The 121,896-nt window shown below is 32.8% G+C and overlaps 13 protein-coding genes, 1 long non-coding RNA gene and 1 other non-coding gene across 28 annotated transcripts; 7 read left to right on the top strand and 8 right to left on the bottom strand.

The window, feature by feature from the left end:
* The first annotated feature begins 864 nt into the window (after window positions 1-864).
* On the top strand, window positions 865-6,650 carry LOC110615571 (LEC14B protein). Of its 4 annotated transcripts, none has more exons than XM_021757506.2 (10): window positions 865-1,099; window positions 1,519-2,043; window positions 2,191-2,310; window positions 2,406-2,483; window positions 3,945-4,121; window positions 4,583-4,660; window positions 5,198-5,373; window positions 5,636-5,794; window positions 6,045-6,105; window positions 6,247-6,650. In XM_021757506.2, exons 2-10 carry the CDS (start codon window positions 1,615-1,617, stop codon window positions 6,436-6,438), a joined length of 1,470 nt encoding a protein of 489 aa, XP_021613198.1. In that variant the 5' UTR covers window positions 865-1,099; window positions 1,519-1,614; the 3' UTR covers window positions 6,439-6,650. The 4 variants fall into 4 exon arrangements, with proteins under 4 accessions (XP_021613198.1, XP_021613196.1, XP_043812923.1 ...); XM_021757504.2 differs by having other exon boundaries at window positions 865-1,084; XM_021757507.2 differs by lacking the exon at window positions 865-1,099 and adding an exon at window positions 1,173-1,329.
* A 6,763-nt stretch (window positions 6,651-13,413) lies between these two features.
* On the bottom strand, window positions 13,414-15,165 carry LOC110614942 (LRR receptor-like serine/threonine-protein kinase ER1). Its single transcript, XM_021756636.2, has one exon. The coding sequence runs from the start codon at window positions 14,849-14,851 to the stop codon at window positions 13,640-13,642; it is 1,212 nt and encodes a 403-aa protein (XP_021612328.1). The 5' UTR covers window positions 14,852-15,165; the 3' UTR covers window positions 13,414-13,639.
* Window positions 15,166-18,435: 3,270 nt separating this feature from the next.
* On the bottom strand, window positions 18,436-21,892 carry LOC110614291 (histidine-containing phosphotransfer protein 5). 2 transcript variants are annotated; one of them, XM_021755793.2, is made up of 7 exons: window positions 21,674-21,892; window positions 21,172-21,302; window positions 20,937-21,005; window positions 20,531-20,602; window positions 19,649-19,721; window positions 18,750-18,774; window positions 18,436-18,688 (listed from the first exon to the last, which is right to left on the bottom strand). In XM_021755793.2, exons 1-7 carry the CDS (start codon window positions 21,734-21,736, stop codon window positions 18,684-18,686), a joined length of 438 nt encoding a protein of 145 aa, XP_021611485.1. In that variant the 5' UTR covers window positions 21,737-21,892; the 3' UTR covers window positions 18,436-18,683. The 2 variants fall into 2 exon arrangements, with proteins under 2 accessions (XP_021611485.1, XP_021611484.1); XM_021755792.2 differs by having other exon boundaries at window positions 18,436-18,774.
* A 2,380-nt stretch (window positions 21,893-24,272) lies between these two features.
* Window positions 24,273-27,417, bottom strand: LOC110614947 (receptor-like cytosolic serine/threonine-protein kinase RBK2). Its single transcript, XM_021756640.2, has 9 exons — window positions 26,943-27,417; window positions 26,665-26,751; window positions 26,211-26,588; window positions 25,874-26,125; window positions 25,634-25,788; window positions 25,481-25,560; window positions 25,249-25,384; window positions 24,988-25,137; window positions 24,273-24,900 (listed from the first exon to the last, which is right to left on the bottom strand). Exons 2-9 carry the CDS (start codon window positions 26,690-26,692, stop codon window positions 24,754-24,756), a joined length of 1,326 nt encoding a protein of 441 aa, XP_021612332.1. The 5' UTR covers window positions 26,693-26,751; window positions 26,943-27,417; the 3' UTR covers window positions 24,273-24,753.
* Window positions 27,418-37,289: 9,872 nt separating this feature from the next.
* On the top strand, window positions 37,290-39,587 carry LOC110616026 (probable LRR receptor-like serine/threonine-protein kinase RKF3). Its single transcript, XM_021758323.2, has one exon. The coding sequence runs from the start codon at window positions 37,467-37,469 to the stop codon at window positions 39,411-39,413; it is 1,947 nt and encodes a 648-aa protein (XP_021614015.1). The 5' UTR covers window positions 37,290-37,466; the 3' UTR covers window positions 39,414-39,587.
* A 149-nt stretch (window positions 39,588-39,736) lies between these two features.
* LOC110616027 lies at window positions 39,737-40,954 on the top strand. The gene has a single exon (XM_021758324.2). It carries the CDS (start codon window positions 39,813-39,815, stop codon window positions 40,329-40,331), a length of 519 nt encoding a protein of 172 aa, XP_021614016.1. The 5' UTR covers window positions 39,737-39,812; the 3' UTR covers window positions 40,332-40,954.
* A 653-nt stretch (window positions 40,955-41,607) lies between these two features.
* On the bottom strand, window positions 41,608-46,433 carry LOC110616024. Its single transcript, XR_002488132.2, has 3 exons — window positions 46,355-46,433; window positions 44,591-45,269; window positions 41,608-42,040 (listed from the first exon to the last, which is right to left on the bottom strand). It is a non-coding gene; the product is annotated as an uncharacterized LOC110616024 (long non-coding RNA).
* Window positions 42,424-46,685, top strand: LOC110616023 (sugar transporter ERD6-like 7). Its single transcript, XM_021758322.2, has 18 exons — window positions 42,424-42,878; window positions 43,011-43,073; window positions 43,627-43,716; window positions 43,847-43,906; window positions 44,008-44,073; window positions 44,186-44,251; window positions 44,431-44,506; window positions 44,612-44,676; window positions 44,773-44,865; window positions 44,958-45,038; window positions 45,157-45,241; window positions 45,411-45,454; window positions 45,536-45,598; window positions 45,697-45,756; window positions 45,843-45,896; window positions 45,993-46,052; window positions 46,142-46,256; window positions 46,351-46,685. Exons 1-18 carry the CDS (start codon window positions 42,687-42,689, stop codon window positions 46,464-46,466), a joined length of 1,449 nt encoding a protein of 482 aa, XP_021614014.1. The 5' UTR covers window positions 42,424-42,686; the 3' UTR covers window positions 46,467-46,685.
* Window positions 46,686-49,612: 2,927 nt separating this feature from the next.
* On the bottom strand, window positions 49,613-52,856 carry LOC110614623. The gene is made up of 4 exons (XM_021756207.2): window positions 51,710-52,856; window positions 50,612-50,819; window positions 50,374-50,503; window positions 49,613-50,290 (listed from the first exon to the last, which is right to left on the bottom strand). The coding sequence occupies exons 1-4, from the start codon at window positions 52,558-52,560 to the stop codon at window positions 50,025-50,027; spliced, it is 1,455 nt and encodes a 484-aa protein (XP_021611899.1). The 5' UTR covers window positions 52,561-52,856; the 3' UTR covers window positions 49,613-50,024.
* A 2,265-nt stretch (window positions 52,857-55,121) lies between these two features.
* TRNAS-UGA lies at window positions 55,122-55,203 on the bottom strand. Its single transcript has one exon. It is a non-coding gene; the product is annotated as a tRNA-Ser (tRNA).
* Window positions 55,204-64,223: 9,020 nt separating this feature from the next.
* Window positions 64,224-67,269, top strand: LOC110615206 (methyl-CpG-binding domain-containing protein 4). Of its 2 annotated transcripts, none has more exons than XM_021756965.2 (2): window positions 64,224-64,380; window positions 66,530-67,269. In XM_021756965.2, the coding sequence occupies exons 1-2, from the start codon at window positions 64,333-64,335 to the stop codon at window positions 67,022-67,024; spliced, it is 543 nt and encodes a 180-aa protein (XP_021612657.1). In that variant the 5' UTR covers window positions 64,224-64,332; the 3' UTR covers window positions 67,025-67,269. The 2 variants fall into 2 exon arrangements, with proteins under 2 accessions (XP_021612657.1, XP_021612658.1); XM_021756966.2 differs by lacking the exon at window positions 64,224-64,380 and adding an exon at window positions 64,407-64,922.
* A 265-nt stretch (window positions 67,270-67,534) lies between these two features.
* On the bottom strand, window positions 67,535-107,560 carry LOC110615204 (piezo-type mechanosensitive ion channel homolog). 7 transcript variants are annotated; one of them, XM_021756960.2, is made up of 21 exons: window positions 107,231-107,555; window positions 99,276-99,356; window positions 98,653-98,812; window positions 98,408-98,565; window positions 96,103-96,259; window positions 95,809-95,995; window positions 94,115-94,230; window positions 85,213-85,297; window positions 84,542-84,757; window positions 84,285-84,462; window positions 82,726-82,851; window positions 82,379-82,552; window positions 81,715-81,948; window positions 78,358-79,902; window positions 75,464-77,961; window positions 74,593-74,988; window positions 73,275-73,433; window positions 69,938-70,447; window positions 69,270-69,414; window positions 69,032-69,176; window positions 67,535-68,068 (listed from the first exon to the last, which is right to left on the bottom strand). In XM_021756960.2, exons 1-21 carry the CDS (start codon window positions 107,277-107,279, stop codon window positions 67,933-67,935), a joined length of 7,455 nt encoding a protein of 2,484 aa, XP_021612652.1. In that variant the 5' UTR covers window positions 107,280-107,555; the 3' UTR covers window positions 67,535-67,932. The 7 variants fall into 7 exon arrangements, 6 of the variants coding, with proteins under 6 accessions (XP_021612652.1, XP_021612651.1, XP_021612653.1 ...); XM_021756959.2 differs by having other exon boundaries at window positions 82,726-82,854; XR_006350635.1 differs by having other exon boundaries at window positions 67,936-68,068; window positions 68,955-69,176; window positions 82,726-82,854; window positions 107,231-107,557.
* A 1,857-nt stretch (window positions 107,561-109,417) lies between these two features.
* LOC110615294 (protein RESISTANCE TO PHYTOPHTHORA 1, chloroplastic) lies at window positions 109,418-111,011 on the top strand. The gene is made up of 4 exons (XM_021757099.2): window positions 109,418-109,768; window positions 109,853-110,063; window positions 110,307-110,476; window positions 110,580-111,011. Exons 1-4 carry the CDS (start codon window positions 109,448-109,450, stop codon window positions 110,604-110,606), a joined length of 729 nt encoding a protein of 242 aa, XP_021612791.1. The 5' UTR covers window positions 109,418-109,447; the 3' UTR covers window positions 110,607-111,011.
* A 137-nt stretch (window positions 111,012-111,148) lies between these two features.
* On the bottom strand, window positions 111,149-115,269 carry LOC110615293 (transcription termination factor MTERF4, chloroplastic). Of its 3 annotated transcripts, none has more exons than XR_002487943.2 (3): window positions 114,916-115,269; window positions 112,156-113,856; window positions 111,149-111,384 (listed from the first exon to the last, which is right to left on the bottom strand). XR_002487943.2 is itself a non-coding variant. In XM_021757098.2 (2 exons), the coding sequence occupies exon 2, from the start codon at window positions 113,810-113,812 to the stop codon at window positions 112,244-112,246; it is 1,569 nt and encodes a 522-aa protein (XP_021612790.1). In that variant the 5' UTR covers window positions 113,813-113,856; window positions 114,916-115,269; the 3' UTR covers window positions 111,990-112,243. The 3 variants fall into 3 exon arrangements, 1 of the variants encoding a protein (XP_021612790.1); XR_006350791.1 differs by lacking the exon at window positions 111,149-111,384 and adding an exon at window positions 111,395-111,769; XM_021757098.2 differs by lacking the exon at window positions 111,149-111,384 and having other exon boundaries at window positions 111,990-113,856.
* A 3,250-nt stretch (window positions 115,270-118,519) lies between these two features.
* Window positions 118,520-121,416, top strand: LOC110614771 (auxin-binding protein T85). Its single transcript, XM_021756427.2, has 5 exons — window positions 118,520-118,727; window positions 118,821-118,927; window positions 119,151-119,354; window positions 120,012-120,079; window positions 121,094-121,416. The coding sequence occupies exons 1-5, from the start codon at window positions 118,637-118,639 to the stop codon at window positions 121,203-121,205; spliced, it is 582 nt and encodes a 193-aa protein (XP_021612119.1). The 5' UTR covers window positions 118,520-118,636; the 3' UTR covers window positions 121,206-121,416.
* The last annotated feature ends 480 nt before the right edge of the window (window positions 121,417-121,896 follow it).

Raw genomic sequence — 121,896 nt, forward strand, 5'->3', positions numbered from 1 at the left:
ATAGTACAATATAATAAAAATAAAATAATATAATAAAAAATAATAAATTCTTTAAAAATAGTTTAATTTATCACGACACTCACCATCTTTTTATTTTTTTTAAAATGAAAATTAAAAATTAAAAAAAAAAATTTAAAAGCACTTATTTTAGAATAAAAATTAATTAATAATTTTTTTTATTTTCCATATTCATTGTACACGTGTAAGTTAATAAAAGTATTTTTCGGCGTCCATTTGTACACATATGAGTTCAAAAAAGTATTTTTCGGCTAAGCCACGTATCCACTAGATGAGGAGGTGGTGTTGAGCGTATCTACTAATTACCAATCTAATAATTAGACTTTTTATTAGTTGTAATGCTAAATATCTCAATAATTTAGAAAAAATGAATTAATTGTTTCCATGACTTTATAAAAATTTTATAATTAATATTTTGTATTGATATTTATATTTATTTTTTAATATTTAGTAGTTAAAATTAAAAAAAATTAATAAATAAATATTTTAAAACCTATAAATATTTTTTCTTCATTGTTAATTTTATTTTAAATTCAATTTAATTAAAACAAGGATAAATAATATTTATTAGATAGATATTATTAAATAATATATATGATAAGGTTGAAAAAAATAGTATGATGAGAAAAAAACAAATATTTCGAAAATAGGTAAATACACCGACTGGCTCTCCATCACCTCTTAAAATGTATTTTTTAAAATAAGAATTTAATTAATAAATTTATTATAGAGTTTAAATAATATATATTTTTTTATTTTTCATATCTATTGTACACGTGTAAGTCAACCAAAGCATTTTTCGCAGCTTAGCAAAGCTACGTAACCACTAAATGAAGAGATAGTGTTGAGCGCATCGATCCACTCTATTAACGCATTTCCAACAATTTCTCGTCGACCGCCCACTCGTCCCAATCCAGAATATCCATTCTCTGCGGCCTTGCTCACCGCAAACAAACAACCCTGGAAAGCCATCAAAGCTCCTCATATATCTAATTATCCACCCAACCAAACACCACAGAGCCTTTGGTGGCAGCCTCAAGCCAAGGAGGTGTAGGTGTAGGTGAAGGTCAGTGTCTGTTATGTATGGAAAAAAAAACCCTTACCCACTTTCTTTATTTTCCTTATTTATATTTTTCTTTCAGTTTTCTTTGATATTTTTGTTTCCACCTATCTTAACTTTGATACCAATGTTCTTGAAGTGATTAGGTTTTGATGCTCTGAAAAATTTGAGTTGAAATTGTAAATACTTGATTCTAAAGTTTAATACTACTATAACAGAGCTCATGTTGTTATGAGGATTTAAATTTAGCAGTAAGTGGATGGGTTTTGATAAAAAGCTGGAAAGTTTTTCATTTTCTGCTTTCAATTCCAGTTGATGATTTAAGTCATCCCTTCTTACAATTGATGATTTTATTATTCTTTTTAATAGATAATTTGTAATTCGATTTCATTTCCTTGAACTTTGCAACTAAAGAGAGTTGTAAATTTGTATTCTTGCAGGAATCCATTACAGAAACCCAAATTAATGTGATATGAAGGCGTGGCAGTGTTGTGAGTGCTTCTGCAGTGCAAACTATTGAGGTTTTTTGAAGTAAAATGTATTTTGTTCCTGTCCGAGCATCGATAGACGAAATGGGTTATGCAATGAGTAGACTGGAGATTGATTCTGAACATTGTGATGGAGCTAAGACCAGAGATGATATCACTAATGGGCAGAGGTCCCACGAATCATTGGATAATTGGGATCGTGAAATTTCCATGATCACGAACTCTAAATCCAGGCCTCATGAACGCCTGGCCCGAGTGACACCTGGGAAGCGGGAGTTGCCTGTTTCCACTGTTAAGATGTTGGCTGGTCGCGAAAGTAATTATTCAGGTAGAGGGAGGTTTTCGGCAGCTGATCGTTGTCATATGCTTGGCAGATATTTACCAGTCAATGGTCCTTGGCTGATTGATCAAATGACTAGCCGGGCCTATGTCTCACAATTCTCAGCTGATGGTTCTCTGTTTGTGGCTGGGTTTCAGGTTCTCTATTTCTAGCTTTGAATTGGGACAGGGTGGGAAATTGACAATTTAGAAAGGAAGGGAGTCAATCTGTTTATAGTATTTCCTGTGAATTTTACTAAATCTTTTTTTTTTTTTTTTCCTTCTGGGAACAAACAATCATTGCAGGGAAGCCATATTAGAGTATATAATGTGGAGAAGGGGTGGAAAGTTCAGAAGAACATTCTTGCCAAAAGTTTGCGTTGGACAGTTACTGATACATCTCTGTCACCAGATCAGCGCTTCCTTGTGAGTTTGTGCGTCTGGTTATCTCCTTAGTGGCCTTCGCCTTGCATATCAATATTCTTCGCAAGTCTTAATGAACGTTTGATTTGCTGTTGCAGGTCTATGGTAGCATGTCACCTATTGTCCATATTGTTGATGTTGGGTCTGCAACTACAGATTCACTTGCAAACATCACAGTAAGTGTTATTTTCATATCTAATACGTACAGATTTAATTAAAGAAAGGCAGTATTGAGTAATACACAGAACACCGATGACTGATGCCTGCTTAGCATAACCCAGATGGTTTTAAATAAAGGCCGTTACATAACATAACACAGCCCTTATGTAATGGGTAATGGCCCCCTGATTTGCAGGATAACAGCCAGTAGCTGCCATTACCAATAATTAAAATTCTTTTATATTCTTTCTTTTCTGCTCTCAATTCTCATTTTCATTAGTTTTTACACTTTTCAACAGCTTGAAAGACTATATTTTTTAAGTTTTCTCTTCCCTTTCTCTTTCAAATTTTAACCTTCCCTGCATATTTCTCATATAAGCTTAGATCCATCATAAACTACTCTATTTCCAAGGTTATTTCTTCTAAAAAGTTAGTTAAATTTTATCTATTTTAATTTTTAATTATTTTTTTCCTTTTTTTTAAGTTTGTGTGGATAAAGTGTTAATTTTGAGTTAAAATTGTATTTTGCTGTTAGTTTATTCGATCTATAAAGATTATATTGATTTTTCTTATTTTAAACTATATGATGTATAACTTAAGTTAAATAATCTATATTTTATGTATTTATATTTATTATGCATCTGTATACATCGTTCTGAATTAAATCTAATCAATATCATTTCATTTACCGTTACGTTACAGCCGCTACAGGCCTGTTTTTGTTTACCGTGACCGCCACCGCGAACGTGGCCGTGACCACGATTTAAAACCGTGATAACCCTCTTGTCTTCTGTGGGGACCTCAGTGCAAATTTCACCATAGATCATTATAATCTTGTAGTATAAAAATTGAAACTCTTTCCTGATCTACAACGAAAAATCACAACATAATCTGCCTGACTGAGCCAGTGGAGGACTTTTTATGTGAGGAGTTTCAGTAATGTCAATGAAAATAACGGAACAGATTTGATCCATTTGCATGACATTGCACAAATAATTAGGATTGGGACAACTTGGCATTGTTACATTTTCATGGCATAGAAAACTATGGGAATGAGAATTCTATGTTATGAAACTAATTAATGAATGACATTATATTTTTTTTTCAAACTATCTCTTTTGTAAATCTTGGTCATTCTCCTGTTAACAGTAGATACTTGAGATTTTGTCCAATTCCAAGCGAGGTGCATAGTCACTGTTGAATTTTTCATGCTTTAGAGTACAAGTCATAACCAAATGATAGCTAAGCCTCACCATTTTGACACATAATGCAAGGATTTGTCATTCCCCATTGATCTTATTAATTCAATTTTTTTTAAAAAAAATTGCAAAATTGATTCATTCTTGGAGCCCATATGTTTTTCAGGAGATTCATGATGGAAGGATTTGTCATTCCCCATTGATCTTATTAATTCAATTTTTTTTGAAAAAAAAAATTTTGCAAAATTGATTCATTCTTGGAGCCCATATGTTTTTCAGGGGGTTCATGATGGATTGGACTTTTCTGCAAATGGTGATGAGGGCTATTCTTTTGGGATCTTCTCTGTGAAATTTTCTACTGATGGACGTGAACTTGTTGCGGGAAGTAGTGATGATTCAATTTATGTCTATGACATTGAACAAAATAAGCTCTCACTTCAAATTTCTGCACATGCGGTATGTTCCCAGTTTGAATATCATCCCCATGTGATCTGCATAATATTGGCATGATAGTTTGCACTTTGGACCTTACCAGAGTACATTAATTCCTGCAATTTTTGTGCTTGTTTGACCTTTTCTGTAACTAACAGAGAACATCATTCTTTAACCTATCAGATGTACAATTAGCCTTTGTTAACTGAACTGTTAAAGGAGCAGGTGTATTATTATAGGCCTTAAGTTGCTCTTGCCAAGATGACAAAATAATTGACAAGCAAAGACCCAACAGCATATGATCGCTTATGTAATTATTTCAAGTTTATCATGAAGTCGAGATTTCTCAGTCAAATTTGAGATTATTTTCTTCCCAATTTTTCCCCATTTCTGCTTCTCTGTGATGAAGTTTCTTTTGACCACTTCTATTCAAGTTGGAATATGGATTTGCAGCGTTTTAAATTTTTTTGTTTCACATGCTGCAGTCTGATGTTAACACTGTATGTTTTGCTGATGAAAGTGGCCATCTTATTTATTCTGGAAGTGATGATAATCTCTGTAAGGTAAGTTTTAATTTCTTCTCAAGTTCCAAGAAAGTTGTCTGTTTTGCAGAGGTTCATTCTTGTAACTTCTTATTTGGATGTAATTTCATTTTCAGGGATTTGACTCTCATTAAAACCTAGTTTCTCAAATTTATTTCTTGGTGGCACATAGTTTGGATATTGCTCGACTGAAATTGCAACTTTTTGTTGTTTGTGCAATTTAGAGACAAACCAGTGAAGTGAATTGTTTTTCTATGGTGTGTTTTTAGAAGAAAAAATGCTTCAAGTGATTGATCATAGAGTGGGCCACATCAGATATAATCAGTAAATTAGCTTCAATTCTTATGAGTAGCAAGAAAAATTATATAGTCATATGACCCTTTCATCCCATTTTTTTGTATCAAAGAGCTAGTGGCACAGCACATTAATGAGAATAATCTTTAATGTCTCACTGGAAGGGAAGTGGATGTAGATATATTTTATTTGCAATTTTTGTTACTGGACAGTAAATCCTTTATCCTTAAGTTGGATATTGGATAACATTTAATATCTGTATAGGTGTGGGATAGGCGTTGCTTTATTGCTAGAGGAAAGCCAGCAGGAGTCCTAGTGGGACACCTAGAAGGCATTACATTTATTGACAGTCGTGGTGATGGTCGTTATTTCATTTCTAATGGTAAAGATCAGACCATCAAACTTTGGGATATCCGGAAAATGGCTTCTAATGCTTCTTGGTATGCTTACTTCTTCTCCTATGGTGACCTCAAAATCTTTCTTTTGTTTGTGAAAGTGTGACTTGATAAATAAATGGATGTATTTGGCTTCCTGGATATTTGCATCACTTTCTACCTGTTATCAACACCGATTCCTCCCATAATCATAGAATGTTAAGTTAAAGTGAATGAACTGGAAGAGCCTAAGATAACGTTCAGATTGAAAACTATTCAGAGCCCTTACATAAGAGGTAAATAATTGTATTTTTTCTCTTGATTGCAGCCATTTAGGGCTAAGAAACTATGAATGGGACTACAGATGGATGGACTATCCACCACAGGCAAGAGGTTTGAAACATCCAGGTGATCAATCAGTTGTTACATATAGAGGTCATTCTGTCTTGCGTACCCTTATTCGCTGCTACTTTTCCCCCTTATATAGGTGAGTATTATTTACCTCTGTTTTCTTCTTCTTTAGCAGTTTGAAAAGGATAATTTGGAAGTTCAGAAGTTGTTTGGCAATGCTAGTCCAAGGCAGATAAACCTAATTCTTATATTTTTGTAATATCAGGATTGAGATGTGTTGCCCTTGTTTCACATGATTAACTCTCTTAATTTTTTGCGCACTAGACACACTAGTTCTTAAAACTCAGATTCTAGTTCGATTTTCATTTTCTTGAACATCTTTGCAGCACTGGCCAGAAGTATATATACACGGGCTCTCATGATTCTTGCGTTTATATATATGACTTGGTAAGTAATCGAATCCGCAGTTGCTTTTTCTTGTAGCTGCTTGCTTTTAATCTCATTTTATGAAATCAAACTGAATATGTTGATTTATGATGAGTCTGGGTGAAAATGTGAACTTGTGTGAGTATTTTGAATTGTATGTAGGTTACTGGAGACCAAGTTGCAGTGCTCAAACACCATAAATCACCTGTAAGAGACTGTAGTTGGCACCCGGATTATCCAATGCTTGTAAGCTCTTCATGGGATGGGGACGTTGTGAAATGGGAATTTCCAATGCATGGGGAAGCTACAATACCTGCAACCAAGAAGAGGATTTGGAGAAGACAATTTTATTGAAAGAAGTAGTGATATATATAATACCCATCTTCCTGATATTATATTATATATGTTGTTTTAAGAAGTGTTTGTTTTAGCCACATTCAGTAGTATAGTATGTATTAGGTAAGTGGCGATGTTATATGAAATCATCGATTTATGCTTTACATCTGAGTTGTACATAAATAACCTACAATAAAAGATATTTATATAATATTGAGGCATTTTATGAAGTTCCTGTATCAAATGATCCTGATGAGGAAGGACAAAATAATTGCAGAGTGTTGGATACAAGGGTCATTATATAAAAAATCATATTCCATGCAAAGCCAGACGAAAACCAAATCACTAAGGTAGAACCTAGAACAAAGCTCTTACTACAAAACCTTCTATTTTTAAAAGAAATATATACATAACCTTCTATTTTTAAAATTTAATATTTTAGAAATAATAAAATTAAAATACCTAAACTTAACTATTATTTTTGAAATATGAGAACTAAGTGTCTATTTTGACATAACATAATGATTAAAAGAAAATACTACATATTTAAAAATATTTTAATTATTTCAAAAATCATTAATAAAAAATTAGATGGAAGAACTTATAATTTAATTGAGTCAAAATATAAAAATTCAAATTTTAAATTTTAAAAATAAAAATACATGCTTTAATTTTGTATAGCTCAATAATGTAAAAGTAAGTTATCCTAAAATTAATTAAAAACATTGATGTTTATGTATTTGCAATATTAATCTACGATCTTTTTCTACTTAAAAAAAAAAAAAAAATTCTAACGCTGAGCCATAGTGCTATCAATAAGAGAGTGTTTGGTCTTACTATTTACTTTTTATTTTTGAATAAATATGATATAATTTTAAGTTTTTGTTAAAATTATACTTAAAGCAATTTAATTTCTTATTGTTATTTTTTTATATATTGTTAAGATGTAAATAATATTGATTATATTTTAAAATTTAGGATAATATAGTTATTTTTACTTCCGTAGAGTTTTAAAATAAATAAATAAATAAATTTATTTTAAGTTGTTTTTTAACCTATAAGTTAAATTAAAACTAAATTACTTATGAAATAATATCTAATTAAATAGAATTGGGTGGAATGAGTAGAAGTTCTCATGAATCATTATTTGGAAGCAGATGAGGGCCCACCATCACCAATAATATCTTAATCAATCAATGGCTTTTTACTTCGGATACAACCTTTATAGCCCATCAATATTTTATTTTATTTTTTTACAAAATTTTTATCCATAATTTTTTTTTTAATTACTCTAAAATTATTATTCATTTCTTTTTTTAATTTTTATATTATAATAATATATAAATTGATTATTATAATTGATAATGATGAGATCCGGCGAGACATCCAAATGAGGACATCTAAGGCTGGATTGATCATCGTTCTGTGATCGGTTCGTTAAATCCCTTTATACTTGACTTTGAGGAATGGACCTGTAAGATGAAGAAGACTGTTAGGGGACTACCTGGGAAGTTTTCGGTGGAGGTCCTCCGACGCTCAAATAAGATCTAAGAATTTCATGGAGTTAAGGTAAGTAAAACAGAGAAGAGAAGAGAAGATAATGGTGGTTCTGGACTCTCCCTACATGACCGTGAGAGAGAGATCGGTCCCTTTTTAGAGAATGAGAAATCCTCTTTTTTGGAGTTAGTTCGGTGCATAAATAAATACCTTTTAATAAAATTGATGTCCCTGGTGCCATGTCTCTTTCTGATGGGGCAAGGATGCTTTTGTGCAAGTATGTCAAGCAGCAAAAGCAAGTGCCTCAGGTAGTACATTAATGATGGGCTATAGGATAATAAATGCGGAACTGACCGGTTTGTACCCTCTACATGCGACATGCGCACTTATGATCCTTGTGCTGAACTAAAGAGACGACCAGCTCATAGGAGGTCGGCATCTTTATCATGCCTTCATCAGGTAGTGTCGAACTCATCCAACCTACATAGAAATGAGTTCCTTCCGGTTATTGAGGTTGGCTACGTCGGCGTTCAAAGCCGAGTTATAGTACAAGCTTTTGAGGATGTCAGTCTGTCTATCCTCACTAGTCTTTGAGAAGGTCAGTCTGTTCGTTTTGAGCTTGGATAGACTCAGGAGTGTTGGTGGTCTAATTCTTTGTACTCAATAGGTCGGACTTCTTACTGCCCGGTTCGACCAGATGGAAAGGCTTTCAATTCATGTGTACACATATCACGATCTTGAAGGGTCTTATTTTTTATACTTATCAGTTGCCCTTTCGCTTTTCTAATGGTTATTTATGACCGCCGGAGAAGGGAACCCATCCTGCTATTTTGATGCCACCTGTTCGTTTAGTTGACGATTATGAATTACGAAGGGAAGTGTGATTAATGGAATTGATTAACTTAACATAGATCGAACCGAGAGAACATATTTTATATCTTGATAATCATCCCCTTGGGAGATTTGATCTTGGTGGTTTTTTTCATGGAAAGTCTGATCTTGGTAGATTGTTCTTTTGGAAGGTCTGACTTGGGTGCTCTGCGTCTCTAGCTTTGTCTTTCCGACCTGACCTTAATGGTCTGACCTTAATAGTCTGCCTTTTTAAGTCTTCATCTGAGCATTTTACTCTGAGGTGCATTTCAGACTCTAAATCTTAGGTCTTTTAATAACCATAAACTGATTGGTTTCACTAACGGTTTGGCTCTTTGTTGGGCTCTCTAGCAATGAACGTTCGTCCGAGCTCTTTAGCTTTTTGTCTTCTAAGCTATTTAGCCCTAACTCGTTATCTGAGCACTTTTACTTTTTCATCTTTTAGGCTCTCTGTCTTTAAGCATTTTCCGGGCCATTGGCCCTTAAGCATCTCTCAAATGTTTTTGCTATTTGTTGGGCTCTTTAGTCATGACAATTCATCTGAGCTCTTTGACTCTTTGCATTCTCTGGGCTATCTGTCATTAAGCACTTTTTGAGCTATTTGCCCTCAAGCATTTTTCGAGCATTTTTGCTCCTCCAAACTATCTTCTCTTATCTATCCTTAAGCGCTTTTTGAGCTATTTGCCCTCAAGCATTTTTCGAGTATTTTTGCTCCTCCAAACTATCTTCTCTTAAGCATTTTAGGGCTCAAAGCCCTGATTTTTCATTCTGAGTTACTTACTCTTTGCATTCTTTATCTGAACCCTTTTGCACTTTCAGGCTCTTAATCCTGACTCCTTTCTTTGAGCCTTTCACTCTTTTGGTTCTTCTGGGTACTCACTCCTAAGTACGCTTCCAGACTTTTTTGCCCTTAGTCCACTTGTGAGTATTTCTGTTTTTTTTTTGCATATTTCATGCTCCTATCCTTGATTTTTTTCTGTTCAAGCTCTTCTTACTTTTGTCGTGTTTTGAGATCTTCTAGCCCCGAACCATAGTTCGAGCATTTTTGCTCTATATTTTTTTTTGTAAACTTTTAGCCTGAGTCTTCGTCCGAACTGTTTAGTTTTTTGTCCCTCTAGGCTCTTTCTCCTTAACTCAGATTTTTGATGCCGGATTCAATTTCGGAGACCGGTCATCTGCCTCATTGGACTTCTTTGTTTCCTCAACTCGACTTTTCGGTATCGATGGCCTTATCTTGAGGTCGACATTGTGCCTCTATTTCATTTCTTTTGGCCCATAGCCTTGCTAGGGTGGGCCTTCAACATTATCTCTATCTCCTCAACCAGTTTTGTGGTGTCGACAATCTTATTTTCGAGACCGTTCACCTACCTTATTGAGGGCTGCATCTTTTCAATCGGTTTTGTGGTACTGGCGGCCTTATTTCCGAAACCAATCACCCACCTCATTGGGTTTTTTATCTCCTCAACCGGTTTTATGATGTCGGTCTTATTTTCGAGACTGGTCACCTACCTCATTGAGAGCTTCATCTTTCCAATCGGTTTTATGGTATCAGCGGTCTTATTCCGAGACCGATTACCTACCTCATTAAGGTCTTTACCTCCTCAATTGATTTTGTGGTGTCGACGGTCTTATTTTGGAGACCGGTTACCTACCTCATTGAGGAATTTGTCTTCCCAACCGGTTTTATGGTGCCAACGGCCTTATTCCAAGACCGGTCACCTACTTCATTGAGGACTTCATTTTTCCAATCAGTTTTGTGGTGTTGGCGGTTTTATTTCGAGATTGCTCACCCACCTCATTGGGGTCTTCATCTCCTCAACCGAATTTGTAGTGCCGGCGGTCTCATTTCTAAGACCGGTCACTTACCTCATTGAGATCTTCACTTTTTAATCGTTTTTGTGGTGCCGACAGTCTTATTTCTGAGACTGGTCACCTACCTCATTAATGGCTTCATCTTTTCAACTAGTTTTTTGGTACTGGCGATCTTATTTCCGAAACCGGTCACCCACCTCATTGGGGTCTTCATCTCCTCAACCGATTTTGTGGTATCGACAGTCTTATTTTGGAGTCCGGTCACCCAACTTATTGGAATTTTCATCTTCTCAATCGGTTTTATGGTGCCAGTGGTCTTATTTTCGAGATCGGTCACCCAACTTATTAGAGTCTTCATCTTTTAAATCAGTTTTATGGTGCCGGTAGTCTTATTTTCGAGATCGGTCACCTACCTCATTGAGGACTTTATCTTTCCAACCGGTTTTGTGACCGAGACTTTCAGATTTATTAGCCTTGTTCTTGTTTTTAAAATTTATCTACAAAATAAAAATTTGCATAGAATATATGTAACAAGAATGCTCGTTGTTAATTTAAACAGCAAGATATTTAGCTTCATATTACAGTTGAATGTAAATATTAATTTTGTCCAACTATATCATCTCATATAATATAATTCTAAAAAATATAATAAATAATATTTCTCATGCATAAATTATTTTGCAATTTTTACTTCTCATAGCAACATGCTTAAGCAAATAAACCCTTTCTTAATAATTTCATACTATTATTATTCACCGATGAGAGCTTTTTAAATTGTTTCTAAAATACTATCATGCTCAAGCATATATTCAGAAGGATTAATATTTGAAACTAATCATGATGACAAAAATACTTTGAACTAGTTCACTCGCGCATGTCACCTCTCTTTCATGCCTGACAGATTGCCCTTGTGTCGCATTCCCTTCTCATATTAGCGTCTACTTTTTTCTGACTGTCATTGTAGGGTTTTTAGATGTTGTTAGTGATTCTCGAGTCTTTTTCTCTCTCTCTCTCTTTCGATTTTCCTTTTTGTTTGACTATTAGCTTTTCTCTCTTTCGATTTTCCTTTTTGTTTGACTATTAGCTCTTCTCGGTTTGCCATGTGAATGTTAATTGGTATTGTTTGAAAATTTTAGCGACGATATAGTCTCCTTCGTTTCCCATAGATGGTGCCATTTGATAATGGTGAGATCCAGCGAGGCTCCAGATGAGGACACCTAGGCAGAGGTCTGATTCGCTGGGCTGATCATCGTTATGTGATCGGTCCTTTAAATCCCTTTATACTTGACTTTAAGGAATGGGACCCATAAGATGAAGAAGACGGTCAGGGGACCACCAGGGAAGTTCCCGGTGGAGACCCTTAGACGCTCAAGTCAGATCTGGGAACTTCATGTAGTTAAGGAAAGTAAAATAGAAAAGAGAAGAGAAGAGAATGGTGGTTCTAGGTTCTCCCTGCGTAACCCCGAGAGAGAGAGATCGGTCTCTTTTTAGAGAAAAAGAGATTCTTTTTTAGGCTTAGTCCAGCGTATAAATACTTTTGAGTAAAGTTAATGCACCTAGTACCATGTTCTTTTTGATGGGCAATGATGCTTTTATACAGGTGTGTCAGACAGCAAAAGCAAGTATATCAAGCAATACATTAATGATGGACTATAGGATAATAAATGCGGAGCTGATGGGTTTGTACCTTCTACATGCGCACTTATGATCATGTGCTGAATCAAGGAGGCAACCAGCTCATAGGAGGTCAACATTTTTACTTTGACTTCATCAAGTCGTGCCGAGCTCATTCGATCTACATAGAAATGAGCTACTTCCGGTTACTGAGGTCAGCCATGTCAGCATTCAAAATCTTGTTGTAGTATGAGGTTTTAAGGAGGTCGATCTGTCCATTCTCTCCGATCTTTGAGAATGTCGATTTATACATTCCGAACTTGAGTAAATTCAGAAGTACTGCTGATCTGATTTTTTATACTCAATAGATCGAATTTCTTACTGTCTGGTCCGATTAGATAAAAAAGTTTTCGATTTATATATATACGTATAATGATTTTAAGAGTTTTATTTTTTATATGTTATCAATAATCATATTCAATTTTATTTATTTTTAATAAATTTATCAAAATATTTTTTAATATTTAATAAATTTTAATATCATTAAAATAAATATAATTAAAAATTATCTTTTAAAAAGCAAAATAAATAAAAATTTCAAAACGAAATGAGTACTTTGCAAACCGTAAACTGGTCTAAATTAATTATTAATTTAAAAGTTTTTTATTTATTCAATCCGTCTATTTTATTAAGAAAGGGATAAATTTTAAATAAATTATTAATAAGTCTTAAATTGAAGTTAAGAAACATATAATTGAAAGTATTTGTAAAATGATTCCAAGGTAAACAAAAAACTGAAAATAATGTCCCATATCGAATTAAACTAATTTAATTTAATTTTGTATTTATTTATTTATTGAATTATTCAAACGAAAACTCACAAAAGATGTGGGATTTGATGGCCCTACTCAACGATTCAGAATATAATATAATAATAATATATGATACCCAAAGTACAACCAAAGCTGACGTACTGCCCATTACTTTATCCTCTTCAATTGGGTTGGTAATGGCCAGGGAATTACATATTTTAGAAAATCAAATCGAAATGCATTAGTTTGATTTATTAAAAAAAAATTTCATAATTGATTTTCAATGAAATAAATAAATTTTAAATTTAGTTTATATATATCTTTGAGGCAAATTTAAAAAAAATTATAGGTTATTTTTTAACGGATACATATATATACAATCGAAGAAGAGGAAAAGCTACAGCATTGAATCCATTTGCCATAAGTATCTCTCATCAAATTATCCACAAAATCTTCCTTATTTATCTTTTACCCTACTTAATATTGCATTTTAAAAAAATATATAATAAATCAATGAAATAAGAAAAACACCCAAAACTCCAAAAAATGGAAATGAATATATTTGCATCAGTCTTCCGATTTTGCCCTCGTTTAGACTCCCTCAAATTCCAACTTCACCCTTTCCACTCGCCGCACTGTTCTGTTGGTCTAGTCTTCTGCTTCCCGGCCTTCAATGGGCACGGCGTCTGTACGGGCGGGACCATACAATTATACTGCAAGCACAACGAGCTGCTCAATGGAATCTCAGCCGATGGATTAATCTCAATCCCGGTAAGATAATTGTGCTGCAAGTACAGTATCTGTATACTCGCGGCTAGTAAACGGTCTACGAAACTTCCAGGTACTTGACCCGTAAACCGGTTATTGTTCAGGTACAGATTTTGGACGCTAGAGAACATGGGCGATATTTGACCCGACAATCTGTTGTAGCTCAGATCAACGGTCCCTATTGTTACCTCATTGGGCGGTTCGATTGGACCGGTGAATAGATTTCTCTGTAATTGAAGGTTGGTTATTGGGAATGTGAAGACCCGGCTCGGAATGCAACCACTAAACAGGTTCATGCTTAGGTCCAGATAGTTTAGCTGGTCCAGCCGGTTCAGTAACCGGTCCACAGGCCCGCTGAGCCGATTCCATGAAAGAGATAGGTACTGTAGCGATGGAGGCAGAGAGGATGGTGCAAGCGAACCGGATAGAGCGTTGTGTTTCAAATCGAGCCGAGTCAATGACTGCGAGAGAAATGGTGGGACCGATCCGGAGAGGCGGTTGTGGCAGAGAATGACGTTAGACAGTCCCGGTATGGTACCAATAGAGCGAGGAATCTCTCCGGTGAGCTGATTGTAGCTGAGATCAAGGGTTCTGAGATTGCGCAGCTGGCCTAGAGTGGCTGGAATCCCACCTGAGAGGAAGTTCCGGCTAATGGCGAGAAAGCGCATGTCTTTCAACTGGGAGAGAGATTCTGGCAGTGAACCAATTATCCGGCCGGGTACAATAGAGAACTCAGCCAAAGCAGAGAGCTTACCAATAGCAGGGTCCAGGCGACCGGTGAGACCAGGAGAACCAGCTCTTGGATCACCAAGATTAAGAGAGATCACTTTGTCATCCTCACAGTAAACACCAGCAAAGTTACAAGGATCAGAAGTGAAGTCCCAGGAAGCGAAGAAGTTGGAGCCCGGCAAGTCATCTAATGCCTTTCTAATGGATTGCAGAGCCAGGAAATCAACAGGGTCCAAAATTGCATGCACAAAGAACTTGCATTGGAGAAAAAAGAAAGCCAAGAAAATGTAAGAAACTACAACTCTAAGATTGTGCTCTGCCATTTGCATGTAGTGAGAAGCTGAGTGAAGCAGAGGGTTATATAAAGGAGGAGAAAGTGAGGTTTTGAGAAGAGAAGAGTGCTTTTCCGTGAGAGAAGTCTACCGATTTCTCGTGGGAGATGGCGTGAAAGCTTTAATGGCGAAACTATCAGCATCAAAAGATTGCAGAAAGAGAGTGGCTTTGAAGAGAAGCTTTAGAATCTTGTTCTTGAATCTTCCCCTCTCAAGGAGTTCGCTTTTTCATTATTTTGGCTTCTGAGATAAGAGAAGACGAACCCACACTCTGCTGCAACTACGATGAGTGTAGTTTATTAATTGTTTTTTTATTTCTATTAATGTTGTTTTTTTGTTTGTTTATTGGACTTTGGTTCGGAGGCAAACGGTTGTCCGAGCCTACGTGGAGGGGCTTGTCAACTAGGTTTGGAAACGGTGGTTCGGGCGGGTGTCACGTGACAGCATGGTTAAAAAGGAAGCAAAGCGACCACCAGCAGTGCAGCACACAGGCGAAAGCGCTTTTAGGATAGAGTGAACGAAGGTAGCATGCCATAAATATCACGGGCAGCGAGGTGTTGACACGTACTTAATAAACTATGCACAACATAGCAGCATCCACCGCCAGCAAGGCTGTCGTGAGGGTGAGGGCTGCCAGCTGGCGGTTGTGCATCAAAATACTTTTTGTCTTATGTGGTGGCATGGAATCCATCCCACCTTCCCTATTTATTTATCTATTTATTTTCTCTTCTGGTGAAATTATTAATTGATTAATAAAATCATAACTGCACAGCTACAATGTTTTTTTTTTCTCCAATTTTTATCATTGAAAATAAATTTAAGAGTTTTCAACTATTATTATTAAATTATTTAATAATAGTTAGAACAAAATATTTTGAGTAAACATATTATTTAGCAAAAGAAATATATATTCTGAGGGCGTCTTTAACATTTTAAAATAAGAAAGCCTTAATTTGTATTATTTTGGGTTCAGTCACAGTTGAGTTACGTGTTAGAAATTGAAGAATGCAAAGGAATATATGATTGGAAAACAGCACATTTTCCAGAAAAAGAAGGAAGCAAGCAGGACACAGTATTACAGATAGCTTGGAAATCAAATGGGTCCACAATGATAAATTTGCATGGAAATGCCCAACAACCCACTCATCATATACATGTGTGGGCAGACCATTTCCTCCCCTTTTCAACTGCACGCTGCGATCGCTAAAATTAGGCCAACTTTGCTCATTGCTTTGTATATATATATATGAAAGAAGACAACAAATTGAATATAATTAATGGATTATACAATCTCCTTAACTAGGGAGCTTATTTCATTAAATATATAATTTTTAATAAATTACATATAAATTTTAAATAAAATATTTAATATATTTATTATTAAACTCGTTTTTATAATGAGATGAAGTTTATATTAAACTCACCCTTTGCATGCCCTGTTTGGCTTTATATCCAGGACCAGCAAGCGCTTTTGGTGTCCCATCTTTGTCATCCAGTTCAGCTTGGGTAAATTCGAAAAATTCCATTTGCAAATGAGACCTTTTTTTTCAGCTCATTCTACTGCATGTATTGCATGGTATAAGCATCTAAATTGGAAAATTAATAATAAGATTTTATTTTATTTTATTTAAAGCATATTGATATGGAGGTGGCAAGAGGATACATGTAATAAATTCATGTTAACCACAAGCCTAAAGAGGAGTTATTGTGGTATCCAATTGTCACATGCTACTGCCAACTTTATGCAACCATGAATTGTTTACCCCATTCAATGATACTCTGTACTGCAAGAAATAATTGTATATCATTTTGTGATTGTAATATGAGATAGTTAAATGAGTTGGTATGTAGATGCAAATGGGTTGTATGATTTTGCCTCTTTAGTTAAAAGACTGTTTTAGAAATTAGCACAAGGCTTCCTAGTTTATTTCATCATCAATAAAAATTAAGTTTTTTTTTTTTATTTCTATGCTTAGGGTTGTCTTATGGGAACAATTACAGGTCTTGTCATCTGCTAATTTAGAAAATATTATTAAGTATTTTTTTATTTATTTAGAGAATCTCATAATAGACTTTCCTGTTTTCTTCATTTTAAAGGTTAATACCAATCAGAATCGCTCTGATTCATTTTTTTTCCCCCGAGAAAAATAATAATTAGGAGATAGCATCAGTGCCAGATGAATCTCAAGAAGAGTAAGGTAGCAAGACTCGTGGGAATCTCCTGTAAGCACAAATCATCAGTAGGTCCTTGAACTGCCTTATTGGCAAGCGACTCTGCAACGCGATTTCCCTCGCAACAACTGCACCTCAATCGGGCACCATTTTTTAACTATTTCATCGGAGAGGATCTTCAAAACACTCCCACGAGCGACAATGAGCAACATTCGATTTAAATAAAAAAATGAAACGAATTCAATTAATTTAAAAATATAATTTAATTTTTTATTTATTTCACAATTTTTTTAATTATTTTAATTTAATTTAATTTTAATAAAAAAAATTAAAAAAACTAAATCAATAATTAATAATAATAATATATTATTTTTAATAATATAAAAATTAGATCATGTTAAAATTAAAATATTTCAATTAAATTTTAAAATATTAAAAATAAATTATGAAAAATAAATAAATTTATTAAAAATTAAAACCGATCAAATCAAATTGAATCGAACAGAATCAGACCGATTCAATTCGATTTAATTTCTAATCAAAATCGATTCGATTTGATTTTTAAAAATACTCAAATTTTAATTTTCAATTTATTCGATTCGGTTCGATTTTGAACCGAACCGCCTACCAATGAGCCACTCAATCCGCACAAACATTACCTGGCCTGGCAAGTCCTTTAAAACTATGAACTGAATCAGAGGCTGAATTAACTGTGAGATCATCTTTAGAAACCAGCTCCACCACATGCCTATTATCAACAATTGTACCCCCAAGGATAACTCGGCACAGCTCTGCTATCACAGTAGAGTTGTCGAGTATTTACTTTACTAGTGAGCTTTTAATTCAACTAGATTCTAAAGTCTCAAATTCAAACAACATTCAATTTTAGACGGGATAAAAAAAAATTACTTCACAGTGCAAAACAATCTAAAGGAAAATAGCTGCACGCCACCTGCAAGAATGTACCATTGCACAAGCAGCATCAGCTATAAATGGAACTTGGGACCATCCTTCTTCAATGGCAAAGCTTCTAAATGCCAAGCAGCATGAAATTGGTAAGATCATGACTTCACCACCATACAAAATGGGCAACACAATATCAACCTTTCAGAATTCAAATCCATTTGAGTTGCTCAAATTGAAAGCATCTGCTCCATACAACAATGAATATACAAACAAAAATTGGCAATTCCTCTGCATTTATAGGTGCAGGTATGTGTACATATATATCATTCATTTAGATGAGAACAAAGATGTTCCATTTTTTCCAAATGATCTATTGGTTTGCACTGAGCACTTGATGCAAGAATTACAGGGAATATGCAGGTGATTGGCAATATTATGAGATAAATGGATCAACTGTGAATGGAAAATAACATCTCTATACCAAATCTGTCATGCACATCCACTGGGTTCCACATTATAGATTGTATAAATGGTGATGTCCCTAGCAATAATACCAGGACAGAAAAAAAAGATCAGATATATGCAATTCTTACTACCAAGAGGCAAACCAAAGTTCTCGTTTAAGAAGCAGTTTATAGAAACGTTTATTCACATTGTCCCTCCCCGATACACAAGGTTTCAGGTCGTCAAAGTAGCTCAACCTCTAACCTTAAACAGCTCCTACAAAAAGAGTATCTCTAACATCAATCCTTCAACCTTTCTGTGTAAATAATGGATAAAATCAATATTACTCATTGAATCACAGGAATTGATCCACCAGCTGCGACAATCTGTTGCTCCAGCTGCAATTGTCAAACAGAGAGAATGGGAGGAATAAAAACTGAGAAACAAATTTTAGGTGGGAAAATGGCAAACCACTATTAGAAGTGCTCAACAATGCACAAATAGGTACAAGCACACGCCTGACAAATGTCAGGCATGAACAATTAAAATTTCATAAAAATTAACATGTAATGTTCACAACATTAACAAATTTAAATTAATAAATTTAATGACATTAAAAAAAATTAACAATCTTCGAAACATCAACCAATAGTTAGCAATCTAAATACCAAGAACAAAACAACAAAGAGAAACATATAATTGCTATTAAAAAGAGTATAATGAGAATTGAATGTCTTTCAGTATTATTCTTCAAGGAAAAGAGAGAGAGGGACAGAACCTCAAAAAAAGGGAGAGAAAGACAGCACGAAAAGACAGTACGAAAAGACCAGCCAAGGGAAGGGGAGAGAGGAATGCAGAAGACCAGAGGGAAGAGATTTGAGGCACATAGAAGAACTGGAATATGGAAACTCTGGAACTAGAGTCCAACGAGATTCCATAAAGTTTCAAAGTGTTCAATGCTGGATTTTGATAGATTCGGATATGCCAAGTCTAGACTTGTTTTTGTTTTTAATTTAATCACACAAAGGACTCGAGAACTGTAAGTAGAATTCTCCAAAATTCTTTTTCATGGAAATGAATCAGCCATTAGGTTTAAAATTGATGCGGTAAGCAGGCAGGCAGGCAAAGTTTCAAACTTCTATGTATTTAACAGTAGGAGATATTTTTCCATGTCATAAATAAACCAGGGTAAAATATATGGGGATTCTTTCCCGGTGATCATATCCTAAGTTAACACTGCCAGCCACATTTGACATAGTTTTTTCAACTTACCCTGAATAAAGTTTGAAGCTTGATCTTCAGTTGAGCATACTCATGATTCACTTGTTGAAGACATCTCATACACCTGCATCGACATTCACAGGCAAGTCATCATTCATTCCCCCTAAAAGCAAAATGCTAGTATGATCACATACAACAATATCCACATGACTGTTTGTATCCTTATATATAATGGAATATTGACAGAAGTTTATTGCGACTTCTTTCTACTTTTATGGCAACTTACACGATCAAACAGTTCAATACCACAAAGACAAGACTTGCACATAAAATCCTTCAACTAGTTCTTCCAAATGTTGTTTGGCCAAATATATACTTATAGCCTAAACTATTTCATATTAGTCCATTAAATAGTTGAACTAAAATCGCAACCAATTGAACACCTAAACTTACAAAAATTATAACAATTAAATATAAATTGACCATATTATTAATGATTTATAAAAGAAGTCAAAAATAGTTCAACTTATTACTAGGTGTACTCAAAATTTTGATGATTGGACTTTAAATTTTTATAAATTGATAAAATTATATTCGCCTAACTTTGTCAATTTATAAAAGTTGATAACACAACAAAATTTAGAATACAATCAATAATATCTGTTATCAACTTTTATTTTTCTCAATAAATTATCTATAATATGACTAATTTACGTTTAATTGTTATGATTTTTATAAGTTAAGACGTTCAATAGGTTATTAGTATAGAAGTGTGAGTATATATTCAAGCAATGTTTTTTCCATAAATGAAAACATAAGAAGGTTTTGTGATGGCAACAGAATTTTCAATTACAAATTGTATAAAATTATATTAATATTACATTGCATTGAGGGGGTAAAATATATGAAACATGAATACTAAATCAAGCTCACCCTTCACGGTCTTGGGACTCGCAATAAGTTCTGAAGGCAATGCATGCATTTTTAATTCTCGCTGCACCCATGCTGTTAACCACAAAATAATTTTTTTTGAATCAAACACTATAGAAAACTATCATCCAAAGAAAAATAAATGAAATGAAATGGTTCCTCTCATATGAGATTATTTGTCACAAACAGCAATAAAATAACGTTTACAATTGGACCAGGCATCATCAAAGTTTTGCACAGTGTTCACTATATTTTCCGCAATGGATTTACAACCCCTCACCCAATACCATCATGCAGCAAATATTCATCCCCTCAACATTTGGAAGTGATTGGAGTATGATTGACTAAAGCACAAATGAAAGAAGCAAACTGCACCATTGAATCAACAAATGATGATATACACAAATACCTGGAACTACTACCCTTCAATTGGTGAACATCATTATCCACCTGTTTAAAATCCACAGCCTGTGGTTCCCTGAACATTAAAAAAAACACACACGCACACACAACACATACCCCTCTGTTAAGCAATAACGTTCGAGCAGAGACTAAAAACTAGAACCAAAATCAACTAGACGAAATAAAATAAGAAATCCAAAAAGGTAAAGGCAAGAACCCGAGGTAAGATAAGAAACACTCACAGAGCTCTGGCCATATTGTTAACAAGCTTCTCACAATCTACAAAGAAGAGAGACACGACCTCCATCACAAAATCAGGACTACTCTCGTCTTGCAGCTTCTGCAGCTGAGTAAATTGATCGTCCACATATCCCTTCTCAAATCCAACAGAAATCCATCAGCAGAAACTCAAAAAAATTTTATGTAAGAAATTATTCCCTAGGAAATTCATTCAGTTTTAGGAATATCCAAATAAATCACAAACCCAAAAGACCTAAGATGAAATTTTTATTCCATACCAACAAAGAAAAGATTTTTACCTTTCTTTAGAATAAAAAATTTGATAAGAATTCAATTCAAATAATTTCTTTCCTTGATAATTTAAAAATAATCTTAAGATTTTATTTGAAATTTTTTCTTGCAAAAAAGAATCATGATAAACAAGGATTACGAACAGACTTCCCATTGGAACAAGGAGAAAATTCGATCATATATAGAAATCTCCATACGTGAACACAAACTGACCTCTCGGTATAGAGAAGCTGTGAAGTCAACAATCTGTCTCTGCAACTGAACGATAACGTCCATGGTTGTGCGAAATCAAGAGGAAGATAAGATGGAAGATCTTATTGATTCTCTGTAACAGATTAATTGAAAAAGTTATGGCGAGGAATAAAGCGATTTGATTTTGGAAAGATTGATGATGTCGAGGAAACCCACTAATGACTTCCCTAAAGTGGACTTTCCACTTCATACGTTCACTGATTCTGAATAAGAGGAAATCTCATTTTCACCCTTTAACTCAGTGTGTAATTTAATTTTATAAACTAGTTTTATATTAAAAAATAATTATTTTACTTGATTAGTTTCTAATTTATTTATATAATTGAAATTATTTGATAAACTATCTAAATTTAGAAAAATAAATTTTAAATTTTTATTTATAAATAAAAGTGTTTTATGAATAATATTTTATTAATCGATGATTTTTATGGAGTATCTAAATTTAATGGATAATAAATTAAATAATTTAAATTTAAAAATATTTAAAAATAAATAAAGTATTATTTATATAAATAATAGATTATATTATTTAAATTTAGAAAAATGAAATGAAAATATTATTTTTATAACTAATGGATTAGATAATTTAATTTAAAAAAATAAATTTTATAGTAAATATTATATTAAATAGTTATATTATTTTAATAGTATTATTTTTTTATAAATTTATATGTTATAATAAAAAGACTTTTTTATGATAAATATTATTAAAAGTTAATTTTATAATAAAATAAAAAAATATTGATCGATTTATTATTAATTTATATTAAAAAATATATTTATAAATATAAAAAATAAGATGTTATTAATATATTTTAATTAATAAAAAATAAATAAATTATAATATTCTATTAACTTTTTATAAAATTTTAAAAAATAGAAGAAAGGCATTGACTTTCTAAAAAATTAAGAAAATGTTAACAATCAAATAAATAAAATTTTAATATTTTTTCAAAATTTAAAATTTTTTAATTAAATTATTCCAATCAAAGAAGGCTTCAATCTTAAATTTGAGCCGCTAGATGCATGTAGATATAATAAAGGAGGGTTCGACAAACTTGATATGGTGGTTGCATGATAGTTAATTGATGATGGGAAGTGAGTTGAGAAGATAGAATAACATGAAACCACTCACATGGTAAGGTGGGCAATTGCACACTTAGTTTTTTTTTTTTTTTTTTTTTTTTTTATAATTCAAAATTAATATTTACCCACTTTTTTTAAAAAATTAAAAAAATTTTAATTTTTACTTAAAAAATAAGACTTATATTAATATGAATTGAATTAAAGTTTTTAAATATAATCAGAATCAATGATATTATCAAAAGTTGATAAACAATAAATAAGTATGATTTATAATTTTAATTTATAAATTTATAATTTTAATTTATAAATTTATAATTTTAATATTTGATATTATTTATTACAACCATATCTATTAAAAAATATTTTCTAGTATAAAAATAATGAAATAATTGATTATATAATAAAATTAAATATTTAATAGTTGATTAAATATTATTTAGTTACATATATTAAATAATATATTTTTTATAAGATTAACCGTTAAAATATTATGTTAAGTTCTCTCTAGAAATTCATAGGGATATATTTTTTTTAATTTCATTAATTTTTATACTATAAATTTTTTATTCTTATAAGAAGTACTTTTTTTCAAAAAATAAATTAATTCTACTTTGCATTTAATAAAAAATGTGATTAATATACTTAAAAAATAAATATTGTTTGATACTTTTCACAAATATTTTAAGCTTATATCAATTTACTAGAATTAAACAATTTTACATATGAAATTAGTTTAAAATTAATTAATTTTATTTTTTAATACATTTTAAATATGAGTATATTAATAAATTAATAAATAAACTATATTCTTAAAAAATACTTATAATAAATTAAAAAAATTAAATTAATTTTATAATTATAAAATAGAGAAGAAATATCACTCTTTAAATTGAAATTTTACCTTTGCCACTGAATAACATAGGTATTTTAGATGCATTGTGTATCTAAATGGGTATATGATAATGTAAAAGATGAATGGAAGTAAGAAGATGCGAGTCTTGTTGCTAATAAAATAAATGTGTTTTTAGTTTTAGAATTGAATTAAATTCATTTTTTAAACTCTTTGTATAAAAAAGTAATTAAATTAAATTAAATAAATATATTTTTAAAAAAATTAAATTAGTATCTATAAAATATAAAAAGTAAAAAAAAACAAAAAAACTTTGAAACAGTTTTTTTTTAGACAATCATATTTATGCATGTGATAAATTGTTAATGGATCATTTAATATGGGGGAGGTTGCTGGTGGTTCCCACTTTCGGCTATAAGATGAAAAGCGGCAAGTCCACATTTATTCTTTAGGTCATTACCTTTTTATTAATGATTAAAATTTATTATTTAAAAATTCAATAAATTAAAAAAATTACTTAAAAATAAATATCTTTTTTTATGTTTCCTTATATCAAAGTTTAACCCAAAAAAGCATACAATTAATTAATACAAAATAATTAACAGTATCTCCTATCGTCAAAACTGGAGTTTTAGGCCTTTTTTTTTGTCAGATTCTAAGAGAGTACTTCCGCAAGCTCGCTGAAATCTACAATTTAAAATGCAGTTTCAAGCTTTCGCTGTTGCCTCTTGACGAGGAACATAAGCATTCTGCAAATTTTAAAGCAAAACTACCTCTCTTTTTTGCTTCTGGAGTCTACACGATTCTTTGCATATTTTTTTTTTCCAAGTACAATCACAGTTATTATAATGTTCGCACTGTATTGCCCCATAGGATTTATTCCATACTCTACCTCATTAAAATATATACTTTGATTTTATAAAAATATCCAATATTCTCCAGCCTAGTTCAGTAGGATTTTACTGTACAATTTACATAAAGTGGGAATACTTGCATTTTTCTTCTCTTTTCTTTTTTAAGTTCCTTCTTAATTTTTATTTACACAAGTTGAAAATCATCGTCTTTCCTTACGGTCTTTCTTAATTAAAACCTGAAAATCGACCTGTCATCCCAGTTGAGAAGATATATTGTTGGGTGATTTATACTCCTCTGCTTTGAAGAGCTCCTCGGAGAAAGCTTTTCTGAAGAATGCCACTCGGGATTTTTTCATGCATTTCAAGCAGCTGAGATTACCTTTCAGAATCTGCACAACCTGCCATTCATTTCATCTCTCAGAAACATGAACTACGTAAGAAATTGTCAAACAGCTTTGCCTTAGCCTTGTCGGAAAGTTGCGTACCTGAGTCAGTTGAGGCCTCCGTAATGAAGAGTGTTGTATGCATAAAGAAGCAGCCAAGACCATGAGATTCATCTGTCGAGCATTATAATCATTGGCAAGTGCAGGATCAACTAGCTCCTTGATCTCACTCTTCTTCAGCAAAGGTTTTGCCTAAAATGTGCAAAGCTCAATTTCATAAAGATCGTCCAGTTGATTAATTACAGCCATTTTATTCAAGTGCTTGCTTGCTGGTTAGTGGTTGAAAGGTAAAGGAAATCGTACCCACAAGACAAGGCTTTGTTGCGAGTAATCCAGCGCTCGCCGGCCGGTGACTAGTTCCAGTAGCAGTACACCAAAGGCAAAAACATCAGTTTTTTCATCAACTATTCCATGCATTAAGTACTCGGGAGCAAGATAGCTGCGACAATGAGAAAATTAACTGAGAATTTGACTTGATTGAAATCTTTAACAGGCAAACAGAAGAGAACGTTGGGTATTTTTTAGCCTGACTGACCCAAATGTGCCTTCGAATTTGGATACAACGTGGTGAGTCCAATGCTCGGGTAGCCATTTTGCAAGCCCAAAATCACAAATCTGAAGTAAAATTTATCTCAGGTTCTTGACAATTGACATTCTTTAAGTAATGCTTGATAGGTTAGAAGGATACCTGAGGCTCAAAGTCCTCTGTGAGCAAAATATTAGCAGCCTTGATATCTCTATGTATTATTCTTCTCTGGCAACCTTCATGAAGATAGAGTAAACCCTCAGCTGTTCCCAGTGCAATCTTATACCTAATTTCCCATGTCAATTTATCTTTGGAGCCTATCAAAATGGACATTTATCAGAAAAATGGAAATGGTAAAGGATTCCATTTCAAACTTCAATATAGAGAGAAGTATGAACTCACCATAGAGCAGAGAAGCTAAGCTCCCATGGGGAGACAACTCAAGAACAAGATGCAATCCTCCTTCAACTCCATAGCCAATTAACTTAGCTGTATTAGGATGATTCACATGGGCCATAATCCCCATCTCCGATAGAAAGTCCCCTATCATCTCATCAAGTGTTCCTCTTGTCAGCCGCTTAATAGCCACCAGTTTCCCATTTTTCAAACACCCTTTATAAACTTCAGCATAACCACCCTTTCCAATCAGATTTTCTACACGAAAACAAACTCAAATTCTTTAAAGGGTCATTCCAATTTGGATAATTTTCACACCAACAGAGATTAGATTATAGAAAACCTTGGCTGAAATTGTTGGTTGCAGCTTGGAGCTCAGAGAGAGTGAAGCTTGTTGTAGGAGAGTTTAAATTGAATGAATCAGAGCTTGAAAAAAGATTCGGTACCATCTCTCTCATACTAGAGCTCCTCTTCAATGAGAGCTTTAGTACACTCAGGGGATGCAATGTAGCTAAATGTTTCTTTGATCTGCTTCTCAACAGTTGGAAAAATCCATGCCAAGGGGAATTAGCTTTTGAAGTTCTTTGAGCTTCCAAAACCGATGTGGGTTCTTTCGAAGAACAGCTTTCGGATTCTTCGCTTCTGAAGTAGTCTTCAAGAACCCCAACAGGGGAGCTTGTGTCCTCCTTTTTCTTCATGTCTATATGATCAGAGAGAGAACCTACTAGGTCAACAAGAATTTTATGTTGAAGACCTCAATATAGAATAGAGAACTAAGAAATGGACAGAAATTTCACCTGGAGAAGGAACAGAGGCACAGAACATAGTATTTATCGTGCTTTCTTATCCTCAAGTTGATCTTTACCCAGATTCCTCTGTTCTCTCTGCAACAAAAGAATAAGAAAAATTATTAGCAAACATTATAAGAAAATTGAGCTGGTGGCCCAAAAATAAAAAAGGAAAACAAAAGGGCATTGCTGAAGAAAATGGAGTATATTACACAACAAGAAATAAATGAATTACAAGAATTGAGCTGGAGGATTCGAAGAACCAAAATGTTTCAGAGGGAAATTACATTGAAAAAGCAGAGAGTGATACTCAAGAAACGCGCCTGCAAATAGAAGCCCAGAAGACAGAGAACTCGGAAAGAAACATTTCTTCTAAAATCTCATAAGAAACGCAAAGGAGAAGGGGAAAAACCAGAGAGGAGAAGCTGAATCTTCCTGAGAGAGTGGCAGAGAACGTAGCAGAGAAGCAGAGGAGACAGGAAACTCAGAGGTGGACGTAAATTCACAGTTACTCCAACAAGTCACTGCTTCTCTCATAAATGGTTAGAGATTCTTTTTTCCATTTTTATTAAATATATTTTGATTCTAAAATTTTAAATTCTTCATTTAAAAAAAAAATTGCAGAGGCTAAAAGATTCTGAAGTTCTTATCCACACCGTGCCTGACTGGCGTCTGAGGGCTTCACTGGCCGCCGGTCAGAGCCGGCTATATTTGGTCTCGACAAGACGTCGCACGTCCAATAAGCACGTGTCTTTTTAGATGTATTGCCTTTGGTCACGATTATGTTGTGGCTGCTGAGAAATTGTTCTCCTCTTGACTCTTAGCGTTGCCATATTGAAATGTCGAAAAAAAAAAAAAAAAAAAAAAAAAACATTGCTAAATTGATTTTTTTTTCTCCATTATACTCTAAATATAACGTCAACCATTGCATTAAATACAAAATTGTAAAATGTGAAAATTACTTGATTACAATTTAAAAAATTGTATTATTATTATTGTTAAAATAATCCAATTTTGGATCTCTATAATTTTCTAGATTCGTTTATTGAAGCTCATTCTTCAATTTTAATAATAATTATTATTTTAAAAGTATCTTGTTTAAAACGCAAACTAAAAGAGTTTTTAAAAAAAAAAAACTAAAAGAGTTTGAAAATAAATTTTCTTGTTATATATTTTAATAAGCTCCATGTTGTTGATCACAATTTAATTATTATAACTAATAGGAAAATTTACTTTTTAGTCCCTGAGGTTTAACGTAATTAACACTTCTGTCCCTCTATTTTGGCGACCCAACACTTAAGTCCCTCACTTTCTCTTCCGTCCAAATTCGTAGTCCTTCCGTCCATTTAAACCGTTTGGTCAAAGAGTCAAAAGTGAGAGGTGATAATTTTTTTCAGAAATACCCTTCTCTTAATGTGAAATTCCTTTTTTTTTTTTCTCTTTCATGCTTTCTCTCTCCAGTTGCAGAAGAAGAAGAAGAAGAAGAAGAAGAAGAAGAAGAAGAAGAAGAAGAAGAAGAAGAAGAAGAAGAAGAAAGAAGAAGAAGAAGCTGCTGCAGAAAGAGTAGGAAGAAGAAGAAGAAGAAGAAGAAGAAGAAGAAGAAGAAGAAGAAGTTGCTGTAGAAAGAGTAGGAAGAAGAAGAAGAAGAAGAAGAAGAAGAAGAAGAAAGAAGAAGAAGAAGAAGGAAGAAGAAAGAAGAAGAAGAAGAAGGAAGAAGAAAGAAGAAGAAAAAGAAGAAAGAAGAAGAAGAAGAAGAAGAAGTTGCAGAAAAAGGAGGAAGAAGAAGAAGAAGAAGGTTAATTTTGTCAATTCACGTGTCCCAAACGGCTATTTTGGACGGAAGGACTACGAAGTTGGACAGAAAAGAAAGTGAGGGACTTAAGTGTTGGGTCGCCAAAATAGAGGGACAGAAGTGTTAATTACGTTAAACCTCAGGGACTACAAAGTAATTTTCCCTAACTAATATTTAAAAATTAATTTTTTTATTATATGATGCAGATTAAAATGGAGTTATACGGTAATTCTTTAATCTACTAAAAAAATAAAGTAAGGTAATTAATGTGACGACCATTCTAATATTAAAATTAATAAATTAAAAAAAAAGTGAGTGTAATAAAATATTTTAAATTGAAAAATAATTATGTAAAAATTGTGAATATTAATATTTATAATTGATCACAATTTGATCAAATTATTGTAGATGGTAAATCTATCATTTCACAGAGTTTTAATTGATTCTTTATTGGAAGTAAACAAATTTCATAGCAAGGAGGCATACTGGCTGATAGGGATGGAACTACGTCGTAGTTGGGTGTGGCCATGCTTTGTAAAATTTTCATTTATATCCATATATTTTTTAAAAATTTTGTTAAAAATATAATTTTGATCTCTCCAATTTTATAAAAATTGTACATATATCCCTTATATTTTTCATTATTTTTGTTAAACATATATTTAACCCATTGTAAAATTTAAAAATGTTATTTAAGCATTAAAAGTTTTTAAATTTTGTATTTAATATTTACTCATAGTCTTTTTAAATTTAATTTTCAATTGACTCTTGAGTATTTTCTATTTTTAAAATTAAAAAAATTCTATAAACTTTTAAATATTTAAATTTTTTATTATCACTAATACTTTCAGCTTTCCAATTTAAATATTTTAGTTTTATCCTTTAAATATTTGCTCCTTTTCATTTTTTAATTTTGGGTCAATTTCTTTTAAATCTTGTTTGATTAGGATAATTTAACTAAAAAATCTTACGTTTTGAGGAAATCTTTTTTCTTAATTTTTTAAATTTAATATGATTTGGTTAAGATTTTTTTTCTTAATTTTTTAATAAAATTTATATTTGTTTAAAAATAAAAAAGGAAACTAGTGGGCATAAATTGGGAAGGCAGAAAATTAAGGCGCAGCCATGTTGAGCAGAAAAAGAAGAAGCGAAAAGATGACACGCAAACATCAATAGCTATCATTAAAAGAAACCTTATGTTGTAATTGCCGACACCTTAAGTATCTATCAACACTCTTACAATGTCTTGTGGCTGTGCTTTGCTTTGCTTCTCTCTCATTACCATTCACTCTTTTTAAGTACCCTCTTAATTATTTAAAAAAAAAAAAAAAAAAAAAAACCATCTTAATTAATGATGGAGACACGAAAAGGGCCCTGGCCCTTTTTGTTTTTTCTAGAAAAAAAACTATGTCAACAACTTTAAAATAACAATAAGGCTAAACCAATCTAATAACAATGATACATACTTGCTTGACAATCATGTCAAGGTAATTAGTTCAGTCACTATGCCCTAATAATCATACACCAAATAAAATATTTAAATATATTTATTATATATAGATATATTTTTATATGATAATATTCAAAAAATAGGGTTTTATAAGGGTTACGTAAAACTTAATCTTAGAGAAAAATGTTTTTTTTCTTTTTATTCTTTTTATTTTTCTGTCAGTGACGTGTAACGACCTTACCGTCATTGGGCCACCTGTCTCTGCCATACGGATACGGACGTACGCTAATATCAGATCTCTGCTCCATGCGTAACAGCCATTTAATTTCCCCTGACACTCATACGGATGGACCGATTAGGCGAATGGGTTGGCCATCTTCTCTCCTCCGGACCGGACTGGAAGGTGGGATTAAGACTGAAGTCTAGGAGAGGTCTGATCTTTGGGCCGAAAGAACTGAGTCGGTCCGATTGAGAGGTCTTAGAGAGAGTCCGGTTTTAAGGCCGAGTGGGCTGGGTCTGGTTCATGTGGGAGGCTTAAGGGCCTTCAGGTAAAGGGTTTTGATCGTGTGTCAGACCTCAAACCGAATTGTAAAATTCAGCGGTCATCATTATATATATTATCTTATTAATTTAAATTTATATCAGACAATATTCTTGTTTAAAAATAAATGGATAATTTTTAAATTTTAAATATATTAAATATGTAAAATTTAAATTTGAAAAAAAAAATAATTTATCACGCAGTTAGATCTCGAGTATCAATTATTTATTATTAATGCAATTGCTTTGTTGATTTAACATCCGACCATACTTGTCTTTTAAGCTTAATAATGAATAGAGAGGAGCTGTAAACTACAATTTTGAATTAGTCACTTTTACTTAGATTGATTTTTGTATTTGATTTGTTTTTCTGAGTTGGTGGGTTGATTCTGTCTTACGTTAACCCTGATTTTGCTATAATATTATTTATGTACAGATATTTTTGGTAATGAGGAACATCCATGTGTATTAATTCACTAATGAACAATTAATTTTAAGAGAAATTTATCATATATTATCTGTAAGAAAGAAATATTCCTCAGGCACATGTGCCAACTCACTTGTGTTTCGTTAGACGCTAAGCCTAACAATACAACCACTTATAAATAATTATTACAATAATCTTAAGACACCCAATAAATATGGAAAAAAAATATTATTTAACCTCCCTGGATTTTACAATATTAACCCTTTGATCGTTGTATTTTAAAATTAAATGATGAACCCATTGATTTTATTTTCATAAAAATTTTACTCTTATATATTGATGATGTAGCTATTTACTATTTTATTTTATTTATAATTGATGTTGTATAATAATTCCTTAAAATAAATGATATATTATAAACTATTATTATAAAATAAAATTAAATAATAATTATTTAGCAAAATGAAAAATGCAGTTCAAAAAAGAAAAGACTTAAACGTTTTAACATCCTATCAATAAGATACACATTCTATTTTTATATATTAATGAGGTAATTATTTACTATTTTATTTTTTTTATAATTAATACTATATAACACTCCTTTAAAATAAATTGCAAATTTTGAACTAACATCACAAAAGAGAACAACATGATAAGTATTTGGTGAGATGAGAGATGCGATTCAGTCCAGAAAAAAATGACCTGAATGTAAGATTCGCCCTTCCCTCAATAGGTTGAGTCTCGATATAAAATAATAGTTATCAAATACAGTATAATATATCTTTATTATGTTTATAATCGCGGAATTATCGATATAGTAACTGGCAATATTTTTTATTAAGCAGCCGCCGGTCGTATTATCACTGAATTATCAGAAAATGCTATATTTATCTATATCATTTTATAATAAAAAAAAGATCATACAGGCAAAACTAAATGTATGTGATTCTCTGATACTACTCAAATGATAAATAATTCAGTACGTTTTTTTTATTTTTCAGTATACTAACTTAAATATCGAAGTGGTTGCCGCGAACACCCACCACTGCCTCACATTCTCTTTCTTAGATTTAACCAATTATAACATAGTTTTATTCGAGTCACGTCATCAATTTAATCTCTAAAACATCAATAATTATTTATTATTTTATTTTTATAATTATTTACTATTTTATTTTTTAATTTTATATTTAGCTGCAGTTTTATTATTATAACTAATTGCAAAATTATGAGATGAAATTATAAATAATTATAATATTAAATGATTAAATACTAATTTATCTTTAAATATTAATAATAAAATAAGCTGAAAGATTAAGCATGGCGATGAATGTAAAATTAATAGACTAAATAGTGTAATTTCTCAATATAATAATCTAAGTGTTAATGATAATAATAATGAAATTTAAAGATTGAAAAATAATTAGTCATAATTATGTGACAAGTCAGAATATAAGTTTTTTTTTTTCTCCATCTCTTCAAGGTAAAGAAAAATATTTAAAATATATAAATAATAGTGGTTGGACGTTTTATATTTGAAAGTCGTTGATTGCTGCTAATTTATTGAATTATTATTATATGGTCCTCGGCCCGACTTTGCTCCATACGAAAACCCGTCATTGGCCCATCGGCCCATCACCTTCTTGAAATCTAGAAAAGATGGCGAATTGGCAGTGGCTGCAGCCCACCGTCTCTCCCTGTGTATTTTCAAGAAGACCACTCCTTGAGCCACAGGTCTGCAGGGCCGTGTTGTGGAAAACCAAAATCCACGGTCAGGCAACATCGATCACTGCTTCTGCATCTGGCCGCCTCGTACGGTCGGGTCGGACCTACCCACTTCAAGTATTTGTCTTTTATGTTTTAGACGATTGTAATCCTCCACCTTCAATCATCCAATAAAATCAGTAATAAATTCCGAAATTTTATTTTGAAAGGTCCGATTTCAATAGACAGTCGATAAAAATAAAATATATAAAATAAATATATATTTAAAAAATTTATAAAAAATTAATAAAATATTATAATTAATTAAAATTCATCTATTTTTTATTAATTAAAATATATTAATAATAAATTTATTTTTTTATATTTATAATTATATAATAATCGGTTGATTATCCATTCATCTCTCATTTTATTATAAAATTAACATTTAATCATTTTTATTAAAAAAACTTTATCTACTATAATTATAACAAGCAAATTCATAAAAAAATATTATTTTTAAAATAATATAATAATTTAATATAATATTTATTATAAAATTTATTTTAAAAAATAAATTATTTAACCATTAACTATAAAAATAATATTTCTATTTTATTTTTTATCCATTTAAATAATTTAATAAATTATTTATTTTTTAATTAAAAATTAGAGATTAAAAAAGTAGAATTTGAGATCTATTAAATTTATTTAGGTGCACTTATTATCAAGTGAAGTATGTGAGTGTTTTAATATATTATCCATAAAAATAATACTTGATTTATATTTAAATATTTTTAAATTTAAATTATCTAATTTATTATTTATTAAATTTATATTTTTTAAAATTAAATTATTTTTTAAATTTAAATAGTCCACAAAACTCATTCATTAATAAAATATTAATCATAAACACTTTTATTTATAAAAATTTAAAATTTATTTCTTTATATTTAAATAATTTAACAAATAATTTTAATTATATAAATAAATTAAAAATTAATTAAATATGATCATTACTTTTTAATAATAAAAATAACGTATAAAATTAAATTATATAACGAGTAAATAATTTTTAAAAAAATTAAGTAATTGAAATTTTTAAAGATAAAAAATAAATTTTTTAAATTGAAAAAAATAAAAAATGAAAGGGATAAAATAAAATGAACAATTAAAATTAAATGAACGAGAATTTATGTAATAAAAAAATTAAAAAATTTAATTTTATGAATTATAAAATATTTTAATTGAATAATTTTAAAATAAAAACTAACTAATAAATTTTTTAAATATATAAAAATTTAATAATAATTTTTTATTACATATAAAATTACATAAATATCTCTATATAATTTAAAAAATTTTATGGAGGTCATGTCTTTTCTTTTTTAATAATTGAAAAATAATCAATCATCCCTTTCATTATTCTTTAACATCTCATGGACATATGATAAGATGTGTAATGGCTACTGACAGGTAATTTTTTTTTTTTTATTATTAATCTCATGATTTGGGGGTTAGATGTCTAATTCACTTGCATGTTTGAATAACAAAATTTTCACGTAAGCAAGTTGGCAAATGTTTTCAACTGAGAATTTTCTTATGTCACGTGGTAAATTCTCTGTGTTACTACAAAATTGAAAATGAATATACTTACTACTATTTTTCTTCTTTTCATTTCATCGGAAGATTCAATAGAGGTGCGTGCCATTGTGGGTTGCTGACTTTTTCATTCAAAGATTTAACCCCAAGGAGAATTTTTTTTTTTTTTTTTTTTTTTTGTTGGAAAGGCAATATAAATTTTATTAAAGTAACCGTTCAAGAATGAAATATAAATTAAGTAACAAGATAGTAGTGTGTCAACTTCAGATTCTCAATAAACCTTTTTGAAGTATTAGTTTGCAAAAGAAAAATCATTCATACTCTAGTTAAGGCTAAATTTGCAGTCTGTAAATGAAAGATCCTCTTTGCTTGGAAGGGCAAAAAAGACTTCATATTGTAGCTTCGAAAAATAAATAAAAAGAAAATCTCTTTCCAATAAAATTAGATTGAAAAGTCGTTTGATTAGACTTGAAAAGAAAAACAAAAAGGAACTTCAACATGGGTTGGTTGTTATGTCATATAATAATTCAACGTTTAATTATTAACTTTTCAATTCAAGTAAAAAAAATAAAGAAATAGTAAAGTTGGCGCAATGGATTTTTTTTCTTATATTTTAAATTAAAAAAAAATATAAAAATTACTTTTTAAGTGACGTGGTACACCAAAATTAACTAATTAATTTTTTATTTTTAAAAATACTTAAAATAATTTAAATTTTTGAAAATTAAACTGAAATATCATTCTCGTTAAATTTTAACAATAATATTATTTGAATAGGAGGAATATTTTAGTTAAATTTTAAAATTATTAAAACTATTTAATATATTTTAAAAAAATAAAATTAATTAATTTACAATACAATAAGAACAAAATAATAATTTTCTAAAAATTATATGTATTGTTAGGAACTCAAAAAGCAGAGGTTTTTTCCCCTTCGAAGGTAAGGATCAATTCATTAATATGAACCCAAGTACAAAAGCCTAAAAAGACAATATTATAAGTCCCAAGCCAGATTACATATCAATGAACTAAAGGGTCTCTAATGTCCAGTAAAAAAAAAAAGCCCTATTAACAATAGAAATCTACCCTTAAACCTAAGCTTGAGTAGTGTCATTTAGATTGCTCTTCTCCTTATCTTTGAATGCTCCAGCCATCACTGCCTATAGAAGTCTAATTGGAAGAAACTTTACTTTTTAAATGATAGCAAAAAATCCTATCAAAGATTGGAAGAGTAAAACATATGGGTCAATAAAGGCAAAACCTTTCATAGCCAATAGGGCTGTAAATGAGTCAAGCTATTCGTGAGCTACTCGAGACTCGACTCGATAAAAACTCGACCGAGTTCGGCTCGTTTTTTAAACGAGCCAAGCTCGAACTCAATTTTGAGGCTCGTCACTTAAACGAGCTGAGCTTGAGTTCCATAGTATTCGGCTCGTTAAGGCTCGCGAGCTGACTCGTTTTTAGGCTCACGAGCTGACTCGTTGAAAAAGCTCGCGAGCAGGCTCGTTAAATAGGCTCGTGAGTAATATTGTTTAAATAAATTGGTGAACCAATTCGTTAAATAAATTTATGAATAAATTCATATATTATTAAAAAAATAAAAATAACTATAAAGTTATAAAATTTAAACTATTATAAATACTTGAAAATTATAGTATTGAAAATTATAAATAATTAAGATTAATTATTATAATTAATATTCTTTAAAATTAAATTATAAAAATCTTTTGTATATAATTATTATAATAAGATTCCATAAAATTAATGTATAATCACAAATAATTAATATTAATTATTATAATAAGTATTCTTTAAAATTATAGTATTACATGATAAATTGAGTTGTAAAAATTATATACATTTTAAAATTAAAGTATAATTATAAAAAAAATTTTGTATATAATTAAGCATACAATATAAAAGATGATAATAATTATCAAAGTATATTAATAATAATTAATTAAGGTTATATGGATGTTAAAGTTGAAATTCAAGTTAACTAATTGAATAAGCATGAAGATGATTACGAAGATAATTAAATTATATTAGTTTGTTTCAACTGTTGGAAGTTGGAATAAACTTTATTCGTTTGATATTAAATTTTGTGTGTAATCTAATTTTATTATGTTGTTGAATTTATATTTATTTGTGTTATTTTAGTTATAAATTGTGTTACGTAATTTTTTTTATGTACACTCTCTTTTTTTATATTATTTAAATTAATGATGATTAAAAACTGATTAAAGTGTAATTATTAATTCGAGCTCGAGTTTGAACTCGGGCTCAAACCAAACTTTTTAATTTTGAGCTCGGTCTCGAGCTTTTTTAACGAGTTTCTTAATTGAGTTTTCCGAGTTCGAACTCGAATTTTATTAACGAGCTTCTTAATCGAGTTTTTCGAGTTCGAGCTCGAATTAGGCTCGTTATTAAATCGAACGAGCCTTTCACGAGTCGAGCTCGATTATAATATTTAATTTTCGAGCCGAGCTCGAATCAAATATTAGAGCTCGAACTCGAACTTCTAAACTTTTTTAATAAACGAGCTTGAGCTTTATAAAATTCGGCTCGGCTCGACTCGATTACACTCTAGTCAAGAATAAAAGAAGCTCGTGGAGCCGAATCAGGCTATCAATGGTGGAAAAGAATGCGCTAGCAAGAGGTATGCGCTCTTTAATGATCTCTTTACGCCTTTCGAGTCAGTATTCCGCAAGCCATTTTTTTAGTTCATTGGAAATAAATGTCAATTAAATCAATAATATGGAATATAATTCTCCATTGTAAATATACACCAATATTAACATAAATTATCTCCCCTTTAACTCAATTATCATGATATATGCATAGCAGAAACTACACATTCTCTCTACCAAATTGGGATTTCACTTTTAATTAATTAAAAAAAGGAAATCAATTAATAAAATTACCTAATTGGCAGAATTTTGACATTAATAGAAGTACAAAAGTGTTGAGGAAAGAATCTGGAAATTCAAGCTGCAAGACTTAAAATTTTATGTATGACTAAACATAACATATTTTTAAAATAATATTTTTTTTGAAATAATAAAATATTTATTTTATACAAATATATAAGTACAACTTGAACTTAATTAAGTAAGGGATTCACTGTTAAATTAAGAGAGAAGAAATAACCTAATTACAGATAACCTTCCTGGAACTCTGCTCTTTCAACTGTCAACTGGGCGCTGCCAGAAGTAGAACAAAAACACCAACTGCTTCATTTCTAGTCAAATTATGCCTATCGTCTCTCTTGTGAACCCACCATCCTGAGCTTCCCCATGTCCCTCTTCTGCAACTATTGTCTGCTTTTCTTCACATATCTAGCTCTCTCCGTGACACCCAGCTTCGCCCAAAACGGCACCGCTTCATGCCCGCTCGACTTCGGCGTCCTCCGCAAGCTCATCGCCGACTCCAAGTCCACCAGTATTTCGGGTTCCCAGGAATGCCAGTACGCCAGGCAAGGATTGCGACTCGTCCAATCCTACTACCTGCAGCGCAGTAATTCATTCTTGCCCCCGCTCGACTCGGCCGAGGCCTGCTGGCGAGCTTATCAGGATATTGTTAACGATTTACGACCCAACTTTGATATTCGATCATCTTGTGGATTCAACACCAGTTGGATCTCTCAAGGCTGTATGGATATCACTACTAGATCTCAATATGAGGCTCAGGTTCCCAACTCCTCGTTTCGTGACGTCGTTTCCAATTGTAACCAGTCGCTTGAAAATAATTCCCCCTGTGCAGCTTGCACTGCCAGCTTGTCGAGGCAGCAGGCCTTGTACTTGACTGGGAAGTCCGTCGGGAACCTGTCGGATTGTCAAGCGTATCCGTCGATTTATGCGGCGGCGTTCGCTAATAGGTATGGTCCCACCGATAGAGGTACAGCTAAGTGTTTGTTTTTGCTTGATTTCATTCCAAAGAAATCGGGAAGCAAAAAGAGGAAACTTTTGATTTTGCTAATTTCTATTTTGGGTGTGGGATTGCTGATAATAATTGGTGGGTGTTGGTTTTTGAGGCTAAGATACGAGGGTTTGAGGAGAAAAAAGAAAAGAGATAGAATTGGTAGGGGAGTTGAGATGAATTTGAGTGCTGGATTGGAGTCCATCAGTGGAAGTACTACTCTTGTTGAATACAAAATTGATGAGATAAAAAAGGCAACTAGGAATTTTTCGAGGGACAACATTATTGGAAGAGGAGGCTATGGAAATGTGTATAAAGGTGAATTGCCAGATGGGTCTCAAGTGGCTATGAAAAGGTTCAAGAATATGTCTGCCGCTGGCGATGCTAGTTTCATACATGAACTCGAGGTTATTGCTAGTGTGAGGCATGTGAATCTTGTTGCATTGAGAGGCTACTGTACAGCCACTACTCCATTTGAGGGTCACCAGAGGATAATCGTGTGTGATTTGATGAAGAACGGGAGTTTACATGACCATTTGTTTGGATCTCAGAAGGAAAAGCTTAGCTGGCCTGTTAGGCAAAAGATTGCACTGGGAACCGCCAGGGGATTGGCATACTTGCATTATGGCGCTCAACCAGGAATTATTCATAGGGATATTAAAGCCAGTAACATACTTTTGGATGAAAGATTCGAGGCCAAGGTGGCGGATTTCGGTCTGGCAAAGTTTACCCCAGAGGGTGCAACTCATTTAAGCACCAGAGTAGCTGGAACTATGGGATATGTTGCTCCTGAGTATGCTTTGTATGGGCAATTGACAGAAAGAAGTGATGTGTATAGCTTTGGTGTTGTGCTTCTTGAGCTTTTGAGTGGAAAGAAGGCACTCATTGTGAGTGAAGAGAGCCAGCCTGCTCTTGTGACTGATTGGGCATGGTCACTGGTGAGGAAAGGGAAAGCTTTAGAAGTTATTGAAGATGGTATCCCAGAGCTAGGCCCTCAAGATATTCTGGAGAAGTATGTGTTAATTGCAGTTCTTTGCTCTCATCCACAGTTATATGCCAGGCCAACTATGGATCAGGTTGTGAAAATGTTGGAAACAGAAGAATCAATTCCCACAATCCCAGAAAGGCCAATTCCACTTGTTGCTCAGCTGGATGATATCGAGAGATCAGCAAGCAGTAGCTGGTCAGGTCAGCTCTCTAGTCCGGCTGGCTACCGAACATATATGCTAGAGAATGATCACCCTTCTAGCCATCAGGCAAGGTCTAGTTCTGGCCACATGGAGGCAAGGTTTAGTTCGGACTCTAGACCAGTGGAGTTGTTGTAAATTTTGTAGAATGGCCAAAGAGGATCATGTAAGCTCTCTTGTGATGCTTCCGCTGATTGATATGCTCTATTTGATCCCAAGGTTTCAAAATTTGGAGCTACAACTCCACTGTAAAGATAAATGTAGAACGAAATTTGATTTTTTCAAGGGACATACATTTTTTCTTCTTGATTATGATGTTTTCCTTCACATGTCCTATAATCCTGTATCTGGATTTGAAGTGTGATGACTAACAAAATGTACAGAGCTACCAAAGCTCAAATTCCCATCAGGCTAAAATGTACCTTAAAATGCCTTTGAAATTATTGTCGCCGTCAAACAATGTTGAGGCATCTTCGAGATTCTTGACTCTCAACTGATTGAAATCCTCATCCAATTTCCCCTGAAGTCCGCCAAGCAATGGATGCTTGTTTCCAAGCGGTGGCATGCTCGTATCTCCGACTCTTCCTTTCCTATGAAAACAACCAAATCAACAAACTCCTTATGACCTCAAACGAATCCTTTTTCAAATTCACCGCTTCTCTCTTTCTCGCTTACCTTGATCCCTCCACGCCAAATGGTCTAGACCCAGACCAAGCCGCAGTATTGGCCTCCTGCCAAGATTTGCTATTATGTCGCCGCAAGCTTTCCTTTGAACATTTTTATTACATCTGCAATCCATTTGTTGGAAAATGGAACGAACTCTCTCCTCGTCCTTCTCATGATGAAAATACACGTTTGTGTTTTATATGCAAAGGCCGTGGCAGCAAGTTTACCTATACTGTGATTCGATTTTTATGCTCCGGCGACAGTGTTATCTCCGCTGAACTTGCAGTTGAGACTTACTCCTCTGGTATTGATACCTGGCGTAAGAAGATGGTGTCCCCTAGGCTTGGAAGATTTCGATGGCCTATACTTAATTGCAATGCGAAACTATGATGGCAGAAACTGTATCAATTCGCTGGGATCTGAAGAACTATGAGACGGGTGAGTGGTGCCTGCAACATCAATTCAATTTCTGAGGATTGATATGAGAGAGGCCTGCTTGGTTCAAAGACAAGGAAAACCCAAGAAAGTTGGTTGCGATCCTGAAAGCGGAGACATTGTGTATGATTGTAGGTGGAAACAAGGGTGTATCGTGCAACACGAGAATGCAAATTCTTGATGAGACGTAAGAGTTTCTTCAGTACTGGTGGTGATGCCTTTTCATATGGGCTCACCTGGCTGCCTAGTACCCTCCCTACTTTCAAGCTTTAGCATTGGGTGGGTCCTCAAGCCCAATTCAATGGTACCTCTAGCCCATTAGCCCTAGCCCCTGCTTACTTAGGTTTGGTTGGAGTTGCAGATAAGATAAGGCTTGTTTATTTATTATTTTTTTTTATTCTCATTTTTTTCAAAAGGCATATGGAAGCTTTTTTCCTTGATTCCAGTTTCCAGATTTTCTTTATCAATCTGTGATTGTATTTGCCGCCAGAGTGTGCGCAAGTTTCTAATTACTAAAATTCATACTATATCATTATTTTATTTTAATAACATAATATAATATGATGTATTATTTATTAATAAGACAAAATTTCCCATTTTCTCATTTTTATTTATTTTCATAATAAAGTAAATAAATTTTCTTGTAATATTAAATATAGTTATATTGTAAATAATAAAAAATAAAATAACATGGTTATATTCAATACAAGAGATATAGTTTTACATTTTACAGAGTTATTTTATTATTTTAAACAATATTGATATTCTACTATTCCTATTTTCATTTTAAACTATAATATTTTTAAAATAATTTTGAAAAAATCCTATGGGTTAGGAGAGAGGTATTCTTAATAAACACAATATTTTATTATATAATGACACTTTTTTATTACTAAATTAAACCAAATAATGATATATTTTAATCATGAAGTTTAGACCAAAAGGAAAGCTATTGCAAGTCAATTTTAGATTTTCTGAGGTTTCACATTTAGATTTCAGTAAAATATTGTTTTCACTCAACCAATATCATTACAATAAATTATTATAAAAATTAAAACCATACTATCATTAGATTGTTCGTGATTTGCATAGAAATATAAGGTAATCTTAACTTTTATTACAATATTATTAATTTAGTATATTATCCCAAGTAATATTCAAACATATCTAATAATTTTCCCATAAATTACCAATTTGTGGATTTCTTGAAATCCAAAGGAAATGATTCATGTACAATCCTCCTACATCATATGTGGATTAACGTCAACTTCATTAAACACAATTCCCATCTACACTCAACTTGTTTTGCAAGTTGCAATGAACATTGACCCACATACACAAAGTACACTAATGAGAAGCAAAACGACATTGGCTTTGGCTCCACTTAGACCAGAAGCAAAGAGAAGATGTGCCACTTTTCCTTCCTTTGGATTAATGCATTAACAGTAACTGGTATACCAGCACATGAAATACACAGCTTCCAAAGCATTATTATCTGTAAAATCATGGTAATATTTGGAACTATCAGAGTCAAAAGTCAACATCTGCTTCTGAGTATTGATTTATGGTGCTTGACAGATCTCTGAACAGAATCTTGCTGTGATATTTTCTTTGTCCCTTGAGATTTAGAAAGAAAGCTCAATTTGATTACCTGCCAGTCAAAGCTGCATAGATCAGGTGGTTAGGAAAGGTAATCAAAACCCATCAGGGTAATAAAGAGCTCTAAGTGACGGTAACAAACTTGGAAGATTGAAATTTAGTTAGGGTGAACAAGGGACAAAAAAGACGGCTGATTTATTAAATAGATTCTTTTACAATCAGTCAATACCAAACTTTATTATTTTAAGGAGTTTGTCTACAATTTTTTCACTAATTTTAAGGACAGCCACTTGTATAATTTTACAGTATCAATTAGAGGCACCAGTTTATATAAAAAAAAACGACTCTGTCAACCAAAATTTAGTTGATAGTAGGGGATAATTTACAATCTCTCTCAAATAATTTTAATTTTTCTCATTCTCATTCAAATTCAAATTCTGTACAATTTACATGAAAACGACAAGTCATTTGTTTGCGATAATTTAATTAACACATTTCCCTTACCTAGAGAGGAATAAAAGTTTGAGACGCTGCTGGTAATAGAAATCCTCAATGAAATACGAGGACAGAAAGTAAACATTGGTTGCCATTCATATTTTCTAAAAGGATATTTTCCTACCATTTTTCCATATCTTCTGTGACCTCAAAATCATTTCTTCACCTTCACATGCTTATAGAGATAAACACAGTGGAAGTTGAATTGCGAAAGACATGGCCATCAAAGAGGACATAGAAGATGGAAATGACGGTGCGCACCAAGAAATGAGAGAGCCTCTAGTGGGGAAGAATCTAGCAGATGAGGAAGATGGATCTAGAGAACAGTATAGCAGCAAAGAGAGTGTCTGGATGGTTTACCTCAGCACTGCCGTTGCTGTTTGTGGTTCTTTTGAATTTGGGTGCTGTGTAAGTACCTCATTTGCTTCGGAAAGTAGTTTCAGGAACTTGCATATTCAGAATCAGCTTAGCTACCGTACTTGCTCCTGTTACAAATTCTGAAAAGAAAATGTTTTGGTCTAATTTACTGTTTGTTTTCAGGCAGGCTATTCCTCACCTACTCAAGATGCTATAACAGACGATCTCTCTCTGTCTCTAGCAGAGGTAAGTTAATGGCTTGTCCCCTTATCTACTATGCATATCTCCATCTAAGATAGAATGTAGGATAAGATAGAGGTGGACTCAAAGACTGTTTGTGAGTTTATTCCCCCTGATTTCATAACCCCCCTCCTCTCAAAAAAAGAAAAAAAAGAGAGAAAAAAGAAGGAAGTGATTAAAGACTTTTGATTCTCGAATTCCAGGATTAAGTTTGAAAACTGCAATAATATGGAATTCATTTTAACAAGTCTAGATATATATGCATACTGGCAATAGATCGGAAGGAGTATTAGAAAAAATATGCATAATTAGATGAGGTGTTGTTGTCTAGAAAGACTAACAATTGGGCATGAAAGCTTTAATCATTATTGGCAATGATTTGTGATGTCTATTAATGATCAAAGAATTTAGAAGAACAGGAGGCGTTTTCAAGAAAAATTTACATACGGTCAGAACAATGACTGGGAATCAAGATTAGGATAAAATATTGCTAACATTAAAAGCTTAGGTCCACATGAGCCTTCAATGAACTGATTTGTGATAAGCTGTGTGCTTGCAGTATTCCGTGTTTGGTTCCATATTGACGTTTGGTGCAATGATTGGGGCAATCACAAGTGGACCAATTGCTGATTTTATTGGTCGGAAAGGAGTAAGAAATGGATGTTCTTATGTATCTATAGGGATTGAGCTTCACCAATTGTGTGGGAATCAATCCTTAAATATTTTTTCCGACTGATATTCACCATGTATCTAACCTTATGCACATGGAATGAATTCAGGCAATGAGAGTGTCTACAGCCTTCTGCGTTGCAGGCTGGCTTTCCATTTACTTTGCCAAGGTTTGTGTCATATTGATGCCTAAAAGCTACTGTTTTAGCTGAATGTGAACCAAAATTATTTTCTATAGACGTGACTATCTCTTCCTTGAGTTATACAAAAGGGGGCCCTAGCATTGGACATCGGAAGACTGGCAACAGGATATGGGATGGGAGTCTTTTCCTATGTGGTACATTTTTTTTCTTCTTCCAGCATTTATTTCCTAGGACGTCTTATATTTATTAAACAATGCACTACCTGCTGCTAATGACTTGGAAGCCATTGTTTAATTTGATGGCAAGGTACCTGTCTTCATAGCTGAAATTGCACCCAAAAATCTTCGTGGAGCCTTAACAACAATAAATCAGGTAAAGATATGCACACAACAGAATTGGAGAAATGCCTTTTTTTTCACATTTGATACAATTTGTTATCATAAATTTTGTCAGTTTTCTGAATGATAGAATTAGAAAAACATAATGCAGATCATACATGACAAAACAAGATATTCAAGGATCATTTCTAATGTTTTCATCTTATTCAACAGCTTATGATTTGTAGTGGAGTGTCTGTTTTCTACATAATAGGGACAGTAGTAACATGGAGGGCTCTGGCATTAACTGGTAAATTTTATTTTCTATTATATTCAATATGAAATTATAATATTCAGAAAATACACAGGAATCATATTAGAGCAGGAGGCTTACCTATGAACTGGTTGGTGGCAGGACTTATCCCCTGTGCTATTCTGCTTCTTGGCCTATTTCTCATTCCAGAGTCCCCCAGATGGCTGGTAACCAATTAGAATATAAAAAAATTAAATATCTCTTGCTGCACACAAATCGATTTGTCACATTGAAATAACATTAAACATGTCTCATGAATGCAGGCAAAGATGGGCCGTGAAAAGCAGTTTGAGACTGCACTAAAGACGCTTCGTGGCAAGGACACAGATATATCTCATGAGGCGGCTGAAATTAAGGTTTTTAATCCTTAAACATAGAGTCTGTCCATACTCACAAAATGTTTGTATTAGAGAGAAAATATGACGTGCAGTATGTTATTGTCTGACAGGATTATATAGAAACTCTTGAGAGGCTCCCAAAAGCCAAACTGCTAGATTTGTTTCAAAGAAGATATCTACGCTCTGTTATTGTAAATCATTCCCCTCCCTTAAATTGTTTTTCAATTGATCTCATCTGAAAAGAAATATTCTTCATGAACTCTGACAATCAACTACTACATGTTGTAACCTTTTTCCTTGTCTTACCAGATCGGAGTTGGATTGATGTTCTTTCAGCAATTTGGAGGAATCAATGGAGTCTGCTTTTACGTCAGCAACATTTTTGAGTCAGCAGGTAAAGAGGTTGACTTATGCTGCAGGCCCTTTAGCATCACAAGGGCAAGGAAAAATCACATTCTGCCTCTGGTTAATCAAATAAGAAGACATGCTTAACTATCCGTTTTGCTCGTATAACGTATTATTCCCATAATGGATATTTACTTATTTCATTTCCAATATCTCAGGATTTTCTGCCACTATTGGGACCATAACCTATGCCATTATTCAGGTTTGTAACCTTCACGAGCTTCAAGTCTAAAATATGTCCATCCATCCAACAGGAATTGGTTGAAATGGATCTATTTTGTAGGTAGTGGTTACTGCCCTTAACACAACTGTGATAGACAAAGGTGGAAGAAGGCCTCTCTTATTGGTGATGTTTTGTTCAAGGCCCTGTTAACTTTTAATATTTTGTTGGGCATATCATTTTTCACGTACAGAACTTTATATTTTGCTTTCTTTACACTCTAGGTTTCTGCATCAGGACTGGTCACTGCCTGCGCTATAACTGCAATTTCATTCTATCTGAAGGTTACTCCTAAGCAATCAAACTAACATCTTTTTTCTTCACTGTCTTTCTCAAATATTTGACATGTAAAGTTTTTCTGTGAAAGCAGGCTAATGAATTAGCACTCAAGTCTGTACCTATACTCGCCGTCACTGGCATACTGGTAACGTCATAAGCGTTTTTTTATGATAATCCAACAGATTGATCTCCAGGAAACAAAAGTTCTTACTATTTCCTACTTTTACATCTTCGAATGCAGCTATATATAGGATCATTTTCAGCTGGAATGGGTGCGGTTCCCTGGGTTGTAATGTCAGAGGTAATATACTTTTCAAGATGAAAATTCTAGCTGTTGGAGACTGATATCTCATCCATAAAATTAAAAAAAAAAAAAAAAAATTGTTGCAGATATTTCCTATAAATATTAAAGGAGTAGCTGGAAGCCTAGCAACACTGATGAACTGGTTTGGTGCATGGACAATTTCCTACACTTACAACTTTCTCATGAGCTGGAGCTCCTATGGTAAATAAAACAAAATTTTATTCTGAAGCTATGGAAATCGAAAGACAACTCGAGTGCATAAAAACCCTAAGTAAATTTTAACTGTGAAATTCAGGTACCTTTATTCTCTATGCTGCAATCAATGCTCTGGGTATCTTCTTCGTGGCCAAGGTGGTACCAGAAACCAAAGGGCGAACCCTGGAACAAATCCAAGCAGCCATTAATGCATAGAGAGACAGAAATGAATGAAAGATAACCATATCTTTGAAATAAATGCTATTACATAACTATGATCCGACCAAAACGGAATCATGGGTAATTGATGTTGTTCATAGAAACAACTGAAAGGAGGGGTGCTAAGATTTGTTATCTCACCTGATTTGTACTGAGATCAGCTGTGAATTGAGCATTTGTTGATGAAATTCAATCTCCAAATTTGGATTTACCTAATTCTGCTCCCACTTGGGTTCTTGGAGGCTAAGAATCGTTAGAGAATACATGGATTCTGAAAGAATAAAGCTGTTGATAGTATGAGTTTGCCATTAATTAAGAGCTAAGTTAGTTCACATCCAAAAAGACAGGCATATCAAAACAGTTTAACAATCCAAAAAATGATGTGAAATTGTAGATTAATGGAACAACAAAGGGATGATCAATTGGATGCAATATATTGATCAATTTGTGATCAAGAATTCCCCGAGTCTGAAAAATTATGCATTTCAATTGCTAAGAGAATATATATATATACTTAAAGCTGAAATATCTCCATCCCTCTCTGTTGTTATCATCATTCACCTCAAACGGTAGAAACTCAAAATAGGCTGCAGTTCGAAGTAGAGGCAAGCAGCATTATGCTTAAACTGAAATAATACGATGAACCGCGTAGATTTGAAATTTTGGTTTGGTTTGGTTTTTTTTTTTTTTTTTTTTTTTTTTTTTTTTCCGGGTCATTTCTATTTTTATTTTTTTAAAAAAATAAATTATTTCAATTTTATTTTAACAATAAAAATATTAGTATGAACAAAGTGTATAAACTTAGAGGTTTTTTTTTTTTTCAATTTTTATTGTTTTTAATTTAATGTGTGTTATTTTTCTATTTATATTATTTGGTGGTTATTATTAATAAAAAAATTAAGATTGAAATATTTTAATTAAGTTTTAAAATATTAAATATAAAATCTAAAATTATAAGTTTAAGACTGTTCAATTTTTTATCTATAAATTTTTAAAATTAAATCGGATAGATTTAATATTTAGTTTTACATGTCAATTAAATATTTATTGTAAATTTGTTAGTTTAATCTACCTTTATAGTTTTTAATTCCTTTGTATTTATTACATTAATTTAATTTTTTATAAAATGAAAATTTTTTTATTTTATAATTTTATATTAAAAAATTCCAATAGAAATTTGTAAAATAAGTTTTCAATCATGGAAATAACTATATTAAAAAATTTGTATAAAGAAACCCAAAGGTCACTTTATCACTTGTTAAATCCTAGTAACTTAGCTTCAAAATTAATACCGAATTTACTTTAATGATTTGATTTAAAGATTCATTTTCTTTGTGTTTGGGTGTTAAAAAGATTGAAATGCAATAAAAAATAGTTTTTTTTTGGTTAAATCATAGAAATTTATCAAAATTTCAATAATCCTTTAATTATATAATATTTAATATTTAAAAATAATTAAAATATTACTATTTACAGATTAATTAATAAATAATTTTTTCTTTTTTATGAAGGAAAAAACACATTAAAAATGTAATAATGTCTGATGATGTCATGATAATATTGAAATACATAATAAAAAGTACTTATTCTTGGGCTTATCTCCGTTTTTTTTTTAATAAATTAAGTATTTAGTATATTTAACTGAAAATTCAAATGATTTAAAATAAAAAAGAAAACTTTTCACACCCTCCGACATAAATGTGGGATCTAGTTCTCATAATTAATGTGATGAGATAATTGACCTATATAAGGAGCTGCAACTAATAATTTTCCTTTTTCACCATAAAATATTTTTATATTTTATTTTTTTAATAATTTTTATTTATTTTATTTTCTCATACATATGAAAAAATATAATTTTTTTATTATATTTATTTTAAAATATATTAAATTTATATTAAGAGATTTACTATTTAATTTATAAATATTATCATTATTAATAAATTAATCTTTTTATTTTTAAAAATTTATTCAAATATTTATATTTTTTCTCTCTAATAATAAAATAGTCATTTTATTATTTTTTAATTAAAATAAATGAAAATTAAAAAAAAAATTAAAAATTTAATTTTACTCTAAAATAAAATTTCTTATTCACTTTCTGATTTCATATATTTTTTTAAAATATATTAAAATATTATTTTTTTTCCTTCTTTTGAAAAAAAAAATAATGATAACCAATAATGAAAAAAAAATAATTTATTCTTCTCCTTAAAAAGAAGAGAAAAAAAAAGGGAAGAGAAGAAGAGTAAAAAGGAAGAGAAGGACGAGGAGTTACTATATTTTTAATTATAAAAATATATGAAAAAATTATTTTATTAATAGAAAAAAAAATATTTTAATGAATTTATCAAAATTGAGGTATTGGGTCGTTAATAACAATAATATTGAAGAATTAAATAATAATCTTTTTATTAAATATTAACAGATATTTTATGAAATTGTTTAAAAATAAAATAAAAAGGAGATGTTTTGAGAAATTTTTTAAAAATAAAATAAAATAAAATAGGATTATAATAGTTAATTTATATATTATTATAATTTAAAAAATAATTTTAGAATAATAAAAAAATAAATAATAATTTTAAAATAATAAAAAAATGGACAAAAAATTATGAAATCAACAAAGTATTAATTATGAAAAAATTAACATAAAATTTATTATAAACAATAAATATAATAGATTTATCGTATATATAACAGTTATATTATAAAATTTTTTCTAAATACACCGTAATTTGTTAGCGTCATTCTAAATTCATTATCTTTAGATATTTTAATTTTAATTTTGCACTAAATAAAATATTTTTATTGATAAATATTTTTCACATTTTTTATTATTTAAAATATTTAAAAAAATTAATAAATTTATCAATATTTTTTTGTTTTTTAATACTATAATCAAAAGAATAAGTCAACTCATTAAAAAAATATTTTTATATCTTCTAAAAAATTCATGTTAAAGGCAAGTTATTTTTGGTAAATAAACCAAAACTTATACTAAGAGAATTGAAATTTTTTTCAAAATATATTGGATGCAAATGCAATGCTCGCTCACCAATTGTTAAAATTTATAGAAGTGAATACTCCAACACCGGCATCGTACTTGTTAAATTTCCCAAATTGGAATCGTACAGATGATAACACCTTCAAAACCAGCTGGAAAGATTCAATTATTATTTGTACAACTCCTTTCTACTATACAACTAACAATTTCACCAACCACTCAGATATTCCAGCTCCACCTATATTCTTAATGCCAACTCAACCTATATTCTTAATGCCAACTCAATAATCACATTACTATTTATACTAAAATAATCCCCAGACAAAAATTGAAGCACTTTCTGAATTTTAGTTTCCATTTTCTCAAATTTTCCCCTAAAGCTATACAGATAATAACGAAACTGCCACCACATACACAAATACCTTCATTTTTCCTATTGTTACGGTGATTTACACAAGTAAAAATTAGGAAGTTAAAACCAGGTCCAAAATTCACTGCTTCCTCGTATTTCCCGTCAAGGAAACCAAAGAAAGATTTATTTATCCATCTCATGTTGGAGCTTTCCAAACAGCTTTAGAAGGAGAAGAACTTGTTATTTTTACAACTCTCTGTTTAGGTTGGTGTCTCTTTCTGGAGACGTTTTCTTCATCGCTACTGCTATTCACCATTATCATATCAACTTTAACGATGTGATGATCAGATGTTCCTTTTGAAGACAACACTGAGTACGACCCTGGAACGAACTTGTATGGTGAATTTGAGGAAGCCAATATGTAATCAACCCGAGTCCCATACTTGCAGGTCCCTTGCACGTCTGCAAATCATCAAAAATCCAAGTGTTCATCCATGGCGAGCAAAAGAAAATTAAATTAAATCATTTTCTTAATATATACATACTTTGCCCTTTAGCTATCATAACCACCGGCTCGCATTCTCCTGCAAACTCCTTAGCATCTGTGTAATGCTTACTCTTCAGAAATCTCATCACCTCAACCTTTGGCGTTGGCTTTCCCATCTCCTCATAGTACTGCAATAAAAATGAAAAAAAAATCCATTTAATTAAGAGACTAATTAATATATTTTCTCATAATTTAGGTATTAAATAGTAATTTCCCTTGTGCTTATTTAGAATTACCTTCACAATATCCATCCACCTCTCTGCAGAGTAATCCGTCTCATCAAGGGAATTGAGACCTCCAGCCAAGATATGAGGACCATCGTTAGACTGTATTATGGCATTTATTTGCTTCATCCGCCAGTTCTCGTCAAGGTGATCCAGATGGGTGCAGTAGAAATTGGCCTCTCCTTTCTCTGGCACATCGATTGTGGCCATTAGAACATTTCTGCAAATCAAATGTAAAACTTTTCTCAATTTTCAATCAAGGATTTGGGATTTCTTGAAGATCGAGATCCATTAAATCATTAATTATTGACTACCCACTGTTTGACTGAAGGGTTTAGTAGGATTAGTTAATTATGGGTTATAAAATATTAAATATTATAATGGATATATTTCATCATTCTGTCTCCTTCCTTCTTGTTGTTTAAACTTTCATTGACTGCTTCTTTTTTAAGGAAAAGGGCTACACGTATAGCCTCAATTAAAGCGTTTCAATAATTAAATAACTTTAGCATACCTAAATTTCAGCTCTACCAATGTACAGCTAGTCTAGACTGAGCTACCCCATATCATCATTTTGCTTTTCTAATAAAAGAAAACAATGCTTTACTCAATAGTCATTAGCAAACTTTTCTTAGCTTTCATTCATATCTCAATCATACTCTTAATTTAAAAATCCATTTAGAGGATGTACATGTCTACACAGTTTAAGTCTATGAGTGCAAAATGTCAAAGAAATCATAACAAAGTTAGAATTTCAAGACCCAATTAGTAGCTTGAGCTTAAATCTCAGGCACAAAATTTCAAGAAATGAGTTTAGTCTCCATTAGAATGTGAAGGAAGTGCAAGAAAAGTTATGTTTGTAGAAGATAAGATTAATCTGTGTAAAAGCAGTCTATAATTGCTCACTTTTTCAAAAGTGGTAATATTTAATTATCATCTTATGGTGCTTTGGCTAAGGACAATGAGTAACCATAATCATATCCTAGATAAAAACAGTATTGAAATTGATTGATGATGAATTTCCTTTCATTTATTTATTTAATTTACTGAAGAAAAAGAGTAAAATCCAATAAAACAGAGAGAAACAGAGCATGAAAATTGAAAAGTCACCTGAAATCAGTATCGTCAAAAATCTTCTGCACTTTCCATCTCTTAATTGGCCATTTGGACAAAATAGCATTGCCGTACTCAGGAGCCCAGCTCTCTGCAAATACATAATTCATTCCCAAAGCAGCAGCCAAATCTGAAAGAGGCTTCATTTCTTTCTCCTCCTCTGCTTTCACATCTTGCAGAGCCAATACATCAGCATCCAATTCTTTCAACACTTCAACCACCGTTCTTGTACTCCAATAGTTGTCTCCATCAACTATATTCGCAAAAATCGCACTCTGTGACCTCATATGGGCCTTTCCTCTCAGAATTGTAGTCAGATTGCTACCTTTAATTGTCTCCTTGTCTTCCATAAACTCCAGTTTCCTGTTTCTCAGTAATGAAATCTCATTATCTGGCAAATTGATGGATACCCTTAATCTCGATTTAGGAAACTTTTTCTGCCTGGAAAGATTATCATCACTATTCATGGAATTGGGATGAAGGGGCGACTGCTTTAGTATGCTCTTTGGCCGATCATTTGCGGACTTCGTACGCAACATAACATCTGTAGACCTTGTACCCATTTGGTGATCTTCATTCTCAAAGTCTAGTGTTTTAGGTACTGCAGGAGCCATTGAGAAAAGGGCAGCATTGAAAGTTGCTATCTTTATAGGCTTCACCTCGGTTTTCAGATTATCTAATTGGCCATTCGGATGAACAACGGCAGACCCATTAGTGGAATCACTTCGAGTGAAGGAGTTAGTTTTCCCAAATTTCCTGATTATGATTTTGGACCTGGGCCTACGGCGAATCGACCACCGGAGACGAGAGCAGAAGCGCCTGAGGCGTAAGTTAAGGATCCTGAACATGGTGGAGAATCGGGTGATGAAGAAGAAGGAATGAAAGGGTGTTTCTGCACAGCATGAAACAGAGAATGTTAAAAGTGTTTATTGGGGAGGCAGAGGAAGAGGAAGAGGAAGAGGAGGAGTCTTCTGGGAAATGGGTTAGTGACACTTGGCAGCTAAGTAAGGGTTGATTACTTGATTTTGGAGTTTAGGGTTCTTAAATAAAACAAAGAGAGAAATATAAAAGGCCAAGCCTGCTAACAACTCCGGTGAGAGAAAATGTTGTTTGCGTGTGTTGGAGTTGGACACTAAGGAAATATCAGCTGTGGGACGTTTTAGAAATTAATTAATAGTATTTGATCAAGTGCATTTTTTTAAAGAAAAATAAATAAATTAGTGCTAAACACAACTCTAATAAGGTCCACTCAAAGCAAGTAGGATTCTTATTTGGAACGCCACGTCACCTGAAATACGCCGTGCCTAAACTGCCATGCATCCAGTGTGATCCATTTGCACACAGATTGTTGTGATCGGCTGAAAATGAACGGATGGGCTGTGGGGGCGCTCCGCTTCTCTCCCCTCTGTAATCATTCAAATAAGCTTTTCAAAGGGTCCATGCAAATGCAATTTCATGATGTATCCGTCGAAATTGAATTCCCAATTTCATTTGAAAAATTAATGAATTACTCATTAATTTTATAATAAATATTTTTAAATTTATAGTCTACGTTAATGTAGTTAGGGTACAAATAAAAATTAATTAGAACTATTAGATTAAGGAGTTAGGTAAGGTATAATGGTTTGTTTTTAATAAGGATGATTAAATAGGATGTGGGTCTAGCTGGATTTGGTGTACGAAGGGCAAGGGAGAGTGGCAATTGCAAGATTTTTATGGTCATCCCATTTCAATTTTTGGCCGTTTCATTGCCCTACACTTGCTTGCGCGTGGGACCTGTCTCTCTGGCTGTGGCTGGTAGGGTTTCCCTCTTATCATCTCACTTCTGTCTCCTTACATGTTAAAAGGCATACAAAGATTTAGAATTGAGTAGGATTGTAAATGAATTAAACTGTTTATGAGTTATTTAAGGTTCGACTCGATAAAAATTTGATTAGGGTCGGTTTATTTTTTAAATGAGTTGAACTCGATCTCACTTTTTAAATTCGTTTAATAAATGAGCTGAATTTGAATTTAGTAGTATTCGACTCGTTTAAACTTGTAAACTCGACTCATTTTTAAATTTATGAATAAATTCGCAAGCTGACTCGTGAATAGACTGGCGAATAAGTTTGTGAACAGATTCGCAAACAAACTCGTGAACATTCTCGTTCGCCAACACTAATTTTATATCGAAAGTTGAAAGAATATAAAAAATTGTGATTTCTCTATAAAAATATAACCCTTTTAAATAAGTTCAAAATCGAACTTTTTGAATGAATTTTGAGTTGACTCGTTAACGTGTTAAACGAGTTTATTATCGAAACTCGAATTTAATATTTATTTTATAAATTGAATTTGAAATTATAAATAAAATTTGAGTTTGAGTTTGAGTTGAAAATCAAATTTTTAAATTTATTTTATAATCAAAACTCGATTCGGTTCGATTTGGTTTGATTATAGCCTTAAACTTGAGCAGAATATCCAATTGACTAATCTTTAAATTTAACTCAAACTCATGTTTTATTTGATTTTTATATGTTTATTTAATTTAATTCGATGTAACTTTACATTATATTAAAGAAATTTTTAAAAGTTTCAAAAAATTTTATTTTTTTATGCACTAAATTAATAAGATTAAAAGGTTATAAAATCTTATTTTTCATTATCTTACTTTATTTAAAAATAAACCATCAAATGTATTATCTACATAATTAATTCTTTACACTATCTCTGAAAATATTCTCTACATTTTTAACATATGTTACAGTCACATTGATATATAAAATAAAATGTGTAAATTATGATATTGCATCTAAATAAATAAAAACACATAATTAAAATTAAAATTATGATTATGTTTACCATAAACTTAAATGTATATAAAAAAAGTAAGTAATTGCATACGTTTTACACAATTCGTTTATATTTTATTTAACATGTGTTTTGAGTTGGTCACAAAATTTTATTTATTTATTATTTTAAAAAGCGTAAACCATTCTTTTAAATGAAAATATATATTAAATGGGTTGATAAATAAATATCTCAAAGTAAAGGAGGAATTCAATGTCACGAATTTGCATTAATAAAAACATGAGGAATGAATATCATTGAAATTGCAAAGAGAGTTTCCGCGTATCTTCTATTTATTGAGAAAGATAAATAATAATAATTCACATGGCTTCTCACCTGATATTCTTTCTTTATTATTATACTTTGTTACAATTCAGTGGATCATAAAAAGGACGTGGACTTCATCAATGCTTGCAATACTCAATTTAATACACAGACAATTATATTTTCTGTAAAAAAAAAAGGCTTATTCAAGAAAGTACGTAAACAAAGCCAATCTAGAAATGCATAATGGGACGAGTTTCCTGTTTCAGGAGCCAGCGGAGACGAGGGTAAAAATAAACTAAAAAGAAAAATTCGTCGACAGCAGGGTTCGAACCTGCGCGGGCGAAGCCCAACAGATTTCAAGTCTGTCTCCTTAACCACTCGGACATATCGACCAGTTGATGACGTTTCAACAAAGATAAAATAAGTCAATAAGAAATGATTAATCAGGAATTTCTTATTCTCAAACTCTATATGCTCTTTTGGCTTTTTTCTTTTCTTTTCTTTTCTTCTCTTCTCTTTTTTTCTTTCTTTACTAGTTTTTGGGCTATCTATAACCTAAAAAGCAAACAAAATACACACTGGGAACAGGATGTTTTGAGTGAAGTTCAACATAACTTCTACTCGATGATCAATTCTAAACTTCACTTGCTCTAACCAGGTTTTTTATTCTAGACTCATGGATGAGCAAAGTGGGCTGGAATGCTTCGCTGGATAGGACTCCTGTAAGAAGCGCAGTCCTTCATCATCTCTTTCCTCTAGAGGTTCTTGTATTCTTTACAGAGGACCTGATGAGCACAAAGGAGGAAAACCACAGACTTCCCTTCAGATGAGTACATTACACATTCCCTATCTTGTTTCATTTTTCATACCTACTCTTGAAAAAGTTCCCTCGATATTCACTTCCTTATTCAAGGCATTAGTGTTCCATCAATGCTCCTTCCAAGAGCAGCTATTTTTGAAGCATCAGTCTTCAATTTCAATTCAGATATTTGTTTCTCAAGCTTGCTGACGTCTTCCATATATTTCTTCATATCATTTTCTGCCTTTTGTTTGATCATATCCTCCTCTATTTTTGCTGCAACTTCAAGTTGTTCTTATTCATCTTTTGTGGAGACAACCTCAGCAAACAATTTTTTCCTTCACCAATCTCTCCTGTTCCCATCTAGCCTGCAAAAGTTTTGTGCTTCAAGTGAGAAAAGTATGAAATGTTAAAATCATAATAAGCATTACTCTAATGTTACATACTGACAGATATTCCTGGGATTTGCAAACCATGCAATTCCTTGACCCGATTGCCTTGCAATCGTTTGACAAATGATAAAGGAAGTGAGTTTCAAACCATACATTTGTGCAGTCTCAGAAAGTGTTTCACTCCTATGAAACCCTGACCATATCATGGCAGAATATGTGAGCAAGAAAATGTGGTCCTGTACTACTGACCAAGGAATGAGACACAGAAGTATTCAGCTGATAAAGAGGTGACAGCCATTATGTAATAGGTATTAGCATTGCTTTCTTTAAAAGCTCACCTCAATTTGGTCCTTGATCCTTCATGCAAGCTGAGGGTAAAAAGGTTACAACTGAGGAATCCATTTCAATAATCAAATGTCGACACCCTCTACTTCATGCAAGCTGAAGTCCATGTAAAAGTGCCCCTAACTCAGCTTCCATTAAAGAACAAAAACCCAGATGTATCAGAAAGCCCCCTATCCATATGCCAGTGTCCCTCAATACACCATCCCTACCACCACGGCCTGGGTTCCTTTTGCAAACACCATTTGTATTCAACTTCCACCAACCATGAAGTGGCAGATACCAAGAAACTTTTTGGAGAAGAAATGTCGCCTTTAGATCGCCAATTCGTAAAATTAGTCATCACCTGAGACTTGATGCAACCATGCATAGAAGACACAGTAGGAATGAGCCTTAAAACCCATTCATTTCGCCATTTTCAAAAGCACCATAATAAAGAAGCATAATGGGAAGAACATGAGCAATTTTTTAAATCATGAAAAAATTAAAATATATTTTTAAAATCACGCTGTGTGCCGAACAAGCCTCATCCGTGCCACGGGAGCACTGGAACTGCTCGCGTGGTTGCAGCCGTGGCGTGTTCGGCACCCAAGGTGCCGAACACGCTCGAGCATCAAGGCTTCGTCAGGAATCTCTGACGAAGCCTTGAAAGAAAGTGTACTTTCTTCTGCATGCCTGCCCGCGGAGACTTTGGTAAAAGCCAAAGTACCCTCCCATTTTTTTCCCAGTTTCACTTTTCTCTTCTTCTTCTTCTCCAGCTCTCTCTTCTTCTTCTCTTCTCCACACTTTGCCTCATTTCTGCAGCTCCACCTTCAGCAGCACGCAGGATCTTCTTCTCCTCTTCCAGCACACCGTAGAAAATTTTCAGGTTTTTCTAAAAACTTTTATTAACTTTTAATTATGTATATTTTTTTGTTTTATATATAAAAATAAATGTATAAATTTGAATGTTAAATTTAAAATAAAATATAAATTATTCAAGATTAAGTAAAATTAATAATATAATTTTTTATGCAATTTTAAAAATTTAAAAATAATATGAATATATAAATTTAAAAATAATATGAAATGAAGATTAAATTTCTAAAAATTTACTAATTAGGAATAAAATTTAAAAAATTAAAAAGTTAACTTTTGTAAAAAAAATTTAAGTGTCCACAATGATATAATTTAAAGAAGTATGAAATTACGTTTCATATGCCTATATAATTTGTAATAATTTAAAAGTAATATTTATTTATTTTATTATAATAATATTTAAAATAATAAATATTAATTTGGTATTATCTTTAAGTATTTGTAAATATTTTTTAATATCAAATAAAATTTAATAATATTTTTAAAAAATCTAATTTAAAAGATAAAAAAATATAATAATTTTTAAAAAATATAATTTTTTTTAAATATGTAAACCGCTCAAATTTTTGTATTGTTGAAATGTAATATGAAATAAATATAATTAGGAAAATAGAATTGAATAATTTTTTAAAAAATATAATAATTGAAATACTTAAATAATTTAATTTGTCTCGTATTTTTTATTTAATAATTTTAAAAATATTATTTATTTTAATTGTTATATTATAATAGTATATTAATTGATTATTATTAATGTAATGTTATGTTTATTTTTTTAAATATTTTTCAATATCTTATTAAATGTAATAAATTTAAAATAAATGTAATTGAGGAATGAATTTAATATTTTAATAATTATATTATGATATTATGTAAATTGATTAGAAATAATTTTAATTTATGTTTAAGTTATTTTAAATAATTTGTAATTTGTAATATGTAACGAAATTTAGTTTTATTAAATAAATATAATTAAATAATTATAAAATTAAAATATTAAAAAAATATTATGTACTGTTTTAATATTTAATTTTGTATATACCGTTAGTTTTGTTGTTAGTTATGAATGGAATATTTGTTGTGATTTAAGTATGAAATATTGGTGTGATAGAATATTTGTTGAGATTTTTAATAGAATATTTGTTAGTTATGAATGGAATATTTGTTGTGATTTAAGTATAAAATATTGATGTGATAGAATATTTGTTGAGATTTTTAATAGAATATTTGTTGTGATTTTTGGATATTATTGTAGTGTTAAATTATGTACATTTATTTAGTGAATAAATGATATTTGAATATTGTTAGTGATTTTGAATATTGTTTAGTTGGTGAATGTGTAGTAGTATAACATTTTATTGTGGTGTGATATTGTATATTAATTTGTATAATTAGATATGGAGGAAAGACGCAACCGTCGTGACCGCCGTGATTATATTTTACCTGGTCCCAATGATCCATCGTTGCTATATGGACAAGCCGAATATCGGTCTGAGACTATATGGCAACAGAATATAGAAAGTGGAGCAATAGGTTGTAGAAGAACGTGTTCAATTTTACACTTGGATGAAATTCCAGATCTAATAATACCTCACCTGCGGCGAACGGGTTTTTACGGCGTAATACGATTAGGTTTTTTTGTATTGGATTGGCATTTAATTACGGCGCTTGTTGAGCGGTGGCTACCAGAGACGCACACCTTTATGTTTCCCGAAGGGGAAATGACCATAACTCTTCAGGATGTAGGGCTAATAACCGGGTTGCCTGTCAATGGTGCAGCTGTTACAGGCCGATCACGCCACCATTGTTCCACCTAATAATGCCATTAGGGGGTGTTATCTGAAAATGAGCTGGCTTGCTGAGGAATTTAGTCAACTTCCAGATGATGCTGATGAGGAAATTATTCATAGGTTCGCAAGAGCATACATTATGAGGGTGATTGGATCCATATTTGGTGATACATCTGCGTCACGGGTGAACTTAATGTTTCTACCTTTGTTAGCCGATCTTGAGGACGCTGGTAGTTATAGCTGGGGTGGGGCATGTCTGGCATGGTTGTATAGACAGTTATGTAAGGCGATAAATCCTGAAGTTATGCAGATGGCTGGTCCCTTATTTATAGTTCAGATATGGGCATGGGACCGGATCACAGCAGTATCACCGGCACTGTCGGACAGAGCACCACATCATGATGCTCCACTAGGTAGCAGGTATGTGATATTATGTAATTGTTAAATTTTATTTTAGATTTAATATTTAAAGAAATATTTACTAATATAATTTATTGTGCAGGTGGAGTAATGCCAGACATGTTACGGAAGTAGTCACCCACGTACTCGTGGAGCTGCGTTATCAGTTTGATAGATTATTACCCGAGCAGGTACTAATATTAATAAATGAACTAATATTCTGAACCTACATTAATTATTGCATAACAATTGAATATTCATTGCAGATAATTTGGGAGCCGTACACTGATGCCCTGATTCAGTCGCTACCCGAATATTGTCGCCAAGGACGAGACATTTGGAGGGCTGTTGTCCCACTTATCTGCTTCCATATTGTGGAGTGGCATCAGCCGGATCGGGTCATGCGACAATTTGGGATGCAACAGCATATTCTTGCTGAACCTCAACAGTCTGTTACATTACATGATGTGGATTTGCGTAAAAGCGACACGAACTGGGCAGAAGTGCACTCTCATTGGATCGCGCGCTGGAACACCCGGGATAGAAGAATAGTCACTGGCCCATCAGCAACAGAGCCACTCCATTTCCATTCAGAGTACATGGAGTGGTACCGTAGGATGTCCAGACGCTGGATTTCGGTTAAAGGAGCGGCAATGGGAACCGGGGTAAAAAATTAATGATTTTTTAATGTCATTTTCAACATTAATAACTGCATATTCTAAAATATGTAATTGCTTCTATGTTGTGCAGGAGGATGGTCTGGAGCACATGTACGCTATTGCTATAAACCCGACTACGGGGAGTATGACAGCTATGTGTGACCTCATACAGTCTGTTTCATTCTGTATGATGGAAGAGAGGCGGCAAACACAATTGCCAGCTCCATATCGAGCACCTGCTGCACCGCTCAGCACGGATGACCCAGATGACCCGCCTATTCCCGATTCTATGGTACGTGGTTGTCGGGGTAGGACTCGTGGACATGGTAGAGGCCGTAGAAGGGGTCACACCCAAACTGAACAAGGTGATAGGGATGTGAATCCAGTGCCTCCCCTATGGAGTATCATCAGTCACAAGCATTCCATGAAGATGCACCCAGTTCATCTAATGTGCCCAGCTCATCACAGGTGCCTTCCATGTTTTATCTCTCACAGAGTTAGTTCACGGGCTGGACGCTTGGACCGCACACAATGCCTTCCTTTAATCCCAGTGCTTATGGTGTCCCGTACACGCCAATGGGATCAATATTTCCAGCATTTGCGCTCGAGCCTATACATGAGCCGTCGTCTTCAAGGCAGTTTCACATGTCAGGCAGAAGTACAAAGAATATTTTTGCGGGATATAACGCTGGATTAGGATATGGTCCGACTGGTGTCGGTCAGTTTGGTTAGTCAGATCCTTCTGCTGCTGTCGTGCAAAATCCAGATGTAAATGCACCGACACATGAAGAACTTGATCCTGAACAGTTCTTGGCACCGGAACCATGGCGAGGTCGCTTACGGGCTCCACATGATAGGAGACATTGAGGCTGTGGTACTGGTGATCATCACTGACTGTGAGTTGAATATGTATCAAAAAAATTCTTTTAGTTAAATTCTTTTCATTATGATTATTTTTATTTTTTTATTGTGGTACTGATGATCATCACTTATTGTGTTGTATAAAATATTGTGTTGAGATTGTGTTGATGTAATAATTAGTGTATGGATTAAGGTTGAAGTTTATAGAAGTGTGCTATTTCTATTCACAGGTGGAAATAAATACATATTTCAGTGGAAACTTTGCCGGATTTTTGGTAGGAAAAGAAAAAAGGAATTGAATTACATTTAAAAATGAGTTGAACAATACACATATTCACATGAGTGAGCATGATTTAAACACTACAAATTTTACCATGTGTAAATGTTACTTATAATCGTAATGAAAACATAGCCTTTATTTTGTTGCTCCAAAAAAGTTGTCCTCCGCGTATCAAAATAATGAACGCACTGGAAAAATATTTTTTCAATCATTGCCGTTATAGGAGCAACACTCTAAATCCTTTCATCATACCATTCAAGGATTCAACCATGTTTGTTGTCATCACGCCATACCTCTGTCCACTATCGTGTGATCTCGTCCATTTCTTTAAATTTATCTTCATTGCCCAATTATATGATTCAGGGTGCACCTCCCGAATATTGTTCATTGCCTCATAAAACTTTATCTTCTGGTTTTTATTTACTGATATAAATGCCAAGTGACACAATAATTTTATAATAATTCTATGGAATTTATAGAAGAGAATAAATAGTTTATAAAATGTAATTTGTTGAGATATAATGCAGATTTTGGATAATTTATAGAGTATTGGATGCGATAATTTATAGGGTGAGTGAAATGATATAGATTAAAGTGATTTATAGAGTGGTGAATGGGGTAATTTATAGAGAGGGGATTAAAGCCGTTGAAACTAGCTGTTGAGTGGAAATTATACTGCCGAACATGTATTTTTTATATTAATTAATTATTTAAAAAGGAAATTTGTTCGGCAGTCTCACTGTCGAACAATTTTTTTTTCATTAACTCTCATATTTCATATTTAACAAATTTCCTTTTCTTTTTCACGGGTGCCGAACAAATTCATGTGAAATGGTGCATGCACGGTCGTGGAGTTGTACGGCCTTGGTACCGAAGACGTAATGTCCTGGGTGAGTGTCGAACAAGCCAAAATTCGATATCCATGGTGCTGAACTTCTAGTTTTTCGCCAAGATAAATGCCGAATTAGTCCGAAAATATTTTTTAAATCCTATATGATTTTAAAAATATTTTTTAAATTATGTATAATTTGAAAAAATGCTCGAAGAACATCGTTTCAAATCTCTTTCTAAATTGGTCATTACGGCCATGCAACATCAGCCATATGAAAAATCTCTAAGGACCTTTAAGTTTCCATAGATGCCACCAACCCTTATTAGAAGTTAACAAAGTAATTCTCTGTTTTTTTCTAAATTGTGCTTCCCTTTAATGCTTTTGTATTATTTTCAAACCATTATATGTAATTCTCTGTTTTCTTTTCTTTTATTTTTTTTTCTCTTCTTATTCTTTGACATTTCTTGCTGAATACAAATTATATATATTTTGTGTCTCAATTATTGATGAAAATTTAAATTGCATGACTTAAAGAGAAAGAGAGAAGAGATTGGGATAGTGTAATTTGAGGATGAGACATACATAAATATGTGAGAGATGCACGAATGTAAATAGGAAGGTACATGTAAAAATTAAACTATCGAACAATATCTAAATTTTTTTGAATTTCAAATTTATTAGAAATTCGATCAAAACTAATATAAACTATCTGAATACATCTCAAATTTAATTATTATTATTCGAATAAATCGTACCCGTTTAATTTTATATATTTTAATTAATAATTTATATAAAAAATATCTTTTATTAATAATTTTATTTAAAAAATTCAATATTTTTTAAAAATATTTAAATTTTAAATGAAAAAATATATAAAATTTATAAATATTATTATAAAATATATTTTTTATATTAAATTAATTATTTATATATACGTGTTTGTATAGTGGGTATTCTATATATAAAATTCAAACTCGATTGGAGCTCGCAAGAATATTATTTTTTAAATTCAAACTTAATTATAACTATCTAAATATATCCTATTAAAATTCAATCGGATCAGATATTTTAAAAATATATGATCCGTTGCAATCTCTAGAAGGAGGATAAATTTAATAAAAATAGAGAAAAGGGAGGATATAGAGCGGTCATATAATTTTTTGTTAATTTTATTTTTTTATTCATATTATATTAAAAAAATAAATTTTTATTATATTTATATTAAAAATATTAAATTTTATTAAATATTAAAAATTTATAAAAAATAAAATAAAATAAAATTATAATAATTTATTTATACATTGTTATAATATAAAAAAGAAAGTAAATAATACTTTTGTGATAATAAATAAAAATAGAAAAAAAATTATAAGACGGGAGAAAATAATAAATTTTTTACTGAATTTATTTTTATGTAAATAATAATAATAATAAAATAAATTAGTTATTTCAATGTTTACTCCATCTTTTTAACAATTTAAATGATGATTGGATAACTTAGTTGTTTCAATGTTTTCTCTATCTTTTTGATCATTGATTGAAACTAACAGTAAATTAAATGGAGTACTCTTAAATTATAACAATTTTTTTTAGTAAAAAATTTAGAGATATGGGTTGCATTTGGATATGTCAAGCTCTTAACTTACTGGAATAAGTTAGATTAGATAAAAATCTTAATGAAATTAAAGCCCACTAAATCATGTGTTTTGCATATATATCTACACCCTCAATAATAATAAGAAAAAAAGTTGAGGGACCTGTAATGTAATTTTTTAATATAATAAGATAAATATTATTTGATTTTATAGTATGTAGTACATTAACTCATTAGTTAATTTTTAATTTTAAAAATATGTTATAATGTCTTTAAGATTTTATAAAATTTATTAATTAATTAATTTTTTAATTTTAGTTATTAAATGTTATAAAAAATTTAAATTTTTTTTTCTTTTAAAATGAGTAATTAGTGGATAATTTTATAAAATTAAGAGAAATTAAAAATTGATAAAATGATTAAAAAAATTTAATATAATTTCCAAAATAGGAAAGTTAATTAATGCGTTTTTCCGCATTAAATAGTAAATTTATTTACTAATAACATGCTGAGACCTCGCAGATAGATAAGACCAACTTGGCGGTTATGCATTGCCACGTGTCGAACAATGGCGTAGCCAGTTACCTACACGAATGCTTTGGCGAGTGACTTTACGATAATCACTTGCGCCCCCATTTTCAGCTTTAGAGACTGGGTGTCCGAAAATGAGTCAAAACGAATCCTAATTTCTCAGAGTGGAGAGCGAGAGAGAGATATGGCAACCAAAGAGGACAATCGAGAGACACCCAAAACGTCCTCGAAGGTACGATCCGCTTTATTTTTTTTTTCTTTTTTGAAAAATTTTTGCTCTATTTTGCGATTTATATGATCAGGTTTGAAAATTTCGTTTGCTTGCTGAGAAAATATTGGTAAGGAGTTGGATCGAATTTTCTGGATTTTAAGTTCGTTTATTTTCTTTCTTCTATTTTCTCGCCGGTCAAACACTAGATACTGGATGCATTCGCTATCTGATACTACTGCTGGTTGTTTGGTTGAATTCGTGTTTCTCTAGTTCTGCTGACCTAAATGAAATTTAGGTAGTAAATACTTTGTTGGAATTGGCTAGTGGGTGTTCGATAAAATGCTTCAGAGAGCAGATCGCATGCTAATACCGGTGAGGCTTAGCTCCACTCGTATGAGTTTGTTTGTGTTTCGGTTGTGGTATTGTGTAGCATCAATGGGTGAAACCACTGTCAAATGATATTAATACTACATTATAGTAAGTCACTCCATTTGTGGAGGTCGCGGATTTGAGCCACGAAAACAGCCTTCATGCAAAAGCTGCATATGTCAATCCTCTGTAGAGTAAGTGTGAGATTTTTCCTTCACTGCATCACCCTCATAGGTTGAATAGTTTCATTTGAACCTTATATGATTGTATCTGCAAATTCATTTCATGGATTAATTACTGCCGTGCAACTTAGATCTTGTTATCTGTTTCCAATTTTTTCCATATTTTAAATGTGGTTTATCTCGAATAATTGTGGACCTGCGAAATTCCTTAGCCCTTGGTTTTATAGTAGATATTCTTCTTGGAGCTGTCTTTCTCTGTTTTCCTGTCAAAGTGCTCAACTTTGAATTTTAATAATTGGAGCAGGTGCTTATCACAGAGCAATTGAAACATTTTTAAGATTGCTTTGCTGTCATCACCTTTAATTTCTGAAATTTGAAAGGAAATATGGTTGTAACCAGGGAAGAATACTGGGAGTCAAAAGTTTGAATATTTACTAAATTGAGAGAGAGAGAGGGAGAGCAATTTCTGAACGTTTGTGAGGATCGTGTGGATCTAGTAGGAGATCATACTCAAATTGCATAACTGGTTAGATCTGCCACTTCAATTTGAAAAAGAGGTTGTCATAGACAATGTCAAAGTTGTAGTCTATGAGAAGGAAACCTCTAGGATGCCAATAATAAGCCATTAAGAAATTTTCGAATCCTTGATAATGTGTTGAATGGGTCCATTAGAGTATCAGTCAAGCGATCCACAACAACCAGTAAAAGAAAGGTTGCAGACATCGATCCTCCCCAGAACCCACAAATGTGAGATTGCTTTGTGCACTGGGTCACCTCTTTATAGGGGTCCCACAACCCATTCTCCTCTCATTTCTCTCCCCCTCACGATGAAGCAGGGATTCTTTTGATACCTAGACCTCCATTCTTAGGCTTGCAAATAGAATCCTAGTAAACAACATTCTTGACCTTGGCTGCTTGAAATATCACATCCTTGAGGTACTATATGCATGCCATTTAAACATAGATCTTCAGCGTTAACATCTATTATTTGCAGCAGGTGATGGTCTTTCTTTCTATCATGTTCACGTGTTGTCGTCACTGCTAATACAATGTTATGCTTTATGCTGGAGGGTCTTTAAACAGTTATCCTATAAAAGAGAATGATAACCTATACGCCCTTTTAGGAACCAAATTTTACTTTAACCCATCCTTCCATCATCACCATCTTACTCTGTCTTAAGAGAGAGAAAGAAGAACTGTTTGAGGAATTATTTTCAATCAAAACATTGTTAGAAAGTTTATTATCATCTACTATCATGTTGCAGAGGTCTTCTTCTCCTGGGGCCCCTGGAAGGACTTCCAGATAGCTGACATTATTGTTAGGTATATGCTCCATTGGGTTATGTCATAGTTAATCATCGAATATCCAAACCTTATCAGCGATTGTGAACAAGACTATTAATAGAAGTGGCAATCCATCATAGAAATGCCTTTTTTCTTTTAAAAAAGAACTCCAATAACTTGTGTTCTTTTTATATGAACTTGAACTTGCATTAATTTTAGGTGGAACTTTTTCCTTAGCTTTGTTTTTATGTTGTTGCCTTCCCATTATTTTTTCACATCTGAGGGAATTCTAAAAGAAAAGGGATGGTGAACTATCTTTATAATTGTGATTACAGAATCCACGTGGGGCAGTGCGATCAGTGGATACATATGCTGCACAATGCGAAACATGCTCAAAATGGAGGGTAATTGAAACACAAGAAGAGTACGAGGAAATCAGAAGCAAAATCTTGGAGAATCCCTTTGCTTGTGACAGAAAACCTGGGGTATCTTGTGAGGATCCTGCTGACCTTGAGTACAATGCATCTCGAACATGGGTCATTGACAGGCCTGGCATCCCAAAGACCCCAGTAGGTTTCAAGAGGAGCTTGGTGCTCAGACGAGATTTCTCCAAAATGGATGCTTATTATATCACTCCCACAGGAAAGAAACTAAGAACAAAAAATGAAATTGCTGCATTTTTAGAAGCCAATCCAAAATACAAAGATGTGTCCGTTGAGGACTTTAATTTCACTTCTCCAAAGGTAATGGAAGACACTATACCTGAAGATGTGAAGAAGGTTAATGCTAGTGGTAATAGAAAAGGTAAGGCTTCAAAGGATTCAGCTTGATCTGGAACCGGTGTGTCACCAACTTCATTATTGTGTTGTATTTTTATGATCTGATGAGGATTCTTCCTGTTCATTTTGGCTTCATGTGAGGAATTTTTTGGGCCAATACATTATGCGGATGATGGTAGAACTATTGCATAGTTGTAACAATAGCATTTATTTTGCGATAGGTTGCTGCATTTCTCATAGACTGCTTGGAGTATTTATCTTTAATGTTGGATGCAGTATTTCCCTAGTTTAGAATCTATTTTCTTCAGACTTCGGAAGCAAGGTTATTCTTTTTAGTGAATGGCAAGTTTGCCAGCGGCACCTTGAATGATATAGACATTGAAAGCTGTTTGTAGATAGCACTTCCAAATTTTTATCCACAATTCTTTAATAAAAGAAACAATTAATCTTAAACCTAAACAGGCCGCAAGCATAAAGGGTACAGAAGCGTAATTGGCTTTAACAAGCAAGAGCAGTAGTTCTTGGCAAGACAAATTTGCAAATAAGAAAACACAGGGGGTAGCAATTCTAAACAAACTGCATTTGAAGTTACAATTCATTTCTGAGTTCGAATTTTGTGACAATAATATAATTTCATTGAAAGTACAGATACATGTATTGCCCCTAACTAAAAAAGGGTGAAAAATTCTGTACAAATTTAAGGGTAGATCAAGAATTACATTTGCTTTGTATATATAGCTGTGTATTTCTCAGTTGTATATTTGTTATGCATTCATCGCTCCACAGATGAAGTGTACAGAATACATCCCTAAGAAAACAGGGATCCTCATCCTCTGGCAGCAACTGTGTGATTAGTGCGCTGGAATTTCTGAGTGAGGCAAAAAGAAAAATCACAGTTGATAAACATATGTGTGCATTTCACTATAACCAACTCAAATATAATGTTGCGATCGCGCAAGCTAGTCTGGTTTGGTGTACTCGAGAAGCATGTGTGGTGATCTGTAAATCTTTACAAGCGTCCAGTAAAGGACCTCTTCCACTCCAAGCTCACCCTCTGCTCTTGCCGCATATATATCCTCACAGATGGCTATCAACCTGCATCATGCAATATTTTTATGAACATAAATAGAAGAGAGGTTACAACACATGGAGTACTCGGAATTTTTGCTTCATTTGGACGGCAGACTAAAGCTAGGTGCCCAAAGCAAGCCTGTTGTTCATTTATTCCCCTAGATCAAGAAAAATTGGCAACTGAAATCCAGCAGAAGTTTATTCGAGCCTTTTCCCCTTTCTCTTAAAGAGAGGTGTCAGGGCAAGTTGTGCATTTATTCATGGTGTTTTATACAACTTCTAGGGAGTAAAAGACACTTTACAAAATTCTACATTTTCTTAATGGTGGATTTAGAAATTTATATCAAAGGGACAAATGCGCAATACAAGTATATGTAGACACACACGATCATATTTCTTTTTTCACAAAATAAAAATATTGCTATTGTATTCCTTAATCTGGGTACAACAAGAGGTAATTTGTGTTATAACTTTATCTTTAAAAAGCTAAACGAAAGAGTTTTGTTTGTCGATTATCCTGAACATTTTCAACAGTTTCCATAGTTTGAAATTATCAGAGCTCAGAGATGTCTATTTCCATACATAAATCTGAACAATCATTGCATGAAATTGTTTGTAGAAAACATGAGCTAATATTTTATTAAGGATGTTGTTATTGGTAAAAAAGGTAAGTGGGCTAAATTTTGTAGATAGTTCTATTCTACTTTTAAACATTAAGATAGCTAATGTAAGTTACATTTAATGGGTAATTTGTTTTTATGTTAAACATAATTCACAAGTTTATCCCATTTAAAGTAAACTAATAAGCTAGTCTAAATCGAAAATGAAGTCTATAGACGATGTATCAAATTTGTAAGTGGAGGCAAAGATATAATTTTAACTATATAATTCAAAAGGATTAGTTCCACACCTGCATTTTTTATGATCGTGCATCGTTGTCTGAAAAATTGACCTCTAAGAAAAGAGACTTAAAAAATAGCCCTTTACCTGTCACAGGAAGGTAGATTTTCATATGGTATTCTCATTCGCAAGTCTGAGCATTGAAGTCTGATAAAACGGCCCACAGCAAGCACAAAAGTTATGTAGAGACCCCAGATGCTGAACTTGCTGATCGTGTCACCAAGAATTCCCTCTGCAGCAGCATTTTAGCAATGACATTACCATAAACAAGAAATTTATCTCATATATTATGGCATCTAAAAAATAGAGGTGGTCTTAAACTTACGTGGTGGAGTTTCCTCTGACATTATGATAGCCGTGGGTCCTGTCAAGCCTCCACAGCCACTTACATCTGATGAATTGATATCATGAAATGACCACCAGCTAAAATTTGCCCGATTTATAATGAGATCTGCACTGACTGCACTTACCTGTAATTGGAGATGTACGGTTGCATTTTCATTAAAAAAACCAAATAAGGGTAAAGAAAACTATTTATCTTGCAGTAGCTAAAGTACAGTTTGGTTGGATGGAATAATGATGAAAATGCTCCATTTTAACTCTGCAGATCACAGGTTCGAACTCAAATATAGAAAAGCCTGCTTTCAAAGCAAAAAGGAAGGCTATTTGCGGCTAAACCTCTCAAGCTCACCCAAAACAAAAAAAGCTTCATAAACTGGCTAGACCATCCATTATCAAAGTTATCTCAAAATGTCATTTCAAGGTCATGAATTATATACAAGTGTTAAAAAGGCTTCATTAAATCAGTTTCATCAGCAATGATGTATCATAGGATAAATAATTCTTACAAAGGAAAAACATGGGGCCAGGAACCAATGAATTTACATCGCAATAATTAATGATTTCACAGATGTTTAGAAGCACACACACATAGAGAGAGAAAGAGAACATGTAGCATCTGAGTAAATGAAGTGCTTGGATAAAATTGGATACCTCTTGTTCTAAAGGTCTGACATCACCAGAGCCAGTAACACGCAAGTACCTAGGATAAAGATTGTATATCCTAAAGCTGTTTGTCGAACCATTAAGAACTTTCTGGACATCTGATCGTGTTGGAAGATCGAGGGGGTCAATAGGTTTCTCATATTTCACAACTTCCTTGCCCTTCGGCCTCTCCCTGCTAAGTACCCAAATGAAAAGAATATCCAGATCCAGATCCCACTCAAGGGATTGGATAAATCTCTTTTGAACCACATCTGGAACAAGCCACAACATACTTGCATCTGCTTGGCAGCATATCAGCTGAATATCATTATTATTATATGCATTTAAATAACCATCGGGATCAAGATCTACATCAGAGTTGACATTATCCCATTGGAGTTTTTCACAGAGAGTAGTTTGATACAACGTCAACCTTCCACCTGCAGTCTTGATATCAAGCTGAACACTTGCATCTTTAATGGGGTTTGCGATATTTGTTGGGTTGCCACTGCTATAGATCTGCAAGGAAAATAAATAATTTCATAGAACATTAACCCTATGTATGGAAGCATTTCTAAGGAGGAAGAAAATAGTGAAAAGAGATTTGAAAAGGAGAACATGGTATTAAATAACGACCGTTACTTTATGTAACGAGGGGCTATTTCCCATTACCCATTATTTAAAGGTCTCCCCTGATTTGCAAGCGCAAAGGACATTACGACCGTTACCGAACATTATGTAATGGTAATGGCTGGTACTAATAATTCAATAATTTGTTTCACATGCCAAAAAGAATGCATATTGCCTATTCTGGGTTTCAATGAGTTCCATTTGTTCCAAAGCCCATTTCTTTCAAATCTCTCTTTCCTCTCAAAAAACTCATTCTTTCCTGCATCTTTCTTCTATAAGGTTAGATCCATCGTAAACTATTTCATTTCTTAGTTTTTTTTCTTCTAAAGATGAGTTTATTTTTCCTTTTTCTGCTTTTACTTTTATATTTTGCATTTTTTGCACTTTTTTTTTTTGTATTTTTGTTGATAAAAATCATTTTGATGTTAGTTTTGACTTAAGATTATATTTTGAACTGTTAGATTAACTGATCTATAAGATTGTGTATTTTTTTTTCTTATCGTAAACTATATTTAAGAAATCTATTTTAATTATAAATTAACTTATATAAAATTTTATGCTTAAATTTTATTAATTATTTGGTAATATTAACTTTTTAGTTTAATATTTGGGACATTATAAATTTAATATCTATGTTAAACATGATAAGTAAAAAAATTAATATATAGGTTTAGGGTTAAAAAGTTGATAAATAATTTTATTAACAAAAATTATGCTTTTTGTAAAAAATTTAAATTAATTAGCAATTTATTACCTAATTTCGTTTCATTGATTTGTTGTAATAATGTTTAATTTAAGTTAGATAGTCTATATTTGATATATTTATACTTATGGTATAGTTGTATACATTATTCTAACTTATATCCATTAATATAAATTTATTTTATAAACTTTGCAAATTGTTTTGAAAAATTTGCAGTGTCAAGACGTTACCGGTAGTTATGGCTATTACAGGCCTATTTTTGTTACCTGCAAACGCAGCTACGACTGTGATTTAAAACCATGAGGAGAAAATTATTATCAATTTGTTTGCATTGGAAGGAAAATATAAGGAATGAAAATGTGAGAAAGTTGTTTTACGTACATAATTTTATCCCTAACGTTTTAAATTTAAAATGTCACTGTAAGGGCAAAATTTGCAATTCCATATCATTTCCACCCATTGGCAAGCCTCATGCTTATTTTATTCTATTTTCTTTTGCCTCTATTATGGATAATAGCCAAACCAAATCCATTTTTTAACGTTGAAATATTAAAGAAATCTATCAGCTATAGTAGATTACATTTCATGTAGATTGTATTTATCTACTAGTTTCTTATTATATTTTTATTATCTTACCTTCATAGTTTCTTATTTTATAATTACTTGTATTAGGACTTCTACTTTAATTAGAATAGAAGTATTATAATTGTATGGACCTCCATAAGAGGACCACCATAAGGGGTTTCTCTTTATTCAATAAAATAAGTAAATAAATTACAAATATATTAAAATTGATTAACGAGTCTAAGGTGTTAAGAACTTCTTCCGATGAGTTCCTCTTGATCCATCATCTTGTGATATGATTCATAACCTAGGACCTTAGCAAGTAGGCAGCAGAGCCAATCATCATGGATGATCCAACAAATTTAGAAGAGAAGCCAAATATTTCAAGTAACAATTCGAGACGCGTTTCAATGACTTGGCTAGTCCAATTTCTAAGCTAGTTTAAACCTTTAATAAGAGGGCAAATCAGAACCAAGATAGAATGAGCAGCTGCTAGGAAAACTTGGTCAACAAGCTAATGAGAATATAGAAGGACATGTGGTGCCCCGATATGCCAAACTCAACTTTTCCTTGTTTGATGGCACAAATGGGCTGTTATTATCATACCTTACGAGATCTACAAGAGTGGAGGCAATAAATCATGCTTCAAAGAACATAATTTAGGCACATGGTTTTGGGAAAGTATTAATCAGTTGTCAAGATGCAAGGCTACAAGGGAGTCTATCAATCATTTCAAGGCTGCATATCCTATCTTTGTGCTTGAGGAGAAGCTCCTTCTCTAAAAGAGAAGTGATGTTAGGATAACAAATAGACCAAATTCATTCTTCAACAGAGTCCGAATATTAAAAAAAATCTATTAGATATAAGAGATTATATTTTATCTACAACAAACAGATTAAACAGATTGTATTTATCTAATAGTTTCTTATCAGGCTTCTATTATCTTATCTTCGTAGTTTCTTATCTAATGATTGCTTATATTAGACTTCTACTTTAATTAAAAGTATTATAATTGTATGAACTTCCACTTATAAGAGTTTCTCTTTGTTCAATAAAATAAGCAAATTAATCACAAACACATTGAGATTTAAGATTATATCATGAGTTTGATGTGTTAAGAGTTCCCTCATTTTCACCATGTCATCGTGTGATGGTGATCCATAACTCGAGACCTTAATAGCCTCAATTTCCTCTCTATCCCAAACATGGAAAAGTGAAATATCTAGCTTTCCTCTCTCTTTTTGTTTCCTCCCGTTCTACCAAGTCCTTTATTTTTCAAATAAAGGCAAAAAAGGTCTAAGCTAGCATAAGCAGCATTGTCCAAAATTTCATATCTCTAGCAAAGTTTTTGTCCATAAGCTTTTCAAAACTTGTGAACAAATTCTACCCATTATCAAATTCACTTAGGCATATATATTGAAAAATAGAAGTGTATCAAAAGTTTCTTACCAGCATAGGAGCCCATATTACAAAGATTAATATAAAGAACAAGCATATCCCGTTGCAACATTTGGTCCACTTTGTTTGCTTCTCTCCTTGTTTGTGCGTAGCTCTATTCAAGACAGTATCACATTTAACAAGGTAGAGACTTGCATGAATGTCCTCCAGCTAAAAGGAAAAGCTACTCATTAGTTCCTGAAATCAGCTTGCAAGTGCTCAATAAGAATGCTCCCAAGAATAGTGTCACAAACAAGAAAACAATCATTTGATTACTTGATCAATGAAAAAAAAAACATTACAAACAAAAATTGAAATTAATCAAATGATACATGAGAATACCAGTGGATGCTAATTGCTGCAGATCCAGAAAAGATAGAGAAGTCATAATGAAATTCAACAATTAAATTGCAATCCAGTTTAAACTATAGATGGAAGTTCATATTTTTAAGAGGCAAAGAAATATTTTGCTTTGCAATAAGTCTATTTTCTCGAGGGGAAAAAGCTAGGCAATCTAACCCAAAATCCTAAGCTACTAGGTGGTATGGCCAACGAAGGTGATAGTTAAAGTGCCAGTGCCAGCATGGTTTTAAATAATGGCCATTATGTAACTTATTTTATAGGTTTCCAAGCCCCTGATACCCCATTATTTATAGGTGAGCTGTACAGGCAACAGCCGTTATCACCATTGCTTAAGTTAACGGTAATAGCCATGACTTCCTGTTGAGTTATGGTAATGGTCATTACCCTAATAATGCAACTTCTACAATTAAAAAAGCAGTATTTTCTTCATTTCTTTTGATTCTACCATTTTCCAGCCTTTCACACCTACTCTTTCTATTTCATCCAAATTTCGCCTTCTTTCTACAAGTCTCCCTTTAAGCTTAGATCCTTGTAAATATCTATGATTCTCTATTTTCACAAAAAGTTCTTGTAAAAGGCGAGTTATTTTCTGCTATTTGCAATTTATTTTCATTATTTGATGTAACTTATTTCATGTCTCTTATGCTTACCATATAGTATATATATTATGCTAATATTTGATGTATTCATCCTTATCATGTAGTAGTATATCTTAGTTTTGCTTGTATTTACTAATATCTATTCATTTCATGAACTTTGCAAATTTTATTAAAAAATTTAGTGCAACGCTTAACCATTTCGGTTATGTTATGGCCATAGGCCTATTTCTATTATGTGACTGTGACTGCAACTTGAAAGGCAGCCACAACAGTGATTTAAAACCATGACTGCAAGTCATGAAAAAGTAAAGAGTCCATAAAGAAAGATAAACAAGAATGCAATTCAAGCTAAAACATCCTCAATTTACCTTCAGCCAGTCATACATGGTCAAAGAGGTGGTTGTACACGACCAGTCCAGCACGCACCGCAATTCATAAAGGAATGGCAGAGCTCGGTAAAGTCTGTAGCCTAAATAATTAATTCGTGAAACTTGACTAGTCAAAAACTGTCGATGCAAGGTGCTTTTATGAGGAATTCCATAGCGGATTTGTATGGCTTGCAGAGCTAGAGAAACTGCTTTTGCAAGAAATATAGCACGGAGTGCAAGCCCTGCAGCATGTTCTTGGAAAGATTCCAAATGCCAAGCATACACTGTGACTGAATAGGTGAAGAGAATAAGGTTGAATATATAAAAGATCACCTTTCCAGTGGCAAATGAACAGAGGTAAATAATGCGATCAAGGACAATCAAGAAAAAGATAACCTGCACATAAAACGTTTAAAATAGTTAGAAACCAATGGAAAATAGCACAGCAATATGAACCCCAAAAGAATACAAAACATTCCCTGCTTAGGAAGCAAGTAGAAAAGGATGACCTCTATATTTATCATGATCAAATAATTATAGATCACTCTCTCTCGCTCTCTATCTCTCCCAGCACGTTGATGAATAAAAAATCATTTACCATGTACAATGAAACATCATTCATGTCACTTATATCATGGAAGGTGGCAAAATCAGATCTAAGGTTTTTCAAGAGAACTTTTGATGTGTTACAATTCCCATTCTAACTCAAAACGGGTTGAAGATAACACAAACATTAGATGATAAGTAAATGTCAACACATTTTATCTCAGTTTTCTACTGCACCAAAACATTATCCTGAGTTCAGATTTAAATTTACAGCAAATACTACATACATAGTAAAAAAAAATGAAAGAAACTGGTAGAGACTAACCATCAAGAGAAATACAAACTCTTTTGGAAACTGATCTTCAAGCTGATAAACATCTAGAAATTCACTTTTATTTTTTATGACAGATTGGTAGAAGATTGCAACTAAGAAGAACACACTCAAATCAGCACCAAATATATAGGCATACAGATCAATTTCTCTTTTGCCTCCTCCAATGACAGAGATAATAAGGTATGGAAATCCAATTGCTTCAACAAGCCCATCATATTTTGCTTTAAGGATCTCCTTTGCTACATCAGCTGCTGGAGTAAGTGACTTGTACCACTCTGCTGACACACAGCTTGTCAATGGAGCGGCATATACCACCTCAAAAACAACCAAGGCCATGTTCGGATTTTCTTCACTTCTTTCAATGCTCTGAACATGAATCTTACTAGCAAAAGGGCAAAGATTTGGGTTCTTTCCTTTGCATCTCTCATCATGAACAATTCTAAGCAACTGGTTTATTCCAGACTCTATTCTCTCTGGCTGTATTCCATCCTCTGGCCACAAGTCCACATCCATAGACATCTGGACAAAATATGGAGGAGACTCTGCTCCCTTTGTAAGTGATTCCCAGTACCTAAAGACGCTTCTGACTATCAATCTTAGCATGCTTGTTGTTACATGCAGTAGTTCCTGAGCCTTCTCACTCCAACTATAACTCAGGAGAGCCTCTTCTCGATGCAGAGTGCTTTTTCTACAGAATTTACTTTCCATGGAAGGCATCCATTCACCATCTTTTGCAGTTATAGAACTCTGTAATAGGGTAAATAAATAGACAAAGAACAAAGGCAATGCACTAATGACAAAGGATGAGTTGATTTTATGCGCGGGAAATCCTAACTCGCGAAGTAGGCCTGAATGAATAGTCAACCCGCAGTGCTGAATGATAATTTGGTAGAGATACTGAAGCAAAATGTAAACTTCAGTGTAAATCAGCATGATAACCCAGAAGATGTAATTGGGACCAGTGTTTACACACAAAGCATATAAGAAGAGAGCTCCAAGATATACCATAGAAAGTAAACTAAAGTTCCACAGAAAGACAAGAATGAAGCAACAATAACACACGATGTCATTATTAGACCGCATTTGAGACCATATATGCCAGAAGATCCTTCCTATCTGCAGACTTGTAGTATCAGAACTCATGTCTGACTGCAGAGAAGCTGATCGATCCAAGTCAACGTGTTTATTGTTCTGGCTCTCCATCTCATCATATACTCCATTCTCAGAAGAGAAGTTCTCATTTGTATTTGAATCTTCTGGTTCAATGTTTAAGAAGCTCACAAGATTATTAACCGCCTGATTTCCAATAGACTGCACCTGAGAGACACCATCACCTATCAGCTGTACTGCAGATTTCAAAGGGTTTTCCTTTGACTGGCCCCTCTCCTTTTTTCCAGGATCAAAAAGCAAGCTATCAGCTGATTCCTGGCTGATCTCAGTGATCTCACAAATAGGAAATTCTGAAGAATACTTGGGAGACATTTCTTTTTCTAGACTTTCTGTATTCAAACTAACTGAAGATTCTTTCACTTCAAAAGAGAATGACGAATCCTCTCCAATGATCTGGTCTTGTTTTCTGAGGGTTTGTTCACCTTTCTCAGGACTAGCAGAATCTCTTTTAGAGTTAAGAGAAGTACTCCTTCTTCTTCTTAGGCCTTCCCTTTCAGGGGAAGTGCCACCACAATTAGCACTTGAATTAATGTCGTGAAGCTGAATTTGCAAGTTAAGCATCTCAGATTTCATCTTCTCCACTTGCATATTACGCAGGCGTTTCTTCTCCTCAGATTCACGAATATGTTGCAACTGTGCAGTTTTCCATGCTGCTTTCTTCTCTTGCTCATGCACAATGGCACCAATTTGCTCTGCTTCAAGATAACGTGAAACATGATCAAATTCGCTGGAGGAGAACATATATGACTGAAGTGATACCAATACAAATATGATAATCTCGACAAGTGCAGATCTTGCAGTAATTCTAAACCCATAGTCATACTTATAAAACCCGATCATCTCATATATGTAATCTAGTGTCCCACATTTCCCAGAAGCTTTTGACACACCCAAAAAAGGAGATTGATAGGCAAGAGACAGAACAATAAGAGCAAAGTTGTATATGCGCAAGAATCTGAATATCTTGTTCCTCTTCTTCAGCATTACAAGTCTCATCCGAAAGAAAACCAGAGCAAATGCAAGATAACCAAGGTGCAGAATGTCATATTCAAGGGTTCCAGTAACCAAAACCAAGCAAAGCACAAGATCCAACAGATGGCAATAGCAAAAAAGTCTAAGGTAGTCGAGAAAAGTCCACATGCTTTTAGTTTCAAAAGAGAGATCCTTCCAAACAAACATATTTTTACGTTGAGACATCATTTGACGATATGTTGATGAACCTGAGAAACTGGAAAAACGATCGGCACGGAGTTTGAAACAAGCAAGCATGAAGACCACAAAATAGCTGGCTAGCATGCGTGAATCATCCACAGTAAGTCCTACAGCAAGCACAACACTTAAAATTAGGACAGTGATAAGGCTAGAATAATACATGGAGAAAAAATAATCACCATACGAGAATTGTATGCTTTGAAAATTGGCTAAGGTAAGGAGTTAGTAGTGGGGTGAAGCCAAAAAGAAAGCCCTCTGAAAGATTTTCAAATTTTCATGTGAAATATGTATTTTTCCATACAGAAAGAAGATTAAAACCCGGCTATATGACGATAATTTTGAGCCTAGGAGCATGAATATTGGCCTTTTGAGGCATAAATTTAGATATAGTATTTCGCAAGGCTGCCAAACATCCATAGGAATTGAAAGGAAACAATAAACACAATCAAGCATTTTGTATGATTTGTTAAGAAAAAAACTCTAATATGATAGAGAGGGATTACCCAGCCAACAGTTCTTGCAGTACTGAAAATGAAGAGCTGAGCTTTTCCAGCAGTCATGACAAGATAGATCAGTTGCACTTGGGGTATGTTTATTAAAAGGATACATGCTCTTCCAGATAGCAAAGTACTCCAGGATGAGAATGGATGCAAACAAGAACACAAAAATGGGCCACAACTTTCTTATAATGGGCCGGTTTACAAGAATACAAGCAGCAAGCAATGCTATATATAGAATAGAGATGGCATTCAACAAGGCAAAGCTGGCTAGAAGCAATGCAACCATGTTTATCTCAAGGCCAAAGAGGTTAAACATATTCTCCATCCAGAACTTCAAATATATTTTCAAGATGGTCTTCTGTGTTTCAAACCTTTCTTTTCTCAATGCAAGAATCCTCTTCTTATTCCACTTATGACTCTCCTTGGTGCTTCCCCAGATATATCCAAATGAAAATATTCTGGTGCTACTACCATCTGCACTAACAGTTTTATTGGAATTAGGCACTTGAGTAAGACCAGAGGTGAAAGTGAGTGTGCTTGCAGTTGTGACTCCCTCTCCTTTTACAGATGGCACACTATCATATGATGGTGGCTTATTTTCATCATTGGATATAGAATCATTCATAAAGGCACTTTCATCCGAGATAAACAATGGACAAGGCTCTTCCCATTTTCCTTTATCTGGAACAGGATTTGGCATCTGCGCCAACCAACAGAAAACATTGTACTGAAGAGTGCAAGCAGCAATTACTAGGACTTTTCCTCTTAGTCCTGACTCTAGCCCCCTAAAACTGGGCTCATATGCACGGAAACCCAAGAAAAGGGAAATCCCAGAGTGCTTTTGCCCAGGAAACATTCCAACTTGTCTACCCCACATCTGAAATAGATACTCAGATGTCACTAGAAATCCAGTATATAACAGGAAAGATTTGGATGGTACCCGAGAAGTTTTTGGTAAAGTTGAACAGATTACAAGGCCAAGCAAATATACAAAACCAAAAGCACTAATTGGACCCAAAGAAGCATAGAATAATGTGACAAACAGGATTTTCTGACTGTGCCAAATAAGAAATCGTTTCATGAACCCAAACGGTCCAGAATCCAATGGATCAGGATCATCCGATCTGTTATACTTGCTTTGTCTCCTCTCATAGCTATAAAGTTGCATCACTATCAAGACAGCCAGAGATTCCCAAACATTTTGCAATAATGAAGCCTTTGAGTTGTAGCCTAAGTAAAAATAGAGATCTATAAACCTGGACAGCCACATCTCAAAGTGGGGGAAACTGCTCAAGCTATAGATGGAGACAAAAACCATGATAGCATATACTTTTAAAGGAAACCATAGACGCCTTCTTGTTTTCTCAACAAGTTGTCTTCCAATTATCCAAACAAGGAGCAGGAAAATATACCCGAATGATATGTAATTGGGAATCACCAGGTATACTGTGAAAAGAATGGTCAGAAATGCAATGTAGGTTCCACATGACCGATACATGGACAAGAACTTCTGCCCAACTGCACCGAGGAATGATGTTATCCTACTCTCTGAAAACAGAAAAGACAAATAAGTGTACAACATTTAAATGTTTAAATTAGGTTAAGAATTAGTCATAGCTCCAGGACCACCCAGACAGGGTGTAGCTACTGCTCCCATATAGAACTTCTCAACAGAAGGCCAGATAAAAGGTGTGATTATTTCACATCTAATAGAGGACAAATGGCAGGCTGAGAATCGGTCCTATAATAACTTATAAATTGTGATGGATCATGCACTTTGATCCAATAAGCAACAGTACAGTTATAACAACACAAATTTAACGCATGGTTTTAAATAACAACTGTTACCAATGGGAAATACTGGTAATTGGGTACAGGGTTTTGAAGAGGGCTTTTACCATTATATATGTGAACAACGACAAAAAAAAAATGTTACATAATGGTAATCGCCGTTATTGCCCATTAAATAACAGATGCCAATTGTTGTTTGTTCTTTTCATTTTGGAGCAAAGAGGCACATAGCTTACTTTTTCTGGTTTCTAGGGTTCCACTTCTGTTTCTCTCAATTTTCCATCTCAAGTTTTTCATCAGAAATCTTCATTTCGTATCTAAGATCATCAATTAGAAAGGTTTATTTAAAATGAAGGAAAGCAAAAAATCACACTTCTATATCCATACCTTGAAAGGGTTGAGTTATTTATCTTTGTTTTTGGTTTTTGCTTGTTTGTTGAAAAAAATTATGGTTTATGGTAGTTTGTTAACTAAATTCATAACATGAAACATTATTTACCCGATCTACAGGTTATTGTCTTCCCCCCCCCCCCCCCCCCCAACTTTTAACTATTTTCGGAATTATATTTAGTAAATAACATAAATAATTGGAAAATAATGGAAGAAGTTTTAGGCTTCTTTAACATTGACGATCAAGCTCTCAAATCAAAGTCAAGATAATCAAGAACCTCCTAGACACTCATTTTGATGGTAATAGGATTAGTTCTTTACTATCTACTTAGTTATTTTAGTTTTAAACTGATTAATGCTAATAACATCTAAAAATGAAAGCTTTAATATCTTTAATTGATGATTTTCTGCTTAATATTTAGTTGTCCATCTTATTTTTTTATTATAACCTTAAATATCTATTCACTTTATGAACTTCGACATTTAAAAAAAAGTGTAATGATTAGCCATTACCATTACATTAGGATCATTGCAGACCCGTTTCAACTACATATTACCAAGATGAAAATCCATGATCCAACGTCTACTGTGAAGTTTATATCTTCATTAGTAAATTCAATGGAAAAGTAAAGTTTACACTTTATGCTTATGGACGGGAAAGGATAGGAAAGAAAAAAGAAAATGGATAATATCTATCCTTTGTTTGGGAGTTTAATGAGGTTAGAAAAAGAAAGGACAAGAAGGAATTAGTTGTCCCTTTAGACTCTTCCTTTGTTTGGGAGTTTAATGAGGTTAGAAAAAGAAAGGACAAGAAGGAATTAGTTGTTCCTTTAGACTCTTGCAATATATATATTACCCTAAAAACCTTCTTATTCTTCATAACATCAAAACATAGATAACAATCCTTTTTAATGCTTTTTTCCCTATCCCATGGACAGACTACCTTTTTTTTTTATCATCCAACTAAAACTTGCAAACATGGTGTAAAAATACAACACACATAGGGGAAAAACTAGTCCTATAGAAATATCCCCATGGTTTGAACTTTCAATATGGTCAGATATAGTGTCCCTCTATCATGAGAATGAATTTTAGGGGTGAAAAAAGATAGGCTTTCTGACTATGCAAACCAAAGTGCAACATCAATAAAAGATGTAGTGGGTATATATGAATTAATACCATAAGAATGATTATCATGGTTGTATTTGGCAGTCTGGGAGGCACACACTGACAAGAGGACTGATTTATTAAGACCAGCTTGCAAGATGCTAAATCCAATGGGAGCGCTCGGGGTGTGCTGCACAATTGCTGAGAATGAAAATAACATCTCAAAACCATGGTTGTGAATGGCACAGAAACAAGCAAGTAGGGCAATTTCCAAGAAATCCCAAGAACTATCTTGTTTAAGAAGACCTGCACCAAATCACATTCCGTTATAACTGATTCTCTTTTCTTATCACATATCAAAACTACACAGTTATCCAGGCATGATTAGCTGTCAAGTGTCAAGTCAGTAAAAATATGCATTAGCTACAAATGTAGAATGGTTGTGCTTGCACATTTGACTACAGTATATCTTTAACTTAAAAATAGCAAAAGATATTGCTCTGAATTATTGTGGATGATATACAAAGATGGGACAAAAATGTTCTCAAGCTTTTTTCCCACAAGTGTTAATATATCTGTTGTAAAAGTTTTTAGATTTTTAAGTTCAATAATATTCAACTTTCTGTTGATCTGGTGCAACAAGGACATTATTAGATGAGTTGAACAAAGTGACAACATTTTTATTCCCATTGAAAAGGTACTAATCCAGGTTGAACTGCTTAAAGCAAGCACCTACCTAACTGCAGCAAAACTTCCATACTCGTGGATCCTGTTTGCTCCAAAGCATGAGAGATCAAGTCAATCTGAAGAATGTACAACAGTGCAAAGTGAGCTTCACACAGAAGGATCAGGCACTGACGTAACCTTTTGCTGATGTCGTGGCTCAAAAGATATACCAAGAAAAATATCACTGAAGCAGAAGTAAGAAGAGAACGCCAATTAGAAAATTTAGACCAAATTGTGTGCATATAACAAATTGCCATTTGTTCATAATCCTTGATTGGTGAACAAAAGGTCTCATGCTAATATAAATTTATAACAACATGTTGGAGACTTTTATATCTTTTCCTAAAAGGAACTCACTATATACAGCATGGATGAAACCAGGTTTCATGGCAATGAGGAAAATAAGTGCCAGCATAATAGCCCGGGAGCATTTTCGCAGTCCCCATGCAATCGTCGCCACAATAAACACCTTGGTACCTTCTTCTACTGTAATAAAGGAACACAATGACTTAATCGCGTAGATGAAGCATTGTCCTAATAAGTTAATATTAGCAGCTCACATACTAGAGCAGATTACGAATGTGAAAGAAAAAGCAAAGCAAATTGATCGATTACTTGATTTTTAGTTCAGAGGTTGAACAACAAAATAAAATCAACAATGAGAACATGGACATTCCAAAAAAATAGAGACATCTGAATTCAGAATCATGACAATAATCAAGTGTCAATACAGCACTCCTTCCATAGTTTCATATAAGCTCAAAAAGGTGCAGAAAGGGAAATATCTCCCTTTAAGGCATGTGAACATTAACATGAGATCATAGAATGGTTTTCTAATTAACAAAAAAATATTTAAAGAAAATGCCAGAGAAGATGTGCTCTGGAAATTATTAGAAACAAAAGCGAAATAATCTATAACAACTAGTTTTCTTATTCAAACTAAACCATAATTTTAAATCACGGTCATGGGTAACGGAAACAGGCTTGTAATAGCCATAATGGTATCCTGACGCTTCGCAAATTTTTCAAAACAATTTGCAAAGTCTATAAGATGAATTGAAATTAAACAATAAATTGCAAATTAATTTAAATTTTTTACAAAAAAACATAATTTTTTAGTAATAATAATTTATTTTCCAACTTTTTTAACCCTAAACCTATACATTAATTTCTATTTATCATAATTAACATAGATATTAAATTTATAATTTGTCCCAGTATTGAACTACAATTAGCATTATCAAATAACTAATAAAAAATCACATAAAATTTTATTTTTAAGTTATTTTACAATTAATTTAATAAAATAGATTTCTTAAATATAGTTTAAAATAAGAAAACAAGCATACATATAATAATACATAAACACATAAATTAAAGAAATTTTAATAAACAAAATAGAAACAAATTATAAAAAAATAAATATTTATATTGGATAATATATCTTTTTTAACATATAATTATGAGTTGAGGGTCAAAATGGGTTGGCGGGTCACGAATTGACATATGACACAAATAATAAAGTGTCATAAACATGTTAAATTGTGTTAGAGTGTCAACCCATGACATAGACACAAATTATTAGCGTGTCATAAATGGGTTGACATTATTTTTACAAGAATACAAATAAACTCAATCCTAACCCTTAATTTCTCGTGTTGTTTTTGCGTTGTGTTCACGGGTTGTGTCTAAAATTGCCACCCCTAGCATATTGTTAAATTTTACCCTAGAAAAACAGGTGGACAAAAAAGTTTCAGTCCACTTCAGGTTCAGAATAACTAGATGGAATAAACAAGATAAGAAGAAAACAGCAAAATTGAAAATAAAGGATATATAATCTAGGTATAAGTAGGACTATTAATCTGCTCATAAGTATCATTATTAGTTGATTGCAATTAAAGAGTTTATTTTATTACCTTCTGCAGAGTCATTTTCATTTGAAGGTCGATTGCCCTCATCAGACAAGTAAAGAAAAACAGAATTGTTCACAAGGTTACCCAAAGCAACCAAAATACCAAGACAAAATTGTGCAAGCAGAAAGAATCCGGGAATGGGATAATGCCACAATCCAACCATCTCCCAGATTTCCATATCCTGCACACATACCCAAAAAGAAATGAGCTATCCAAGTTTTGCTACAAAAATAACAATTTTTCTGAAAAAAGGGAAATACCTTCTCAAGTTTCCGATTAAAGAGTGGAAAAGCTACATTGAAGATATATGTGCTAACAGCCCAAAAGAGAATGAATACAAGAAGCAGCCCATTTAACCGATGCATGCGGAATACCGAAGGGAAGGCATAAACAATGTAGCCAACATATGCAAGTAACCCAAATGCGCATGCACTAGCAAAATGAAAACTCCAGTAGGAAAGTGCAAACAAGGAGACCTATCAAATAGAGCACTCCAAGTCAAACAATGAAATATAAATAAATTCAAATGGGAATATATATTAAATTCACTGTAATATTATCCAAAACTTTGCACCATATTTATTTAACACAATTAGCCAAGAAACAGAGAGATGATATAATTTTCCACTCATAACTTTAGCTGCAACTGCACAATTAAAGTAGAATTTGGTCCAATGTTTCATGGCCCATTAGCAGAAACCAAGCAAAAACTAAACAATGAGAAATTCAGAATTCAATAATTTAAGATACTTTATTATTTTGAAGGAAATTGAAGAAAGATTTGTATGATTCCAATCAAATGGATTTCAGCTAGAAAACTATTAAGGTCCTTCAAGCTCAAAAGTTTCTTCCATCTAATAATTATAATATAACAATGAGATAGACTATTCCAGGACAAAGGTGATAGCAAATGTAGTTTGTGAATATGTACCGGAAAACCATACGTGAAAAAGTTGATACTAAAGGTCCGAAAAACTGCTCCCCTTAATAAAACGTTGGTATGCGTGACACCAGATCTGCAAATTATTATATTGTTTAGTTGGCTTGCAAGCAATAAGAAAAGAGAAGTCATTATATCAAGTCCAATACTCAACATCTTATGACTGAAAAGCTTATTAATTAATCCATTCATACATGACCATGCATGGAAGCAAAACTTGTACACACAGAAACGCTTGTATTATTCAGTCCATACATAGAGCTATTGAAAAACTTTTGGATGGGACAGAACTATACAAAAATTTGTAACAGCTGAAGTCCCTATTGCAAGCTTGAACATACAGCATAGATAAAATATTTTGCCACTAGACATGCATACTTCTAAAAAGCATATTTTCACCAGACATATTCCTAAACCTTAGAAATACATCACTGAAAAGCACATTAGGATGTTGGAATTGATGAGATTCCATGCTCCAATTCCAGGAAAAGTGTTATAGAATAGAAGTATGTGTAAATATTCCATATTAGTTAGCATACTTTTAGAGAGTTCTTATTCTTTTCCTATTTAGGGATTTGAGTTGGGTGTATGTGTCTGTATGTGTATTATGAATGAATAAAATCATGAATTTCTAGTTCATTTTTCAAAATATACACGTATCAAAGCTACAGATTCACTGATGCAATTTATCAGCACTATTCTTTGATGATTGTGAAGCATGGTTCCTAGCCTTGTAAATTTGTTCTATTTCGGCAGAACTTGGCTTGAAGATTTATTTTGAGATTGTTGTGTTGAGCATTAACTTTGATATTCTGCTGTCTTGACGCCTAGAATATTGAAATCCTATGTTTGGGTTATGTTTGTGTTCTCTATTGTTGTTTCTCTTTCTGGCTTGGTAAAAATCTACCTACTAATTTGGCTTTTTCCATGCCAACATCACTTCTAAAAGGAAAGTGCAACCCTGAGAGTTGCTTTTTATTGGGGAATTTGTGCATATGTTTTTGAACCTGCCCTATGAGCCACTGGTTGAGCTATTTGTGAGCTATGTAATGGAGTTATTAAATTAACTATCTCATAGGCATTGTTGAGATTCTATGCTCTAACTTAAGGAGGACTGTTATAGAATAGAAAGTACATATGCGTAAATGTAATACCCTACTAGTTTATGGTGTTAGATTCTCAAATTACGATGGAATCTTTGTTTGAATTTGGAATTTCAGGCCAGAGATACTATACATGGGGTAATAAGGTCTATTCTAAATGTTGCGCATTTAAAATATGTGAAATCCTTTTTGTTTAAAAGATTTTAAAAGAAAAGGTTTTAAAATTTAAAAGTTCCATTTTTTGGGACCTTCGGCTGCAAAACCTTGAGTTTCGACCACCGAATGCCCCCCTGGCAGCAAGGATAAAGGCAGTCTTTGATGAAATGAAGAGCTAAACACTCTCTAGTCCAGTCTCCATTTGGGTCGACCACCGAATGTCCCCCTGGCAGCAAGGATAAAGGCAGTCTTAGACGAAATGAAGAGCTAAACACTCTCTAGTCTAGTCTCCATTTAGGTCCTTAAGGTGAGAGCTTCTGCCCCTTATGCCTTTTTGGCCTTCTTAACCCTACAAATTTCTAAGAGTTTGTAACTTGATTTTCAAGATTTGGGAACTTGATTCTAAGAGCACTTGAAGTTGAAATTCTTCCATCTTTCTTCCATTTTGATGATATTGTTTTTCAATAGGTTCTTTCAACCCTGTTCACTCCTTATTTTCAATTCTTAAGCCTAAAGGTCAAATGTTAGTTTTGCATGTGCATTTAGAGAGAGATTTGAAGATTTGTCTTGCATATATGCACCTTCAAGGTTGCATGTTTGTGTTTGGGTTGTTCAGTGTGACCAATGCATGTATATTTTGGTTGTTGTTTTGAGTAAAAAGGCTTTGACCATAGTAAACTAGTGAATGAATTGGATGGTCAATGCATGTTAAATTCTAAGTGTTGACTTATTTGCTAATCCTAACTGATCTAGGGATATGATTTGATTTGATTTGATTTGATTAGGATCCTTAATTATCTCTGTAATTATTATTTGATTATTTGCTTCCTGTTTAGATATAATTTTTTGTGTATAAATAGTCATATAAACCAATTGTAAAGATTAAGAGTGAAATACAAGAATTCTCTAAATTTTTCCAAAATCCTTCATGGTATCAGAGCCTTTTCCTGATTTTAGGGTTCAAATTTAATTTTTTCCTCTTTAGGTTTTCAAAACCTTATATCTACCTTTTTTGGTACTAACCCATCTAGGAGCCATTCCTCCTCTCACTGCCGGCACCAGGACTGTCGTCGGCCAATCGCCCAGCTCCGACGCCAAAAAAGCCCACATGTGAGGCTCACGCGCCTCCTTTTCCCGGCGCGTGACCAATCGCCTGACGCTGCTTCGCGGCTCCGATCACTTCGGCGACGATTCCAACCATCTTTCCAGCCTTCCCGTGCCGCTGCCCGGTCTTTTGGTGAATCGATTGGGCCCTCTTGTATGTACAACCTTGGGTACCTCCTATTCTTTCACGGTTCACAAATCTTTACCATGGCAGAAGATAAAAGGATTTCGATTCCTAACTTTGATTCCTCGTCCTCCGGTGCTACATCTAACTTTGTAAAGTCAGGTAATGCTTCCTCTCTTAATAATGTTTCGTGGAGTATCGATTCTGGTGTGAATAGACACAAGACAGACTCTTCTAAAGGCTTTCTCAATTATTTTCCTTCTCTAACCAAAGATAGTGTCAGAATTGCTTATGGCTCTTTTACTCCCATATCCGGACAGGTTCTGTTATTTGCACATCCAACATTAAATTATCATATATTCTTCATGTTCCCCACTTTCCTGTCAACCTTTTATTTGTCAGTGCTATTACCAATGCCCTTAATTGTAAAATTGAATTCTTTCCTGATCATTGTGTTATTCAGGATCTTCACACAGGAAAGAGGATTGGCAATGGTAGGCTGCATGATGGCTTATATATGTTGGAGGATGATCCAAGTTCTTCGATATCTCAAACCTGTTTTGGAGAAAATATGGATGTTAATCAGGAAATAATACAGTGGCACAGACGGTTAGGGCATCCATCATTTTTTGCCTTAGAAAAACTTTATCCTAATTTGTTTGCTAGAACTCAGTTTGATTCTCTATTTTGTGATGCTTGTGAATATGCTAAACACACTAAAACATCCTATCCTTTGAGTCATAATAAAAGTCAAATTCCTTTTGCGACTATTCATTCTGATGTTTGGGGACCTACTCAAACTGTCTCCTTATCTGGTAATCGATGGTGTGTCACCTTTATTGATTGTTGCACTCGAATGACTTAGGTCTATTTGATTAAAGCTAAAAGTGATGTCTTTTCTTATTTTCAATCCTTTCATAAGATGGTTTGTACTCAATTTGATACTAAGGTAAAAATTTTGAGAACTGACAATGGAAGAGAATACATGGATAGTAGCTTTTCTGCTTATTTGGAGAGTAATGGGATAGTACACCAGACTAGTTGTCCTTATACTAATGCTCAAAATGGCGTTGCTGAGAGGAAAAATAGGCATCTATTGGATGTAGCTTGATCTCTTATGTTCACCATGAATCTACCCAAAGCATATTGGGGAGATGCAATTCTTGCATTTGCTTATCTTATCAATAGAATGCCTCTCAAGACCCTTGACTTTATGAGTCCTTTGGCGATTCTACAAGGGAAGAATTCATACGCTGTTCCACCAAAAGTATTTGGGTGTGTTTGCTTTGTCCATACTAGGACGGTAGGAAAATTGGATCCCAAGCATGGTTTTAAATCGCGGTCGCGGTCGCGAGTAACGGAAACAGACCTATAACGGTCGTAACGTAATGGTAACGGCCTAGCGCTACGCAAATTTTTTAAAAAAATTTGCAAAGTTCATAAATAAAATGATATTGATTAGATTTAATTTAGAACAATGTATACAAATGCATAATAAACATAAATATAGAAAATATAGAATATTTAACTTAAGTTAAACATCATATAATTTAAAATAAGAAAAATCAACATAATCTTTATAGATCGAGTAAACTAATAGCTCAAAGTATAATTTTAACTCAAAACTAACACTTTAATCCACGAAAACTTACAAAAAAAAGGAAAAAAAAACAACAGTTAAAAACTAAAATAGATAAAATTTAACTAACTTTTTAGAAGAAATAAGCTTGGAAATAGAGTAGTTTATAATGGATCTAAGTTTATATGAGAAATATGCAGGGAAGATTGAAATTTGAAAGAGAAAGGGAAGAGAAAACTTAGAAAATATAGTCTTTGAAGCTGCTGAAAAGTGTAGAAACTAATGAAAATGAGAATAGGGAGCAAAAAATAAAAGATATAAAAGAATTTTAATTATTGGTAACGGCCGTTACCGTTACGTAACGGCCGTTACGCCTGCAAATCAGAAGGGGCCGTTATATAACGGGATAACGGGTAACGGCTCCCCCAAAACCTGTTACCTAACGGCCGTTACGTAACGTAACGGCCGTTATTTAAAACCATGATCCCAATGCCCTTAAATGTGTGTTTGTTGGGTATTCTCCAACACAAAAGAGATACAAGTGTTATCATCCTCCCTCTAGGAAATACTTAGTTACTATGGATGTTACCTTTCGAGAAACTGAACCCTACTTTAGTACCACCCACTCACCTCTTCAGGGGGAGAATAATGAGCAAGAAGAGGTGATCCCGAATTCTGTGATTCTGAATGATATGGTTCAACTAGAAAGTTTGAGTTCTAGTAGACAGGGGGAGATGTCCAATAAGGGAGAGAGAACTAGTCGTTTGGAAAAGCCAGATTTGAGAAGGTATTCGAGAAGAGACAAGGCAGAAGAAGCCATTATGCAGTCTACTCAGAGTCAAGAATCTTCTCCTGGTGAGTTACCCAGTCATGAATCTTCTTCTGGTGAGTTACCCACAACTCTTTCTTCTGGTGAGTTACCCACAACTCTTGAATGTTTCAATGACTTAAATAAACCTATTGCACAAAGAAAAGGGGGTCAGATCTTGTACTAAACTCCCTATTTCTAACTTTGTTTCTTATTAATCTTTATCTCCTTCCTATACAGCCTTTGCCTTGTCTATTTCTCTGTGTCTATTCCACAGGATTGGAAGAAAACTCTTGCAGATCCTAAATGGAAGAAAGCAATGATTGAAGAGATGAAAGCATTGGCTAAAAATGAGACTTGGGAGCTTGTCACTCTCCCACCTGGGAAGAAACTCGTTGGCTGTAAATGGGTGTTCACAGTGAAACACAAAGCTGATGGCACAATTGAACGATTTAAGGCCAGATTGGTTGCTAAAGGATTCACCCAAGCCTATGGAGTGGATTACCAAGAGACGTTTGTCCCAGTTGCAAAAATGAACTCAATCAGAGTTTTGTTATCCTACGCAGCCAACTTGGACTGGGACTTGCAACAGTTTGATGTGAAGAATGCTTTCCTCCGTGGAGATTTAGAGGAAGAAGTGTTCATGGAAATTCCTCCTGGGTTCGCTGATGAGAAGACACAAGGAAAGGTGTGCAGGTTAAAAAAGGCTTTGTATGGGCTAAAACAATCTCCTAGAGCTTGGTTTGACAAGTTTAGCAGAGTCATGATGATGCTGATCACACTCTGTTTATCAAACATCACAAGGGTAAGATCACCCTTCTTATTGTTTATGTTGATGATATAGTGGTGACAGGCAATGACAAAGAGGAAATGACTCAACTAAAGAGGTTGTTAGCCCAAGAATTTGAAATCAAAGATCTAGGAAAACTGCAATACTTCCTAGGTATTGAGGTGGCTAGATCAGAAAAAGGAATTTTCATCTCTCAAAGAAAGTACATTCTGGATTTGTTGGAAGAAACTGGTATGATGGAGTGTAAACCAGCAGAATCTCCCATTGAAAGTAATCACAAACTGGAAGCAAGAACTGGTGAGTCCGTGGATATTAGAAGATACCAGAGATTGGTAGGAAGGTTGATTTATCTCTCACACACTCGACCGGATATAGCCTATGCTGTTAGCTTAGTCAGCCAATTCATGCATGACCCTCACGAGACTCATATGCAAGTTGTACTTTGCATCTTAAGATACCTAAAGTCTGCGCCAAGAAAAAGGCTTCTTTACTCCAAACATGGTCACCTCCGAGTTGAAGCTGTTACAGATGCAGAGTGGGTAGGATCTCTCGATAACAGGAGATCCATCTCTAGTTACTGCACAGTTGTGGGAGGGAACTTTGTCACCTGGAGGAGCAAAAAACAAAGTGTTGTTGCTCGGTCAAGTGCTGAAGCAGAACACAGAGCAATGGCCCAAGGTGTGTGTGTGAACTCTTATGGTTACAGAAGTTATTGGAGGAGTTGAGGTTGCTCGAGAGAGACAATATAACTTTATATTGTGACAATAAAGCTGCTATAAGTATAGCACAAAATCCAGTCCAACATGACCGGACGAAGCACATTGAAATTGATCGGCACTTCATTAAAGAAAAATTAACAGACGATGTCTTGAGCCTAGTTCATGTGACTTCTACTAGGCAACTTGCAAATGTGTTTACTAAAGGGCTCAACAATAAGATCTACCATAATTTGATTTGCAAGTTGGGCATGTGCGACATCTTTGCACCAACTTGAGGGGGAGTGTTGACTTATTTGCTAATCCTAACTGATTCTAGGGATATAATTTGATTTGATTTGATTAGAATCCTTAATTATCTCTGTAATTATTATTTGATTATTTGCTTCCTATTTAGATATAATTCTTTGTGTATAAATAGTCATATAAACCAATTGTAAAGATTAAGAGTGAAATACAAGAAATCTCTAAATTTTCCCAAAATTCTTCACTAAGTTTTAATATTTTGAAAATATTTTGACATTTTCACTTGGATGATTTGTTTGAGATGTATTCTCAATGTAAAATATGTTTTGATGTTGATTTGAGTTGCCATTACGTTGTTTTGGAGTTTGGTTAGATGGTTGAACCTTTATGGACTATTTGAGTCATTTTTTGGCATAGATAAATACATGCAGAATCAAGTTCAATCTCAGACCAAAACCTATGTCTTCAGCCCCAAAAACCCCCTTTAGTGGAAGCAACTTTGGCAGCCAAAGTGTTGATGAAACTCCAGTTTCGACTTCAAAGTGACTTTCGATTGCTGAAAGTGCCGTTGAAAGTCAAGTTTCAGATCTGTCTAAATGATATTAGGCAGCCAAAGGTGCCACATAAGTCAACTTTCAAGTATGTGCAAGAACTTCAGGCTGCTGTAGGTGCCACCAAAAGTTCCTCCAACCTTTTTCTTTGTTGTTATGTGTTTTCCAATTTTTTTTTAGGGGTGATTGGGGGTAGTTTAAGAAGGGGTTAAATTAATTTAGTCGCTCATTTCAAGTCATCCTATGTAGGAATTGACTTAAGAAATCAAGGGAGACAAGTTTAAGTTAGCCTAACTCATTCATGCACAATGCATAATAGGATTAAAAAGATGAGTAAAAACTAGAATTTTTTTATTTAAAAATATCAAATTGAAATCAACATCTCCATGCATTATTTTATTATTATGGCTATTAGGGTGTACGCGTCTAGTATGCGAAGAAGATGCATTATTGCATTTATTTATCATTGGTGCATGGTAGATGTTGGATGGCCTATTGGCCTCTCATATGTTATATATGTTATGAGCTCTTGAGTAATGATATAGACAATTAGACACCAAGTGAGGCCTACCCTAACACTATATTAAGGGAAAGACCATAAAGGCCTATGATTACAACTTGACATTATGGAAATATTATGTTATGTTTAAGCAGAACTCCAGCAGAGCCATGAGAACCAAGCACTTTGAAATGAGAGAGGCTACTGTTGACAAGTCTACCTTTAGGTGAAATGTTTGTGCGGTGATATGCACAGCAGCTCATGTATGTATATGATGCAAGTAAAATACGATGTTTGTTTTATTCTACTCATTAAGCTATATGTAGCTTAACCCTCTCTCCTTAAACCCTAAGTAGTGAGTGGCAGTGGCAAATTAGAATCCAAAGGAAGAATTTAGAGTTGTACATCCATATATTAATGTACTAGATATAGCTGGACATACGATAATTGCATGGTTATAGAGTTTTTGTGCTTTGTCCCAGATTATGTTTTAATTTTTCAAGTAATAAAGTATCCTTACTCCTATGATCTCTTGGAAAATGTTACATATGAGTTTCAAAACTCAACCCTTAGGATGTATGTTTATGTTCTTCGAGCATAAGTTCATGGACCCAGTATAATTATGTATTTACGCTTCAAAATTTCATGTCATGCTATAAAGTTTATAAAGTTTAGTATATCTATTTTAAACCATGAAAACATCAAGTTAAATTATACAATTATGGTTAAGTTAAGCTTGCTACAAATAGCAGAAGCTTTAAGCTATCTTCTTCCTTAGCACTAGTAGCAATTCCATTTTGGTTCTTAGTTCTTACTATATATTCTCGTGTGTGTGAATAAAATCAAGAACTTCTAGTTCAAACTGACAAACCATAACTTTAGTATTCATTGCAATTAATTCCAATCTTTAATAAATCATAGCATTCCAATGTCTATGATGCAAAGGCGAGGTTGGGGAAGTTGGGAAAAAATAGGTAGACTTCTTGCTCATGATGACCTTTAGCTTAATTGCTTAAAACTATAATTGTAGAACTAACTAAAAATTAATTCCAAAATTTAACAATCCATGACGTTTCATAATCAGCAGAGCTTTTGGTTGACTTTTAAATTTACAATCCATTCCATGCAAGGTACAATATCAGAGCATGGTGAATGAAATGAACATTGAAAGCAGACAACAAAAACAACCAGTGCAATGGATATTTTAAGTTTCTTACTTAGATTGACGAATGAAAAATGAATGCCTTAAGGGGAGAAGTTGCTCTGTTAGGTTACTTCCTCTCATGGACATAATAAAATCCATTTCCTCCAAATCACACCTAATAAAGGATAACTGCATTAGAAGGAAGAAAGAGGTAAGGGTGATGCAATGTAAAGGACCTTGAGAAAACAAAACATACAAATTTGAACAACTTGAAGAACATATAATTTGGAAAGAAGCATTTTCAACCACAAATCACTAAAAAAAATATTATTCCAAATTGCATTTTAAATATCTTCAGTAAATAATTAAAGATGATAGTAATCGGGAGGCAAACATCTACATTTCCAATTATAAAGAACTTGCATAAATTGTAAAGATATTCACCAAATCATCCATATTCCCACCAAACATCTTCCTCCAACCAAATTTGGTAACTAAAAGCAACACTCCACTGAATATGTAAAATTTCTCCTTTTACAAAGAACAAATTCAAACTATAAAAGTTTAAGGCTACCTAGAGTAATACATAATTTGCTACTTGAAAGCCCATTTTAAGTAAAAGGTGACACCAAACCACACAAAACATATGCATGTAGAGGACCTAGAAACATTACCATATAATAAATACAGCTAAAAACATGCACAGATTTTCATATTTTTAATAAACTAACATCATGCTCACTCACCTGAAAAGAGTATCTTCCCACACTCAAACTAATTGTCAAATTTTTCTAAACATAGCCTTTTGTGATATGAAGTGTTTAGAATCACGGGCTTAGGTCATCAAATAGACAGAGCTATATACTGAACTAGACTTGAAACTGGGCTTCCTATCACCATTTGTTTGGTTTGCCAATGTTTATATCCCTTTAATTTTCTTCTACACTACTAATATGGGACTTGTTTGGTTGTTCCCACAAGCCACATTCCAAAACTCCCCTCTATCACAACTAAGTTTCAATCAAGTGCCATAAGCCCAGTTGTTACTTTTGGATGAGATGGTCCATCTAACTTGGGTTTGGCTCCTCCTTATTTGCCCTCAAGGTCAAATTCTACACGCTAGCCTATTGATCCACCTAAGTCTCACTCGATTAGCAAAACTCACAAGTCTAGCTCATTGGGGGATTAGCCCACCATGCTTTTGGATGTTGAGGCTATGACCTTTAGGCATGGCTTAGGCTATTTTGGGCGGAGACCATAGTTTTAAATCCAGGGTAGTGTGCATCTTTGCCAATTTGATGATCCACAAACCTAATCCTGTGATTCTTAAAATGAAAGATATCGAAGAGATGAGTAGGCACTAAGCTGCCTTAGCTGATCTAATCCAACAATATCAGAAGTAAGGTAGTTGAAAGCACCCTAATTGCCTCTTTATAGGAAGAAATTTCACATAATATAAGAACTGCTACTGGTGATTGTATCCTGTATAAGTTTACATCTCTATATTTCAAACATAGGCTTTATTAAGTAAGAACAGTAGGAATAGAGGCTTCTGATTGCATTTACAAAATCTTTCCTTTTTCTATTTTATCACAAGCATTTCCAGAATCTTGGAAAGCTACAACTAGAAGAATTTAGGATGAAACAACGTGACCGTTATGATTTTGCAGAGCAAAAATTGTAGAAACGTGGAACCCGTCGTTTCACTTCTACCAATAAATCTGAGACTAGTGACCACAGTACTGCTAAACTTGAAGTAACACATACCATGATGTAAAAAAGTACAAGAGAAAGACCAGAACAAATCTCAGGCCACTCCGCTTTTCCAGATATTTTGAACAGACCAATGAAATCAGCTATCCAGTGAAACAGATTAGGGAATTCTATAGGAAGCTGATAGACATAAAGCAGGATAATGTTAAAGCTTGCGTACAGCTGAAGAGGTCTCCACCACCTTCAAAAGCATTACAAACAAACATAAGCCAAAAATGGATAACTATGTAACAATAACCAAAACTACCACGTGGATGGGACAGCTGAATATATGTCACAAAAAATCACCTGAAAAGTCCTAGAAAATTGCTTGTCAAAGACCAATCCACAAGACCTGCACAGCTACCAATAAAAAAAGGTAGAGAAAGCCACGAGGGATGGCTAATCCCCACGCCCAGCTGAATGGCAGGCAACAGCAAACAGGAAGCAACCCTAAAATAAGAACCTTTCATACAGAAAAGCAGAGAAACAATCCCAAATCAATAGCCACACTCTTATCATCATCATCATCATCATCATCATAATTATTATAATACATATTAAAGAAACACAAGTAAATAAAATAAGATAATGATGAATTAGGACCCAGAAAATGTATCATAAATAAATTTAGATGGAGAAAAAAAGTCAAGAACAAATGCCATCATGCAATTTTCAGTACAAGATGTGATAACATGTGAAGTCATCTTAAAAATAGAACAACCTGAAAAAAGATGCTGACAACTTGACCTGTCATGGAAATATACTTACTGTAGAAGAATAATATTTTGTTGTATTTCACAATAAAAATTACAACCTACTTATACATGAGAAACGGTATCTAAACAGGAAGGAAAATCAAGCCTGATTATACAATCCCTAAAATTAAGTAACTGACCCATCTATCAATATTTACTTCCTATATTAACATATTTACTTTCTATAATTTATAACACTCCCCCTCAAGTTGGAGCATAAATATTAATCATGCCCAACTTGTTACATATATAATCAACTTCAGCCATAACAACTAACCCAAAACAATTAAAATAAACAAAAGATCAGAAGAAGAACAAAACTCGTGAACAGTATCCGTGAACTGTTCTCGTGAACGAACAATACTTGATGAACAGTATCCTAAATCTCCAAATGTTACCCTTTATGAGTAACCCAAATGATCGGAGCTCTAAGTCTCCAAATATTACCATTTATAGGTAACCCAAATAAATCGAACCCTAAATCTCCAAATGTTACCCTTTATGGGTAACCCAAAGAAACAGAGTCCTAAGTCTCCAAATGTTACCCTTTGTGAGTAACCCAAATGAACATAGGCTTAAGTATCCAAATGTTACCCTTTATTGGTAACCTCTAAGTCTCCAAATGTTACTTTTTATGAGTAACTCAAATTAACAGAGCCCTGACTTTGATACCATGTAGAAATATAATATTTTGTTTGTTGTATTTCACAATAAAGATTACAACCTATTTATACATGAGAGATGGTATCTAAACAGAAAGGAAAATCAAGCCTGATTATACAATCCCTAAAATTAAGTAACTGACCCATCTATCAATATTTACTTCCTATATTAACATATTTACTTTCTATAATCTATAACACTTTCAAAGACTTGTCTTTTAAATACAGCTTCCTCGCAAGTGCATGCTTCATTATTTCTTTGTAAGCATGCTAGTGCATGGCTTAAATGCTTTACATATTTGGCAAGAAGTGAGGAGACAAATATTCAACTCCCATATATAGCCTTCCACATTCTACTTTTTTTAAGATGGCCTAGCGTGTTCTCTATTTAACTAAAGAGTAAAGAACATCTCTTGAGGACAACCATGCAAACAAAAGTGAAATACATCAGTGAAGAAAGTCCCTACAAAAGATTGAGAAGCCACTATAAAAATATCCAAGGATCAATATGAGTTTCCCTCATCAAAATACTTTTTGCATCCTTTGATTAAGTGAACTATTGCTCCGAAAATAATTAATAACTAAAAAAAGTGAAATTTTGATATTCTCTATAGAAATCTTATGAGGCAATTAACTATTTTGGTTCTCCAAGTTATCTCTTATCAGCCATTTAGATGTAATAAATTTACAATCCAAGAAAGCACAACAGAACTAACACAAAAACCTACCCACAATCACAAAAAATATTCAATCCTATTAAGTCAAGGTGAATTAGAAACTGATCACTCTTGTGTATCTGCTTCAAAAATGATGTCAAATAATAACATTGAAATCCTATTCTAGAAAGACTTCATATAATTAACGAGAAAGATGCTAAACACAAATCTAACCAATATAAAGGTTTTAGAACTTAATGTTTTTGAAGAATTTTAGAGAATTTTAGAGTATTCTTGTATTTCACTCTTAATCTTTACAATTGGTTTATATGATTATTTATGCACAAAGAATTATAACTAAACAAAAAGCAAATAATCAAATAATAATTACAAAGATAATTGAGGATCCCAATCAAATCAAATCATATCCCTAGATCAGCAAATAAGTCAACGGTTTTGTTTGTGCATGTGTAATTGTGTCTGTAAGTAAGAATGATTGTAAAACAGGACGAGAAGCTATAATGAAGCACTCACAGACCTATCTGCTCAAGAACAGTTAAGAAATGACCCCAGCAGGACTCTTGCCAAGGAAATAGACCAAATCTGTTTCCATATATATCAACAAAAGCAACAACAACTGCTAATAGTTGTACAACCAAGAAATAGATGACAGGAGGTGATTTCCAGGACTGGAACCTGTAAAAGCATACCATGAGAAAGCGTCAGTAAATGCAGATCCCATGAACATATAAAGAAAACATAGGTAATGAAATCAATTCTTACACCATCAAACCAGTTAGATGCGCCCACCAAGCATTTGCTTCACTCCATTTGTTTCCCTTAATTGCCCATACAATAAGATATACCAGTTCACTAAGAATAACAAAAAGGGAAAACAAAATAATGGGCCACAATAATATAAATCGCCTCCGAAATCGAAAACCTACAAGGGGGAAAAGTATGTTAACAGTTAATACAATAGAAGTCACAAAAAGAAAAGTTCAAATTTAAATTAGGATCTGATCAAATGGTAGTTATCAAAGTTTCAAAACACGCATCTAAGTAAACAACACAGACAATGACAGTTTTTTTTTTCTTTTTTCGGACAGATAAAAGAAAATAGTCTTAACCATTCAGTGGCTTTTTCAACATCAATTTATTCTTTTCCACTAACAGGGACTAACTATGATGACTAATGAAGAAGAAAACTTGCTGCAAAATGTCAGTAATGACAACAGAAGCAACAATAAACACTAACATACCATTTTCCGTATGAGATTTATAAAGGAGAAACAACATTATTCTGTCCAAAATATAAATTTTCAAAGGACAAGAATTGTAAAACAATATAATATCAGTTTCACCGGAAAGCAGAGAAAGTGATAGATATACATAAAGCTACTCACCTATTTTTGGTGCATAATACTGAATAAGAAGGAAGGCTATTACATCACCAAGAGAAATCAAACTCCAGTTAGTCAAAGCAGCTGCAAAAAGAGGGAAAACATGAAAAATTAGCAAGCACTTAGATGGTGATTCTAGTGCAGCAGAGAAACATACATATTAGGGCCTGATCACTTAGCCCTTATTTGGTATGCTTTTCTTGTAAGAAAAGAATTGAATTGAATTCATTTCTATTTCATAAAAGAATTCATTTTTTGGAATAAATTTAAATATAATAGAATTTAATTGAACTCTTTTATATTTGATAAATTAATAATAAAATTCAAATTGATTTAATTTATTCATTGTTCTTATTATTTTTACATTAAACATAAATATTTATTCTTATATATAACTATTTTTATCACATATGTTAAATCTCACATCGGTAACGTGGCCCTTATATGGGCCATAGACACTCCTCTACCTTGAGCAAGTTTTGGGATAAGTTAGATCTGACCCAAATTTAACATGTTATCAGAGCCTCCCTAGTCCCGGATAGGAGAGGTTTGTTAAATCCCACGTAATATGCCCCTTACATGGGTTATAGACACTCATTCACTCTTGAGTTAGCTTTTGGGATGAACTAGCTTTTTAGATGAGTTAGGTCTGATCCAAATTTAACAACATAGATCGAAAAAATATTATTAATATTTTATAATATTTAAAATTTTAATTTTGCATAATTTTTTATCATTAAAAATATTAAGATTTTTTTAATTAACAAAGTAATATAATAAATTTCCTAGCATTAATTATAAATACATTAAATATTAATAGTCAATATTAAATTAAATTAATTTTTCTAAATTACTAATTAAAAAAATAAGAAATAAATTTAAAATTAAAATAAACAAAAAAAACAAAGGATAAAAGGAAAAGAAAAAAAAAAGAGTTTCCAAGGGCTAATTAAGTATTTTGGTACGATGTACTTTTAATTCAAAATTAATTCTGACAAGAATTCAAAATAATTGAATTTTTACACTATTAGTTTTGCCAAACACAAAAATTTAGGAAAATGAATTCATTTCTTTTTAATTCTTTCAAAATTTGGCATTCCAAACAAGAGTTATAGAAAACTTGAGTAGCTTTCTTGAAAATTTTTCAAAGAAAATTGGAAAATAGAGTTTTGTGTTCACATGGAAACAATGTTATTGTTGAGATTATTTCTGTAAATAGCCTAGCTTTGTAATAATAATTAGGGATATGATTGTGTGATATGATTGGAATATGATTAGGCTATAATTAGATAATTAATTTATTTTCTTACCCAATATGTACTCTTGTAAGTAGTATATATACCCCAATTGGCTTGACGGGAATAATCAAGTATTTTCTCTCAAAGCTTCTGCTCTTTTTTTCTTCTTTTCATCAAAGATTTCATGCTATCAGAGCCAAGAAACTTGGTTCACCTGTGAGTGGCAGATCTGCCACCTTGCTTTGGTGACTTTCTGGAAATCAATTAATCTCACCACCCAGCCCATTCTCCACGCCAGCTTCCGATCGGTTTTCCGGTAAAGCACCGCCTCCAGATCCAGCCCCATGCGCCATCCCAAGCAGCCTGTCTCCGGCCACGCGCCGACGCATGCACCATCTTCTGGTGACCATTTCACGCTAGCGATGCTTCCTCCAGCATCGCCCGGCGCCGACAACTCCAGCCCAGTAGGTCCGGTCGCCTATTCAGCTTGCCTTCACATGCCCTTTGTGAACAGTAATGTCGGATTTACTGTTCACAGGCATAGGCCCCTTTTTTCTTGGTAGATTAGACTCTTTTTTGGCAAATTCAGGTCTCTACTCGGTCCCTTGCTATTCCAGAATCTCTCTCGACATGTTTGAGAAGCAAAACACCCTCAATACAGGTTTTGAGTCTCTTAAACCTTTCTTTTCAATTGCTACGATGAAGTTGCAAGGAAGTAATAATTATGTGTCTTGGGCTGCATCCGTAGAATTATGGTTTTTAGGACAGGGGTACGATGATCATTTAATAAAAAATGCCAATGATATCACTGCCACTAATGACCCAACTGGGCGGTTAAAATTGATGTTCAACTATGTAGTCTTTTATGGCATTCATTAGATCCAAAATTGCTTGCTCTGTTTCAGTCTAGCAAAACTTGTTGCAAGGTTTGGACTAAGGACAAAACATTGTATACTAATGATATACAACGCATCTACAAGGTTGTGTCGGATATGGTTCACTTACAACAAAATCATCAGGATATGGCTAGTTACTTGGGTCAAGTAGAAACTCTGAAAGATGAATTTAATTCTCTTATGCCTTGTACTGATGATGTTGATGCGCAAGAAGAACAACGTGATAAATTTTTATGGTTTTAGCATTAATTGGATTGCGATCTAACCTTTGCTCTATGAAAGATCAAATTTTGATTGGTTCAGTTATTCCAACTTTAGAACATGTGTCAGCTAGGCTCTTACGTATTTCCCTTAGTAAGAGTGACGCTACAGATACGGAATTCTCAGTTTTGGCTTTGCAAGGAAATCAAGGACAAGAAGGAAATCGCAAAGTTAAAGGAAAGAAGTTTCATTGCTCCTATTGTGATAAGAAAGGTCACACACGGTATGCATATTGGGCATTACATGGCCGACCACCACGACCCAATCAACTTGATAATACTAGCAAGTCAGCAGCTCATCTTGCCCAATCTAACGAAGAAGGTCTGCTTCCACAACCTACCAATAAATCTCAGGACCTAGATTCAATTACTTTAACTGAAGAGAACTATAAAGAATACTTGCAGTTCCAAGCAGCTAAGCAACATCCTCCATCTTCCAGCATTGCTTACTCCGATAATTCCTTTGCTTGTCTAACTAAGTCTTCACTTGTTGGTCCATGGATCCTAGACTCTGGTACTTCTAATCACATCTCTAGTAATCACAATCTTTTCTCTACTCTTATTTCACCTTCTATACCATCTAAAGTCACCTTAGCTAATGGTTCACAACTCAAGTTAAAGGAATAGGAAACGTACAACTTCTTCCTTCTATTTCCTTAACTACTGTCTTATTCATTCCTGAATGTTCATATAATTTAATCTCCATTAGTAAATTGACCAAAAATCTTAATTGTTGATTTTGTTGTGGTGCAGAACTGGAGTACTAGGAAAATGATTGGAACAGGATCTGAGTCACAAGGATTGTACCACCTCTCCACCTCTCCGGTTGCTTTTGTTTCTACCACATCCGTTGAGCTTATTCATAACCGTTTGGGACATCCTAGTCTTCTCAAATTGCAAAAAACCGTCCCCAGTCTTTCTTTGTATTCTTTAGCATGTGAGTCATGTCAACTTGAGAAACAAACTCGGGCTTCATTTCCCAAGCGAGTCAATAACAGGGCCACTTTGATGTTTGACATTGTTCATTCAGACATTTAGGGTCCAAGTCGTGTCAGTATAACTTTGGGATTTCAGTATTTTGTTACTTTTATCGATGATTATTCTCGTTGCACTTGGCTATTTTTAATGAAGAAACGCTCTGAGTTATTCTTCATTTTTCAAAAAATTTGTGCTAAAATACATAATCAATTTGGTGTTCGCATTAAAGTTTTGCGTAGTAATAATGCACAAGAATATCTTTCCTCCTCTTTTTCTCATCGCATTAAAGTTTTGCGTAGTGATAATGCATGAGAATATATTTCCTCCTCTTTTTCTCATTTCTTGTCTACTCAGGGTATTACTCACCAGACTTCTTGTGCCCATACTCCTCAACAAAATGGTGTTGCCGAGTGCAAAAATCGGTATTTGATTGAAACCGCCCGCACCTTACTCATACATCATAATGTTCTGCTGCGTTTTTAGGACGAGGCAATCCTTACTGCCTGCTACTTGATCAACAGTATGTCTTCCTCTGTTTTGCAGCATCAGAGTCTTCATTCAGTTCTCTTTCTTAACCAGACCTTCTCTTTCTTAACCAGACCTCCAACCAGTTGTCCCTGCAAGTTTTTAGATGAATATGTTTTGTTCATGATCATACCCCTGGGAAAGACAAACTCTAGTCCAAATAAGTTAAATGTGTTTTTCTCGGCTATTTTCGGCTTCAAAAAAGGTAACATCTGCAGAGACAAAATATATGTTAGTAGTGAGATCATAGAGCTTTGTTCCTAAAGCTTTGCCTGTACTTGTACCTCTTATCTCTCCTTGGCCTCTTATCTCTCCTTAGCCTCATGTCAGTCCATCTCCCACTCCTACACCACCCCTTCAAGTCTACACACGTCGGTCCCACCCATCTGCTACTAACAATGATATTTCTCTCCCTGATGCAGGTACTTCTAATGACTCACCTCCAGTTCCATTATCACCTACTTCGGTCATGCCTTCAGTAGCAATAGCTACTCCTCCTCTTGCTCTTCGAAAAGGTATTCGCTCTTCTCGAAATCCTCATCCCATTTATAATTTTGTGAGTTATTATCGTTTGTCTCCTTCCTATTATACTTTTGTTTCCACCATGTCTGTTGTTTCTATACCTAGGACAGTTAGAGAAGCATTGGATCATCCTGGCTAGTGTAATGCAATAGTTGAGGAGATGACTGCTCTTCATAATAATAGAACTTAGGAACTGGTCTCTTTACCACCTGGCAAGTCTACTATTGGTTGTCGATGGGTTTACACAGTTAAGGTAGGACTTGATGGCAAAATTGATCACCTTAAAGCTCACCTTGTAGCTAAAGGTTACACAGATTTTTTGGGCTCAATTACAGTGATACTTTCTCTCCAGTAGCCAAAATAGCTTCTGTTCGCCTCCTTATCTCACTGGCTGCAATTAATCACTGGACCCTTCATCAACTGGACATTAAAAATGCCTTTCTTCATGGAGAACTCGCCGAAGAAGTCTATATGGAGCAACCTCTAGGGTTTGTTGCTCAGGGGGAGTCAGGCTTAGTATGTCGTTTTCGACGCTTATTGCATGGTCTAAAACAGTCTCCAAGAGCATGGTTCGGACGATTCAGCACTGTAGTTCAACAGTTTGGAATATCTCGAAGTGATTTTGATCATTCTGTATTTTTTCGACATAATGGCAATAGATACATCTATTTGGTGATCTATGTTGATGATATTATCATTAGAGGAAATAATCATGATGGAATCTCTTAAGTTAAGTAACATTTGTTCAGTCATTTCAAAATTAAAGACCTTGGAAAACTGAAGTATTTCTTGGGGATTGAAGTGGCACAGTCTAAAACAGGTATCGCAATTTATTAACAAAAATATGCTTTGGACATATTGAAAGAAACAGGCATGTGAGACTGTAGACACTCCTATGGATCCAAATGTCAAACTGGTTCCTGAACAGGGGGAGCCACTTAAAGATCCTGCTAGATATAGAAGATTAGTCAGCAAGCTCAATTATCTCACTATCACTCGATCAGATATTTCCTTTGCTGTAAGTGTGGTTAGTCAATTTCTTCAAACTCCATACAGTAATCACTTGGATGCAGTCATTCGCATTCTTAGATATGTCAAAAGAGCTCCAGGACAAAAACTACTCTATGAGGACAATGGCCACTCACAAATTGTTGGCTATTCTGATGTAGATTGGGCAAGTTCCCCTTCGGATAGACAATCTACTTCAGGATATTGTATTATGATTGGAGTGAATCTTATATCCTGGAAAAATAAAAAACAGAGTGTGGTTGCAAGATCAAGTGCAGAAGCAGAATATCGAGCTATAGCTTTAGCAACATGCGAACTCATTTGGTTGAAGCAACTCCTTCAGGAATTGAAAAATATAGTGATACTGGCAAAATAAAGTTGATATGTGATAATCAAGCTGCCCTCCATATTGCATTAAATCCAGTTTTTTATGAGTGGACGAAGCATAAAGAGGTGGATTGTCATTTTATTAGGCAAAAGATTGAGTCCGAATGCATTTCTACTAGCTTTGTCAACTCAAATGATCAGCTAGTTGATGTTTTCACAAAATCACTTCGAGAATCACGAATCAAGTATATTTGTAACAAGTTTGGAACATATTATATGTACGTTCCAGCTTGAGGAAGAGTATTGAGATTATTTCTGTAAATAGCCTAGATTTGTAGTGATAATTAGGGATATGATTGTGTGATATGATTGGGATATGATTAGGTTATAATTAGAGAATTAATTTATTTTCTTACCTAGTATTTACTCTTGTAAATAGTAAATATACCCCAATTGGCTTGAGGGGAATAATCAAGTATTTTGTCTCAAAACTTCTGCTCTCTTTTTCTTCTTTTCATCAAAGGTTTCGTGTATCAAGAAACTAAACCAAACCCCCCTGTACAACCCATCACAAAACAAATGTTTCAGACCCAGTAACCTCTATATACAACACTTGTTTGAATGAAAAGCCAACACAAAATAAAACCTGCATGCCCAAACCCAAACCAATAGAACTACAACCACCCATGAAGTATAGAGAAAACGCAGGCCATAATCCAGCCAACAGTCCCAAATTCAAAACAACATAAATCAACAGTAGCACTTCAGTCATCAGACTCTGTACCAGCAAGCAATACATCATTCAGCACCGGCAATTAGTTATACAACAACTCCCCTAACATATTGCACTCTTAACAAACAAAACCAGCAGTAACCTGCAGTTATAAAATGTCAAACACCTCTGATCTGCTAGGTTTAGAAACAGCAGTGACCAATCAACATATCAGCAGCCCATTGAGATGCAGAAGCAACAGATTCAACACAAACTCAATTCCAAATTTCCCAATTAACTGGACTACAGGAGCTCATCAGTTTCAATTTTACACAGTTACAACCCTCTGAATTACACCCTGCAGAAGTCAGGAAACTTCCCTGATTCCTTTCCATCCAATGAAGTGGACTGTAGCATTAAAAACCACTCTTCTACAGGTGGCAAGAGCACTTTTACCAGCAGCCTTCTTTGTCAACCAACTACCTCTCTCCTCCATTCAAGCACAGGTCTGCACACAGAGCACTTCTGCAAAAATCTACTCCAGACTCTATGTGAAAAAGTGCAACTGAAAAAAAAGTGCTCTATATTCTCATCTTGGCTGTTACAAAAGGAACAATATGAATTATCAATTGTCCTCCACTTCACAAGCCTAATTTTTACAGCAAGCTTGCCTTGTAACACCAACCACACTATGAAGCTGTGCCTAGGGATATTGGTTTTTCCCCAAACTAAAGATGCCCAAGAGACTCTATTTTTTTCTAGCTCTGATAGCTTTCCATGCACCAGCAATTGTATAAATTCCTATCGCATTCAAATTACATTTAATCTCATCAACTATATGTTTTAATTTCTTCCCAAGTCCTCTGTGTTAAGTCATCCACAGGATCTGGCAGCCTCCAACATCCATTTCTCCATAGATCTTTAACTCTTGCATGACTAGGAATATCTACAAAATTAATGGTAGGATAGTTGTCTACTACAAATCTTCCCATCCAACCAGGGGTCAAACCAGAATGATGAGTCCCCTCTTCCCAGTTTATGAGTGAATAAGGGCTTCAATAGATCACTAAGTCTCACTAGGTGCCTCCATGTCCAACTTGCATCCAAAGGCTTGGTAATCCCCCAAAAACTCAGTTTATAAACTTGTAAAATTGAAATTTTTTGTATTTATTGAATTTATTAAAACGTATCATATCACACATTTAAATATCCAATACACTTGGTTCACAACTTAAAACCATCTTTTCAAAAAAAAACGATAAGCAAGAATCCTAAATTAGATATCGTTTCCCCATGCAAAAAGAACAAAGCAAACTTAATTTAAAACAATGGACTAGTCTAAGACGTAAAATCGGCCATCAAAACTTATCGGAGCAGCATCCTGCAAGCTACAAGTAAAATATATATATATATACATATCCAGACGAACTTTTGCTAGTCATGAAAATTCAAATATTAAACCAACAAAATATGAAGTTGAAAAATAGTGTACCTGTTAAGAGGAGCAATGGCAAAACAAATCCGACAAGAAAATTCCCCATGAGAAAGGGCCCTTCTTAGCAACAAAATGACCATGAACTCGCCGCTTGCTTATATTCCGATTCCGATTCCGGTTCCGTCAATGGGTTCACGAGCCTTCTGAGAAGCAAGAGAAACCCATTTCCCAGAAAAATCCAGATGTCGTTGGATAGGAAGTCGAAACCGGTAAACAGCTGCTTCGCTTCTGTGTTGCTTTGCTTCGGAAATCAACAATGAGGTTTTCTAAAATTACGCTAACTATCAATAATTTCCTTATCGATAAACTAAAACCAACTTTAATAAAACAATGTTGTGCATATTTTCTTCATTAATTAACAAACAAAATATTATAAATATTTAAAAATCATAAATAAAAAGATGACCAATTGGGATTTTTTATAATGAAAAAATTATTTCTGACGCTATATATTTAAAGGTTTATTATTTAAATAACGTAAATTAAAAAACAATTTAAAAGAAGTAACTTTTTAACTATTTATAAAAAATAAATTTGTTTCACAAAATAAAAAAATTATATTTTAGAAAAATAAATTAAGATATTTTTTGTAATTCTTGTATTTATAAGAGTATCTTTTTACCTTTTCTTTAATTGTTAATGAACGGAGGAAATGTGAAAGAGAAGGTCTACCTTCTCTCGAAATTTCTCCTCTATAATTATTTTTAATATTAAATTTCTGTTTATTTATAAAAAAAATAAATTATATTTGAAAAATACAAATTTATTAATAAATTTATATATACAAATTTTAATAAAAATTTGTGAAAAATATTTTTTCTTTATTTTTTAAAATTGATTCACTTTTTTATTGATTAAATTTTTTTAGTATTTCAAATATTAAAAAATATGAAAAATAATTTTTTAAATAATATTTTTTGTGTAATAAATAATTTATAATCTAAGAAATAATAGAAACTGACAAAAAATAAAACTAAGTTTTTTAAATATACTTGAATGTGATAGAGAGAATATAATTTTTATTTAATTAATTATTTAGAAGAATTAGTGCTTAATTGGTATGTTATTCACAAAAAACGCTTTAAAGGTTTATGCTATGAATTCAAATTTTCAAGTGTATGATACTATCTTCATTTTTTATAATATTAAAGTTGCAAAGAAAGTGAATTTTTAATTTTACACATTTTTGTTGATATCTTAAGATTTTAATTTATTATAAAATAATATTACTCGAATATACTTTTAAATGTTTATTAATAATTAATTTTTTTAACTTTATTTTTTATAAATTTTTATAATTATATATTATGTTAATTATTTTATTAAATAAACCATGTATTTTATATATTTTTTAAAAAGCACTCCAAAATCACTATATTGTTAATCAAATTCTTATAGAAAAGTTAGGTCCAAAAAATATTAGAGCCTGCTACACAAGTCCATAATCGAAATCGTTGGGTTACTGGCACTCAAACCATAATATATTAGAGCCTACTACACAAGTTTACAATCGAGCAGACTGGACTGATTAAGATTCTGACTCATTAAAAAGGAATTCAGCTCATTTGACGTGATAAAAAATAGGAGATCAGATCCAGTTATGCAACGACCCTATCAATACGAGTGCCAAAAGGAAATTAAATAACTGTCTAAAGATGGTAAGACAGATACGCTCATACATACAATTCTGAATGATAGCAACAAGCGGTATTATAGTAGAATGACAGTTATATGTAGCAAGATAATGGATGCATCATTTAAAGGAAAAATTGAATAACAGAAAAAGGTGTGAACCATTCAAACTAAACTCACTTACACATACCAAATTCTATTTCTTTCTAGATCTGAAAAAAACTGAACCATTAAAGTTTAAACGTACTCACGTATATCAAACCCTATATCCTTTTATATCTCATATCATCAAATATATGTATATATATTTTTTTTTAATTCTGATGTTAATGGCTAGAATAATGCGTATCAACTCGATAAACATAAAGCATTCATGCTCGTCAACTGAATTCAAATCAGCAAAGAATATGGCATGCTATTCACAATTTAAAATATATTTGACATAAATGGTTTTCTTTCACACCAAGCGACGAGCCGTTTTGTTGTTCTATTGCCTCTAGCAACCAATCCCCTAAAACGACAGCGTCTATATCATTCAACTTAAGCCATACATTCATTATCTCAGAAACAGCTTTCATCTTCATGCTGCGCCCATCTCTGCCTCTGGTGGTCGACGAACTTCTTCTTTTTCTTCTTATTCTGGACAACATGAACTCACTGATCTCATCCTCTCTCTGCAACTATTACATTTTAAAGGTACCATTGACGCACACCAGATTAGAATCTAGGTATTACTTCGGCAATACCCAGTTACCAACAAAGAATTTCAAAATAAGTGCCAATGCAAATGAAGTGGATACTCAGGCCACAGTGGAGGAATCCAAGAAAGACCTAAAACTAGAAGAAGAAGCAAAAGAAGCAAGAAAAGTTTCTGCCCCTGCACTCGACAAAGACCTCAAAAAGGTTAGCTGGAATTGCCTTTTTTTTTTTCTTACTGATTTTGATTGAGCCCATCTCATTTGATTTGTATTTCACTTGCATAAACAGGCGGTTCAAAAGACTGCAGCTACGTTTGCACCGAGAGCTTCGACTGCCACAAAAAATCCTGCAGTACCAGGGACTGCCTTGTATACAGTTTTTGAGGTTCAAGGGTATGTCTCCATGCTGGTAGGTGGGGCACTTTCTTTCAATCTCATATTTCCATCAAACGAGCCAGACATATGGAGATTGATGGGGATGTGGTCCATTTGGATGTTTAGTAAGTCGAATTCTCACCCCACCATTTCTATTGCAGGCTTTGTTTGGTAAACTTGGGATTAAGATTTACTTGAGTTGAGTTGCTATTGCCAAATGAATTGAAGCCCTTAAAATGCAGCATGATTTTCAGTTACTGTCTGGTTGATTAGGCTCTAACAGTTTTGAATGCTAATTCAGCTTATTGATTTTCAGCTGTTGAGCAAATTGTACAGACCTTAAGAATCTAGTGTTCTATTGTTTGCAGCAATTCCTTCTTTACGTGCTAGAGACTGCTCCAAGAATGAGAAAGAAGCTCTTAACTATCTATTTCTCCTCATCCCTTTGCTAAATGTCATAATCCCTTTCTTTTGGAAATCCTTTGCCTTTGTGTGGTCTGCAGATACAATAGCCTTTTTTGGAATGTATGCATGGAAGGTAAGCCGGTCACCTCAAGAATATTAACTTTGAAGCTGCTTTGAATTATTTTTTTTTTTCCTATTTGATAAGTCACATGGCAACGTATTCTCTCTGGATGCAGTTTGGATGGCTACAGAGAAAAGAGTAGGCACAAACTCACTATTTCAAGGTTTTTCTTTGATCGGATCAAGGGACCTTGTTGCACGTTGCAACTGATCATTGATCTTATTATATCAATGGTGCTGTTCAGTAAAACATTTGAAAATCCAGAACTCTGGATGTTACAACCAATAGGATGATTGCCTGTTGCTACCCCAAAGACAGAGCAAGACACTGCCTTCCGTTTTTCATTTTAGACATCGATTAACCATACGTGGGGTCTAGTATTATTAATTTGTCTTTTGGGGGTTCTGGGGGTTCATATACTGAGATGGATAACACAGAGTATGAAGTTACATGTACTTGGGAAGCCAACTTGTGATGGCCTAAATATGCTATTCAGAAGAATTGCTGGCTAGGGAATGGCAAATTGTTTCGAGTATTTTCGCCTTCATTTTTTCTCCTTTTTTGTAGTGAAAGAAAGTAATGGAATGCCTTGAAACCATTTTTATGAACTGATTCTCATAAACAACATCAGAAAATGGAATGAAGGTAACTTCTTTAAGGTAGCAGGAATGAAGACCAAAGCAGTAAAGGAATCTTAAAAAATTTTGGATTACAAGTTCGAATATGATTCTTTACATAGAGTATCCAAGCGTTTCTCGAGTAAAATGATGTTAGTACAAAAAGGGTGAAACAAAAATGGAGGATAATGATATTTATTTGTGCCTATCAGAATCCCTTTACGTCTGCTTACAAAACCTGAAGGCATGCTGAGGCGTGAAAGCTGTGCATGTACTGTCAATCTTCATTGTACGAAAGAACAGCTGTAAGAAGCAGCACCAATCTTATCAATAATCAACAGTAATAAAACGGACAGGTAACATTACATAAATCAAAGAATACAACAGCAGCATCTCATACAAATTTCTGCCACAACTGACAATAAAATAAGTGCACATTCCCTGAGAGATCTTGCTAACTACAGCAATAAAAAATACATAACTAAAATTGCTGTATTCTCCTAAACTTTCCAAGAATTAAAATATAAAACCAGCATTACTTGTCCTAGACTATAGTGGAATATTCAGTGTAGAAGATCCAATCTCTTTTAGTAGCTCAAAAAAACTCACCATGAGAATGCTTCATAGTTCCCCACAGATCTATTTGCACTGTTCACTTTGTGTTCCAATTGAAAGATTATAATTCCACCTTCAAATAATAATGCACTTAGATAATTTGTTGCTTACAAAATTTGTAGTTTACACTGTCACGTGCTGATCATCCACCTAAATATCAAGTTCTATTATGTGCCTAACATTCTCAAATGAATCAGGTTTAAATGCAATTATTCCTCTAGGCATTCCCCTTTTTATCCTCCTCGTGAGATGCAGCAGCAAGCCCTTAAGTAGATTTGTTTTCTACCACATTAACTCCAAAATCCATCAGATCATAAAAATTACGATGGTTTATGCAAACTCAATGTGGCAAATAAATACAGTCCTTCCATTTTAATCAAATTTAAATGCTAGGCAATGAAAGAAATATAAAGAGAACAAACATTGTTTTCAAGCACTGGATATCATTGTGTGCTTTACCTCTGCTATTACACCTACTTTACATGAAGATCCAATGTCAGAAACCAAGATTCTCCACAGCAGATTATTGCCTAAAGTTGACTTTGGACTATACTCTCTCATCTTCACTGTCCTCATAGTCAGAATCAGACTCCTCACGCCTTGGTTCCATAAGAGTATTCATGTCAAAAGATGGCATTTCCATCTCCTCCATGTCAATCGTCTCATAGTCCATTCTTTCTTCAAACTTCTCATCAGAACAATTAAGAAGCCATGACAATGAACATTTCAACCCCTTCTTTGCAGTCCTTTTGTGCCTTGGCTTTATAGTAGACTCAAGACCATATGTAAAGAATGCAGGAAAAGTAACCAAATCATTCAAAGGTCTTTCCATTTCCATTTGAAAGTAATCAAAGCTAAGTTTCATAACATCAATATTCAATGCAAGCACATGAGGACATCCCACAACCATCTCCCTCACCTGTTGCAAGGAGAACCCACAATCCTTGAGGAAGTCTACATGCTTCAAAATAGGAATTCTGCTAAGGCTGACAACCTGTGGCATCTTCTCCACAACTCTGGCAAAATCCTCTGGACCCAACTCAATAACTGCATGAAGCAAACTCATTTGACTGTGAAGCTTTGCCTTCAGGTCAATTCCTACAATCTCAGGATATTGTGCTACAACAGAAGGAAGTGAGGTTTTTCTTACATTAAACTCTAAAAGGGATTCAACATTTGGTTTAACCAAGTCTTCTAATCCAAAACCAAGGATGTATGGCCGCTTCTCTATCAATCTAGCTACTGCTAGTCTTGGTATGCCCAAACTTTCAAGGTACTCCACAAAAGGCTTGATTACACGGCCCACTCGCATCCCCAATATCTCAGGGTATCTAGTTAATATACCTCCAATTTCTCTCCTTGCCACCCCAATTCCAACTAGATAAGCCACTGATGTGCTCATGGTTCCTTCAAGCTTGAATCCCAGAACTTCTGGGTATCTCTCAAGAACCCGAGGAATATCATTTTGCTTGATGTCCAATCCTTGAAGATATTTGACCACTGGAGCAAGGTCTACAACAACGCTAGCATGAAGGACTTGTGGGTATCTTCTTAAGAACTCAGTGAAAGAGGACTTCCTAACACCCAATTTGCCAAGATAGTCAAGGACAGGAATCATATTCTTTTTTACACTGCAACCAAGAACAAGAGGATAGTTGTTAATGTCTTCAATTGTAATACCTAATTGGTGGAGGAAATCAACACGTTCCCTCATAACCTCAACCGTCACAGGAAGCTCCAATCCATCAAGTTCATCAGGGACAATGCCAATACTTCTCAGGAACTCATAGACCCTGGCACGATTTGCTATCTTCTTATTCTTCATCTCTAGCAAACTAGGATGAGTATAAAGTGAGGAGGAACCTCCTTGCTTCTGACCCAAGCGAACGTTTTTTGTCTTGGACACAGATGAATCTGCAGAGCTAAATGTGTATGTTCTCTCAGCAACAGAACACCGAAATTTTGTAATCAAGCCAATACCCTTCATGTTCTCAGTATGAACCCCCAGAGCTGGTACAGGTTGCAACTGTGGTTTGTGATATATAAAAATGGGTAAATCTGGATGTACAAGGAAGAAACTGGGTCTAGTAATGCCAGCATAGCTTCCAATCTTCATTATATCTTTCTTGAAAAATCAGCACAGAGAGATGGAGTTTTTACCTATATAAAGTACACAATTAAAATAAAAATCCAAAATTAAAAACTATTCTAGCTTACAACATAAAAGCAACTTTTACAAGATTGATTAGTAGTTATCGTTGATCACACTGCAAATATATGCAAGTTTTGGCTGGTATTGACAAGACAAATACAGGAGTTAGTCATTAGTCCACTGACATTATTAATTTTCCATTGCTTGAATCAATCCTTCAAGCATCAGTGTGCAATGTAATTGTTTGAAATGGCAGAAATAGGGATGTAAACGGGTAGGGTACCCGCGAAATTGAGGGTACCCAAATCCGAACTCGATTATATGTAAAATTCCCAAACCACAAGAACAAATAATATATAGTAACTTAACCAACAAATAAATTGTTTAAGTCAATACATAACCACAAACTAAAATAATCACACCAGTTCACCTAGTTAATTCTAAACCATGCTAAAATTATAATTCAACCAGCATTAAAAGAAAAGGATAAAAGCTTTATCAAAGAACTAATAAATATGAACAAAAGAGGAAGGACATAAAAAATTTTCAATGCAGCCTAATCTATAGCAGCATTTCCTATCTTGATGGTGCATGGCACTATTTTCTTCTATTCTTGTAAGGTTGTGCCATTAAATAATATAATTGGTGCCTAATCTTGCTTATTGGTAAAACAGATGAAATCATTGATCCATCCATGGAAGGGATGCCTCCATCTATGAATAAGGCATCAGATACAAAATTTGATGATTCAGATGAATATTCTGGTGCTTCTAGTGAGGTGATAGAGACAGAACCAGATGGGACTGAAGGCTGGTCACCAAAATTTATCACACAAGGTAATAGAAATTCTATGATAAATGGCAAATTTAGAATGACAATATTTCATACAACAAAACAAAAAATCTTGATGACTAATTACAAAATCTTTAACAGCAACTAAAAATTTTTTAACATACTAAATAATCAGATTAATAGTCCATAAATTCTAAATATCTTTAATAGCAACTAAAAAATCTTTAACAACATGCACTTAAAAAAATCTTGATTATCAAAGTCTGATTACAAACCTGAAGAGAGTTCCAGTCAAATCTTGATTACTAGAGTAACCGATTCAACGAAAGAAAGAAACGTCGACTGGGGAGAGAGGGAAAGGAGTTGTCGCCGACTGGGGAGAGAAAATGAGATGTCGCTGACTGAGGAGAGGGAGGAGTCGTCGTCGACTGAGGAGAGAAAAGGAGATGTCGACGATGCCGACTGGGGAGAGGGAAGGGTTGTCTCCGTCTGGGCTGCCCGGCAGTCTCAGCACTCGCAGTGAAGTGAGGGAGAGAGGCGTCGACTGGGAAGTGGGAAGGGAATCAGAGATGACGGCAGCTGTATCTCTATCCAAGTAAAATTGAAAAGGAATTAAGGTTGGTTTGGGATTTGAGTGGTTTTGTTATAATAGACATTTTTTTAAATACTAACTTATTAAAATAATAATGGGAGAATAAAATACGATAACTTAATAAGACTAAATTTATAAATACTAAAATAATTATTTATAATTTAAATTGCTGATTTGATAATTATAAATTAACAATAGTGTATATATATTGAATATATATATATTAAAAAGAATTATTTGATAAAACTAAAATACTTATAAATTAAAATTAATTATTTCATTTCAAAAAAAATTAAAATTAATTATTGTCATTAATTATAATTTAAATATTAAACATAATCAATATATGCTTATAGGTAGAGAATATAATTAAATATATATTATTGTCATCTTGTGATAGTTATCTATTGATTATAGATACATATTATTATTTGTTAATTAATCTCAACATATATATATTAAGCCATTTATTAATTATATATATATATATACATTATTTATTAATTAATCTAAATATATACTCATTTAGTGTTTATAAATTAATATTAATTATTTATTATTATTAATCATAATTTAAATATTAAACATAACAAATATATTTTTAAATTGTTAATTAATCTAAATATTTAAATTGAGTAATATTCTCATTTAATGCTTATAAATTAAAATTAATTATTATTATTAATTATAATTTAAATTTTAAACATAATAAAGATATGTTAAAGTTGTAATTAGACATAGAGAATATAATTAAATGTATATTATTGTTATCTATTAAATCATTAAGCAGTTACTCAACAGTTATTTGTTGATTATATATTATTATTATTATTATTATTATTATTATTATTTATTAAAACTTTCCTCTTTAATCCGTTTGTGATGGAGTATTGTGGCTCGATACTCTCATTTGTTTTCTCGACTTTAAATTTATCTTCTTCTTTCTCTTTTTTATGAACATGAATTTCATCAATTGATTATCAATAAATAATAAGATATTCTTATCTCTATTAAAAATTCGAGATATTTCGATTATCATTTATTATTTTTGACAAGTGTACATAATAAGTAAGTTTCCTCGTTTAGCAAAAGTCACAATACTATTCTAACAGCTCATATTTTGATTAGAAAATCTATTAAGTGTAATCATCTCTCTGTTTGGAATAATATTCATCTTTATTTGATAAAATTTTATTAATATAATCGGTAATTTTACTTTAAAAAAAATATTATTATTTATTAATTTATATTATATATAAAAACAAAAATAAAAAGATAATAGAATTATCGATTTTACTTTTATATTATTTAATTATTTATAATTATCTATAAATTTTAAAATAAATAATTATTTTATTATTTAAATAATTTTTTAAAATAATTTTAGATATTTCTCAATTAAATTAATGTATGTTTAAATTTCTTATTTATTAGTTTAATTAATTTTATTTAATAATTATATAGAACAATCATTAAAAATTAATGATTTTGGTATTATTTAAATTAATTTTTTAGATAAAATTATTAAAATAATAAGTTTAAGTATTAATTAAAATATTAAAATAATTATCATATGTGGTATTATTAGATTTACATTTAAATATTAAATAATTATAAAAATAATATAATATACAAATTTTTTAACATTAAATTATTTGATAATAAATAGTTATTCTAATTATTAATAATTATATCAAAAAATTGTAATTAAATATTAATTAATCATAAAAATATAAAAATAATAGTTTTGATAATATAAAATTATTAAATAAATGTGTTATCTTTTAATTATAACAATTATATTTTATTTTTAAAGTAAAAATAATAATTATTATTAAAATTAATTTAAACTTGGTAATAAGTATATAAATTTTAGGATATACTAGTAAAAAAATTCAAATTTTAATGTTAAAAATTATAATATAATAAATGATAATATAATTTGGATAATGATAAATTAATTTTTAATTAAAACTATTAAAATATTAAAATAATATTAAATTATTAAATAATAAATTTAAAATCTTAAAATTATAAAATAATAATTAAACTGAAGAATCCACTATCAATTATATATAAAAACAAAACTTAACAAATTTAATATAATTTAAAATTTTCTTTATGTAATTATAAAAAATTAATAACCTTATTTATATAAAATTATCATAGAATAAGTTGGTGCTTTAATTATTTATAATTATATTTAAATTTTAAAGTAAATAATAATTTTTATTATCTTAATTTATTTAAATTAATTAAATAAATATGTAAATTATGAGATATATATATATTAAAAAATTAAAATTTTGAGATTAAATTATTAAAACAACACATTTAAATATTGATAAACTTTGAAAAATAATAATAATTTAAAATTATAAAAATATAAATCACTACAGTTTTAAGAATCAATTTAATTTTAAATATTAACTATTTTAATATTTTTTAAAAAATTAATTATATGCATATATTGATACATTAATAAATTTAATAATATTATGTTATAAGATAATAAATTATTTATATTATTAATAGAAAATTTAAAGTGAATAATAATTTTATTATTTAAATTAATGAAAATTAATAAATAATTATTTTAATTTTAAAATATATGTAATTGGATTATATAAACGTGAAGAATAATATTGACTTATTATTTAAATTAAATAAAATAATAAGTGTAATTTTATATTATTCACATTTATATTATTGGCTCAATATTTATATTTAAATGTAATTTTATTTAATTTTTAAAAATTAAAATATAAAAATTTAAATAGAATATTAAATATAATATTTTATTATTTTTAAATATAAACTCATTTTATATATGTAAATAATATTAACTTATATTTAAATTAATTTTAAAAACAATTACAGTTTAACTGTTAAAATACGCTATTATTTTATATTAAATAACATATCTACTAATCAACATATTTAATGATTAAAGTGTTTATTTTTAATTTTTAATTTTAAAAATTAGCAAAGTTATATTTAAATAAATATTAAGTTAATTTATTTAAAATTTTAATGTTTAAATTAAAATATAAAATACTATTTCAAAAAAAATTAAAATATAAAATAATACAAACGTTTAAATTTTTTATAATTAATTAGTCAATTAAAAAATAATAATAATATATATAACATATTATTTAAATTATCAAATTTATAAAATTTTAAATTATTAAAATTAAAAAAATGAAATTAAAACATAAATATGTGCTGAGTCTTTTTTATTTATTTGACCTAAAAAAAATTAGCTAAAAGAATACCAAACCCGCCTATTAAGGAATTAGGAAGCAAGCAAGTCCAGAGTCCACACTTTCATTAGCTCGCAAGGAGCAGAGCAGTACTGGACGTTGAAACTACAGTGACCGAGCAAAGAGGCATCGAGAAAAATGGCCTGGCAATTGCATTTCTTCCATTTTCTCTTTCTCATTTTGCTCACATTTTCTGCAACACCCAATGCTTCGCAGTGCTCAATTAAGGGTAAGTTTGCTTACTTGTGGCTCCAAGAATTTATGTAGAAAATTAGAGGGTTGATTGTGTTGATTCTTGTTTGGGGGAAATTCTCTGATATAGGGTTGCCATTGGTGAGGAATATTAGTCAGCTTCCTCAGGATAACTATGGAATACAAGGGTTGTCCCATATTACTGTTGCTGGTGCTGTCTTGCATGGGATGAAAGAGGTATGCAAATGCAATCTACCTGAAAACTTACTACATCTTTCAGCCGATTCTACTATTAGATGCACAATCTAGGGTTGAAAGTTTAGAAATCTAATTCATTCTCCTTGAGATTTTTTTTTAAAAATGATATTGGTAGAATGAACATCCTGTTATGGATTGAACATCTGTGCAATGATTACTCTGTTTTGAGATGGAATTGGTTAAAGATTTTCTGGATTCACAGGTGGAGGTATGGCTTCAAACCTTTTCTCCTGGCTCACGCACGCCAATCCACAGACACTCATGTGAGGAAGTTTTTATTGTCCTAAAGGGAAGTGGTACTCTCTATCTCGCCTCAAGTTCAGATGGGAAGTATCCTGGAAATCCATTAGAACATTCCATCTTTTCCAATAGCACATTTCACATTGCTGTCAATGATGCTCACCAGGTAAACCTTTATAGTATAATTTTTTTTGTATGGGATGGGAACTTCGTCAGCATGGTATTTTAAGATTTTGTAGTGTGGATGTATTAATATGAAAGTCTAAGCACTTGTCTGTCCTTTTCTAACCATTATTGCTGTTGTGATAACTTGAATTCTTGATATTTATAGATGATCTAAATTTTTTTAACTGTTTTGGTTTGTGAACAACCCTCATAATCTAAGATGTAGGCTTACAATTTATGGCAGTGGTTCCTATTCCAATTGATCCTAGATCTGAAACCAATTTCTGGAGGTTTTAATATCTCCTAGGGCAACCAAACATGGCACTGGATGATGTCTTTAAGTATATAGGTATCTAATGTCAACTGGAAGCCTAAAGGGCATTTCTAAAATTCATGAAGATTTGCTTTCCAATTGCAAAGGGTTATTTGAAAAAGTAGTTAGATGGGTTAATTTGAAAAAGCAGTGAGCAATTTAAATCAATATGAAATTATAGTTCACAAGATCCTTGCTTCCTAACTTACCATTTTACTGGGTTTTTTGCTGAATTGTCTACTTTTCAACATGCTCTTATTCTTTTATTATTACTTTTCCTCCCCATAGATAGTAATCAAGCCTTTTAGCCATAATCTATAACTTTATTTTATTTTCATATTTCAGGTCTGGAATACAAATGAACATGAGGATTTGCAAGTGCTTGTCATAATATCTCGTCCACCAATCAAAGTGTAAGTAATAGCTCTTCTTCTGTCCTCATAGATTTATAGTTCAGCAATTAAATGCTATATCTATCTCTTTTCTTATGTTGTCAAAATGAATATCTTACTAGCACCTCTGTGGATCTTTCCGATGTATTTAGTCGGACATTTTCCTTCCTAGCAGTTATCAAATAAGCTTTTAAAACATGCAATCTTTGATCTTGGCTTTTGGATTTGATACTTATGAATGTTACATCTAGTTCTTGTTAGTATTACAATTCTTCATAACTTATGTCCATCCTCTTCTTGCAGTACATCAGGCTCCAGTTTGCTTTAGCTTTTCATATTTGTGTTTGGTGGATCAACATCATAGTTTTTATATGTAACATTTATGGGAGAGAATATACCATTCATTTTATTAATATTCCAAAGAATGTGATCCATTCTCCAAATACAGACTAGTGACTTAAGAAAGAAGTTCACCTGATAAACTAAAGCTCAACTGCCATTTTAAGCTGGCACCTTCTCCCATTGGGAGACGATAATGGTCTACTACTCTTTCCACAATATATCCCAGAAAAAAGTTTAGGTTCTTTTGCTATCGGTTCCAAGCATTCTTCTTGTTATCATTGTATGCATGTAGCACTTCCAACACCAGTTTTTTATAATAAATTGTGTCCAGCCGTCTAGTGATGGTTCTTGTACTATAAGATACATTGGAGGCCCCTTGACAAGTTTTCACAGTAGTGAACCTTGGAGCTTATATCAATATTTGTTTTCACTATTCATTTACCACAATAAGTTACAATTTTTTTTCCTCACCAGCTTGTTGGTCTATGGACTAATATGATACTTTAGCGTACATGCTAATGTAAGAGTTCTTGCTTAAAGGGGAAACAGTATATTTATAGGGCAATGAGAAGGCATTGCATCTCTCCTTTCCACAACATGTGATGTGGGCAGCCTTGTCAACGCCCTTTTATGTGTTAATCTTAGACTCAGATCCTGCTTTGTGGTTTCTTTTTTTTTTTTTTTTTCCTGCAGGTTCATATATGATGACTGGTTCATGCCCCATATTGCAGCAAAATTGAAGTTTCCCTTCTTGTGGGACGAACAGTGCCTACAAGTTCAAGCACCTCCAAAAGATGAACTTTAATCACAAGTAATATCATATGTATATTGCTTACAACAGCCGAACAATTCTGCTGTAGACTGATAAGTACTTGATATTAAAGTTTTCTTACATTGAGGAGCTTAGGAGGCTTTTCTTTCAACCTGTAAATATCTAAAAGCTCTATACGGGTGAATGATTGTTACCTGGTGAACAACCTTCATGTTTTAGATCCTACTTCCAATTTCGATCTTAACACTGTGAGAACGTAAGAATGGAAAATAGGGATGAGAAGGTGCTATTAACTTTCACTTCATAATTCTTATATCAGGAGCTGGCTTTACATTCTGAAAAAATAGCTGGGGTAAATGGGCAATTGTTTCTTTGAGAAACCCGTTTCCGCCCTTCTGGCAGACTGTAGTAGTTCCTGCACAATCTGACGAAGGATGGCCGATATCCAAATTTTAACATGATAGTGCAAGTAAACTTCATGGACAGTCATTTTTATTCGTCGTTTAACAAAACCAATATAAATGTTTATAAGCCAACATGTCCAGAACAACAAATAACCATCATATTATACTTTATTAGAAAATTGCCTGATTCAATACACACCATTCTTTTAATGCTACACAGTCCTTCCAAGCCGACAACAAATACAAGACATTTTTAGCATGTGAAAATGACGTTACTCTAGGAACTCTTAGTTTAAAAAAGGAGATATTCTGGACCCTCT

This window comes from Manihot esculenta, chromosome 5, assembly GCF_001659605.2.
Source record: "Manihot esculenta cultivar AM560-2 chromosome 5, M.esculenta_v8, whole genome shotgun sequence".
NCBI lineage: Eukaryota > Viridiplantae > Streptophyta > Magnoliopsida > Malpighiales > Euphorbiaceae > Manihot > Manihot esculenta.

Excerpts from the sequence above, each read along its gene's own strand:
- LOC110615293 (XM_021757098.2), bottom strand. The coding sequence starts at position 113,812 with ATGAAGATTGGAAGCTATGCTGGCATTACTAGACCCAGTTTCTTCCTT.
- LOC110616026 (XM_021758323.2), top strand. The coding sequence starts at position 37,467 with ATGTCCCTCTTCTGCAACTATTGTCTGCTTTTCTTCACATATCTAGCT.
- LOC110616023 (XM_021758322.2), top strand. The coding sequence starts at position 42,687 with ATGGCCATCAAAGAGGACATAGAAGATGGAAATGACGGTGCGCACCAA. Across the intron at positions 43,074-43,626 it reads TCTCTCTGTCTCTAGCAGAG|TATTCCGTGTTTGGTTCCAT; the intron begins GTAAGTTAATGG and ends GTGTGCTTGCAG. Across the intron at positions 45,039-45,156 it reads GATATCTACGCTCTGTTATT|ATCGGAGTTGGATTGATGTT; the intron begins GTAAATCATTCC and ends TTGTCTTACCAG.
- LOC110614291 (XM_021755792.2), bottom strand. The coding sequence starts at position 21,736 with ATGGACGTTATCGTTCAGTTGCAGAGACAGATTGTTGACTTCACAGCT. Across the intron at positions 21,303-21,673 it reads CAGCTTCTCTATACCGAGAG|GGATATGTGGACGATCAATT; the intron begins GTCAGTTTGTGT and ends GGATTTGAGAAG. Across the intron at positions 20,603-20,936 it reads TTGAAGGGTAGTAGTTCCAG|CATGGGTGCAGCGAGAATTA; the intron begins GTATTTGTGTAT and ends TGTGGTTAACAG.
- LOC110615294 (XM_021757099.2), top strand. The coding sequence starts at position 109,448 with ATGCTGCGCCCATCTCTGCCTCTGGTGGTCGACGAACTTCTTCTTTTT. Across the intron at positions 109,769-109,852 it reads TCGACAAAGACCTCAAAAAG|GCGGTTCAAAAGACTGCAGC; the intron begins GTTAGCTGGAAT and ends TTGCATAAACAG. Across the intron at positions 110,477-110,579 it reads TTGGAATGTATGCATGGAAG|TTTGGATGGCTACAGAGAAA; the intron begins GTAAGCCGGTCA and ends CTCTGGATGCAG.
- LOC110614623 (XM_021756207.2), bottom strand. The coding sequence starts at position 52,560 with ATGTTCAGGATCCTTAACTTACGCCTCAGGCGCTTCTGCTCTCGTCTC. Across the intron at positions 50,504-50,611 it reads GGTGGATGGATATTGTGAAG|TACTATGAGGAGATGGGAAA; the intron begins GTAATTCTAAAT and ends TTTTTATTGCAG. Across the intron at positions 50,291-50,373 it reads TATGATAGCTAAAGGGCAAA|ACGTGCAAGGGACCTGCAAG; the intron begins GTATGTATATAT and ends GATGATTTGCAG.
- LOC110615206 (XM_021756965.2), top strand. The coding sequence starts at position 64,333 with ATGGCAACCAAAGAGGACAATCGAGAGACACCCAAAACGTCCTCGAAG. Across the intron at positions 64,381-66,529 it reads CACCCAAAACGTCCTCGAAG|AATCCACGTGGGGCAGTGCG; the intron begins GTACGATCCGCT and ends TTGTGATTACAG.
- LOC110614942 (XM_021756636.2), bottom strand. The coding sequence starts at position 14,851 with ATGCAAATGGCAGAGCACAATCTTAGAGTTGTAGTTTCTTACATTTTC.
- LOC110615571 (XM_021757506.2), top strand. The coding sequence starts at position 1,615 with ATGTATTTTGTTCCTGTCCGAGCATCGATAGACGAAATGGGTTATGCA. Across the intron at positions 4,661-5,197 it reads GTGATGATAATCTCTGTAAG|GTGTGGGATAGGCGTTGCTT; the intron begins GTAAGTTTTAAT and ends ATATCTGTATAG. Across the intron at positions 5,374-5,635 it reads ATGGCTTCTAATGCTTCTTG|CCATTTAGGGCTAAGAAACT; the intron begins GTATGCTTACTT and ends TCTTGATTGCAG.
- LOC110614771 (XM_021756427.2), top strand. The coding sequence starts at position 118,637 with ATGGCCTGGCAATTGCATTTCTTCCATTTTCTCTTTCTCATTTTGCTC. Across the intron at positions 118,928-119,150 it reads TCTTGCATGGGATGAAAGAG|GTGGAGGTATGGCTTCAAAC; the intron begins GTATGCAAATGC and ends CTGGATTCACAG. Across the intron at positions 120,080-121,093 it reads TCTCGTCCACCAATCAAAGT|GTTCATATATGATGACTGGT; the intron begins GTAAGTAATAGC and ends TTTTTCCTGCAG.
- LOC110614947 (XM_021756640.2), bottom strand. The coding sequence starts at position 26,692 with ATGTTCTGTGCCTCTGTTCCTTCTCCAG. Across the intron at positions 26,589-26,664 it reads TGCCTCTGTTCCTTCTCCAG|GTTCTCTCTCTGATCATATA; the intron begins GTGAAATTTCTG and ends TTGACCTAGTAG. Across the intron at positions 25,138-25,248 it reads AACAAAGCCTTGTCTTGTGG|GCAAAACCTTTGCTGAAGAA; the intron begins GTACGATTTCCT and ends TGCACATTTTAG.
- LOC110615204 (XM_021756959.2), bottom strand. The coding sequence starts at position 107,279 with ATGGGGAATTTTCTTGTCGGATTTGTTTTGCCATTGCTCCTCTTAACA. Across the intron at positions 99,357-107,230 it reads GCCATTGCTCCTCTTAACAG|CTGCTTTGACTAACTGGAGT; the intron begins GTACACTATTTT and ends CTCTTTTTGCAG. Across the intron at positions 85,298-94,114 it reads TTTTTCATTCGTCAATCTAA|ATCTGGTGTCACGCATACCA; the intron begins GTAAGAAACTTA and ends AATAATTTGCAG.
- LOC110616027 (XM_021758324.2), top strand. The coding sequence starts at position 39,813 with ATGGATGCTTGTTTCCAAGCGGTGGCATGCTCGTATCTCCGACTCTTC.